Below are 144,179 nucleotides of genomic sequence, written 5' to 3'. Positions count from 1 at the left end.
GCTAGCACACGTCAACACACATGCACTGCCGTCTCCCCGACCTCTGCCCCCACACACACACACACACACACACACACACACACACACACACATGACACGTGCAACATATAACATGCGAACACACGTCACAGCTGGGTTCGGAATTTTGTGTTAATTGTTGAGGGGATCCTACACGGGGAGGGGCGGTTGTGTACGTGTCTGGGGAAGGGGGGGGGGTGCCCAAGTGCGGCATGTGTATGTGGACAACCATAAAAAAAACATGCATTTTATGTAATGTATTTTAACACACAACTACACAATCTGAATTACTATACGGATTAATTGTCTATAGATATATGTCAGATTTATTCAAATATTGGCGATTTTATTTAGAATACTTCTTACATTTTCGTGCCCTTTATTTACGCATATGAAATGTCCGTATTGTATTTGTGAATGTTTCACAACTGCACAGCATTTTTACAATTTAATTTAATTTGGAATATTTTTGAATGTATCATCCATTATGATTTATTTTCTCTTTCACGCCAGTTAACTCATTCACTGCCAGACAAAGTTCAAAAACGTGGCCACTCCAGTGCCAGGGATTTTGTCATTGTCAAACAAATTCCAGGACCAACAGAATATTGAGTTTTAGGAGTACATAAACATTCAATGAAGCCTAAGAAACCTTAGACTCTTTTCTTTCATCAGAAAAAAGAGTGAATTGCTATATTATATGGGTATGGAGTTATATGAGTTTGAAATCAGTGTAGCTGTCCAAAGTACAATGCAATACACACATATTGGTTTATATAGCGCTTTAACAACAGCTGAAGCTGGAACTAATGCTAAAAAAGTGAAATGCTGCTTGTGGAATGGAAAAACATGGTAGGAGGCCATGGCCAGCGCTTTATCGGCACCCAAACAAGAAAAAACAAAACCCAAACAAATTCGGGAAAGGCAGTGAATGAGTTAAATTAAAAACATTTTCCACATCAAACGAACTGTAAAAAAAAACACCAAAGCGTGTTTTATATGTTTCTGACGGACAGAAAATTCATGGTTACTGTTTGGTGTTTGGGTCCCTGGGACACGTGCTAATACTGATTGGACGACCTTGTCCTAGTTGGCCTGGCCCCAGGCAGCAGCCGATTGGCTGTCAATAAGCCATTAGGACATTCCACTAAGTGCAAAGCAAAACAAAAATGTGCCGTGGATGCACATAAATTGACTCTGAGTTGAGACCGCACCCCCTAGACACCATAGATTGAATTGCAGACATTAGTGCAAAATTATATTTATTGTTAACTATTTTTTTCAATGGGACTGTACTTTCAATTAAGTATCAGCAAAAGCGGCTATCAATATTAAAGCCATTCCCGAATTTATCCGGGAATTGAAATGCATGACGTGGAGCTCCATCCCCGAATTTGTTTGGGTTTGGTTTTCCTTGGGGGGGGGGGGGGGGGGGGGGGTCGATAAAGGGTTGGTCAGACCTCTGGCAATGTTTTTCCCTCCCACGAGGGGGCAGCATTTGCCTTTTGTAAAGCCTTCTCTATTTCAAGCTCAGATAATTCCAGACCCATATAATTTAGGAATTAACGTGTTTTTTTTTTTATGAAAGATGAGAGTTTAAGCCGTATTACGCTGCATTTAATGTTTACGTAGTCCTCCAACTCAATATTTTGTGTGTCCTGGAATTTGAGTGAAAATGACAACAACCCTGGCACTGGAGTGCACACATTTTTATACATTATCTGGCAGTGAATGAGTTAAGTGGGCTTGACAGTCTAAATTAGTTACTTTTAAAATCAAGTAATCAGTAACTCAACTTCTTGAGTTCAGCAATCAGAAAATTAACTAAGTTAGTCTTTTGTGGTAACTATGGCAACATGAATTACGAACCACCTCTGATACAAAGCTATCCCGGGCTATCACGATGCTAGATTAGCATTACCTAGCATTCATGCTAATGTGACACAAATTTGTGTGTGTGTGTGTGTGCGTGTGTGTGTGTGTTTTGTGTGTGTGTGTGTGTGTGTGTGTGTGTGTGTGTGTGTGTGTTGTGTGTTTGTGTGTGTGTGTGTGTGTGTGTGTGTGTGTGTGTGTGTGTGTGTGTGTGTGTGTGTGTGGCCACACTGCTCTCCTTTGAAAGGTCATTTCGCGGACCGTCAGAATGTGGCCACCATAATTTAGCCTGTAGCATTTTTATTTTTGCACACACGCGTACACACACAGAACACACACACACGTATACCAGCGCAAAAAAAACGTGCATATCGAGAGCGGTGTGATCAATGCTTATGACAATGACAGACACACAAATGCACTCTGTGTGAAGCTCAGCTGCCTCCAGGACACATGACACAATCCGTCGGCGCTAGCTTGGCGGGGAAACACATACACACACGCACACACACAGCCTCACAGTGGTGGCAGGTTGCTTCCCGCCTTTGGCTTAATCCACAAATAAAGACAATGGAATAAACCGGAGTGACAAACCTTGTGTGTCACCTCAGGCCCAACACACATAACCACACACACACACACACACACACTCACACACACAAAAGCAGCAACACAACTGAACACTTCTGTGTAGTCTCTCAGTCGTACAGGTGTGGTCCATTGATGCAAAGATTTCTTCAGCCAGTCATCTGTACTTCTTTGAAGGTGTCGGATGTTTCGTTCCTCATTCGAAAAGCTTCGGCAGTGGACTAAATTTGTGCTGGTAGCTCTGGCCCTATATATATATATGTATATATATATATATATATATATATATATATATACATATATATATATATATATATATATATATATATATATATATATATATATATATATATATATATATATATATATATATATATATATACAGTAAAGTCTCGTTATATCGATATTCAAGGGAGTCCAAAAAAATATCGATATAACCGGGACTATCGATATATCCGGCCATATATCGATATAAGGAGACTTTACTGTATATATATATATATATATATATATATATATATATATATATATATATAATGGACAGAGGTGGTGGTGCCATCAGGGATGTATATAGGGCCAGAGTTACCAGCACAACTTTAGTCCGGTTCCTTCAAAGAAGTACAGATGATGGCTGAAGAAACCTTTTAATCAACGACTGGACGCTGTGTGTGTGTATGTGTGTCTGTTCATTTGTGTTCCCGCAGTGTGTGACTTCTAGTAAAAATATTATTGAGGGAGGGGTCGGAGGTGATAATCGTGGCCCATGGGAGTGTTCTTCTATTCCGACATCAACACTTATGGTACACGTATCAAGAACGACCCGTATGGAAGCAACGGACATCTTGCTTGAAATAACGCATTCTGCCTCAAAGTCACAGATCGATGTACAAATGCTGCCAGGACAAAAGAGAAACTCTGATACTGAAATACTGTGGCATGTTTGCGTTAAAAGGAGACGGGTTTGAGCTTGAGTGCAGTTAAAAGTTCTCCAGTTAAACATGTTTCCCAACTGCTGCGTTCACAGTATTATTGTGTGAAAAAAATCAATGAAAAAAAATCAATGTCAACTTTTTTCTATGATCGCTTTGAAAAAAAAAATCTGACCGCATTTTCAGCTCATTACATAGCTTGATTGTCTCGGCACGGCACTGATCTTTATTTGGCTGAAATAATTGTTTCTCTCGCTCCGCAAAGACAACTGGATGACTGTTTATCTCTCTGATCAACTCTTCCTTATTGTTTTTCACCCAACGTAAGAAGGGGGAAAACAAATTGTGATTCTCTTCCAGTCTCCAAGTGTGTCGCCGGGGAGGCTTGTTGCCATTGATGAGCGGCATCAAATACTTTCTGCCATTCGGAGAAACCAGGATATTGCCTCAACTGAGGAAAATTTCACACTGTGACACTGCATCTTGCTGTCTGATAATTACGTATGTAATAATGTCTCTGTTTGGTACGGGTGTCCAACTTGCAACTCGAGGTGGGGAGATCTCAATTAAGCTAAACCTCCCCAACCTTGGTCTATGAACATATGTTACTTCGTTCACACATCTGTTATTATCTCATAGCCTGTCACAGTTTACTCTTCCACTAGCTTACGCTGATTCAAAAATGATTCAAATGTCCTCTGTTAGTTGACTGACTTTTGAGATCCCTCTCCACATAATTTGAAGGGAACAAATGGGCTTCAAAAGATGTTCCCACTGACAGATAAAGTTTGAGCCCCTCAATAACAGATAGCGACCGAGTGATATATGTCGCCGTATCAGTCACGGGACCTTTTTGTCAAGCTACCGGTGTGAAACTCATTTTAGCCACAGGGTAATTTGGAGTTATGTCTTCCATCGGAGGGCTGCTATGAAAGTAAAAAAACACAAAATTACTTACTGCAGACAACAAATGAATAGATTACTGTCACGTCAGCCAGCTTTTTTTGGCGTCCACCACCACCTTGCATTTCAAGTTTCAAGTCAATTACAACGGTTTGTCAAATTATTGTTCAAGTGAGTGTAAACAGGGTAACAAAATTAATGCAATATCTCAACGTTATTTATTCCATGTAATAATTTGAAATTTCAGTTCAGATTTTAGCAAGTTAACATACATGATTTGCTTTCGCGGGCCAAATAAAATGATTTGGTAGGCCGAATCTCACCCCCCCGGCCTCGAGTTTGCGCACATACAATCAGTAGCCCTGTGACTCAAAAAGTTGACTCATTCACTGCCATTCCCAAATTTATTTGGGAATTGAAAAGCATGGCGTGGAGCGCCATTCTGGAATTTGTTCGGGTTTTGGTGTTTCTGTCAGGGGGTGTCAATAAAGCTCTGGTCAAACCTCTGGCAATGTTTTTACATTCTACGAGGGGGCAGCATTTACCTTTTGTCCATGTTAGCGCTTTGTTACAGCTTCAGCTGTTGTTAAAGCGTTATATAAATCAATATGTATTTATTGTATTGTAATTGTGACAGCCACCCCCATTTAAAAGCCAGATAACTCCAGACCCATATAACTAGGAATTAACTTTTTTTTTCTGATGAAAGAAGAAAGTAAGTTTTCTAATGCTGTATTGAACGCTTATGTAGTCTAAAAGGTAATATTCTGTGGGTCCTGGAATTCGAGTGAAAATGACAAAAACCCTTGCACTGGAGTGGACACATTTTTGCACATTATCTGGCAGTGTAGCAGCCACTCTCGATGAAAGGGTTAAACATATGTACTGTAGGCTTTGTTTCATTAAAATTATGCTATCTTCTGGATAAAAAAGGATCAGAAAATGGATGGATGTACTTTATCTTCTGCTTTCCCGATGTTAGCTTCACTTAACTTCAACCATGGATCAAACCTTTGCCTCATCAATTCTACCGACCGTGGGGACCAATCAGACCCTGATGCGACGACACGACCGCCCTGGTTTGACCGTTGACAAAAAGCAGAGCGCCTCAATCAGAGTTGGGAGTTTACACAACATTCAGCAGCGTGTCCCACAAATCACACAAACGGCACAGTCGGCGCGGCCCGGCCGCCGTAATAAAAACAAAGCTTCCTGTCGGAGGGGCCCAAGGGTCTGAGTGACGCGTACAATCCCCAACCCACACCGGCTTTTTAGGAGCGCGGCCTAGAGGGAGGTGCAAAGGGGATGTCCAGGTGAGCAAACACAGCTAATTAGCGCAAATAAACAACAGCCACGCGGCCAACTCGCACTGATTGAACAAACGTGACCTGGATGCTCAGCCGCTGCCCAGATGGGGCCAGTTAAGAATCCTGCTTCAACATTTACTTTGCTGGTGGCAGTGCGGTAGGATTGTGAGGAGATGAGGGCGGCGCTCAGACCAACATCTGGATGTCGTTTCATCTTGTCAAACAAGACGTTGTCATCCTCAACACGCCACTCGTTTGTTTGGAAAAGACTTCACTCATCTCAACTTCATAGTTGAGATGAAGATCACATCAACCTTGACATGAATATGATGTCAATCAATTTTTAAAAAAAAGCTCAGAATGCCCCACCCCCCCCTTGAGCCTCAAGCCTGTGACACCAATGTTATTTTGGCCATTTTTAGGTCTTTTGTGCGACCACATTTAGCATTTGTCAACATGAAATTTGGTGTGCACATCTATTACAAATAAACTCACTTTTTTCAAGAATACATCCTTGAAAGGAAATTGAAAAATCCATCATTTTGATTTTCTTTTATGGGTCACTTAGCTCGATTTTTCAAGGTATCGTATTTCCCGATGTATAAGGCACACCGGAGTATAAGGCGCACCCAAAATGATTGGTGTATTTACGAACTTTTTCCATATATAAGGCACACTGGACTATAAGGCGCACCTTCAATGAATGAAAATGTTTTGCAAATATATTATAGAAATATATCAAAGTTTTGCATATATAAGGCACACCACATTATCAGGTGCTACAGTAAACGCTGGGGTTACGCACCACCTTCTTCTACAGGGGGAAATGGAGTCGTGGCCGCTGACAGTAGTTGCGAGATCTGTTGTGGCTCAATATTACTTCACATATAAGGTGCCTTGCTGATTGCAATGGTAAGTTGTGATGTGTTCCAGTTCATTTATTTGAGTAAACAGACCACAGCGTCAAATTGAAACACTAATCAGTGCATCGATGAGAAGGTTTCTTCAGCCGTCATCTGTACAAATTTGAAGGTTTCGGACGTTTCGCCTCCTATCCAAGGGGCTTCGTCAGCGAACTAAAGTCTGACTGGTCGTATCGGCCCTATTTATATATCCCTAATGTCCAGACATGGCGGCACCGGGGATGTCTGGACATTAGGGATATATAAATAGGGCCGATACGACCAGTCAGACTTTAGTTTGCTGACGAAGCCTCTTGAATAGGAGGCGAAACCTTCAAATTTGTACAGATGACAGCTGAAGAAACCTTCTCATCGATGGTCCACTGCTGTACGACTGAGAGCTTACACGGACTAATCAATGCATGTTTACAAATCCACAACAGTAGCCACATCTTCGTTATCATGACTGTAAAATTTCGCAGCCAAGTGTGAATGCAAACAATTTACAAGACAAACAGGCACACAAACAAACAAGGTGAGTGAAACAAACAAAAACAGACACTTGATGAGAATTGTTTCCGGAGTCGATTTTGTGATGAGCTTCTGCAACGACTGTGTGAAGTGCGCTGAGGTTCTCGCATAGACAAACGTGCTTGCGCAGCACAGGTTGAGGACAAAACACCAAACAAGTCTCAAACAAGCATACTTCACATAGCCAGACACGAGCACGCGCGCACGCACGCGCACACGCACAACAGTATATACAGTAAAGTCTCGTTATATCGATATCGGATATATCGATAGTCCCGGTTATATCGATACTATTTCTATGCACGCACGGAGAAAATTACATGCAAACAGGGTCGGATATATCGATAGTCCCGGTTATATCGATATTTTTTCGGACTCCCTTGAATATCGATATAACGAGACTTTACTGTATTCGTCATCTGTGCTGTATGTCATGCATATTAGCATATTTGACAATAAAGCTGACTGACTTCGACTTGAAAGTATGTGTGTTCTGTTTTCAATCATACCCAACCAAAGTACTGCTAAGTATTTTTCAGTAGATTATGTGAGAAATCTACTCAAGTACAAGAATAAAGAAGGAAATTTACGTGATGTGATGCTACTCCTCACGGGTTCTCGCGAACATTTGTCAGTCAAAAGTGAGCATTATCATTGCGCGTGCAGACGACCCCCGCGCACGCACACACAGACAATTTTTACTCAAAACAATGTTCATTCAGATGGTGCGGGGGGGATATGGATCAACTTGTCCAAAGCAAATGTTGAGAACAATCACTCCGAAAGGACCGCCAGATCAAATAATATTCAATCCAAAGCTCAGTTCAACAGAACGCTCCCCAATCAATGAATCAATGATAATCATTCACTTACGATGGTGTGTCTTACCTCTGTGTTTGTGGATCTTGACCATCACGTCCGCAGGCTCTGTCAGGCGACGCGCCAGGAAGACTCTCCCGGAGTCCCTCTCAATCTGCACCGGCGAGTTGACGTCGGAGCTCACCTCGAACCATCGCTGCTCGAACCTCCGGTCGGGAACCGTGAACACCAGATCCCCGATGGCGGCTTGATCCGGGACGCTCACGGCGTATGTCACTTCCTCAGCCAGGGCGCGCGACATCCGCTTTACCGGCTGGGTCCTGCCCGATCGTCGCACCAGGACTTCGAGGACGACCGGCCCGCCGACCAGCGGCTCTTCCCCGCCATCCTTCGCGTACAGCCGGGTTGTGACTCGGCTCAGTCCGCGGAGGGATCCAAGCAGCGTCACCTGTCCGCTTTCTGGGTCCACGTGGAGCAAATTGGATTTGGGTTGTGCGTAAACTGTAACGCGTCCATTTACATCCGCGTCTGCGTCCTTGGCGTCGAATCGAGCCAACTCGGTGCCGAGAGGGGTGAACTCGTCCGCCTCCAGGGTTCTGTTACTGGCTCTGAAGCGGGGCGCATTGTCGTTGACGTCCGTCACCTCCACCTGGATCAACACCGGAACCCCAGTACACCGCTCCATGGTAAGTTCATACATGGCGATGAACTCCCGGTCCAAACGTTTGGATGACACCAGAACCAAGTGGCGCCGGCGTCCGCGGAGGAGTAGGAGACGGAAGTCGGACGCGTAGCTCCCCTTCAACGTGCCCCCAAGACCGGGGCAGACACCGGCGACTACCGGCACGGCCACCCCGTCCACGGGCGTCCCGGCCGGGGAGTTCTCCATGATTCTTCCGGAGTAGTGAGACCGGCGAGCGGAAGCGCAGAGCAGGTGGGCAAAGAGGAAGAAGAGGAGAAAGTGCACGGATACTTGTTTATGGGCCATGTTTCCATTAAAAAACTAATCTTTCTATTCTCCAATTTTCACCCTTCCAAAAAGACTATTCAGCCAAACTTCCTTTATTTAACTCCTAAAACTGTCGAACGAAAAATCCATCCTCTTCTCCATGACGCTAACTCTGTTCAACATGATGATTCTCTTTAAGTTTAAGAAAAGCGTTTTTTTTTTTAATAAATATAATAATGTGAAAGATATTCCGCTAAGGACAAGCGATTTTATGCATCGCCTGTGATGCAGGCTGGATGAGAGTGAAAAGTGGGGTGAGAAAGGACACCGGGAGAGGCAACGAACAAACAGGCTTGATGTGGCTCGGTGGGCGTGGCCCGGCCCCACGCGGAGATGGACCAATCAGGGAGTAGGACCGAGACTTGATTGACAGGCACTGAGCCATTTTCGGGAGAAAGACAGATTTGAGACTACTGCGTGCTGTTTGTTTGATCTTGGTTAGGGAATGTGTTGCCAAATTAGTTCCTAAGTATCTCCTACTTTTTTAGTTGTTAAGAACAGAATAATAACAATAATAATATTAATGGGATATTCCTCCTAAATTAAAACTTGACGCTTACATCGGTGTACTTGTGTCACGTTGTGCAAGGTGGTGATGGCGGGTGCGGATCCCAAAAAGCAGGCAGGAGTGAGCAGGAGGTTGTGTTTGGTAAATTGTATTAAAATAAAGTCAGCAGGAACAAAATCTAAAACATCAAAATCATCTGAACAGAAAAAATACAAAGTATCAAAAGAAAACCAAGATTAAAAATCAGCCAAGATTAAACAAACACATGCACTGCACACAATGCATACAATTGCATACAACAGCATAAAATGACATTTCACAATTACCCGACACCGAATGATCGTGCCGGGGGTCCAGGCGGGGCCGATAGCGCCCCCCGTTGGTCGCCAACCAGATCATGACAACTTGGGCCTTCAGTGTGGATTGACCTGATTTAAAGGACAACCGACATCACTTTTTTGTTTCCTAACTGACATCAGAAAAACGTTTTATCGCATCTAAAATACCCAAAACACACAGCATGATATTTTTAGTGAAATGCAAAACACCAATAAAAATGACTTAGAGTGTCTAAAAACCACTTCAATTTGAAACCGGAAGTGGCCAGTTTCAGAAGGTCCCGCCCCCTTGTTCGTGGTGTCACGCCAAGACGTCTTGCCTTGCTCGAGAATCAAAACAATGGCTTCAGATTCGGAGAATATGCTTTCTTGTTACTCATGCAGTTATGAATATGATTCAAATAGTTCTGAAGAGGAAAGCATACATGTTTGCAATTGATTAAATACTTTATTCCCCGTCATTTTTAGGTATCTGGGGGTGGGGGGGGGGGGTGTAGCACCCAAAAGAGGCAGAAGATGGCGACAAAGTCCGTGGAAGCGGGCTGATTATTTCCTTAGAATTTTTGTCAGCAAATATCAAATAGATGCTCGGTGCATCACACAAGGATTCACCATTGCATTATGTATGTGTTTTCCTTCTAATTATGCCATCAACACGAAGTTTTCAGACCAAACAAAGTACCGCAAAATGCATTGACGTGAATGAAAGGACTACTACAATGTGTCCTTTCTCGGTCAGGGGCGTTCCTTCAGTGACGTGACGTGAGGACTCGTCACCAACTTAAAAACAAGACTTCCGGAATATTTAGCGCGAGTCTTAAAACGTAAAATATAGCTATATGCGATGGAATCTTTGTAAAATACGCTAGAAGTAGAAGTCATTTGAAGCATTTTACAAATTATGGACACAACTTGTCCGGAGGCGTCGGTTGTCCTTTAAAAAACCTCTTCATACCACCTGTACTATCACGACACAGTTTTCTATATTATATAAATTACTTTTTGTTACTTCCGGGTTGAGTGAACAGTGGCGCGTGTGGCTGCCGCTGCTCACCCGCCGAAGAAATATCCTGTGACTGTAAAGTGTCCTCGAGAGTTTTGAAAGGCGCTTATAAATGAAATGTATTATTATTATTATTAAACCTACAACAAAAATATAATAAACATTCACCGGCTCCAATGATTAGTGATGGCAAAATGAAGGATCATGAAGCAATGAAGCTTTCCATCCAAATGATTAGCTTTTTGGCCAATGCCTCATGAGGCCTCATTTGTTCCACTGCGCCATCATGTGGAAAATAAATGTCAAATGACAAAGAGAGGGATTAAAATGTTGCCATGGATTTGATGGGGTCAGAATGTATGGAAGAGGATTAGGGCCAACGAAGAAAATAAAATAAAGATAGCAGGATGCTCACCTTTATCTCAGAATTCAGATTTTAAAGTGAGAATTCTCACTTTTAAGTCAGAATTTTGAGATTAAAGTTAGACTTCTGAGATAAAACTGACAATCGTGACAACTTTATTTTTTTCTTGGCTAGCCCTAATCCTCTTGCGTAAAAATGACTGGGAGTTATGATATGAATGAATGTGTGTGTGTTACTTGAAAGAATGACTGATTTAACTTAGACACCGAGACACAAAAAAAGGAACAAGACATGCATTTCATTCATTTTATTGAGGGAAAGGTGTTCTGTTGGTACCCGAGTTCTTTAGAATAAAGTTTACATTTCACCCTTTAAAATATCAGCAAGTAGAAGCCATTGAAACGACGGATACACCGTGTGTCACAGTAGTTTACATTATATATATTCACACTGGTTATTGTAATGTGTACCATTTTAGGAGAGATCTGCTCAAAATGATCCCAAACAGGGGATGCTCTCTTCTTTTTCGGCCAATGCAGAACAAATCTGATTGAAGATGCGAGTTGGGTGTGACAGTGCCACATATTGCACCATTTTGTTTTGAATCTTCAAGTGGGTGATGACGTAAAAATCCCGTCTCGTGATGCATTGGGATTAACCATGCGTGCTCCGAGGCTTTGGGTGTGGCCACAAGCGAAATAGACCCACGCCTCGAATGGAAAAAAAATCATAATCAAACAGCCAAATGGGAATCAGTACAGCTCAGAGAAGGGCTGTGAAATTAAAGAAAATGAAAGACAATACACTCTTGGTGGTAAATTAAAACAATTTCATGGAAGGAATATTAGAATGTAGTTTGTGAATGTAGGTCAGGTTTTCCCTCAAAGTGTTTTGGCTTTTGATTCACGTCGTAGCTAATAAAGTGGCCTGTCAGTATCGTTAATTCATCCTGAATGGATTTTTTTTCATCTTGGTAAATAATTAAAACTGTTGCGTCATTAGGCCACAACACAACAAAGTCTCATCAATACACACACACTCACACCTGCTATCAATCTACATGCTGACTGATCATAGATCACGCATTGATCCCAGGATGGGCGCTCTTGTGTTTTGACTAATTGCTTTGTGATGACATCACTTGTTCTCATCCCCTGCGGCGCTCATCTGTCAGCTCAGATGTTTAGAATTTAAGGGGCGAGGGGAGAAAAAAATGAAAAAAGAAAAGAAAAAAAACCACTTCTGCAAAGATGAATGTGTTTTCTTTGCTTTGAAAAATGTGACAGCTCAAAGCTGTGTAGAGAAGAGGAAGCCCCCCCCCCACCCCCCCAATATACCCCCACCCCCCTTGGAGACGTCAGAATTATCTCCACATGTTGCCGTCGGCGAGCCCGATGAAAGCAAAACGACGCTTTGAGAGCGAGTGGCAAGATGGCAAAATGATGTGAAGGATGAATGGAATCACTCGGCACGTTTTATGAACTTGTTCTCATTTAAGTGCAAGCGTCAGTAAAAAAAACGACTAGAAAGGCAAATCAAAACCACACCCCAATCAACAGGGTTCTTCTTATCGTAGGGAAACACAATAATCCCCGAACGTTTGAAGGAATTTGCTGGAACATGAAGGAAAATACAGAGTTAACAGGAACCACGTGTTTTGCCTTCAGATGTGTCCTCAACTGAATCAACCATGTCCTGACTTGTTTTTTTTTTGTTATATATGTACATTCAAACCTCGACTTTTAAACGTCTCGGTTCTTGACCAATTTGGTTTTCAACCAAAAATGTCATTTTTTCATGCCTCGATTGACCGACGAAAATCGGTTCTGGACCAAACTGAGTGCACCTGAATGCACCACTCCACTCTCCTCCGCTTCCTTATACAGTGATACTTTGCCTTACGAACTTAATTGGTTCCCAGGCAGAGTGTGTAAGGCGAAAAATGTGTATGCCAGAAATTAATTTCCCATTGGAAACCATTAAAATAAGAATAATCCGTTCCCAGGTCCCCATAAACCATAATTTTCTACTTTCTAATTTTCTAAGCCTTAACACTACACAGAATATACCTTATTTTATGTATAATAAATGTGCTATGGTATTATAATTAAAATAATAAACTGTACTGTATAATAAAGTCGTTTTATTTGCCTTTGTGATGGATCTTGATGGACGAAACACTTGATGAGGAACATAGGCTTCTTTCACCATCTTCTTGAGGAATGATCCCTTGTAGTTGCTTTCTCTGCGATAATTTTACCTAGATGCTCATCAATTGTGTTCTGTTTAGCTGAGTTGATAGCTTTTTGCATCAAGTATACAGATGGCTTGTGCAGGTTATTTGTGGAGCCTGATTGATGGGATATCAAAGTTGAAACGAGTCCAAATTTCACTGTTTTCTATCCATTTTCTCACTCTCTCTCTGTCGTCTGCCTATCTATTTAATGTTTAACCACCCCCCACCCCCGCTGCGTTCTTGACCAATCACATGGCTTTAACCGAAGACTGGGGGCGGGGAATAGAAAACAAAAACAAGCTGCCATTTTTGTTGTTTGGAGAACGGCCGCAATCTCACTCTGTCTATCTATTTAATGTTTGCAGCTCTGTGTTTCTGTACCCCCCCCCCCCCCTCACTGCTACGTTCTTGACCAATCACGTGGCTTTAACCGAAGACTGGGGGAGGGAAATAAAGGACAAATACAAGTTGACTGCCATTTTCTTGTGAGGAGAACGGGCTCGTTCGCGAACGACACATCACTCATTGTGGCGCTACGTGTGTATCTCGAAAAATAGTTTGTGTGCCAAGGTTAAATTTTAATAAATTTAACGTTCATAAACCGAAAAGTTCGTAAGCCAAGGGGTTCGTAAACCGAGGTCTCATTGTATGTCACTTCCTTGTGTCACATCTCATTGTGACCGACGCATTATCCTTGCGTAGCGTTCCATTGTGAGCAGGCGTGTTTGTATTGTTCCATCACGCAAAAAAATAATAAGAAGAATTAAAAAATTTCAAAGCTCACATTGATTACATTGATGATAATGGGAAATGTTTCGGTTTTTGACCAAATAGGTTTTCAATCAGTTTTCGGGAATGGATTATGGCCGAAAACAGAGATTTGACTGTACTGTACATTGTTTTTTTTTTAAAGCTGCTTCTCCCGATATCTTATTGGATTTGTGAAATAATGTGCAATATTTTTCTTTTGTAATTCTGCTCACTTTGAACATTTACACACAGGTGTCAAAGTCAAGGCCCCGGGGGGCCCACCTCACCATTTTATTCGTCCCGCAGGAGCAAATCAAGCATGTCGCGTGCCATGATGATTGCTAAAGTCCAAACCAAAATTTCAAATTGTCGTATGTCAACCACAAGAAAAATCAAAATCATTTTTCTTGACTTCAGATTTTAGAAACTAGTTCTTAATTCATTTGTTGTGCGTTCTATATGTAGTGTGTGGACACCCTGAACTGGTCACCAGCCAATAACAGGGGGGACGAACAACCATTTGAGCACATACTCACACCTCGGGACAATTCCAAGTCTTCCATTAACCTGCCATGCATGTTTGGGAGTGCACAAGAGTACCCCCAGAAAACCCACACAGGCACGGGGGAGATCATACAAACTTCACACAAGAAGGCCCGAACTGGAATCAAATGCTGCAGTTCTGCAATGCCAAGTCACATGACCCCCACCCCCACCGTTTCATCATTGAATTGCCATGTCTACGTCGTATTCCCAGAAGTCACATGACCAAGCGGGAGAAGAACATGACCAGACAGTGAATTTGCCTGACCACGCAGAATCAATAAAGAAGTGAAATGATCACCCTGTGTCATAAACAACATTGACACGTGTTACGTGAATGTGCTGTGGTCATGTGACCACACCTTGTCGTTCGCACTTAGCCGCCGACAGATGGTTCGAATCAGTCTGCATCTGTCCAAAAAATGTCACACGGCAATCTGACAACCATCAACCTGAGTGACACACAACTCTCTCGTTTTGTCCATGTGTGTGTGTGTGTGCGTGTCTGTGTGTGTGTGTGTGTACGTCTGTTTTCATGAGCAGATGGAGACCAGCCGCCAAATGGCATTCGAAATTGCGCAGCGTTTCCCAATCACAGGTGACTGACAGTCAAAGTGCGTGATTATCTAACGCACACACACACGCACACACACACAGTCCATCCGCACACACTTAATGCCTGCTAACTGTAATTATAATTAGGTCTGACAAACGAATCAAAAAATGTCAGCGAATGAAATATGTGACGGCTGTTGGGCTCTTCAGAGTTGAAGGCACGCCAAAAAACACACACACACACACACACACACACACACACACACACACACACACACACACACACACACACACACACGCACACACACACACACACACACACACACACACACACACACACACACACACACACACAGACGTAAACGTGCCCATCGAGTGGGCGTTTGAAGCTATTTCTTCCCACTCCGCCACTAATAACGGTATTTTCAAAGAGCTGCCAATCAAGAGGCGCCCGCATCATCTGCGTGCAGATGCATGATGGGATGGGATGGGATATTTCCATGGCAAATCAACTGAAAAGATGTATGGATGAACTCAACGGCTTGATAGCGATGGCATAGCTACATGACACTTTGATGTGGCTCCATTGATGAAAGACGTGTCGACCAAAATTCAAACTGGTTTCAGGGGTTCGTTTTGTTTTCCAAGTTTTATTCTTTGTAGGACCTGTTGTCAAACTTACCGTTGTTTTGGGGGCGAGAAATGTTTCCCTGAAAGAAATGAACCCCAAAATGGCTCATTTGAACCAAAATGGCAGACTTCATGCATCTTTTTAGACATAAATGTCTTCATATTTTTTGTGGGGGTACTCATTATAGAAATGACCACCAAATTTCATAGCGTGAAGTCCTCAGATTTGCGCAAAAATATCAATGAAAATCAGTGGCTGGCCGTGGATTTTATTTGTAGGCCTTCTGTCGTGCTACATCAGAATCAATCCACAGCTGAGAGTGTGGTGTGATTTACTACACGTCCACTAGAGCAGAGGCCCCCAACCCCCAGGCTGCGGACCGGTACCGGTCTGTGCGTCATTTGTTACAGGGCCGCGCAGAAAGAATAAATAATTGACATTATTTCCGTTTTATTTATTGTCTGAGTCCGAACTTTGTTTTATTTTGAAAAATGAAAAAATACACAATGGATTCACATTTATTATTATATTTAAAAGAAAGAGCAAAACAGTTTCCATGCCTGTCGTATCATTTTATTTTGTTGTATTTATCCGCCGTGGCGCAAAAAAGGTTGGGGACCACTGCACTAGAGGGTACCGTTGGCCAGGAAATAACTTGTGACTTAAAGGACAACCGACGTCTCCGGACAAGTTGTGTCCATAATTTGTAAAATGGCTTCAAATGATTTCTACTGAGCGTATTTTAATAAGATTCCACCGCATATAGCTATATTTTACGTTTTAAGACGCGCTGAACATTCAGGAAGTCTTGTTTTTGAGTTGGTGACGAGTCCGTACGTGACATTACAAAAGGACCGCCCCCCTGACCGAAAAAAGACACATTGTAGCAGTCCTTCCATCACGTCAATGTATTTTGCTGTACGTTTGGTCTGAGAACCGTGTTGCACCCAAAAGCCACCAGAAGAGGGCATACAAGCTCCATATAAGGAATTTATCAGCCTGTGGAAGCGGAGGTGGCCACTGGAGGTCGCCATTTTGTGCCTCTTTTTTGGGTTGAGAGATTTTCCCCCAATGTCGCCTCAAAAAGGCACATATAATTCTTTAATCAATTGCAAACATGTATGCTTTCCTCTTCAGAACTATTTGAATCATATTCATAACTGGATGTGTAACAAGAAAGCATATTCTCCGAATCTGAAGCCATTGTTTTGATTCACAAGCAATGCAAGACGTCTTGGCGTGACGTCACGAACTGGGGGCGGGACTTTCTGATGCCCAATTCGCAGCTCAATTTTTTGCAGATTTTGGACACTTTAAGTCATTTTTATTGGTGTTTTGCATTTGACTAAAAATATCATACAGCGTGTTTTGGGTATTTTAGATGCTATAAAATGTTTTTCTGATGTCAGTTAAAAAACAAAAAAGTGACGTCGGTTGTCCTTTAAAGAAACGTAAGAAATACTGTCATTAAACTGTTCGAATTTTTACTATGAACGTGTGGATTCATGATAACCTCATAAAATTGCAACATTATTTTCTATTTTTGCTAGCGTCTGAGCTGTCGCACCTTTATTAATGATGTCCATCTATTCTTGCAAAGTCCGTCTTAAAAATGGCTTTAACAGTATATCTGCAACCAAATCCATTTCTTCTCCTCCTTCAGCAACTATGGGTTGACAGAATCACTATTAAATCAACACAAAAATGTATTTTCTTATGCAGATCGCTCCAGATACAGTGTGCTGCCTCTGGCCAGTATGCGCTTATCACTAGCGGCTCGTGATACTATGATTGGCGAGTGACTAGCCATTCATGTGACTAGACAATCATAATTTGCGAAAAGTCTGACCTTTCCAGCATCTTCCAGTAGGCCTTGGGTTGCCAACTCGAACTTTGGTTAAAGCAACTGTTTCATCGACACTTATTTTATGCTCCAGGGCCCGCAGAACGGATTGTGAAGGTGTGCACGTAGATTTCTGACCCTGGTAACAAATGATGGCCGAAATGTGATTGCTTCAATGCTTAAATACGAAAACACACATATGGAAGCAGCACAACAGGGAAAAAGCAATGAAAAGAAGCTGAAAGACAATTTGGAATTATTTAATAAAAATTCATGGACAAAATATCATTCACATTAGTCTGTGATTCAGATATTTTTAAGCCAGCGTAGAACGCCTTGCTGTCCCTGACGGACCACCTCTGGGTGAAAATATTCAGTGTGGAATGGTTGGAGGAATACGAATGGTGGTTCTAACATCTTTAAAAGGGATGAGCCGAATTTAAAATAAATACATAAATAAAATAAATAAAAACACAATTTCCACTCTGCCTTTCAGCTTTAAAATGTGTATTAGTTAGGAGAGTCTTGTTTGGGCTATAAAAGCTCCCCATGTACCCGCCTGGACAAGAAAAACATCATTACCATTTTTAATGCTACCTAAAAATATATTTTGATGTCCTCAATCTGCAGCTGCCAGAGCAACAACGGCATTAATTACATGTCGTAAAGGGATTACACGTGCACACTAAAAGGGATAATATGCAATATTGCACGTGGTTGCGTTTGCATCACGCATGGCGAAGCCGCTAATGTGAGTCGATAATTTAGCTGCAATAAATTACAAGATTGCTTAGTGGGCAAGTGAGAGAGGGGTGTGTGTGGGGGGTAAGATGTGTGTTTATGTGTGCGCGTGCACGTGTGTGGAATCTAAGTTGATCAAATAAATAAGCATGGAAACCAACAGCCCTTGTCCATTCACACTGTTGCCAGATGCGAAAAGAGAAAATGAAAAGTATTTGTACTTCTGGAATTTGCAATTTGTCTATGACACCTGATCCTCAGTGTTTACCATAAAGTCCCATGATAACCGTGAAGTCACATGACCACAAAGTCAAGCTGTCAATAGAAGGAGATGCCCTGGATCCACATCTTATCGTCATGGTAACAAAAGGCAAGATGTCAGATTTTGTGGAGACTTCAGGGAATACGTTTGAACTGTGAAAAGCAAAAAAAAAATTTTTTTCAATCAAAAATCAGCACAATATGTCTTTTTGTTTAAGTTGTGGCTCCTTCCCGTCCGTCTATTACATTAGTTCCACATCTTTCCCAGTGCAAGGTTCAAAAGTGTCAACACCAAGTTCTTAGGAACTCCGAACCATGATACCCTTGACACATACTCAATAATATTGTCTGCACGTGCGCACACACATTGCACGTACACACACAAACACACACACACACACTCAAACGAGTGCGTCTGCGTCTTGCTCCCTGCAGTCATGCATCTTCAAGTGGTTAAACCTACACAGACGGACAGGAAATGGCTATCAACCAGTCACTCAGTCAGTACATGTGTATGTGTGTGTGTATATGCGCACACACCCAATGATCAGAAGAAGTCATCATGTCATCGCTTCATTGTTGGAGAAAATTATTGGGACACCTAGCACTGAAAAGTGGAAAGGAATAAGTAAGTTGCTTAAGAAAAAAAAGTAAGTGACAAGAAAAAGTATAAAAGTATGTTAAAAGTATAAAAGTAAGTGACAAGAAAATAGGGAGTTTAAACAAAAAATTGAGGTCTGTGTAAGCTCTCAGTCGTACAGGAGTGGTCCGTCGATGAAAAGGTTTGTTCAGCTGTCATCTGTACTTTTTTGAAGGTGACGGCTGAAGAAACATTTTCATCGAAAAATTTGAGGATGCATTTGAGGATGCATCCAGCAAAGGGAAAGCAATAAAATGTGGCTTTTGGACAAAAGGATTGGGACACGTCCAGGAAATGAAAAGGAAATATGGAGTTCGGAAAGAAGTATTTGGGACTTCATCACAAAGTGAACTTTTTATTTGGTATTAGGACACATACAGTAAGTGAATAATAACAACAAAACATGATGTATGGACCAAAATACTGAGATATCTATACAGAAAGAAATGTTTGAGTTTGGGAGATCACATTGGGACACCCACTCAGTTTGAATTTGTACGATATTAGGACGTCGACTGGAAATGAAAGTAAAATGGGTTTGAAAAAAAAGTATTTGGAACGGCAATATAAAGTGAAATTTGGAGTGTGCAAACAATAATTGTGATACTTTAAAATTTGAAATGGTCATGAATAAGATTGTTATTGGGGCATCGACACAAATATATGGAATCTAGACACAAAGATTGGACCCCTACAAGAATGTGAAGAGGAGAATATGTGCAGTTTGGACAAAAGTATGCGAGGTCACACATGAAAATAGTCAAGACAAACAGCAGCTTCTTCCACAAAGCCTCCATTTAAATGTGAATCAAGTCCGCCTGATATTTAAAGGACAGCAAGTGATGGCTTGGTGAGTCCCCTCCCCTTGCCCCCCAGGAGGGGCACGTGGAGTGAAAAGATGATCAGGATGAAGCAGGCGCTGCGGGTAAAAAGCACTTTGTCAGAGCAGGAAGGCACAAGCAAAGCTGGAGGCCGAAAAGGAAGTGGCAGGTAGTCCCAGGAGAGACAGAAGAGGATTGCATTCAAGTCAAGGCCGGGGTTGTGTTGGGAATCACTCCATATCGACTATCTCGTGCCCTATATCGCAACTTTGCTATTTTGTATTGCTGTTCGAATGTGTAGTGAATAGAGCTTAGATATGTACATTATCTTATCTATCTTAAAGGACAACTGACGTCACTTTTTTGTTTTTTAACTGACATCAGAAAAACGTTTTATGGCATCTAAAATATCGATGAGAAGGCTATTAAAAATAACAAACTTTCATATGCAGAGGCAGATGATCTGCGCATTAAAATATCAGCTCTAGAAACCTTCTCATCGATGGACCACTCCTGTACGACTGAGAGCGTACACAGACGTATCGATGAGAAGGTTTCTTCAGCCGTCATCTGTACTTTTTGAAGGTGTCGGACGTTTCGCCTCCTATCCAAGAGGCTTCGTCAGCGAACTAAAGTCTGACTGGTCGTATCGCCCCGATTTATATATCCCTAATGTTCAGACATGGCGGCGCCGGACACAGCTATGATAGGTCGCTACTCTCAGGTTGGGGGGAGCAGAGGACCATTCCCTGTGGCCCCACCGATTGTTCCTACATTCCTGACTAACGACTGGCCTATTTGCCCCACTCCCACCAGTATCACCTCAGGCCCAAGGTCCCACTGTACTCTGCGAGAGACAGAAGAAAGCAAGCGTGCAAGCTAATGAGCAGTGTGCAGGCTAGCGAGCAGTAACTTCGCGTATGGACCCGGCATGTTGACTTTTATTCCGATTGTTTGGCTGGATTTTTTTACCAATCACGAGGAACGGAAAACCATTCATGTTAACGGTGAGTATTATCACAAACTTATTTGTGTATATGTGTGCGCCCACGTGGGTGTGTGTGTTCACACGCGCGCGCGTGTGTATGTGTGTACAATCGCGTGTGTGTCTCTCACTGAAAAACATTTCTCAAAATTTTACTTTTACGGCTCTCTTAGTCAAAAAGGTTCCCGACCCCATGCTATATATATAGGGATAAGGAAGTTGGGAATTAGTGAATGATTCCAAATACATTCCGGGAAGCTTTACTCCCTCACTGAAGGAATAAAAAGTGTCAAGAGAAAGTGTGGAATCCCGGATGCAGTTTTTTTTCAGAAACATCATAATTATAAATTACAACGCATAGTAAAATCTGTATTGAGCAAGCTTTTACAGAATAAGGGGTGCTTAACGTGTCAGAAAAAAAAGTAGAGATATATTTTCAAAGTCAAAAATATATTTATTGACACCGAAAACCATTCCTGATTAAAATTAGCTTTTTCACCGGCGTTATTGAGCACATCAAGTCTAAATTGTGCTCCATGACTCGTTCATTCTTTTACTCTCTTCACAGCCATTGTTGCCCTCACACCCGGATGATCAAAATCTTCCTTGTGTTCCGCACGAACCACGCGGAAAAACTGAGGCGTTTCCACGTATGACGGCGGGAAGCAACGGGCCACCAGTGCAAATGATGTGATGCGAGAGACAGGTGGAAGGCGACAGAGCCGAGCTAGACAGACAGAAGATCCAGGTGGGCGAGAGACAGCAGGGAGAAAGCTCATCCAAAGTCTTGTGGGACAAACAGGGTGAGACTAGCGGAAGATATCATTGTAGCAAAAGCAGGGTGAAAGCTAATAATGAATCACGTTACAACATTTCAACATCATCATGACAAATCATAGCATCAAGTCAGAGTGAAACAATGTAGTGAAAGTGTCGTCGTGTTGTCATCGTAGCATCATGTATCATACCACTAGCCTGACATAGCAAGATAAGGTAGCAAGATAGGATAGCAAGGTAGTATAGCTTGAGAGCCTAGCATGACTTTGTAATAACATATCGGAGTAGAACATCAGGTTAGCGGCGCATGATAATGTAGCTAGGTAGCATAGCAAGGGATATCTTAGCAGGATAGCATAGCAAGATAATATGGCAGTATAGTATGCTTAGATAGCATCGCAGGACGTCACAGCAACACATTTTTGTGACACATCTAGTGTGATGTATAGCATGATATAGTATGGTATGTATATGTATATATAGTATGATATGGAATAGCATGATGTGTAGCTTGGCCAAAACAAACATGCGAATCAAACCTCTGAACATGGAGGACTGATTCGCTGTGGCGACCCCTGACGGGAAAAGCCGAAAGGAAAAGAAGAAGATGGTACTATCATGATCTGGTTGGCGACCAACGGGTGGCGCTGTCGGCCCCGCCTGCACCTGCACAGGTGCTGGTCGTCCCGATCAGTGGCGGACTGCCACGTTCGGATTGGCGACCAACGGGTGGCGCTGTCGGCCCTGCCTGCAGCCTCGCAGGTGCTGGTCGTTTTAATTAGTGACACTTAAAAGGACTCCCGGCACGACCATCCGGTGTCGGTTCATTGTTTGTTGCATGCTTTGTCTGCAATCGCATGCGTTGTATGCTGTGCATGTGTTTGTTTAACCTTGGCGGACTTTTACACTTGGTTTTCTTTTGATACTTTTTTCTGTTCAGATCATTTTGATGTTTTATATTTTGTTCCTGCCTTTATTTTAACACAATTTGTCAAACAACCTCCTGCTCCCTCCTGCCTGCTTTTTGGGATCCGCACCTGCCATCACCACCTCGCAAAACGCGACAGGTACAGCATGATGTAGCATGATAGCGGAACTGGATAGTGTTAGCGTGGTTAGATATTGCGGCGCTAATTTTTATTATTATAATAATAATACATTTCATTTATAAGCACCTTTCAAAACTCTCCAGGTCACTTTACAGTCACAGGATAGGTTTATCTATTAAATTTAATTATTAAATTTAAATGTCTCCACTGTGAGACTAATAAAGGCATATCCAATCCAATCCAATCTGTGGGTGAGCAGCGGCAGCCACATGCAGCAGCCACATGCGGCAGCCACACGCGCCAGCGTTCACTCAACCCAGAAGTAACCCAGATAGATAGAAAGCTAGCTAGCTAATAGCTAGTTAATAGATAGCTAGATTTATTGGAGCACCATATCACAATTTTGTATTATATCATGACATCATTGAGCGAGCTATGTAAATATTTGCATGTTAGCAACATCATAACAGATGTGCTACATGTTTTTAATCATGATCTCTTCCTGTTGTTGCACGACCACTGCCATCCACTGGAGGCTACGTTGATAATTACGCCACATGTTTCAAACATGGCAGCCGGGGGGATGATCAGCGACAAAGTGTGTCGGGTCAGCCGAGCGTGAACCCCAACGAATTTTAATACGCATCCGCAGGGCGACATCGCTGGGTGACATCTTCATGAATATTCATGCAGAGTTAATGTCACGTAATCAGAGGAGGTAATCTCACCCCAGGTTAGCATATCATTTGTTTTAATACAAATGTATTAGTTATTATAGCTCATATTTAAAATGAATCATGTATGACATGTTTTTTTTTTCTGAAAAATGTATCTTATTTTGTATTGTCAGACAACGAGAATTGCTTTCTGCTACTTCAAACAAAATTGTTCAAGTTCTACAATTGCTTTCCAAGTTCACAGGTCCATTCGGGTTCTAAATTATTCCCTCACGCTGACAGGCAATGTGAAGAGGTCTTAAATTTGACACAGACTTCTTAATAATGATTCATATTCTTTAATGATCCCAAAGGAAATTTCAATCGCGTTTGAGTGACCTTTGTGTCCGTGTGCGTGTGCGCATGTAGCGGGTGACGCTCATCCATTCTGTTTCATCAGCGCAAATTCTTTCATCTCCGCATTGCGCCCGAAAGACGGGAAAAGGGACGACACCCGGGGGTCCTCGAACGCACCACAAGACGTCCTGCACAATTCTGCCCGTACCTCATGAAATCTCCCGACGATATCTTGCCTGTCACTATCAGACACACGCACGCAAGCCCCGACACACGCGCACACTCACGCACACCCTTCGTAGGAAGATAACTCATCCCATTTAATAATTTCCCTGTAGCATCACTCTTGCACTTGGATCCCTCTCATTCACACACATATATTCCGTCTTGCTGCGACTGATCTTCATTCCTCTCCTTTCCAGGGAATATCTCCACATCTCTAGTTGGGACTCCACCAGGGGTCAGCTCTGAGCCCCTTCTTATTTGCGATGGTGATGGACAGGCTGACAGACGATGTTAGACAAGAATCTCCTTGGACCATGATGTTTGCAGATGACATTGTGATCTGTAGCGAGAACGGGGAACAAGTGGCGGAGAAAGAGGGAAGAAGAGATATAGAAGGTGGAGGATTTTAAGTACTTGGGGTCAACTGTCCAGAGCAATGGAGAGTGTGGAAAAGAGGTGAAGAGGCGTGTCCAGGCAGGCTGGAGCGGCTGGAGAAAAATGTCAGGTGTGATGTGTGATAGAAGGGTTTCAGCTAGGATGAAAGGAAAAGTGTATAAAACCGTGGTCAGACCAGCCATTATGTTTGGACTGGAGACAGTGCCACTGAAGAAAAGACAGGAAGCAGAGCTGAAGATGTTGAGGTTTTCTTTGGGAGTGACCAGGTTGGATAGGATCGGGAATGCGTACAATAGAGGGACAACTCATATTAGAGGCTTTGGAGAGAAAGTCAGAGACGCCAGACTGAGATGGTTTGGACATGTCCAGAGGAGAGAGAGCGACTATATCGGGAGAAGGATGCTGAGCCTTGAACTGCCAGGCAGGAGACCGAGAGGAAGACCGAAGAGGAGATTTAAGGATGTGGTCAAAGAGGACATGAAGGTAGCTGGTGTGAGAGAAGAGGATGCACAAAACCGGGATAGATGGAGGACATTGATTCGCTGTGGCGACCCCTGAGGGGAAAAGCCGAAAGGAAAAGAAGATTTATTTATTTATTTATTTATTGTTATTTGTGGCATGATTCCATCGTGTAACTCTGTCTCTAATGTATCTTCATAACATACGTCTGTATCGTAAATTAGGAATGTAACGTAACAAAACTGTGGACCACATCTTTGTAATGTAACTTCTTAGCATAATTTTAACTTGATATGGTCACTCGGTAGAGTAACTCTATAATTCCTCATAAACATTTGTTTTTTGCATTCCTTTGTATGATTATTTTCTAGAATTAATTCCAAACATAACTCATAATATCTTTGTATAGTAACTTTCTCTTACATTGAAAAAAATAACAATGGGGTTATTCCTTTCATTGCTGGATTGGCATGAAAGTGGGACACAGGAATGAGAGAGACATTTGCCACCTCACTGATAACCGACTGACTGTGTCTAGATTAGGTGTGTGTGTGCGTGTGTGTGTGTGTGTGAGATAAATTGGGTCGCAGAGGGTGCATGTGCCTCAGGGGCGCTTGTCTGACACCCCCTCCCCTAAACGCTCACGCTGGTGCATGAGTGCAGAAAAAAAGGTGCTTCCTGGTTTGGGATGAGATGAGCACGCTGGAGTGGAGCCAGTTGGCATGGCATCAAAAAGACGTGAACTGTTCGCTTTTATTTTTATTTTTTTTCTCAGAACTTTTAATTAAAATGCCAGAAAATCAATGCTTATGCTCTGTTTGGATGTGACGACAGAAAGTGCACCAAATTTAAATACTTGAACTTTACCCCGGAAACTTTGGAGGGCTAGTTTGTGTTTTAAGTGGAACTCTTCTGGAAATGTGGACCTGCATGGGGTTGTCAAAAGTAACAATGTAATTAACTCATACTCACTGCCATACGTGCAAAAATGTGTCCACTCCAGTGCCAGGGTTCTTGTCATTCTCACACAAATTCCAGGACCTCCAGAATATTGAGTTTTAGCACTACATAAACATTCAATGCAGTCGAAGAAATTGTAGACTGTCTTCTTTCATCAGAAATAAAGAGTTAATTCCTAAATTGTATGGGTCTGGAGTTATTTGAACTTGAAATGGGGGAGGCTGAACTAAAGGCAAATGCTGACCCCTCGTGGAAGGGAAAAACATTGCCAGAGGTCTGACCACCACTTTACCGGTACCCCCGCTCGAAAAACTAAAACCCAAACAAATTTGGAATGGCACTCCATGTCATATTTTCAATCCCCAGATAAACTCGGGAATGGTTGTAAATGATTTCAAATACTGTATATAGTACACATTTTGTTTAAACAGCACATACACATATTTTAAAATAATGCCACCCCAAAAAATAATTCCCTGTTAACCTCTAATAAAACCCAGCAAAACAACAACACCCACTGATAAAACTACCACCCACTGCTTGTCAAATAGTGAGCCTACATCAGCGGTCCCCAACCCCCGGGCTGCGGACCGGTACCGGTCCGTTGGTGATTTGGTACCAGGCCGCACAGAAAGAATAAATAATTATATATTAAATGAAAAATTACCAGATTACATCCGTCTATGACTTACTCTTGACGCATATCAAAACGCTTGTGTAGATCACTTGATACATAACGCTAAAATTAGCCCACCGTAAGGGAGCAAAATGAGTAAAAAACAAACGTCTTTGGAAAGTTTATTTATCCGCCAGTCCGTGAAAATATTGTCTGACATTAAACCGTGGCGCAAAGAAGGTTGGGGACCACTGGCCTATATGACTCAATCAAAGTCATTAAGTTTTGTGATAACTTATTAATGATGTCATGAACGTTGTACTGTATAAACATTTTAGGGGGGTAACATTGGGATTTTGCTTTGCTCTCTGAAAATCGAAATTATTTAAGTAAGAAAAATACAATCTGATTTTGAATGATTCATCCAAGTAATGAACAAAGCTACGTCCACTTGCGTGTGCGTGTGATCATGCAGGTGAAGGCTGAAAGCACAATTTGACCAATTTCACGCATGTTTTGTTTTTGCCCTCGACACTGTATAGGTGTGTGTTTCTGTGTCAGTGTGTGTGTGTGTGTGTGTGTGTGTTTGCTTTGCGTTAAAATTGAGGTCAGCTGCAATGCTTCCAACGCACTTCTTCCCGTTTCTCTAACCTTTAGAGAATCCTGCCGACACTCAAGATTAAGTCTTGGTGAGGGTAAATCCTGGACGACAGCTCAAGTGTGCGTGCGCACACACACACACGCACACACACACACACACACACACACACACACACACACACACACACACACACACACACACACGCACACACAAACTCTCAATTTCTCAATCTGGGGAGAAAGCACAAACATGAACTGGAAAGTCTGCAAAAAGTAAAAGCTCAGACAACGACACAAGCTCTCAATCTGTCTTTAACTCTCTAGTGTAAAAACATAGGCGCACACACGCACACACACACACACACACACACACACACACACACACACACACACACACACACACGCACACGCACACACACACACACACACACACACACACACACACACACACGTAGACAGGCACACACACACACATACACGCACATATACACAAACACACACACACATACACACACGTGGTGAACTTTGGGGATATGAAGGTAAAAAGCTGACTTGATGTGACGGGAAGAGTGCCGACTCGGCACAACTAAGCGAGCGTCTGTGCATTTTGACGCAAACCTGCAGCAGCTGTCAACTCAGAAAGTGTCGGACAGCTTTTTTTTTTTTTTTTAATATTTCATTATTATTACCACATCAGCTACGCTGTTTAGGAACCTCTGTGATATCACTTTTATTGCAATCTTTTTTGTAAGTCTGAATTCTATGTAGTAGCGTGTTTTGCCACATTACTGGGGGCATAATTGAGCTCGGCTGGAAGAGAAGCAGCTTGATTAACAATTACTGCCATTATAATATGGCGTTGTCATTTAGTCTTTGGCATCAAATGAGTCCCGGAAATGGCCACCTCAATCAAAATGGCAGCCTACCTGTGTTTTTTTTGTCATGTTTCAGTTAGTGACCAACGGGTGGCGTTGTAGGGCCCCGCCTGCAGCTCCACAGGTGTTGGTCATTTTAATCAGTGGCAGTTAAAAGGACTCCCGGCATGACCTTTCAGTGCCGGGTCATTGTTTGTTTCACCCTGTCAGGTTTGTTTCATCTAGGTACTGTTTTACTCATGGCATTGTTTTCTACTTTGGACCTTTTTGTTTTGATGACCTTGTTTGAGATTTTGTTCCTGCTGACTTTATTTAATACAATTTGTCAAATATTGAGTGAACACTGGCGCGTGTGGCTGCCGCTGCTTAGCCGCAGAAAAAAATATCCTGTGACTGTAAAGTGTCCTTGAGAGTTTTGAAAGGCTCTTATAAATGAAATGTATTATTATAAACACACCCAGCTCTTCCCCTCCTGCCTGGATTTTTGGGCTTCACCACCACCACCTTGCAAATCGTGACATTTTAAGACTTTGCTTTTTCAACATTTTGTGGGTCAAAACATGTACATGTTTCAACCAAATGTTATTTTACTACGTAAAACTGACTTAGAAGAAAGATTTGATAAAATCAAATACAAGGGATGATCACTATATGACAAGTTTGCCTTTGAAGGTCCAGAAAATTAGCGAAAATTTGCCGTTTTAAAGCAAAAGGTAGAATTTATTTTCATATGTCTTTTCAGCATAGCTTCTTGAAACTATTTTGTCGGTCAACTCGTGTAAGTATAAGTATGTCATTCATTTTTAATGTTGTGAAGTGACTTTTAAGGTCTTTTTTTCATTGCATGTTGCCCAACCAGACCTTTTTTACTTGCAAAAAAGTCAGACTTCATTTGTCTTTTCAGGCATTGGTTCTTGAAACTTTCTGGGGGTTTACTCATGTGAAACTGGCTTGAAGAGTAATCTGTGTTGCCTGACTGGGCCAGTTTTGAACACTTCCTGGAAATGGGGGTAAAATTGCGCTTTCAAACCAAAATGGCATGCTCGTGTCTTTATGATAGACATGATGAGTAAATTTTATGTTGAGCCATTTCAAATGAGCCTAAAAGGTCAACGTCAAACAAAAATGCACATTGTGTGTCTTTTGGGGCTATGGCTTATTGAAATTTTTTGTGCAACACTCTGTGTAGACGCCTCCCAAATTTCATGCGATGTGAAACCGTCTTTCGGGGCTGAAATTTCCGAATTGCTACACTCTGTCCCTTTAAGGAGAATGCGGCAAACACATCCATACATACACACATACATACATTATACACACATGCAGACACCCTGAGGAAAAGGGATTAATATTATCGCACGCACACACAAGTGGCCAGGATATTTTTTTTATTTATTTTAAGTCATACTCAAGTACGCGCATCCATGCACATACATACACACACTGACACGCACAGTAATGTGTAATCTCCGGGACAGGGAAGCAGGCACAAGATGAGGATTTATAGCATCATGTTGCTCTTTTTCACTCCCAGTGGCCCCTTTGCAGACACGCGCACACACACACACACACACACACACACACACACACACACACACACCACACACACACACACACACACACACACACACACACACACACAGTGCATAAGCCTTCATAAAATAAGGCCCCTATGCGGCATAAATCTCCACAATGTCAACTTTCTTGAAACCGATCACTCAGCTGAGCTGATTGGTCGATTTCCAGGAAGTAGGTATCGTACATTGCCAGTCCATCAAAAAGCAACCATTGCGTTGGCTCCATTTGTAGAGTAAGAGCCTTTTTGTCACCAGGAATGAAAATTGCGACCAATCACACATGGTTTATAAAGTTATTAACTCTCATATAATGTTGGGAAAAAAAAAACGTTATTATGTTATATTATGTTGTGGGTCATTTTTACCGGTATGTAAAAATCCTCACAAAACTGTGAAATAATCAGCAACAACTGACATCAGCAACAACTGTTTCTAAGAGATGTGATAAAAGTACTGATAAGAGAGACAACATATTTTCTATCCCATTGGAATATTTTAGAACTGATTTGAAGAAAGGAAATGGAAAGGATATCCAGTGCTTTAGTTAACACAAAAACAGAACTGGGTAAAATTGACGCCTTAACATAATGAGGGTTAAGACACACTTTTTAAAGTATTTGTGAGGTTGTTTTGTTTCTATTCCCACTCGTCGTTGTTGTGTTTGCTGTAAACCAAAATAACCGCTAAAATGCTGAATGGAATGAAAAAGACTTCAAATTCTCATGAAAAATTGAAAGTTCCAATTTAATGGCAGTGCAAACAAATGCGTGTGGCCGTGCGGCGTAAGGCGGGTGGAAGATGAGATGGGACAGTCGAGCCTTTAAAAGGAGAAAATATGTTTTGTTTGTGTTAGTTTTTTTGTGGTTTGGGCACAACACTAAACCTGTTTTGAAATGCTGTCTTGTAACCTCAACCTTGTTTTAAAACCATAATCCTCTCTTGACTCCTCAATTAGAATCACCCTACATCCAAACCTGAGACTTTCGACAACCTAACATTGACTTAAAACACAATTTCAAACCCTAACCCACACTTGGAACGCAAATTTGAAACCGTGACCAGAAAACCAAACCCTGCGTTTGGAAACCTAATTCAGATGAGATTAGATGAGCCTTTAAAGGACAACCGATGCCCCCGGACAAGTTGTGTCTATAATTTGTAAAATCACTTCAAATAACTTCTACTGAGCGTATTTTACAAAGATTCCACCGCATAGAGCTATATTTTACGTTTTAAGACTTGTTTTTGAGTTGGTGACGAGTCCTGACGTCACGTCACGGAAGGAACGCCCCTGACCGAAAAAGGACACACGATGCATTTTGCGGTACTTTGTTTTGTCTGAAAACTTTGTGTTGATCCGTGTTGATGTCAAAATTAGAAGGAAAACACATAAAATGGAACTGTATAGTGCCACTTAGCAGTTTTTTTTTTTTTTGTTTTTTTTTGACAACGATACTAGTGCAGCGTGTTCTACTGGAAACAAATTCCTTGTGTGTTCTACATACTTGGCAATAAAGATGATTCTGATTCTGATTCTGATAAATAATGTGATGGTGAATCGTTGTGTGTTGCACCAAGACTACTATTTGATATTTGCTGACACAAATTCCCAGCAGACAAATCAGCCCATTTCCAACGGAGCTTGGGCGCCATGTTCTGCATGTTCTGGGAGCTACACATCAGTGCTGATGTCTCAAAATGACCCGGAAAGACTTCTTTAATCGATTGCAAACATTTATGCTTTCCTCTTCAGAACTATTTGAATCGTATTCATAACTGGATGAGTAACAAGTAAGGATCTTCTCCGAATCTGAAGCCATTGTTTTGATTCTCGAGCAAGGCAAGACGTCTTGGCATGACAACATGAACAAGGGGACCTTCTGAAACTGGCCACTTCCGGGTTCAATTTGAAGTAGTTTTTGGACACTTTAAGTCATTTTTATTGGTGTTTTGCATTTGACTAAAAATATGAGCCTGCGTGGGTATTTTAGATTCAATAAAACGTTTTTCGGATGTCAGTTAGGAAACAAAAAGAGTGGTGTCGGTGGTCCTTTAAATCTCACAATGGAGAAATTTACATTTCACAGCAGAAAAAAAACAAAGTAGAGGAGCTGCTGTAAAGGCACCCACTCATGCAGCGCCATCTTAAAGTCAAAAACAAAACAAAAAAACAATGTGACACAACACAAAGGACACTGACAGTCAATTCGATCTTAATTTGAAACATCAAACTGTCTTCAAACCCGAAGTCTGTCCTCAAACCTTAATTTAACCCTATCATGTACATTCTAACCAACATGATAACCTGTCCACTGTAGTAACTGCCCTCACTGAAAGGGTTAAAACTAAAACCCTTGCTTGAAACCTTAATTTCAAAAATCATTATCCTGTCATGAAACTCAAACCATTCAATCACTTAACTCATTCACTGCAATTCCCGAATTTATTGGGGAATTAAAAATATGATGTGCAGCATCATTTCCATTTTTTTAAATTTTTTTTTTATTTTTTTTTTTTATGGGGGGGTTCCGAGAAAGTGCTGGTCAGACCTCTGGCAGTCTTTTTTCCCTTCCACGAGGTTGCAGCATTTGCCTTTTGTACAGATGTCCCCCATTTAAACCTCATATTACTCCAGACCCATAGAAGTTAGGAATTAACTTTTTTTTTCTGATGAAGGAAGAGCGTCCAAGGTTTCTTCCGCTGCATTGAATGTTTATGTAGTCCTAAAACTCAATATTCTGTGGGTCCTGGCATTCAGGTAACAATTTCAAAAACCCTGGCACTAGAATGGACACATTTTTGCACATAGTCTGGCAGTGAACGAGTTATTTCATTATCATTTTTGACTACCCCAGGGCTACATTTCCAGAACAGTTAATAACCCAAATCTACCTGTAGATCTGGGAATTCCAATTTGAAATCATAATGTGATATGTAATCCTGGTTTTAAACCACAACATTGGCCTCACAGGGTATGTTAAACCAGGCTCCAAACCCTACTTTGAAAGACTGATATGAAACCTGTACCTTATCATGAACCCCAATTAAAGCTTAAACCCCAAACATGAAATGTTAACCCTGCCCTGAAAGAACAACCCATTTTAAAGCCCTAATGTGCATGTTAGATGGGTCTTGAGACTTCATTTTAAAACCTTAACCCTCCCTGTCTTGGAATCTTACATTAAAACCCTTCCCTAATCTTGAAACCCTAATTTAAAACCTTGCCCGCTCTCTCGGAACTATCACGAGGCATTCGAGCGTGCGGGACAAAAGAGACTCCATGCAGGACCGAACCGTCCACTGGTTCCGAGGCGCAGCGACCAATCATTCAGGCCCATTCACGAGGAGAATTTACGATGGCGTCAATGAGATGGATGAGACCTCAGTATGTGGCAACGCGGGCGTAAAACTTCTGCGCGCGTAAAAGACGCACCCGCGCGCACGCATAAGTCATCTTCGTCAGCACGGGAGGAAGAAGACGGCGTCAACCTTGAGGCCGCGTACACAACATGAATCAAAAAGGAAGAGGAAGAAGGCGTGCCAGGAGGGAAATAAATCCGCACTTGGATTTTCAACACACAAAAATACGACAGAAAGCCCACCACACATTCATAAACACACACACACACACACACACACACACAGAAACAAACACGCACCCCGCTGGATCGTCCACTCTGCTCTACACCCTCATCTTAAACCAGAATGCTGTCTTGAAAAAAGTCCAATTCTTCATCATCCTACTTTTCAATCCTAAACTATGATTCAAAATATTTTAAATTCAAAAGACTAAATTGAAACTTCGGTTTGTCTTGGAACCACCTTTTGAAACCCTGATATCATGATTTGGAATGTAATGGTGGTGGACCCCAAAAATGCCATCAGGAGGGCGTTTTTGACAATTTGTATTAAATAAAGGAACTAAATCTCAATCAACCAAGTCATCAGAACAAAAAGGTCCAAAGTGGCAAACAAAACCATGAGTAAAACAAGACGTAAAACAAGACTAAACAAACCTGACAGGATGAAACAAACAATGACCCAACACTGAATTGTCATGTCGGATGTCCTTTTAATGGCCACTGATTAAAACGGCCAACACCTGTGCAGTGGTAGGCGGGGCCCTACAGTGCCACCCATTGGTCACAAACCCAAACGTGACCCCTAACCCTGTTTTAAAACCTTACGTTGTGACCCTACTTTTGATTTGAACCTAACTTTACAATTGTAACCTTTGCTTTGAAACTTACTTTCAAACCCTGATTTGGGCTTGAAACCCTATTTTGAAACTGCAAATAGGGCTCAAAACTCCAATTTGCAATCAACATTATGTTGACACTTTAACCCAGGGGTGGGCAAACTTTTTGAATCGCGGGCCGCATTGGGTTCTAAAATTTGACAGAGGGGCTGGGCCAGGAGCATTTGGAGGGAGTGTTTGGGCCGGAAATACTAAACCTAAAGCATTAAAGGACAACCGACGCCTCCCGACAAGTTGTGTCCATAATTTATAAAATCACTTCAAATGACTTTTACTGAGCGTTTTTTACAAAGATTCCACAGCATATAGCTATAGTTTACATTCTAAGACTTGCGCTGAATATTCACGAAGTCTTGTTTTCGAGTTGATGACGATCCTCATGTGACGTCACGTTTGGACCGCCCCTGACCGAGAAAGCGACACACAATGCATTTTGGGTACTTTGTTTGGTCTGAAAACTTGTTGATGGCGAAATTAGAAGGAAAACACATAAATAACGCCATGGTGAATTGTTGTGTGTTGCACCAAGACAACTATTTGATATTCGCTGATACAAATTCCCAGCTGACAAATCAGCCCATTTCCAACGGAGCTTGGGCGCAATCTTCTGCATTTTCTGCCAATGACAGCTACATTGCTGTCATTGGCAGCTCGAATTGATATGGGAGGACTCCTTGAATCAATTGCAAACATTTATGCTTTCCTCTTCAGAACTATTTGAATCATATTCATAACTGGATGAGTAACAAGAAAACATCTTCTCCGAATCTGAAGCCATTGTTTTGATTCTCGAACAAGGCAAGACGTCATGGCGTGACGTCACGAACAAAGGTGTGGGACCTTCTGAAACTGGCCATTTTTGGATTCATTTTGAAGTCATTTTTATTGGTGTTTTTCATTTAACTAAAAATATCAGCCTGCCTGTTTTGGGTATTATAGATGCTATAAAACGTTTTTATAATGTCAGTGGGAAACACAAAAAAATGGTGCCGGTTGTCCTTTAAATGTAGTGTGTACAAACCTCATAGCACAGTAAGAACCCAATTTATTAACTGTCTTTCAAATGTGAAAAATATCCCTGATCAGTAAATAAATTTGTCTCAAGGAATATGGCGTTTACATACTATTTCGCAGATACTTGGAGGAGGAAATGGAAATAGATTAAAATAACATGCACTGTGATTCATCAAGATTGCGTCTGTTTTTAATAGGTTTTCATTGAAGGGGCAAAGTTAAAGAAATCAACATTTATTGAAAAATGGAATCACTTTCAACATTCAAAACATATTATTTCACAACGAAATATTCAAGCTCAATAATACCTACTTGTGTTAAATTCCGCCAAATCATAGATGGTTTGTCCTGACCGCGCGCTCAACAAACTCCTCACTGACTTCACGCGCAAACAATAAACGTGTACTGTCGCCGAGCACACAGACATCGGCAACCTGCAGTGAAATTTGCATACTCGGCACGGCAGCCAATCAGAAGCATGCTGCTTTCTTCCGGACTTTCGCAAGCGTTATAAAGTCGTGCAATTGCATATCATTTTCCAAAATAGATGCAAAGAACCTCAGCCCAGAAGAAAGATTCAATAGAAGCTAACAACATATGTGACGCTAAAAAACGTAAATTTACATTAAACCGTGACTGTAAAGTGTAGGTGAGACTCATGAAAGGAAGCAATCCAAACGTTGCATTGTGCACCACAATGACAATCGACTACTGCAGCAAAATCTAGCCATGCACATTTACCGTAAATTAAGCAAGGTAGCATTTGTAGTAGGTACATTCTTGATTAAAAAAAAAAAACGTTATACTTTGTGACAATGTTTTTTTAATGTGATTAGTTGTCTCATTGTGATTCAGGTTGTGAAAGATGGGGCAGGCAACTTTTCAGTTATTTGCCCTGTTGTCCGCTAACTTTTTGTCATGAGTTTCAGATGCTGTTTTTAATATAATTTGGCCAGGTTCGGCGGGCCGGATTAAAAAGCCTAACGGGCCGTATGTGGGCCGCGGGCCGTAGTTTGCCCATGGCTACCTTAACCCACTCTTGAAACCCTTCATTGGAACATTAACTCATCATTCACTGCCAGACATGTGCAAAAATGTGTCGACTCCAGTGCCAGGGTTTTTGTCATTAATAATAATAATAATAATACATTACATTTTAAAGGACAACCAACACCATTTTTTGGTAACCGACATCAGAAAAACGTTTTATAGCATTTATAGCAAAATACCCAAAACACGTGGGCTGATATTTTTTGTCAAATGCAAAACACCAATAAAAATGACTTATAGTGCCCAAAATCTGCCACAAATCAGCTCGAAACTGGGGATTTTCAGAAAGTCCCGTCCCCAGTTTGTGACGTCGCTCGAAGTCGTCTTACCTTGCTCAAGAAACAAAACGATGGGCTCACGGAGTTCAGATTCGGAGAAGATGCTTTCTTGTTACTCATCGAGTTATGAACATGATTCAAATATTTCTGAAGAGAAAAGCATAAATGTTTGCAATCGATTAAAGGAGTCCTTCCATATCAATTTGAGCCGTCAATGACAGCAATGTAGTGTCCCAGAAAATGCAAAAGATGGCGCCCAAGCTCCATTGGTAATGAGCTGATTTGTCTGCTGGAAATTTGTGTCCGCGAATATCAAATAGTAGTCTTGGTGCAACACACAACGATTCACCATTGCGTTATTTATGTTTTCCTTCTAATTTCGGCATCAATACGGATCAACGTGAAGTTTTCAGACCAAACAAAGTACCGCAAAATGCATTGTGTGTCGCTGACTTGGTCAGGGGCGTTCCAAATGTGACGTCACGTAGATGATCGTCATCAACTCGAAAACAAGACTTCCTGAATATTCAGTGCAAGTCTTAAAACATAAAATATAGCTATATGCTGTGATATCTCTGTAAAATACGCTCAGTAGATGTCATTTGAAGTGATTTTACAAATTATGGACACAACTTGTCCGAAGGCGTTGGTTGTCCTTTAAACACCTTTTCAAGCTCTCAAGGACACTTTACAGTCACAGACAAGGATGTCATTGTCACTTGAATTCCAAGACCCACAGAATATTGATTTTTAGGACTACGTAAACATTCAATACAGCGTTAGAAACCTGAGACTCTCTTCTTTCATCAGAAAAAAAGAGTTAATTCCTAAATTATATGGGTTTGGCATTATATGAGCTTGAAATGAAGGTGGCTGTCCAAAATACAATGCAATAGATACATATTGGTTTCATATAGCACTTTAACAACAGCTGAAGGTGGAACAAAGTGCTAACATGGAAAAAATGGAAATGCTGCCCCCTAATGGAAAAGAGAAAAAATATCGCCAGAGGCAATGGCGGCCGGCACTTTATTAGCACCCAAACATGAATAAAAACAAAACCTGAACAAATTTCGGAATGGCCGCTCAACGTAATATTTTCAATTCCAGAATAAATTTGTGAATGGCAGTAAATGAATTAACTATAGCTGAAAATCGAACCCTGTCTTGAAACCCTAACTTGAAACATGAATGTACAAATTTACTCCTGTTTTGAAACCACTTTTCTACATGTGGCACTTTTATTAGTAACTGAAATTTAAACCCTCATCCATTGGAATTGTAACAATGACTTGAAACCTGAATGTGAAAAATCTGCATTTATTTTAAAATCCAATCGCTCCTCAAAACCTTTCTCCCCACCACTCCTATCGTAACAAAGTTGTATAGTAATGATGTGACTGCTGCAGTTACACCTAAGTGACGATTCAGCAGGAATGAATGACTTTTGCTGCTTGTTGCTGTTGTTGTTGTTGATCATTTAAATGCCCAGTGGACGTTTACAAGCATGGCGCCTCTGACTTCATCTTTGTGGATTTACCGCACTCACACACCCTCACACAAACAATGTAAATTATGCTCGCCGGCCGTTACATTAATCACATGACTCTGCTGCTGCTGTTCCACATTCAAACAGGAAGGAGCAAAGGCTGCCTCGCAAGTGATATGTGGCCCACGCATATAATGTAATACTGTAATACAATTTAAGATGCATGCATCACGACATTAAGCTTCAACTAAAAGCCGTTGGAGCATTTATTCCATTGCCTCCATATCCATTCGGAGGTGTACTGTACTGCATGTACCACTGCACCCTTCTGTTTTTCCTCACTCGTAAGACAATTGGCCCAGTAGTGGAATCATTGTGTTTTGCATTTTTTTATTTTTACAAGTACCTCTTTGGCCTATTTACGCAATTCGTGAACAGATGTCCTGTACTCGAAACACAACTCGATGTCACTTAGTTAGCATATCAAGCATTTGTTGCCTCGTGTACCCGTTTCGTACCGAAAAGCCCATTAGTAATTTTTGCTATATCAATGACATGCAGTTGCCACTCTAACTACCTAAATTGTGCCGACGATGAGCAATAATGTCATACACTAGTGCGTGGCAGGAGTAGGATGTCAATTGTGTAACGCAGTCATGACAAAAAAAAAATGTTGTGCACGGAGCAGAATGGCCTTTGAAAACCATACATAGCAAAGAACTGCTCATGCACGAGCTGTCTTGTAATTTTTATTTTAAACGCTAGATGGTGCCATTCATTTATCTATCTATCTCTCCATCTATCCATCCATCTATCTATATATTCATCCATCCACCTATCTACCTACCTACCTAACTCGTCTATACAGTAGCTAGCTAGCTACCTACTTATCTAACTCGCTAGCTAGGTAACCATATATCTAGCTGTCCTTGAGAGTTTTTAAAGGGGCTTAGAAATCATTCTAATTGTATTATTATTATTATCTATCAAGCGAGCTATATATAGGTACGCTACAGTGACCTATATCCTATATTCCACCGCGATTCTTTCTGTCCAGTGAACCGAGCGCACTCTGTACTCGAAGTTGTATATCATTGCATTTTTGTAAAGTAAGTAATCGTTTTTCATGGGATTTTCCAAGCCATGCAGTTGATGATGACGTATTACACGTTTCCCTCCTTGCTGGTTCTTGAAAATTTCCAAATACAACGAGAGACGCGGGAAAAAAAATGATTGAAGTTTATGCTCTTTTTGCAAACACTACAGTTTATAAAGGTAAGTAAGTTGTATTTTTATGTAAATTTCTCCACTGTGAGACTAATAAAGGCATATCCAATCCAATCCAATAACTCATAGAAGTGATAGAATATATATTTTTCTCGATAGCTGCCAAGTTTCAAACAAAAAGAAACATGAGCATATAGATTTCTAGAGCTCGCAATTTTCTTTCCTAGTATTCAGTGACAACTATTTTTAATTTCCGACGAAAATCTGTCTGCATTGAATCGTTGATATTTGCTAATTTCTATTTTGAATCTTTTCTTGTTGAAAAGGTTTCTTCAGCCGTCATCTGTACTTCTTTGAAGGTGTCGGACGTTTTGCTTCTTATCCAAGAAACTTAAATTTAAAAAAGAAATCTAAACCTTTGGTTAGTACCGCCTATTTTATATAGGCCGCCTATTTTACATAGGCGGTACTAACCAAAGGTTTAAATTTCTCAGTAACTCCTAAAACAATACCCACAATAGACTACATCACAGCTACTGAATCGGCTATTAAAAATAAACTTTCGCATGCAGAGGCAGATGATATGCGCATTAAAATATCAGCCCTTCTTAGAAGTGCCAAACCATCTCCGTCCAACATAACATTAGAAGAGAGAAAGGCGTTAACTACTCTACAAAAACATAAAAATATTACTATTTTGCCAGCAGAAAAGGGTAGGTGTACAGTGCTTCTCAACACATCGGATTATGAAGACAAAATAAATAGGTTAATCAGTGATTCTTACACTCATGAGCAACTAAAAAGGGACCCTTCCAATAGATACAAGAAAGAAATGATAGACTGTCTCCAAAAGTTAGAGAAGGGAAAACATATAGACAAACAGATGTATTTTAGATTATACCCGGGAGAGGCCACGCCATGTATCTATGGCCTGCCAAAAATACATAAAGAAGGATTCCCCCTCAGACCCATTGTTTGTAGCATTGAATCCTCTACATACAATGTAGCCAAATATTTAAAAACTATCTTAGCTCCGTTGGTTGGTAACACAGAATATCACGTAGCAAACACCACAGGGTTTGTAGAGAGGATCAAAGACCTCATATTGGAACAGGAGGAAACATTGGCATCTTACGATGTGACTTCTCTCTTTACATCTGTCCCAACCCCAGCAGCAGTATCAGTTGTGAGGACGAGACTGCTGGCGGATGTTTCTCTGCATGAAAGAACCAAACTTAAACCGGACCACATCTGCCAAATATTGGAAATCTGCCTTAATACTGCGTACAGTAAAGTCTTGTTATATCAATATCGGATATATCGATAGTCCCGGTTATATCGATACTATTTTTATGCACGCACTGAGAAAATTACATGCAAACAGGGTCGGATATATCGATAGTCCCGGTTATATCGATATTTTTCCGGACTCCCTTGAATATCGATATAACGAGACTTTACTGTATTTTCAATTTAGGGAGAAATTTTACAAACTGTCACGTTCCGAAGACGACTGTGGCAGCTGACCAGTCGGAACGTTGATAATTGGGGAGGATCGCTAAGCAGGTGACAGAGACGTTGGTGCTGGCTGGTGATTTATTAACAAAAGGCGCAGGTCCGCGACAACGCAGACCCGGAAAAAGGTAGATGAACAAAAACTGACAAAACAGAGCGAAGCTAGTGGGTGAGCGGGGGGCAATCCGCCGAACCTCACTATCTCGGGGAATAAAAAAAAAGGCACACGATGATGCAAAACAGCATACGATAGCGAGCCTACAAACCGACGCGATCGTGGCTAAATAAATACCTCGGGCGAAGCAACTTTCGTACCGATAGCAGTTCAAGGCATGGGTGAGGCATAGTGTCTTCCGACGCTGGGTGAGTACCAGCGTATGGTTTAAATGTCCAAAAGTCAGTCCCGCCCAGCTGTCAACTCGCTCATGACACAAACAAATTCATGGTTGTGCTATGGGCTCACCAATTTCACCCATAGTGGCTAATCTGTACATAGAAGAGGTGGAGAAAAAGGCCCTGCATCCTTCCCGGGGACAAAACCTAGACACTGGTTTAGATATGTGGATGATACTTTTGTCATAATTAAAAAACAAGAAATTCAATCCTTCACAGATCACCTCAACTCGGTAGACATCAATATTGATAAACAGAAGTCTTTAGGAAGGCTACGCACACTGACCAATACTTACTTTTCGATTCTAACCACCCTTTACAACACAAACTAGGAGTTATCAGAACCCTCCAGCATAAGGCTAAATTAATACCAACAAGCGTTGAAGGTAGAGAAAATGAGTCAAAACATATCAGGAAAGCACTCACAAACTGTGGGTAGCCTCAGTGGTCATTTAACAAATGTCAGAGAGAAAGAATAGGGAATGAAACCAAAAATTCTGAAGATACAAAAAGGAGAAGAGTAGCAGTACCGTACATTGCAGGAGTTTCTGAAAAACTACAAAGATTCCTTTGGCAACACAAAATTCCTACTTATTTCAAACCGATAAACACTTTAAGGCAAAAATTAGTGCATCCAAAAGATAGGCTGCCAAATGAAAAACAAAGTAATGTAGTTTATTCAATACATTGTAAGAATGAAAATTGTAAAGAGCAGTACATTGGGGAGACTAAACAAATTCTCAAAAAAAGACTTTATTAACATCACAGGGATAATACTAGTGGGCCTCAATCGGCAGTACATATGCACCTAAAAGCTAGCAACCAGTTATTTGACGACAATGAGGTTAAAATATTAGCGAAAGAACATAGATGGTTTGAAAGGGGAGTAAAAGAAGCGATTTTCATAAAACAACTAAATCCTTCATTAAACCGATATGGTGGGGTGAGGTTCAATTTGGATCGTTCATACAATAGACTGTTTAGGCAACATAGGATTAGTCATGCTGATGAGGTGATACCGGTGGAAGTGGGGCAATCAGGCCAGTCTTTAGTCAGAACAATAGGAACAATCAGTGGAGCTGCAGGGAGTAGTCCTCTGCTCCCCCCAACCTGAGAGCAGGGACCTATCATAGCAGAGTCCGGCACCGCCATGTCTGGACAGTAGGGATATATATCTAGGGCCTAAACTCTCAGTAAGACTGACAAAGTTTCTTGGTTAAGAAGCGAAACGTCCGACACCTTCAAAAAAGTACAGATGACGGCTGAAGAAGCCTTTTCATCGATGGACCACTCCTGTACGACTGAGAGCTTACACAGACTAATCTTTTGTTGTGTTTTGTGTTCTTGTTTAGAATTTCAAAAGCTTTCCAATGGCACCTTACTCGTTAAGATCTGCCAAAATTTAAATACGTTATGATAGTTTAAACTGTAATAAAGAACTCACGCCATTTGTCACAAATTTTCATTGTTTTAACTGTAATTACAGGCAGAAAATCCCCTCATATTTCAAAAATTAAAAATTCCATTATTTCCTTATTATTTGTTATGGAACAATAATCTATACATCATTTGAAAGCTATTAAATGCACTTTAATATGGTGTTAGAAAATGTGTGATGTGTGAATTATTATTGAAAAATCTTGTCACATCCCTACTGTATAGCTATCTATCTCGCTAAATAGCTAGCTAGCTAACTAGCTAGCTATTACATAATACCGCACGCACCTCTTTTTAAAAACTTATATTTGATAATTTAGATTCATTTATATAATTGTTCTTCTATTTCTCACTTTAATAATTTTGCCGCTGTAAATCAGTAATTTCTCCAATTTGAGACAAACATTTTCTTATATTTTATGAAACATGAAAACCAAACAACAGCAACAAAACTTGCTAACAATGTACAATAATGTCACGTACATTTGAGGGGCACACTTCCAGTTTGACTCGCCGTCATTACATTAGAACAGGGGTGTCAAAGTCATTTTTTTGCCGCGGGCCACATTGTAGTTATGGTTTCCTCTCGAGGGCCGTTATGAATTTGTGGAAGCCATTAGAATGTTTAAATCCCTTCAAATATTACATACAGAGCACACAGCAAATTAATGAATAACTCGTTTTCAAATCTGAAGTCAAGAATAATGACTTTTATTGTGGTTGACATCCAAAAATATGAAATTTTGGCTCAGATTTTAGCAATCATCATGGAATTTAACAACTCTGATTTGCTTTCGCAGGCCGAAAAAAAATGATGTGGCGGGTCGGATTTGGCCCGCGGGCCTTGACTTTGACACCTGTGCATTAGAAGAATATTGATATAGTACCTGCTTGTATGTGATGTGAGCGGCTCTCGCTAAACACTCTCTATGCAATGCAATGTATTAAATCGATCATCTGCTGTCAGGTCAGATTTCGGCCAATAAATTCACTGCTTTTATATGCCGCTTTAGGGGACCACAGAAATAAAATAAACTGAGCCTCTATGGTCTTCTCATTCGGTACACTTGTATTTTGAATTGAATATTGGTTTTAAAAATAAAGAAGATAAATGTGGGTTTTGAGACACTATGTTTTGCCGCTTTGCCTAATGAAATTACAATTATAAGGTCATTTTCGTGCACTCTATGATTAACACATTACAAGTACGTAAACTAAACTTCAACAAGATGCAACGAAAGGGATAGCTTTCAGAGACACAGCGGATTTTGTCATGTGTACATGCTTCCCTCTAGCGGAATTTTACAATACAGCAATAAGGGCTGACAAGATGCTTTGGTCCTCAGGGACAAGAAGTGTAGATAATGTCAAAATTTGTTATTTGTTATTCATCAAATCTAATACAATACATTTGTTGACTATCATCATTGTCTCATGATGTGTTCTCTTGAATACAGTTTCCTTTAAAAGCCACAATTATATTAAAAAAACACTGGAGAGGAAGATAATTTGAGAGAGAGAGAGAGAGAGAGAGAGAGAGAGAGAGAGAGAGAGAGAGAGAGAGAGAGAGAGAGAGAGAGAGAGAGAGAGAGAGAGAGAGAGAGAGAGAGAGAGAGAAAGATACTTTGATTGCCATAGGGATGCACGTGCAAATGATGTTTTTGTTACCATAGCAATACAGGTGAGGTTGAGGCAGATGAGAATGGTGGCTGAGTTGCCACGAAGGTAAAAGTCGCTGTTTTGGTCAGCATAGTGATTCAGGTATGAAGGATGCTTTCATTTTCGTATTGATGTGTTGTAGGATACTCTGGAGATACGGTATACTGTAAATACACGTAATGCTTCGTTGCCATGTTGTACATGAAGTGATAGAGGGCATTATGCTATATTGGTTACCATAGTGATGCAGATGAGGTTTCATTCGAGAAGCATCAGTTACGGTATGTGTTCTTTCAGTAACCACGGCAACTTCACAGACACAACAATAAGGACCATGGCTGGGATCCTCCAGTATTTAAGTGCAAGTCAAATGTGGTAGCTACTGAAGCGTGCTGACCCAAACAGGGAAACCACAGAAATTTATTGGCATATTTTAACAAGCCGGTTGAAAAACAAATATTGATGCAGGAACTCGCTTGCAGCTAGAAGTCATTGACCAGATGCAGACGACAAGCAAACAGAGGCAGCAGACTTCGCAACGTCACAGCGTGAGCCAATCTATCTGCTCCCGTTCTATTTTCAGCATCCAAGTTAAGTCAGCGTGAAGTTTCACGGATCTTGGCAGCTTCATGGAAGGACACCAGAGCGCCAGGAACAGCATTGGATTGTGTGCGTGTGCGTGTGCGTGTGTGTGAGAGAGAGAGGGGGAGAGAGAGAGAGGGAGAGATAGAGAGACTCAAATACATGGCCACGAAACCTGTTCAAAACAGACCAATTTTTGCAACACAATTGAGCATAGTCAACATTTTTTAACAACGTGTGTGAATGAGAACTGATGCTATGTGTAGCCCGGTTAGGTGGTTGCCTTTTATACCATTGCAACCGTCACACTGGTTACAGTCAAGGAACCATTTGTAAAACATGTTTAAAAATATATATATTATATATAAATAAACATGCCATTTGGGTCTGTTTTCTTTTGAACAAACTCCCTCAATTCAGGGTTAGAATCATCTTTAGTGGCCATACATATTAATTCACTTTTGTACTACAGTTAAAAAAAACTGTCAGGACATCCTCACGTGTCATGTCATTCCATCCTATATACGCTGCGCCTTTTACTCAACAGTTATAATAACGTGGCAGATTAACTGAAACAAACTATTGCTCAGTATAATAAAGCCTTGCATGGTGTGAGTCCCGTATACAGTCTAGTGGTTCGGATTCCTGGTTTTCACCCAGGTGGCCTGTGTTTGACTCCCGATATGGGAAATAACTGTAATATTACTTATGAGTGTTATGTAATCTATGGAGGGAATATGACAGCACATTTTCGACTGTTTCGATGTGTGGACTTGTGCGATAAGGTCAGCCAAAATCGTGAGACAATGCGCTAATCAGTGAAAGGCACGCAACTGAACACGAGTGAAAAAGTATGTCGCCAGATGATAATAATTGATTCCTAAAGACTGCCTTTTTGGCCCTCACAAGTTACTGACCAGCTCAGTTCAATATAAGACAAAAATAGAATCATGGAAATGTTTTTTTTTATACAAAAGATGTGCTTTGCTGAGTTTATTACAACAAAGAACCGAGAAAGCCAAGCTGCCGACCGTAATTTAAATCAGCTGTTCAGATGTCGACACCTACTTCACCAACCGACGGTAGTAAATCGGATTACGCCTCATTTCCTCCTTTTACATAAGAGCTAAAATAGAAAGAATAAAGAAAAATAGAAAGAATTGAGAACGTCTTATCAACTCTCATAACTTTACAGCTTTGAGCGTTTGTCAGTGGACGATTTAACAATTTACTGGAATAAATCTCCAAAGTTTGCAACCATAAACGTATGACGTAGTTTCATTTTGAGTGCGCGCTCATGTGCGCCACTTGGTGGACTGCTTCTTTTTCTTTCTGTTAATTACATCACATCACGTTCAATAGAGCTCAGTGCTGCGCGGCATGCTGTGGCAGAACGTAGTACTACACCAAATTTGCACCACGTGGACTTGTGTGTACAATGTCTAAACACTGAAAAAATATATTTTAAAAATATGCAAGATAGCAGATGCCATGGGGTTTGTAATGTTTATTTTTATCAACGTGGCTGCAGTGTATGTAATGCTACAGACTGTCCTAAAAAACTTAAAACCAGAGAGCATCAAAATATCATATACAATATTATATAATATGAATATTATTAGCTGCAAACCATATCATGAGGTGGGTTCATAAGGTTTAAAACATGAGTTGATATCTAAGTCTGGCCTCTAAAAACTAATGCAGTCAGCACTCTCTCTCTCTCTCTCTCTCTCTCTCTCTCTCTCTCTCTCTCTCTCTCTCTCTCTCTCTCTCTCTCTCTCTCTACACACACACACACACACACACACACACACACACACACGTGCCGTAAAGGAACATTACATAATTTGGTGTTTCACGAGGGGTGTGTGTACAGTCAGTAATTTGAAGTCACCGTGACCTCCTCGCACCCCTCCTCCATCAGGCCAGTAACTCAAATTGTCTCTGCACAGCATGTCTTCTTCACTTGTGCAAAACATCCCACAAAAGATATGTTGTGGTATTATGTAACACTTAATGTGTACAGTGCTGGCGATTGCATCATTTTCGTCGTAAAGAAGCAACTCGATGACTTGCCACGCACGTGTTCCAAAATGCAGCGCAAAAGGGTAGTGTGAAAGGGGCTGTTGAAGGAAAAGGCTTCTCAGTCGGAAACCTTGAACTTGCGTGGCAAAGACTTCTTTCACACAATGATCCTACAAAACAGTTGCAACAGAGCTGAGAATCTGTGCCTTTCACACAGAACACAGGCACAGGAAAGAGCCAATTAGTGTGAAAGTGGAGAAGAAATCTGCCTGTCAAATAAATAAATAAATAAATCAATCAATAAATAAACAGATGGATGGATAGATGAATATAAATAAATAAACAAATAAATAAATAAATGGATGGATGGATGAACGAACAAATGAATAATAAACAAACAAACAAGTAAATAAATAAATAAATAAATAAAATGGTAAAGCGAACCAAGACCTGGCAAACAAAATAGTTGCATTAGACTTCTGGAATTCATGAGTGCCTTTCACACACGGAACACCAACACGAGAAAATGTAAGGCTAGGTCAAAAGGTTTAGTCAAGCAAAACTGTAATCTAATCTAAAAGGAAGAAATCTTAAAAACTCTGAAGCCTCTTCCACACAGAGATCTGCCAAATAGCCACGCCAGAGTTGTAAAGGAAGAGCACACATGTTTTCATTTGTGCTTTTGACACATCACATCACAACAAGCATTAATAAATTGCTGGCAAAGTATCTTGTGACGTTAACTCATGCTCGAAGGATTATATAACCTGACATGTGTTTTGCCAAAACCCCTGAGTGTGTGTCTTGGTTGTTGAATGTACTTTTTTAAGTCCTTGTGGATGATTAACGGTCTCCCCTCGAGGTGAACTCAGATGTTTGAAGAGTGCTAGCCATGCTGCCGCAAATTAACAAATCATTGATTGCGTCGGTGAGTTTTTGAGGCAGGTCAAAAAGTTCTCCCAGCGTGTATCTGAATGTTAGCATGTAGTATGTTGAAGCTATTGTACTCCACTAGTTTCATTGCAGTGTGTTGCATCATAGCATTAAGATTGTGGTATGTGGCATATAGAGTAGACACCATGTACCATGATGCATATAGCATAGTACATAATGTCTTATATAGATATGATTTCACTCTCAGCATTGCTGAGCTCAAATTAACTGAGGGCCTGTCCAAATACGCCACGATTTAGGCGTTCCGCACAGGCTACGTGAGGAGGAGCCTCCGTAGGACCCAGTTACAGATGAACAGCATTTAGCTCAGCCGTGTTTGTATGTACATGCTATAATTCTTCTTTCTTCTTTTCCTTTCGGCTTTTCCCTTCAAGGGGTCGCCACAGCGAATCAGTGTCCTTCATCTTCAGAGGTTTGATTCGCATGTTTGTTTTGGCCAAGTTTTTACGTCGAATGCCCTTCCTGACACAACCCTCTGTATTTATCCGGGCTTGGGACCGGCACAAGAAGACTTATGTCCCCTTGTGTACGTGCTATAATTAATTAGGTTTAACCTGAGTTAACACGATGCTGTATGTTATATAGCATGTAGTACACAGTACAAAGTCAAACAACACAGAGTATAGTATTTTTTTCAGCCTTTAGCGTTTGAAGGTGATCCTCTAGCACACATCATAGAATCATGCAGCATTTAGCTTAGCCGTGTTTGTGTTGTTATACTGCCTTCAAGTCGATTCAATAGCGTGGCTCACTTTAAACAGTAGATCTTGAACATAACATGTAGCAATTAGCTTTGCCGTGTTTGTGTGGTCGTTGGTGAGTAGCGTGGCCTTCAGGTGGGTTCAACCGCATTATTTCACAAGCTCTACTGAGTATATTAATAACGTTTTTCTTATTCTTGGTCTTCTTTTGCTAAATACACTGCTAGCAGCCGGAGATCACGTTCCTGTGTGTGTTTACAAATCTGCAACACATAAATCCTTTCATTGTACTGGCAGCCATGTGCCTCACATTCCTCTGCAGCAGAGTATAAAAATGCTCCCTCTCTCTCTCTCTCTCTCTCTCTCTCTCTCTCTCTCTCTCTCTCTCTCTCTCTCTCTCTCTCTCTCTCTCTCTCTCTCTCTCTCTCTCTCTCTCTCACACACACACACACACACACACACACACACGCACACACACACACACACACCCTCTCCTGCTCTCTCTGAATGGAGGAAACAAACTCAGTGAACTCGAGAGTCTGGATGACCGCCAACTGCTATCAAAGTTGATCCTCTTGTTTATGTTTCCAGACGGGAGCACCGCCACAAAGGCAAATGTTTGCCGACATCAACAAGGAGTGCTTTGGAATTGTTCTGTTATTCGCTAAACTTTAAATATTTAACTTTTGAGGGTGAAAGGAAAAAAGGCCAGTGTATTTGGAATGTTTGTATGTGTCTAAAGAGTGGGCAAACCCTTGTACATGTACTGACACTGTACTGTACATGACACATGGGCCAGGTCATTTGTTGTTTAGGTACAATAACAAAACAAAAAAGTAGAAATATGTTTCGGGTATGAAAGTATGTAAAACAGTTTAATTTAACCATAAAATAAAAATGTATTCTCATTTAAAAATGTTCTTCTAAAATGTATCCATTTTATGATCCGCTGAACCATACACGGGTCACGAGGCGTACTGAAACCGATCCCAGCTGTCTTCAGGGAGTAGGCGGGGTACACCCTGAACTGGTTGCCAACCAATCGCAGGGGACAAACACACAAAGAACCATTTACGTTCACAAAATAACACCTAGGGGCAATTTATAGCATTCCATTCACCTGCCACACATGTTTTTGGAATGTGGAGCACCCGGAGAAAACCCACACAGGCACAACGAGAACATGCAAATTCCTCACAGAAAGGCGGTAACCATAATCAAACCCTGCAACTCTGCACTCTGAGGTTGGCGCGCTATCCAGTCAACCAACAGTTCGCCCTCCTTTCTTTTAATGATTTCCAATTAAATCCTAATCATTTATGAACCAGAGTAGTAAAAAAATTAGACAACATTAAATTATCAAATGATAAGAATAAAACATTTTTTTTACGTTTTTTTAGCCTATATGTATACTGGGTTGTAATTGCTAATGCATCTCAAGCTGTATCCAGCAGCGACTCGCATTTCAACTTTGCCACAGCCTCTTACTAGTATTTTAATGCTCCCTATTTACGAATACACGAGTTCCATTTTGAGCAGTTGTCCTTGCGCCACGTTCAAAGGTTACCATTGATGGTATTTTGTGAGATTCAGAACGTGCGTGTTCGCAGTTTCCTATAATGACTTTATTTGGCCTATCTAGTTAATACAATATGATGATTATATAAATGTGGCTGTGTCAACAAATATGCAGATGGTGATGACCTTTATCTCATTATGGTGCGTATGAATCATTTTTACAATCCTTTGGTACCAAAGTTTGATTGTAAATAGACAATGGCCTCATGTGTTTCTCTTCCAAATATACAAACAGAACAAGGAAGTATGTTCCTCTCAAAAACACCAGCTTCACATCCTCTTTAAAACGGAAGGTTAAACGCACTTCAAATGATGACTCATGTCTCTTTTTTTCACTTCACGGCAGCAAACAGGCTACAGGTTTTTTCTTCTCCAGTTCCGGTACATTCCTTTACTCGACGGACATGTCTCTGTAGTGGATCGTAATCTTTCCATTGGCGGAGATTGTGCGCATTGCTCACATATCCTTTGCTATTGTTTTATCGGAATGAAAGCAAACAAAAACATTACAGTTGGATGAGTATGTGACAATAAACCACCAACCGGGTCCAGGTGCTTTTGCGACATCATTTCCTGCGCTTGTTTCTTTCAAATGTGTGAACTGTGTGACCTGTGAATAAACTAGTTTATTTTTGGCCCTCCTTTTTTGCAGTTTCTCTTCCCGACTCACCTCGCAAGTCTCAACTAGCTCGCTGGCTATTGCTATACACTTGTTAGTCGAGATATAATTTATTCGGCATCTGCCACTATAAATGAACACAAGTGCAGTCCATCCCAACACGTGCTGCGGGAATGATCCGGCTATGTTTGGGATGTAATCCCGCAAACAGATGGACAGAAACACCATGTAGCAAACAAGACCAAAACATGCTTACAGAATTTGGTTTAACCTTAAATCTCATTCTTCAATGTTTTGATGTTGTTGTCATTTTCTCTGGGAAACGTGTTTTTTTTCCGGAAGTGGAGGAAAGCAATTCCTATGTGCGCCATTCTTGTTCTGCACGTTTGTACTGTTATGATACTACTTTAGCTTGGTATAGAAATATTAGCCTGTAATGAATGTGGATCATACGTGATCCTTCACCTTTTGTGTAGCTACAAAACACAACGAGCTCACGCTCCTGCGGATTACTGCATACACTCACAAAGGCTGTTCCAAAGTTGAAAAAAAAATAGTGTCGCAATAGTGCCTCAGATAGAGTCTCATAATTATTTTCATAAACAAGAGACAAAAGCTCAGGTATGACTAGCATTCACGAAAGTTTGAACGATGCTGAGATACAGTGGCTCGTGAAGCCCAAAAAGACACAATGTTTGGTGCAGCTTGGCAGTATTCAGACCCGTAGTGAGTGGCACCATATCAGTTTGGGTGGTTTGTCTTGTTGTTTGAATCGTACTTGTCACTGTTGGGCCAGCCTGCAGCTGCACAGGTGTTGGTCGTTTTTAATCATTGGCAGTTAAAAGGACTTTCGGCACGACCATTCGAATGTTTGGTCATTGTTTGTTTCACCCTGTCAGGTTTGTTTCATCTTGTCATGTTTTGCTCATGGTTTTGTTTGCTACTTTGGACCTTTTTTGGTGACCTTATTGTTTCATTTTTTTTCCGGCTAACTTTATTTAATACAATTTGTCAAATAAATCAAGCTCCTCCCTCCTGCCTGCTTTTTCGGGGTCCGCCAAAACCACCTCCTTGTTTCACCCTAACAGTAGTAGGGATTATTGTGTATCCAAACCCGCATATAAAATAGGGATCAGCATGGGAAAACCGGTTTACAGCAGAGCAGACCAAACAGTGCAAGTGGGAATACGCCCTAAAAATAAATAAAAATGACATTAAATTCAATTTAAAAAAAAAATCCCCGATTAATGATCTCCCGCTTTTCTTACAGCCAACAATGAGGTGCGTTGAAGACACCATGCTAGCTATAATAAGACGTAAACAACACATTTCCTGAGCCAGGCAAAAACTTGTTTCGACGAGTGAAAAGTAAGGTGCATTTTCTGGGTGTAGTCACAACCAGGTAGAAAACTGCATTGCACAATCTCTGATGGAAATGAAGACGGTCAAGTCTTCATATTGTAGGAGCTGAAGTGACTTATACCGAACTCCAAAGTAGGTCACTAGACAGTTTTACCAACAGCCCCCAAAAACTGAAATGATGAAAAAAAGTTCAGTGCTAAATATTTACTGTATACGTACATGAATTTGGAAATAAATCGTGAAGTGAGTTCCAATTTTTTTTTTCGGAGGCAGGTCAAGTCTATTCACGTTGCTAACAAGCGACTACACACACACAAAATGAATTCGACATATTTTGAATAGCCTTTGTTGGCATGTGTCACCTAAAAAAATGACTTGCCACATGACGCAAATAATACAGAAGGTTTGCGTTGTTACTTTTGTGACGTTATCACATACCGCAAAACCAATCGACGCCGTGCCCCAAATATTTGCTGGATGTTTCTTCTCTTTAAAACAAAAGTTCTCTTGCGCCATCACACACTTTGACAAAGTCAACAAATTACGTTCATTTCAACTTTGACGTGTATCTTGCACCCCAAAGCTGAGCATGTCCCATTTTTAGGTTGTAAACGAGTTCCCCAGTCAGAATCGCAAAATCGTGAGTCCTGAGGACCATGTGAGTGCCCAGGAGCCTTGTTTTGAAACGGCTCCTCTGTGATAGGAAATTGTGATTTTCTAGGAATGTGGTAGAAAAATCATTTGAAAATGTGAACATTAGCAGTTCTTCATTAAAAAATGTTCATATTGTTCTGACTCCTCAAAATTGTGAGAAAGTCAATCGAGTTTGTACAGAAGTCCATATCAAGTGGTGGCTCTTCATATTACAGTAATCAGAACAGTACAGAAAGCAACCAAGATGGAGCTCTCACACACTCACTTATAAAAAAGGTTGGTGGGACCAGCTATGGTCACGAGATGTGGGTCATGACCGAAAGAACGAGATCCCGGTTACAAGCAGCCGAAATGAGCTTTCTCTGTAGGGTGTCCGGGCTCTCCTTTAGAGATAAGGTGAGACGATCGGTCATCTGGGAGGGGCTCAGAGTCGAGCCGCTTCTCCTCAAAATTGAGAGGAGCCAGATGAGGTGGTTCAGGAAATCTGATTTGGATGCCGCCTGGACGCCTCCCTGGGGGGGGGGTGTTCCGGGCATGCCCCACGGGGAGAAGACACCGGGGACAACCCACGACACACTGGAGAGACTATGTCACCCAGCTTACCTGGGAACGCCTCGGGATCCGCCAGGAAGAGCCTGAAGAAGTGGCTGGGGAGAGGGAAGTCTGGGCTTCCCTACTGAAGTTGCTGCCACCACGACCCGATCAGAAGATGGATGGATGGGACCGGCTGTTCACTTTGACACGTGGTCAATACGCAATGTTTTGTGCATGAGTGCGCGTAGTAAAACGCTTTGCGTGCTACAGATTATCTTTACTTAGTCTTTCGACATTCACAATTTATTTTTTGCTGTTAAACTACCCTTTCATTTGACATTGATTTTACTATACCAATAACATTGTTAATTATTAGTCAAAAAATACTTTTGGGCAAATATCCCCCTCCTGAACACTCACAAAAACGCCAAGCTAGCTCATTTGCAGTTGATTAACTAACAACTGCCTATGTAAAACTTTCACTTTAAGTGTAGTACACAAATATATTCTTTAGTTCCTGGTTCCTAAAACTCTTAGTTATCTTTCTACCTGTTGAACACTGTTGTTGTGTCAACACTTCCAGTCAGTCCAAAAAGTAAAATTGGCTTTGACTTCTTCACTTCCTCATGCGCGTAATAGTTGAGTTGCGATAGTGGCTTTACTAAAAACGTGATCAGGCCGCTTTGACTATAATTGTCTTCAGGCGGTTGCTGGCAACGCTTTTAATTTCCAACATGTTTTGTTACCACTCCCAACTGCGCCTTCACGACCACTGCCACTCTCCAAGCCTCCACCACCATTGTCTGATTTGCCACTTGCCAAAGAGCCACACAGGAAGTCAGAGTAAAGAGAACCTCTGATTGGCTCATTAGGTCACGTGTTGGCAACTGTAGTAGCTCCTTATATGGTGAGGAGGGCTCTCATTGACTGGAGCATCAGGTTTAGCTGTGGTGTTTCTCAGAAAGCACAACCGAACACCATGTACTCCCTAAGGCCACGCGCACACACACACACACACACACACACACACACACACACTCCTATTGTCAGCAGATACATGCTAGTTGCCACGCTGACAATCCACTCCGACCATGCATTCAACAAATACGCGATGCGGACCATTCATTTATAAAGTTTCAAGTGAAGACAAGGACACATTTACTTCCTCATCTTGATGTTTGACACAATTATCCTGTTGGAGAAGCTCCTTCATTTGGTTTGGATTCGATTTACCTTTATTAGTCTCACAGTGGAGAGTTTTACATTTCACAGCAGCAAAGTTATAAAAAGAAGATCAAAGGAATGAAAAAAGTAGAAAAACAAAATACATGAGCTGCTGGAAAAGCAGCCACTCTCGCGGTGCCATATTGAAGTCAAAAGAACAAAAAATATTTGTCCTCAGAGTAGCTTTTAACATTATGGTTTTACTCCCTGGTGCTTTCTACTATCTTTGTGCCTGCTTTATTTCTTCTATATGATAGCTGGTCATTTTTAAGCGCGTTGTCACAGCTTCAGGTGTTGTTAAAGTGCTGTATAAATCAATATAGATTGTATTGTATTATATATTAACACATTAATATGACATGTTTCATGGGTTGCGTTCAAACAACTGATGACGCCTAATAAGATTTTTCGATTTTGCATGAGGACATTATTTATTCCAAATTAAATTTGGGTCTTTTCATATATTCTTGCAGCTGATGCAAAAACATCAAAACATAACCATTAAAGGACAACCGACGTCACTTTTTTGTTTCCTAACTGACATCAGAAAAACGTTTTATTGCATCTAAAATACCCAAAACAGGCAGTATGATATTTTTATTAAAATGCAAAACACCAATAAAAATGACTTAAAGTGTCCAAAATCTGCAAAAAATGGAACTGCGAATTAGGCATTTTCAGAAAGTCCCGCCCCAGTTCGTGACGTCACGGCAAGACGTCTTGCATTGCTGGAGAATCAAAACAATGGCTTCAGATTCTGAGAATATGCTTTCTTGTTACACATCCAGTTATGAATATGATTCAAAAAGTTCTGAAGAGGAAAGCATACATGTTTGCAATCGATTAAAGAAGTCCTTCCGGGTCATTTTGAGGCATCTGGACTGCAATGTAGCGTCCCAGAAAAGAGGCAGAAAATGGCGACCAAGCTCCCAGTGAGGAATTAATCAGCCCGTTTCCAGAGGCTGATAAATTCCTTATATGGAGTTTGGTCGCCCTCTTCTGTCTCTTTTTGGTGCAACATGACGTTTTCAGACCAAACAAGCACAGCAAAATGCATTGACGTGATGGAAGGACTGCTACAATGTGTCCTTTTTTTCGGTCAGGGGCGTTCCTTCAGTGACGTTAGGTACGGACTCGTCACCAACTCAAAAACAAGACTTCCGGAATATTCACCGCGAGTCTTAAAACGTAAAATATAGCTATATGCGGTGGAATCTTTGTAAAATACGCTCAGGATAAGTTATTTGAAGCCATTTTACAAATTATGGACACAACTTGTCCGGAGACGTCGGTTGTCCTTTAAAGTTAAGAAAATGCATTAAAGAAATTCATGATAAATACACGATTCCATATGATGTCCTCCAAAAAACACCTGCTCTACTGACCATTTGGTCTGTTTTGTTCTAATCAGGATGTTATTATCAAAACAACATTTGAGTTACAGGCACCCCCCTACTTACGAACATTCAAGCTGTGTCTGAAATAACGTCTGCCTGTACGCCCGGGTGGCCGACAACTTTTTCAAGAAAAAAAAAGGAAAAAAAATATTATTATTATTATTTTCAAATCAAACGTTTGCTTTTTTCCGATTTCGAAATCTTCATTCGGTTTGGAAATTTCAGAATTTCGGTTCGTTTGGCAATTTGCATACTCTGCAGCCAATCAGAAGCCTGCATCAAATAACTTTGTGCTTCTGGGTGCATTTGCATATCCTTTTCCAAAGTAGACGCACTGAGAACAGAAGAAAAATGGATAAGTGGTTCGGAATCAAGCCAAAAAACCTCAGCCCGAGAAGAAAGATTCAAAAGAGGCTAACAAAATTTATGACGCTACAAAACGTAAACGTACATTAAAAGCATTGTGGAAAGAGGAGTTCACGTGGCTTGTAGCAGACGACGCAACACAAACATTGCATTGTGCAACATGCCAAACAGTGTATGGACAGACGACAACTGGTGCAAAATAATCAGCAAGGGATATTTACGCTAAATTAAGCAAGGGAGCATTTGTGGTAGCTACATCAATTACTTAATTTTAAAGTGTTGTTCTGTTATACATTCTGATTATCAATCCGTAATACTTTGCAACAATGTTGTTTTGGGTTTTTAATAAGACGATTAGTCGTCTTATTGAGTTTCAAGTTGTGAAAAATGGGGCAGCCAACTTTACAGCTCGGCAGGCAACTTTTCAGAGTTGTCTGCCATGTTGTCTGGTAACTTTTTGTCATGAGTTTCAGACACCTGTTCGAGTTACAAACAATGTTACAAACAATGTCATAACATATGTAGTATTCTCTCCAAAAATACATGTACGTATCTTTATAGAGCATATATTTTATTAAATGTTTATTTTTCACGACAAACCTATACAGGTTACTTATACTAGCCTTAAACATACTTATATAAACCTTAAACCTACTTATATAAGCCTTAAACATACATTCCATGCAAAATATAACACTGAAGCAACTTACGAACGAATTCACCTTACAAACAACCGCTCGTAACGTATCTCATTCGTAAGTTAGGTCGCGCCTCTAATAGATTGTTGCTCGTGAAAAAAAGAGTGCGTGTTGAATATGAAAGGGTACCATATTTTCCCGTGTGTAAGGAGCATCAGAGTATAAGGCACACCCCCATGTATTTCCAAACTTTTTCCATATATAAAGCGCAACGGACTACAAGGCGCACCTTCAATGAATGAAAAAAGTTTTCCAGATATAAGGCACACCACATTATAAGGTGCTACGGTAGAGGCTGGGGTTACTCACTACTTCTACAGGGGGGAAAGTAGTTGCGAGACCTGTTGTGGCTCAATATTATTTCACAAATTAGGCGCAGGGTCATATTTTGAAGAAAATGAAGCCTGTTGGGTGCACCGTATACACTGGAAAATACAGCAAATTTCTGACCGCAATAACCAAAACAGAGATTTAAGAACAAATAGAAGCTTTATGGAATTATTTCTTTAATCGATGTCATAGTCGACTAATTAGAAAATACCATTTCACAGTGCCGAAGTTCAGGCTTCGATTCTGGTCTCCCGCCTTTGTGTATGGAGTGTGCATGTTCTCCCCGAGCCTTTGGATACTCTGATTCAAACAATCGGAATTGTTCTTGTGGTGCTTTGGAGCAAGTTGATGAGTGAGCGGATCAGGTGTGTTGCAGCCCAGAAACCTGGAAACCAGGCAGGACGGCGGCGGGGGGAGATCCCTGGTCTTTGCGATTTGCTGCCACTCAATTCATGGTATACTCCATGGATTTTCCAATGTTAGGTTATAATGCACGTTAAAAAGGGACAGAATGTTCAAATCATTCAGTAACAAACACAGAAGGTGTTTGTGACTGCCCAGTGCATACCAAGCCACTTTTAGAAAACTGCAGTTGTTTGTGTGCATTTAAACTTCAGCCTGCAATGACTGCAACATATATCAGACACATTTTGATGACGAAATTTTAATTGCAGCATCACTGTGCCATCATACTGGTCGTGTGGATTCCACTCGTTCGTCTGTCTCGTTGACAAAAAATCTCTCTCACACACGCACACACACACACACGCGCGCACGCAAGCGCGCACACACACACGCACACAGACTGCAATAGGAGGCAATAAATGTCTGGACCATGTGGATCACAAATTCCAATATAAGGGGAGAACTTTAGCATGGCTAAATGAAGATTGTTTTTAATCTGTCTCCATGTCTATCCTAATTGTGTTTTACGCTTGCCTTCCGAATGGCACACTTATTTTTTTAAATAAAAGATGTATCATTCCAACCCATCTTTTTACAGACCACTTCATTTGTTTTGGTTTAAACAGTTGAAGCGTTGCTTTATCAAACTGTTTTTTTTACACGGGATGCACGGAAAAACGAGCAAATAAAACATCTGAATTGTCACTTTAATATATTTTATAGACTTCCGATTTGTATGTTTTGATTAACATGAGGGATATATTTGACAAAACAGTCACCGTGACTTAATAGTCCCCGTAGTACAAAAAATATACATAAACAAATATACATAAAAGCCGAATGTTTACGTTAACGGCGTGGTACTCTTCCTCGTTTCATCAAAAACGTGCTTTGTTTTGTTTCCTCGGACAAGCAGTTAGGAGTTATGTAACATCCATTTGGCGAGAAGAGTCCAAATCAGAGAGCGGATAGGGGGTTCGAAAAGTATTAACACATTAAGAAATGCACATACTGTGTGTAATATATTAAATCGGTTTTAATGTGTTTCTGATATTTCTCTGTTGGTTCAAATGTCATGATTTTTACACAAGATTGTTGGTTTTGTTTCAAAACACCAAACGTCGCCTCCTCGGGTGGATACTTGGTATGTTCCTCTCAACGTCACCCATTGTTTACAAATCAACAGAGCCTGTTGGAGGTTGGCGGCGTGGCGAGTGCGAGGACGGAGGAGCGCTGCGAGGAGCAGTGCCTCTTTCATTCAATCCCCGACCACAACAACTAACCCACTGGCCTGGCTTCACGATGCCCTGCCGAAAGGAAAACTACATCTTCCTCGAGCAGTCCGTCACCGTCGGCTCCAAAGAGGTGGACGCGCTGGTGTCGAGAATCGGCGAGGCGCTGCAGCTCCACAACAATAGCGGCGGCCACCCGAAGAAGACGGCCTGCTTGCACGACCTCACCACCGGCGTGGGAAGCGTGATCAACCCCGCGGGGGTTGTCGTCGTCGGAGGCAGTGGAGTAGGAGGTACAACCGCCACCGGTGCGCCTGTTCCAAAGCGGCAAGGTTGCTGCATGCGGTTGCGGAACCGCGGCAGTAGCCGGGCGAGCCCTTATCATATCCCCGGCTCGAGTAATCAGGAGTGGGACCAATTCAAACCATGGAACAAAAAGAGACTGCACGCCGAGGACGACGACCCACACCGTCTGCTCCAGGAGCTCATCCTTTCGGGCAACCTGATCAAAGAGGCCGTGAGGCGACTGCAGTTCTCCACGGCGGACTGTGGAGACTTCCCCAAAGCGGCAGACAACGTGCCGTGCTGACGAGGCTTCAAAGACTGCACCCATCCCTCTGCAGCCCTCTCGTTGACTTTCAAGTTAAACTCAACAAGAGTGGTAGCTGTGATTTCCGTCCCATTTCCCCAATTTCAAAATTTCGTTTGATCCACAACCTTGGTTACGTTGCGTCAGCGAAGGTGGTTAGCTTGCCAGTTAGCCGCCCGGCTAATGAGCCGCGTTGTTTGTTTGAAAATCTTCTCGAGTCGAGATGGGGTGTATTAGGGGCTTCAAATGAGACGGGATTAATTCATTTTCAATGACACTTCTCCCCCTCCTCTGATGAATGAAATTTAGAATTGGGGCTTTTTAATGTGTGTGATTTTTTTTGGAGTATAAAATGGACGCCATTTTCAGGACTACTCACAGCCCCTCGCACATGTAAACACGTTTTTTTTTTGTTTCCCCCCACCTTATCCGTTAATCTGTTTGGAGGCGGGAGTACAAACTGCTAGCTTTATCCACACTCAACACATACGAACGTAACCGTGGAGGATAGTTTTGGGTGTTTGGTGTATGTGTGTGATGCCATTTTGTTTACACTAAGGCATAGGAGACGAAAAGCAAATGTGTACCTTTTTTTTCCCTCATTTGACTTCCCTCGGAGCAGCTACTCTCACCACCACAAACCTCATACAATACACCATCTGTGTTATCTTTCTAACGCATTTTTTTCTCCACAGCATCATAAATCGTGGTAAGCACCATTGCCTCGAAACTTGCCGGTAGGCGGTTCAAATTCCGGCTTCCGGTTTTCTCCCACATACCCCCAAACTTTGAAAAAGTTATTAAAGCCCCCCTTAATTGTCCATAGGCTGGCAACCAGTCCAAGATGTTAACCTGGGATAGTCTCGAGCTTATATGTGCTCCTTATGAGGAGTAGCGGAAGCGAATGTTTTTTTTTTCTACACCAAGCAACGTGACAACAAAAAGTCTTTGTGGTTGGAAGCCTCGAGGTGTCCTCTGAAAGGGGATCCCGGTGGGCAAATATGCGGGACAGTGGGGGTTGGGTGCGGGTTGAGGCATGTGAAAGCAAAGCAATTTCCCACAGGGCTTACTATTACTTAGGTCTGTTTGTTTGCTTGTCAAAGGAGGGGATGTGTGGTCAATGGTCACAATACAACACTTGTGGTGCTCTTCACTTTTTGGGGATTCCGATGAGTTCTTTTTTGTGATTATTTTTTGTTTGTTTTTTATTTGTGCTCCGTGTACAGAAAAATGCACGACTGCTTCGTACCGAAGTATCAATATAATGATCCTGAGTATTCAGGGACTTTTTTGTGGGATTGTCTGAATAAACACGCTATTTGTTTTTCCAAACTTTTTGTCTTCAATTCGGGTAACCACGGTGAAAGTGTCAGTCAGATGCTTTCTCCGCGTGTGTGATTGTGAGCGTGAGCAACGTGGTGTTGGCAGACGCGTGTTCATTATGAACCTATAAATACATCCCGTGGAAGAGCACAGGAGGCTGTGACAAGTGAGAGAACAAAAACATGTTTTGTAGTCTTCTCCATGTTGTTTACATCAGCTTTCTCTTCTGTCACTGCTCACACACCGAATGTGTATTTTTGTATTTCCCAGCAGAAGTTATCATAGCTCCTGGGGAGAATAGGAAGCGCAAAGATGTGTTGAAGTGAGCTATTCATATCTAAACTTCAAATGTGCAAAAGGGTGATGATGCAAAATATCAAAATGAGTGCTTTGACATTTTGTGTTGATGTGCTTTTACTAATAATGCCATCATGTTTTGTTCAGGGTACTGTGCGAAGTTCAGTGAACATCCATTTATTACAGGACAAAAAAATAAAGAGCTAAATTATTTTGTAACCATGCCCTCGACCGATACCTTGGAATAGTTAAGTCTTTGTGTTATTGTGGAAGCTCTTTGCTTGGGCAACATGACGTGTCATCAGACTAAAAAATGTCAGGCAGCCTAAAGGAACATCTGAACTTTATTTAGAGTTCATCAGAGGCACTTAAATGGTGGCACATGTGCGCTGACTCTTATTAACACATTTTAATATCATTGGGTTATTCTTAACAAAGCAACATACCCAGCTAGAAGACACAAGAACTCATCCGTCCATCTATTTTAGTTGTTTATTTTTAATTTTGCTTGATGCAATGAAAAAAAATAGTTCAACAAAATTTTATTGGTCACAACTGTAAAAAGTTTGGAAGTAATTGATTTTGGTCGTGTCATTGTTGGCAACAAACTAGATTTTTTGTTATTCTATTTTTTTACAGTGTCGTACATACATACTTTTCATTCAATATTTATTATTGCACAAGTTATGAATATAACAAAAGAAAATCACTTTGATTTGTGTCCACGTGACGACTGATTGTGGTTTATGGCTTAAAACAATAACTGTCGTGACAAATAGAGATTTTGCTTTGCAACCTAGAAATTAGTGTTTTGGCTCGGTTGGTTAATGGTGGGATGTAAATACTTGGGCGCGGGAGTACTTTTGTCACCTATTTTAAGTAGAAATATTGTTTGAAATTTAGAATTATGAAAAATATGGCGTTAAACACTGCCCGACTTTAGATAAGGTTCCACAGGGAATTGGGTGCCGGGTTCGAAGGAAGTGAAGCCTCCTGTCATGCGTGACGTCACGCTTCGACTTGTCTGTAGTTACCCAACATGCTCACCTGGGGGCAGAATTTCACCACAATTGAGTGTGATCAAATCACACGACAAAACGTGGAAGTAATTCATTATGATCGGCACCAAACAATTATTTGGTGGTACGGTATAATCAGGTTAGGTACAGAACCTTTTCAAACCTTAAAAGTACCTCATACATTTGTTAAATCTAAAATAATTTTCATTATTTATGTTTGCCTTTTTTTCCCCACACGTATCGATCGCAACACATTGATATCGATCAAATTTAATACAAACATCGATGTTATATTTTTGAAATTTTGATCGATCTGCTCACCTTTGGAGCATAATAGGGTGAAAGCTTCTCCAGGACCTGAGCTCAGGAGCAGGCACGCTCCGCTGCTGTATGGTCGCTCAGCTCTCGCCCACCGCGTCCTCCTGTGGACGCTCTCCATGGCGGCCAAAAGCAGAAAGCAGACCGACAAGAACGACAAAAGCCAGACCGGCAAGAGAGACAAAAGGGAAAAGAGTTCCCCACTCGCTTCAGCTGGTGGGAAAAATGGTGCCAAGCGAGCTGTCGCTAGCAGGGATGTCAAATTCGCGAACGGGCTATCGGGCTTCCGCAATAAGCTGGGGCTAACTCACTCTACAGCAGCCGGTTTGGGATTCACGCTTCTTCTCGGTAAGATATCTAAGTTCGCTTCGATTTGGACACCCAAAACGCGGGGTAAATGTGCGGATGACAAACGTGTTACCTGCCCTGTACCTCAACATCTGCGCTAACGTTAGCTCACCTGTCTGTTAGCTTTATCGCGTTAGCCACCACTCATTAGTAATTCATTTGCCATTTCAAAGTATGTGCGTTTTATTTCTCGTTACCCCCTTAAATGTATTTGTGTTTGCCCACAGCTGCTCTAAGCGGATATCTCCATTGGTGAGTTGTAAAACCGTCATCATTAAACAGTTGTGATTAAAAAAGCTCTTTTCAATACATTTCACGATTCTGTTCAAACTCTCCGTTGAAAGATGTGCAGTTAAAATTGAGAAAGGACAGTAGACATATGTGTGTCACAAATCTTAATACTGTAATCCATATTCTCTATATAAAAAAATCTACTAATTCTCCTAGTGTCTGAAATACTTAATCGATGTTCACTGCCTTCATTATGCAGTCCAGAGGGATTCTTCTGGGCGCCTCTGCAGCTCCAAGATCATGATGATGACTTCCCCTCAATTTTTAATTGGAATAGCAGATTGGTTCTGTTATTAAATCCAATTAAAAAAACAGATACTCATTTGAAGCAGGTGTTTTGCAAGAGGGACCCCATTCAATAACGCAACCCATGAGGCAATGCCCGTCGATATCCATTTTTAAAGCTTGTCTGTATAAAAGACACTTTAAGTAACTGAACCATCATGATTTTAGAGAAGCATCTCAATTGCCTGACTTGGGAATGTTCACTGACATAAAGTGCATGACTCCGTCTCCGGACGTCTCTGTTATTTAATCCAATGCGCCTCGGCTCATGTCTATTATTGTTACTCTTCACTTGCAGGTATCATCTCACCCAGCTCTTTGAAAATGACAGACACTTCTCACACTTGTCAACCCTGGAGAAGGAAATGGCTTTCCGGACAGAAATGGTGAAAACTGAATTAAACTGGCTCAATCACACACTTTGCAGTCAAACAAAATAATCTACTTAAATATCTGTAAATTGCAGATTTGCATAAATATTTTAATGCCAAATTTAGTCAGACATCATAGTTACTTTTGGCGCATACAGTCACAATATGTACTCAATGGTGGCCATGAGCTTCCAGATATTTATGGGTGTGACAAATTAATGTTTTTTACCATACACAGTTGCACAAGCATTTCCGATTTATTGTCTAAGGGCCACCATGTTGTTGGTTTGTTGCAGTATTTCATTTTATAGAGAAGTTGAAAATCAGCTTTAGCTTCCTCTTCCTGATTCCATCACCACCTTTCAATCTATGCATGACACCTTTAATTGATTTACCATTTCTGTTTTTTTACAGGGCTTGTATTACTCGTACTACAAGACCATCATCGAGGCGCCATCCTTCCTGCAGGGCCTCCATTTGGTCATGAACGACCGACTGACCGAGTACCCACTCGTCATAAACACCCTCAAGAGATTTAATCTTTACCCGGAGGTACATTTTATAGTGGGAAACTTTTAATTAAACAGTTTGAAGCTGTTATCATTTATTTAATGCCTGTTTTTCCTGTCAATATTTTTGAGTTGGGACCGAGCAGAAAATTTTGTCATGAATAAATCAGCTAATTTTTGACATTTTTCCTCATGTTTAGTTAAAGAAATATCTCAACAACATTCTTCCTGTAATTCATACTTTTTCGTGAGTGGTGTGGGGCTCCCCTCCTCTAAAAAGTAGTTTATGCATGATATATATTTTCATTAATCGTCTGATTAATCAGTTCTTTTATTTTGACAAATGCTGATTTGACATTTACCAATTGTGTGTATGTTCTCCAGGTGGTTCTGGCCAGCTGGTACCGGGTGTACACTGCTGTCATGGGCTACTTTGGCGTTCCCACCAAGATGTGCTGGTCCATCAACAGAGGAGAATTCCTGACACCCGTGGACAGTTGTGAAGGTAGTGGCGGTTGCTATGGAGACCCTTGCTCTCACACATTACATAATACACAACAAGCGCACTTAGTGCGCTAAAAGCTATGACTGAAGAATTCCAAAATCAAAATCACGCACAAGTACTTTGTTTGGAGATGGTTCTTTTATTGATTTGTCAATGTTTACAGACATGTTGAGCAACAGTTGGTTCAAAGAGAGATAAAACGAGATCAAGTTAATGATTTGTGGGTTTGTTACCAAAATTCTTGGAATTGATAGAACTGTTTGGAACTTAAAAATGTGAATTTATTTACTTAACAATTGCCCAAAAGTAAAACCATCATCTTTAAATCTGCTCTTCAAACTGCTTCATAAAGGCACAAATATGACGACTGTGAGTCTATTTTTTTAAACCTAAAATTGTGAGTTCAATGAACAGGTCATACATTAATAAAACATCTTTGCAAGATTTTAAAAATCTGGATTAGAAAAAAAAATGTTTCTTTATGTATTGTCAATTATTGTTAAACTTGTTAAATCAATTTAAGTGGGGAAAAATAAGATTGTGGGGGGATAAATTTGACTAATTTGAAAGACTGCACAGTCTCAGTCCTGCCCAATTTAAGGATATTGTATATTTAGCAATAATAAAACAACTTAAATGATGAAAAAATATCATGTTCCTTTTCCGTAAACTTGCTGACTGTGAGTGTACTGAAATAAATGTTCATTTATTATTATTATTATAATTATAATAATAATTATTATTATTATTGTTGTCTGGTGCTGAACACAAATTGTGTCCTTGCAAACATTCGATGTCAATTTCTTGGCGGTTTTCAAAATGTCTATGTAGACATTGTTTTGTCTAATTACCTCTCATGTCTATCCCTGGCTCTGATTGCCCCATTATCTCTGGTATCACCTCATTAGCATGACTAAGCCTAAATAAGCACAGTTTAAATTAAACCTTAGGGTTTAATTAAACCTTAGCGAAGGGATATACAGTGGTACCTCGGCTTACGAACGCCTCGGCTAATGAAATTTTCGGTTTACGAACGTTAAATTCATGAGAATTTAATCTTGGCATACAAACTATTTTTCGGGATACACACGGAGCACAGCAATGAGTGATGTGTCGTTCGTGAACGAGCCCATTCTCCAAACAAGGAAATGACAGCGGACTTTTTTTGTCCTCCATTCCCCGCCCCCAGTCTTCGTTATCGCCGCACATGATTGGTCAAGAACGCAGCAGTGGGTGGGGGCTATTACAGAAACACAGAGCTGCAAATTAAATAGATAGGCAGACGACAGAGAGAGAATCAGGCGCCCCCCTGCTCCCCGCTCTTCAAACAAGAAAATGGCAGCAGACTTTTTTTTCGTCCTCTATTCCTGGCCCCCACTCTTCGTTAAACCTGCACGTGATTGGTCAAGAACGCAGCAGTGAGAGGTAGGGTGGGTTACAGAAACACAGTCCTGCAAATTAAAATAGATAGACAGAGAGTGAGAAAATGGATAGAAAACAAGTGAAATTTGGAGTCTTTTCAACTTTATTGATAGTTCAAAGGCAGCGTGCAGACTGCAAGGTTAAAATATCCCATCAATCTGATGGGTTAAAAGTGATCGTTCGTTCCTGGTTCATGGCTTCTCAGGGTGTTGGAAGAGGGATGGTGAAATCAGCAGGAAGCCAGGTGTTGAACAGAATAAGTTAGTTTAATCTTGTAGACAGCAGGTGCATCGTGGGAGCTCGGCCGAGGAGGGGCAGAAAGGAAAGAAGAGGAAGAGAGAAAGACGAACTGGGAGAGCATTCATAAGACGGACAGGGTGCGACACAATAGGATGTGATGTAATGGGATGTGACATCATGTAAAGGCAGGCAGGATATGACGTATCAGGAAGTCCAAGACCAATACAAACGATGCAAAAATATTTAATTTAATTTAAAACAGATTCTTTACTTACAGTGTAGGTGTTCAAATACCTATAAAGGCGGAAGTAGACGCCGAAACATGTCAGGTATTTGAACACCTACACTGTCTGTAAGTAAACAATCTGCTTTAAATTAGATATCAAGTATTTGAACACCTACACTGTCTGTAAGTAAAGAATCTGCTTTAAATTAGATATCAAGTAGACAGGATGAACTTAGTACAACGATGCAAAAAGATGTTTAAAGATGTTCATATAGCGAATTGCCCCAACATATCAGGCTCCACAAATAACCCGCACAAGCCATCTCTACACTTGATGCACAAGCTATCAACCCAGCTAAACAGAACACAATTGATGAGGAACTAGGTAAAATTATCGCAGAGAAAGCACGGCAACTTCACTCGGATATCGTTAAGAGGCAACCTGGAAGTTAGTCATCTATTCATGATTTCAAGGCTAGCCACGGGTGGTTCGAGAACTTTAAGCGTCGTACAGGGATTCATAGTGTCATTCGTCATGGTGAGGCAGCCAGTTCTGACGATAAAGCTGCCAAAGCTTACAAGGAATCATTTCTCAAGATGGTGGAAGAAGGCAGCTACTTTCTTCATCAAGTGTTTCATGCTGATGAAACCGGCCATTCCATTCCATCAAGCCATCAATGACCATCACAAAATCACAAAGGTAAATAAAATGACTTTATTATATAGTACAGTTTATTTCTTTAATTACAATACCATAGCACATTTATTATACATAAAATAAGGTATATTTTGTGTAGTTTTAAGGCTTAGAAAATTAGAAAGTAGAAAATGTTTGTTTTATGGGGACCTGGGAATGGATTATTCTCGTTTTAACTGTTTCCTATGGGAAATTAATGTTTGGGATACACACTTTTCACCTCCCACACTCTGTCTGGGAACCAATTAAGTTCGTAAGCCAAGGTATCACTGTATATCGGCCCAGGGTTACCAGCACAACTTTAGTTCGCTGACGGAGCTCTTAGAATGAGGAGCAAAACGTCTGACACCTTCAAAGAAGTACAGATGACAGCTGAAGAAACGTTTTCGTCGGTTTTCAAAATGCCGTATTTAGTCCTTTTTCCATTTTTGTCCATCTGACATTTTAGCTCTTCATCAAGGATGTACAATAGGTTCATATTGTGTGTCTGAACACTAGGTTTGGGAGACCCAGCTTATTTCTACGTCACGTGCGTGTTCTTACTGAATGGGGTGATGATGAGCCTGTTTTTCCTGTACGCCGCTTACCTCAGGTAGTCTTTCCAGTTTGGATATGTTGTTACTTATTGATCTACCAAAATATTGCACTTAAGATGCTCATGACCTCTCTTCGTGACTGTTTCACTGCATGCGCTATGAGTGGGTTTATTCATGTGTGTCAAGTATGAGTGATGTCACAATACCCAAATTCTGGTTTACATCAGCAGAGCTGTGGAATTATAGTTGACAAATATATGGAGGATTTTAATGAAAATCATATTCTCGATGAATGAAAGTACTGACACGACAGCATAGCTATTCAATATTTAAATGCTATTGAACACAATGAAATAAATATAAAATGTTTTTTTTTCCAGACCAGCCTTGAGTAAATGAGCCCTATTGTGTGTTTTTTTTTTTTTCAGCGGCAGCCGACTGGGGGGTGTCGTGACCACCGTCTGTTTCTTCTTCAATCATGGCGAGGTGGGCGCAGGCTGTTAAAATAGTACTATTGTAAATTGATTTTTTAAACGGCTAATGTTTCACCTTTTGTGCGCACATGTCAGAGCACACGTGTGATGTGGACTCCTCCTCTGAGGGAAAGTTTTGCCTACCCCTTCCTGGTCCTGCAGATGCTGCTACTCACATTCATCTTGAGGTACAAATTCTCAGTTATGTTACCCCCCACCCAACATTTAAAGGACAACCAACATCACTTTTTTGTTTCCTAACTGACATCAGAAAAACGTTTTATAGGATCTAAAATACCCAAAACACGCAGTATGATATTTTTAGTCAAATGCAAAACACCAATGAAAATGACTTGGTGTCCAAAAATTACTTCAAATTGAACCCGGAAGTGGCCAGTTTCAGAAGGTCCTAACCCCTTGTTCCTGGTGTAATGCCAAGACGTCTTGCCTTGCTCGAGAATCAAAACAATGGCTTCAGATTCGGAAAAGATGCTTTCTTGTTACTCATCCAGTTATGAATATTATTCAAATAGTTCTGAAGAGGAAAGCATTCATGTTTGCAATCGATTAAAGAATTTATTCCGGTCATTTTGATGCATCTGGAGAGAAATGTAGTGACAAACTCTTTAGTACTCACAGTACCCAAAAAAAGGCAGAAGAGGGCGACAAAGCTCCGTGGAAATTGCTGGGACGTTTTTTGTAAGCGAACATCAAATACACTGTAGAAGTCTTGGCGCAACACACAACGATTCACTATCGCGTTATTTATGTTTTCCTTCTAATTTCGCCATTAACACGGATCAACACGAAGTTTTCAGACCAAACAAAGTGCTGCAAAATGCATTGAGGTGATGCAAGGTATGTCCTTTCTCGGTGAGGGGCGTTCCTTCAGTGACGTAGGGTGAGGACTCGTCACCAACTCAACAACAAGACTTCCAGAATATTCAACGCAACGTAAAATATAGCTATATGCGGTGGAATCTTTGTAAAATACGCTCAGTAGAAGTCATTTGAAGCGATTTTACAAATTATGGACACAACTTGTCCGGAGACGTCGGTTGTCCTTTAAGCTGATAGGGTTGTGTTGAAGTTGGAATGTATTTTGTTATGCTTGTTAGTGACACCTACTTGACTGGAGTACAACCGCATCACTATTTGTCATGTTTAGCTTTGTTTGCTTGACCGGTTGGTCTTTCATGAAAGCATTTAACCCACCCACCCTCGTCATCCTCCCCAACAGGACCCGGAACCCGAGCAGGATGGCATTTGTCGCTCTGGGATTCTCCACACTGTGCTTTATGTTGCCATGGCAATTTGCCCAGTTTGTGCTGCTGACTCAGGTAAAGCGCAAAGCACACAGAAGTAACAAAATATATCGAATATACACGATTGCTGGATTTTAAACCCCCCCCCCCCCACCTCATTTTTTAGGTGGCTTCCCTGTTTGCATCCTACATCTTAGGTTACCTCAGTGCAGCCAAGATGCAGTTGTTGTTGGTCACTCACATGGTATGGTGGAGTTTTACTCTCTGTCACTGTCACTAAACAATATAATTGTATTTATCCTCAAGTTGTTGATAGCACTTGACCTGTTTAGACATCATTGCTGAAGGATCACGGGTAGCGTCTTCTCTTTTGTTTCCCCAAACTGCAGATCGCACTGGTCTTCTGCTTTGTGTTTATGTTTGGCAATGCCATGCTGCTCACGTCCTTTTACGCCTCCTCGCTCGTCTCAATCTGGGTGAGTTGAGTCTGAATGATAATGTCAAAAAAAAAAAAAAAAAAAATTGTCTGTAAAAAATATATATATATATTTTTTCCCCTCAGGGTGTAATCGCATTGAGGGATCACTTTACTCGGATGTTCAGAACTGGTTTTGTCTTTTGGGTAGGGATGATTTACATGTGCCTGTTGAAGTGTAGTCTGCTCTGAATGCAACAAAAAAACCATTTATTTTTCTTAAGTTTGAACTTCCTTCTGTTTTCCTCAGGTCATGCAGGCTTTGGTTTGGATGGGGTCAACTGTCCTGCTCAAATTCCTGCTATCCACCATTCTCGGTGCTTCAGATGATGTGAGTTTGTGTCATCAAAATCAACTTTCCGACCAGTGCTGCTACTTACTGTGACCTTTTTGTTTAAAAAAACTGTCATTTTAAGTAACTCACAAATTTTGTCTCAAAAATTTCCAGAGCTTGTTTTTGTCACGATGTATTTATTTCAATAGGTTTTTTTTCCTTTTGTTTTTTTTGACACGATGTGCTGTTGCTTCAACCGTTGTTGCGTGCTTACATCCTTCTGTTTCCAAGGCTCACATCAGTGGACTGATCAAGTCCAAATTTACCAACTACAAAGACTTCCACACGCTCATGTACACATGTGCCGCAGAGTTCAACTTCATGGAATGGGAGGTAAGATTGAAGTCAGTGAATGTGTTGTGCGCAGATGGCACATCTTTCTCTCCCTCACTAGACTCCGGAACGCTACCTGAAAACGCTCCTGCTGCCCATCAACGTGTTGCTGGTGGCTTTGATTGCAAAGACGGTAAGCAGATATATTTTTTTGCAATGCAATTATATATACACAATATGACTAAAAAATACACAATCTGACCATTTTTTGTCCTTTCTAGATTTTGCAGGATCTTATCCGCTACCTGAGGGATGGAGGCAAGGCACCTGAACGAAATAATGAACAGAAAAACGAGGAAGTTGTGAGGTGAGATTATGTTACTGTGCATTTATTTCACTTGGTTCAACTTTCCAGTTTCATAGTTCGGGGTCTGAAAATAACAAAAATCGCAAATGTATTCTGAACTTTTGTATGCTTCATAATTGGTATTTAGGATTCATATTTTTACAGAAGGGACACGGGGTACTGTATACCCAAAACGCAAGCTTTACTCTCAATACACAGTATAAAAACAGACACTTACTTTAGTTCCCAGAAGTCCATGGACGTACAACTCGCCCAAATTGATGACGCACAATTTACACATTCTAGAGTAGACAATACACTGGCGCACACAATTGCTGTAACTCTGCATCTTTTCTCTGTTTTAGATGTGAAGTTGTCACTAAAGGAGAGGTGAGGAATATTCCTCCTTGTTCCTTTTCACATTCTATAGTATGTCCTGTGGTACAAAGTGATGGGATTTCAATTCCTTTGCATTTTTTGCCGTTCTTCAGTTATCCATTTCCAAGCCGGGTGAAGAAAAACACCACACACATTGCGTGGTGTGATTTATAGACGCAGTTGGCAAAGAACATAGCGCCGAACGCTTACTGGAAAGTTTCAGATTTTACAGGGAAGGATAACAACAGGCAACCTGCAAATTATAATATTTCGTCAAGGGGGGGAAACATTAGGAATATACAAAAGCAGTCTACACAGTACGCGATAGGTCGCACTTTTCATTTGTTTTGGCGTCCACAACCTAGCAGCAGTAGAGATGTACCCGCATCCTCTCCTATCATTCCTCCAAGTAACTGTACCATTTTGAGCCTTGTAGTAATGTCACACTGTCCATTTAATGGAAGCGTTTGATGAAATTCTGACATCACTTTGTTCTATTTGCTTTACATACACATAATTATAGCATAAAAATAGAACAGATGAGAATTTTGGGGGAAGAGGTGGTGCCAGGAACCGATTATCGCCATTTCTATTCATTTCAATGGGGAAGCTTGATTTGAGTAAAGTCATTTGAGTTCCCAGCACGATAACGGAACTACGGAGTAAACTTATAAATCAAGATACTACTGTACTGTACAGAATGACTGGAGATGATATGCTGACTGTTTCCTGTGTGCTCTTTCAGATGGTGTATCACAGTCTGCAGCTGCTGGCATTCAGTGTGCTGGCCATTCTCATCATGCGCCTGAAGCTCTTCCTCACGCCACACATGTGTATTATGGCCTCGCTGATCTGCTCCAGACAGGTGGCTCTGACGACTGCATCACCGTAGTCTCATTTTAACGTAACTGAGCCCCCCCCCCTCACTTCTGCGCTCTCAGTTAATGGGCTGGATTAAGGACAGGGCCAAACATCGGGCCGCTGTGTTCCTCGTGTTGGCCCTCATGGCAGTGAAGGGGGTAGCCAACCTGAAAGCCCAGTGGAGCATCATTGGCGAGTTTAGCAACATGCCTCAGGAGGAGCTGCTGGACTGGATACAGGACAACACACTTCCTGGTGAGGGATATATTTGCTCTCCTGACACAAATACGATTGTGAATATTTCCCTTTGTCCATCCGTCCATTTTTTTAAACTCACAAGGGTTGCCGATGTGCTAATCACACATAACAATGTAATGTCGCATTCACATATTTTGGTGTATTTTATGTGACGCAGATGCTGTGTTTGCGGGTGCAATGCCCACAATGGCCAGTGTGAAACTGTCTACGGGTCGACCCATCGTTAACCATCCCCACTACGAAGATGCTGGTTTGAGGTCAAAGAGAGAGTCACATGACCACTAGGAAGTCATGCCATTGGACTGTGATGCTCATAATGACGTGTTTTGTTCCTCAGGGAAAGAACGAAGCTGGTGTACTCCATGTATAGCCGCATGTCTGCAGAGATGGTCAAGGGGAACTTGGACAAACTGGGAGTCGATTTTTTTGTTCTGGAAGATTCTTGGTGTACCAGGAGAACCGGGTATGAGACACCACTTCATAGTGGGACTGTGATGAAATCGCCATATCGTGTAATTTTCATATTTGAACGTGTTTCATAAACTCTGTGTCGCTAACGTTTGACAATGAACAATATTCTCGAGTTAGCAGATTAATTGTAAAACATTATATCCACTTTTTTGGGGATGAATAGACAAGACTTATCAGAACAACAATATGAAGCTGACCGTATTTTTCACATTCCACAAGGCCCGGCTGCAGCATGCCAGAGATCTGGGACGTGGAGGACCCACAGAATGTGGGTAAAATTCCCCTGTGCACTCACATGTCAAGGAACTCCCAGCCACACTTTACCACCGTTTTTGCCAATCACATCTACAAAGTCCTCAAAGTGGCCAAAGATGACAGATAACGGGGCTGAACGTCTTTTCCTTTTGAACTCGCCTGTTTACCGATGGAAGCCTTGGATTGTATTTTGTATTGTTTATAGTTTTTTTGTAGTAGCCTTTTTGGGGGATGTAGGTTACAAAGTTCCCAGTTAAAAAAATGAGGTAGAATATGTGTCGTTCATCCACCCGCCTGGAAAGAAGCATTGAGTTTTGAAAGGCGCTTAGAAATGACATGTTATTATTATTATTATTATTATTGCAGAAAAGTTGAAAGAATTTATTGAAACTCGGTCAGGTTTCCCCAATCTGATCAGGACTGGAAAAATGTTCCCAAACGTTTTCAAATTGTTTTTTTTTTTCAGTAGAAAGAGGGGCATTGCCAGGAATTTAGCGCATCGTAGCAACACAGTATTAATTCACCAGTATCTTTCACACAGAACCCGGAAAATCAGGACATTGTTGGGTCCCACAATCGTACAAATGGAGAACTAAAACACAAGGCGGTTTCTCACAGGAATCCATTTTTTCTTTTTTAATGTAAAACCCATTGTAGTCATATGCCAGTGTCTTTTCACACACAATACAGTAGAATGAATCAATGTCATAAACAAATTCCTTTCGGTTATGCCTCAGACACTACCTTTGAATCCGTGTGAAAGTGAATACGATCTGCCGGTATTGACGGTTTTTACAGTATTGCTGTTGTGATTGACTATTCTTATATACCTTATTTGCGGTCTTAACATGCGGATCAAACCTCTAAAGATGGAGGACACTGATTTGCTGTGGCGACCCCTTGAGGGAAAAGCCAAAAGGAAAAGAAAGAAGATTTTTAAAGGTAGTTTTATGCAGGAATATGCCACGTAATACCAGTCATTACATTTTAGGCTAGGTATTGTTATGGCAGCTGCACCTTCTTCAGTTTAGTTTCGTGTTGTAAAAGGTATCCCATATCTGCTATTGTTTATAGTCACTCACACTGCCAAAATACGTAACTGTAGCGAGTAATTACTACCCATCAGTAGCAGTGTATGAGAAAATCAAAGGTCACAAAAATATGAAGCTCAGTTGACACTCAAGATGAATTTTGAATATTTTACCGTTTCAGTAACAAGCTAAACGGGAAGCCCTGATTTGCCAAAGGGAGCTCTTGAACAAAAAGAAAACAGATTTTTCTATGAATGTTTATAATAATTTCCAATGTCTTGATGGTTATAGCTGGCACTGCGTGTTGATCGTGTTTTATATTTGTTTTGTATTGGAATAAAGGGTACACTTTATTTATTTTGTATAGATTGTATTCATTGTATCAGAAAACCTTTAATCGGCCCACAATGGGGAAATTTGCAATCCACTGCAGCAATTTGAAAGGGTATGGGGGGGTGAAAGGCTAGAAAAACAAGATATTCTAAGCATAGTAAAAATGTCAGCAAACTGAGATGTATGCTGTAAATGTACAGTACAGTAGCATTCCAACTAAAGGGTAATGTAAGTTTTTTTTAGCAAAACTAATTTTAGGTTTATCCATTTCACAGTAAGATCAGATCATTGTCATCAAATGATGAGTATAGTTTTTGCTTTTTAGAATGTTGCTGTGCCGATTACCATTTTGTGTTTGGGAGTCTTTTACTGAGTGAGTTGCTTGTTCTGTAGCCACAAAGGAACATATGTCTTCTTGTGCCGGTCCCAAGCCCGGATAAATACTGCGGGTTGTGTCAGGAAGGGCATCCGACGTAAAAGCTTGGCCAAAACAAACATGTGGATCAAACCTCTCAAGATGGAGGACACTGATTTGCTGTGGCGACCCCTTGAAGGGAACAGCCGAAAGAAAAGATTTATGTTTATGACTTCAAAAATCTGGTGTAAAATGGCACCAACTGTGTGTGACGGGTGTCACAGCAGTGACTGTCTTCATCTCCACGATGCTGCCGTATTAATGAGACCAGACGCGTGGATGTGTCTTTTTATTTCTTTTATTTCTGCAACACAGTATGGCAGAAGGGATGGGTGAAGTCGCATGGGTTTCGTCTTGTGATTAACCTGAATCTCCTCGAGATTGTTCTCAATATGGAAAACATTGTAGATAACAAAACATAATGAACAACGTGTGATCGTATAGTGGTTATTTACAGAAAAAGAGAATACAACACAAGCTCAATGTTATTTACATGATGTCCCTGAACGCATCATACGCGGAGACTCGGCAGAACACGCAGTGCGCTTGCAAGGGCGCACAGTTCAACCCGCCGAACATTCACGGGCAAATGAAACACGACACAAGAAACTAAATATTGTACAATAAAAACGAAATGAAGCAATTATTACCTGCAACGCAGTATGGCAGAAGGGATGGGTGAAGTCGCATGGGTTTCGTCTTGTGATTAACTGCGCAATAGAAAAGCACTATGAAGAACATGTGCTTCAAAGTTCCACTCGACAAAACGTGAAGTAAATAATGACACAAAAAAGTAATCTGGTCTCGAAATGAATAAGGGAACTAATTAGATAACACTAGACAGTACAAAAGGGGAAACAAAATAAGATATTGTTATGAAAATGCACGTTAATCGAGTCCAATAACAATCTCCTCGAGATTGTTCTGGAAACTATGGGCGGGACATGGTGCCATACTGTGCGCCGTTGCGTCACTTCCTTCATAATTTAAAAATCTAAGTGCACAACTCTGTTACACATGGTCCGCTGAAATGTTGGAAATTACGTACTGAGGGGGACTGGTTTGATTATAACCGTATCTCCTCTCCAGAAGAGGAAAATTGGTTCTTAAATGTAAAACTTGCTCGACAGAAATTCTCAGGATGGATGGTGCGTGAGTTCTTAGCACGGAATTTTTTATACTGTTATGTAGTTGCTATTTTTTCAAGATTTGGGAAGGCAGAGTATTGTGTTTGTCCCATTAGACTCGCCGTACAATTTCCTGACGAATAGATTCCAGGACCAGAGTACCGGTGAAACACCTTTCGATATCGAGATAGACTTTAGGCCTTCGTCAAGAAGTGGAACCGCCTTTGGTAAGTGTTACTAAAATACAAGTTTTGTTACAACCAATTGAATTTCAAACAATTCGTTTGCGGAGCTAGATAGACACACCTGGTTTAAACCAATGTACAAGTTAGTCCTAATGGGCTTGCCGTATAACTTTCGCTTTTCCAAGAGTTTGTTCAACGCGGAATTCCATTTTACAAGCGGTACGTCAAATGATTGTTTTCTGAATAAAGTATCCGAAAAGTGTCAAACTCAAAAGAGCCGACGAAAGTTTTGTGCTTCGTAAAAGTGTAGCGAGTCCGTTTACAAGCAGAGCTCGGCCAAGTGTTCGATGTTCACATCTGTTTCCATTCCGACTCGTTTTGACACTCAACAGTAATTGAAAATGAAACCAGAACACCGGGAAGCGGTCCTACGGGCGTGCGGCGCCGCGTCACTACATGTCGGTGCAAAGATTCAGACGCTGTGGAGCGGCTACGGCGAGATCGTCCGCCTGCACCTGGAAGGTTGTGAGCGGCCATCTGTGGTCGTCAAGCACGTCAAATTTCCCCGTCAGGGGACCGAACACGCCGCCGACCCCGCCGCCCATCGCTCCCACACGAGGAAGGTGAGGTCCTACGAGGTGGAGACCCACTGGTATCAGAACTACGCCACCAACTCCAAGTGTAGGATACCAGCCTGTCTCGCCGCTTGTTCCCACGGAGATGAGATGCTAATCGTGTTGGAAGACCTGGATGTGTCTGGTTATGACCAAAGAAGGTAATTGTTTTATTTAAAATTGGTCATTTTATGCATTTTTTTTGCGTTTGAAGTCGTAGGACATCTCCCTCCAAAAGATGGCCAAACTAAGTAAGTCTTTATTTATTTCTGAAAAATGAGTCCACAAACATATACTGATCGTGGATCTAATGAGACTATATTTGCATTTTTTAATAAATATGCACTGGAAAATCAACAGTGAACAATTTTTGTGTTGCAGTCCCTAAAGTGGCAGAGTTGTAGATTTTTGATGTGTGAACTCATTTTTTCCCCTTACTTTTCCGTACTTTAAAAAATAAACTGAATACGATTAGACATTTTGCCCCACATAGAGTATGTTGGCATGCAATCCCCTTTTGTTGTCCTCACAGAACCAAGGTGAAAGATTATGAGATGAAAGCGTGCCTCAGTTGGTTGGCCCACTTCCATGCTCACTTCCTGGGGGTCGCCCCAGTGGGCCTGTGGCCAATAGGCACCTATTGGCACCTGGAGACACGCCCAGATGAGCTGGAGGCCATGGAAGATGCCAGGCTGAAGGCTGCAGCCGGCGCCGTGGATGAGGCATTGAATAGTTGCTGCTTCCTTACCATTGTGCATGGCGATGCTAAGCTTGCCAACTTCTGCTTCTCCACTGATGGACGGGATGTGGCAGCTGTGGACTTTCAGTATGTAGGTGGTGGCTGTGGGATGAAAGATGTGGCCTACTTCCTAGGAAGCTGCCTTGAAGAAAGGGAGTGTGACAAGAAGGTGCCAGGCCTGCTGAATCACTACTTTTCTGAGTTAAAGCATGCCGTGAACACTCAGGTAGACTTTGCGGCATTGGAAGCAGAATGGAGGGAGATGTTCGCCTTTGCGTGGACTGATTTCCGCCGGTTCCTGCTCGGGTGGATGCCAGGACATTGGAAGATCGATCGCTATAACAAGAGGCTGGCTGACGAGGTTCTGCTCAAACTCAAGCTTTGAATGCAACAAAAACATCAGCTTGAATTTTTATTGATACAGTTCTCACAAAAACATTGGATCATTGGGTTAACATTGGATCATTGGGTTTTTGTATCCAGTCTAAAAACACCCAATATCCCTAACTTTTAATCAATTGCCCAATGCTCATGGGTAAAGTCTTCATTTCAACACGTTCTTTCACTCCCAAATTAAAAAAATGGGAGATTCATTTTATCTAAATGCACTGTGAATAATATAAAATATTAATCAAATGAATTTACTATGCAACATGGTTGAAATTTGTATTTTTTAAAACTGATTCAACTTACACCAAACATTTAAATGTATCTTTCTTAAAATCTTGCAATCGTTTTCCTTAAAAAAAAAAAAACTTAATGGTTCCAACGTGACCCCATGGAGACAGGCTGTAAATGGCAAGGCATCATTTACAAGATTATAATCACATATTTATTAGCACATTAGTTTTATGAAGAAAAAAAACACAACACAATTTAAGTTGCGCTTAAGACGTAGACAACTTTAGCTAAGTTATGCAACGTGTTGGTTTGGTGAAATAAATGCGTTGAATCTGATATTACATACATGTTAAGTTTCAAAAATCATAAATCGGGAGATTTTCGTACTCGCGACTGATACGTGTTAAACTAATGTGAGCGTTACTAAAGTATACATTAGAAGTAAATAAAACAAAAATGCTTTCGTTGTTTATTTTATACATTCAATTAGTATAAAATGTGTAATGCAGAATTAGACGACACTGTTTCGGCTGAAAGCGAATCACCATAGAAATAGATAGGAATCACCATACGCCCTTGTCATGTTTAGCACAAATGTCGCGCTTATATGACACGTTCTGATGCTTGTTTATGACGTCTCCTTTAAACTCCACCGTTACGTCATTAACAACAAGACGGATACAGTAAATCAAAAGTGGAACACCACGGCTGCGGAATTTGCCCTCGCGGAATTCTTGTCAGGTACACAAGGGCTCGTACAATCGTTTTTTTTTCCGATTTATACTCGCGTTGTCTAAGCCGTGAGTCAACCGGGAGAGAATCGCGGCAGATTCCGAGCGCTGTAGCTAGCTAACCGGGATAGCCGCCGAGCTAACGTTGGTAAACATTACTCGACGGCGTGCGTGGTGTTGATGTATGTGTTAAAATCTTCTCGCCAGGTCATCACCATCCAGTTAAACACGTGTGACGTTGTAAATAGTTTTAAAAATTAAACTTGCTTCCTAAATTAAAAAAGGCAGTACTAGTGTCCATTAAGCTGCGCCCAGTGTCCTGTGAGTGCAAATAGGGATGTGACAAAAATTTGAAATAATTCATCACACATTTTCTCATACCATATTAAAGTGCATTTAAATAGCGTTCAAATGAGGGATAGATTATTGTTCTATGACAAATAACAAAGAAATAATGGAATTTGTAATTTTCGAAAGATGAGGGGGTTTTCGGCCTGTAAGTACACAGTTAAAACAATGAAAATCTGTGACCGAGTTCTTTATTACAGTTCCATCCATCCATCTTCTGCCGCTTATCTGAGGTCTGGTTGCGGGGGCAGCAGCTTCAGTAGGGAAGCCCAGACTTCCCTCTCCCCAGCCACTTCTTCTAGCTCGTCCTGGTGGATCCCGAGGCGTTCCCATGCCAGCTGGGAGACATAGTCTCTCCAGCGTGTCCTGGGTCGTCCCCGGGGTCTCCTGCCAGTGGGGCATGCTCGGAACACCTCACCAGGGAGGCGTCCTGGGGGCATCCTGATCAGATGCCCGACCCACCTCATCTGACTCCTCTTGATGTGGAGGAGAAGCGGCTCGACTTTGAGCCCCTCCCCGATGACCGGGCTTCTCACCTTATCTCTAAGGGAGAGCCCGGACACCCTACGGAGAAAGCTCATTTCGGCCGCTTGCATCCGGGATCTCGTTCTTTCGGACACAACCCATAGCTCGTGACCATAGATGAAGGTTGGGATGTAGATCGACGGGTAGATTGAGAGCTTTGCTTTTTGGCTCAGCTCCTTCTTCACCACGACAGATCGGTACAAAGTCCGCATCACAGCAGATGCCGCACCGATCCGCCTGTCGACCTCTCGCTCTCTTATACCCTCATTCGTGAACAAGACTCCCAGATACTTAAACTCCTCCACTTGAGGCAAAATCTACTCCCCGACCCGGAGAGGGCACTCCACCCTTTTCCGACTGAGAACCATTGTCTCAGATTTGGAGGTGCTGATTCTCATCCCAGGCGCTTTACATGAGGCTGCGAAACGCTCAAGAGAGAGAGGCAGCGGCCCATCCTCACTGTACACAGTGTTAGTGGTGCACTGCTTTCCCCTCCTGAGATGCCGGATGGTGGACCAGAATTTCCTCGAAGTTTCCGGAAGTCGGCTTGCATGGCCTCACCGAACTCTTCCCATGCCCGTGTTTTTGCCTTGGCGACCACCGAGGCTGCATTCCGCTTGGCTAATCGATACCTGTCAGCTGTCTCGGGGGTCCCACAGGCTATATAGGCCCGGTAGGTCTCCTTCAGCTTTACGGCATCCCTTCCTACTGGTGTCCACCAGCGACTACGGGGGTTGCTGCCACGACAGGCACCAACAACCTTACGGCCACAACTCCGATTTGCCGCCTCAGAAAGGGAGGTACGGAACATGGTCCATTCGGACTCAATGTCCCCCACCTCCCCCGGGACATGTGTAAAGTTCTGCCGGAGGTGGGAGATGAAACTCCTTCTGACAGGGGATTCCGCCAGACGTTCCCAACAAACCCTCTCAACACGTTTGGGTCTCCCGGGTCGGACTGGCATTTTCCCCCACCAACGGAGCCTACTCACCACTAGGTGGTGATCAGTTGACAGCTCCGTCCCTCTCTTCACTCGAGTGTCCAAAACATGAGGCCGCAAATCCGATGATACAACTATAAAGTCAATCATCGAACTACGACCAAGGGTGTCCTGGTGCCACATGCACATATGGATACCCTTATGTTTGAATAAAGTGTTTGTTATAGACAATCCGTGTCAAGCACAGAAGTCCAATAACAAAACACCACTCCTGTTCTGATCGGGGGGGCCGTTCCTCCCAATCACCCCCCCCTCCAGGTCTCACTGTCATTGCCCACATGAGCATTGAAATCACCCAACAGAACAAGGGAGTCCCCAGGGGGAGTGCTCTCCAGCACACCCCCTAAGATCTCCAAAAAGGATGGGTACACTGAACTGTTGTTTGGTGCATTTGCACAGACAACAGTCAGAACCCATCCCCCCACCCGAAGGCGGAGGGAAGCAACTCTTTCGTCTACCGGGGTGAATCCCAATGTACAGGCGGCGAGCCGGGGGCAATAAGTATGCCGACACCTGCTCTACGCCTCTCACCGTGGGCAACTCCAGAGTGGAAGAGAGTTCAACCCCTTTCGAGAGTGCTGGTACCGGAACCCAGGCTGTGTGTGGAGGCAAGCCCAACTGTGTCTAGTCGGAACTTTTCGACCTCGTGCACCAGCTCGGGCTCCTTCCCTGGAAGAGAGGTGACATTCCACGTCCCAAGAGCTAGCTTCTGCAGTCGAGGGTCGGACCGCCAGGGTCCCCGCCTTTGGCTGCCGCCCAGCTCACAATGCACCCGACCCCTCTGGCCCCTCCTATGGGTGGTGAGCCCTTGAGAAGAGCGACCCACATTTCCTCTTCGGGCTCAGCCCGACCAGGCCCCATGGGTGTAGGCCCGGCCACCAGGCGCTCGCCAACGAGCCCCATCTCCAGGCCTGGCTCCAGAGAGGGGCCCCGGTGACCCGCGTCCGGGCAAGGGAAAACCAAATTCATTTGTGTTTTTCTTCATATGGGGTCTTCTGAGTCGTACTTTGTCTGGTCCCTCACCCAGGACCTGTTTGTCATGGGTGACCCTACCAGGGGCATAAAGCCCCAGACAACCTAGCTCCTAGGATCATTGGGACACACAAACCCCTCCACCACGGTAAGGTGACGACTCATGGAGAGTCATTTATTACAGTTTAAACTATCATAACCTTCTTAATTTTTGGCAGATCTTTACGAGTAAGGTACCATTGGAAATTTGAAATTCTAAACAAGAACAGAAAACAAGAAAAGAGTCAAAGTATAAATTGGCAAATATCAATGATCGAATGCAGACAGATTTTCGTCAGAAATCAAATATGGCTGTCACTGAATACTAGGAAAGGAAATTGCGAGCTCTAGAAATATATATGCTCATGCTTCTTTTTGCTTGGCAGTTATGGAGAACAATATATATTCTACCAATTCTATGAGTTATAAAAATACAACTTACTCACCTTTATAAACAATAGTGTTAGGAAAAAGAGCGTAAACTTCACATTTCTTCCCCCGTTTCTTGTTGTCGTTTTCGGAAATTTCAAGAACCAGCATGGAGGGAAACATGTAATATGTCATCATAAGCTGCATAGCTTGAAAAATCCCACGAAAAACATTACGTACTTCACAAAAATGCAATGATATACGACTGCGTGTACAGAGTGCCGTCGGTTCACTGGACAGAAACAATCTGGTGGAATATAGGTCGCTGTAGCGTACCTAGTGCATATGAATTGTTTCAATCTCTTCCCCTTTTCACTTAATATCTTAATATAGACGAAAGCAACACCAACGGATAATGTAGAACAGCAAGCGTCCCCCAATGATGCTTTGAGTGGAGCTGCCTGCTAAGGTGCGAGCTCAATGCCCCCTGACCTTTGCCGGCATTACGACCACGATCCATGGAGTCAGCGGGAGCAGACGCCTCGGTCACTCTAGTCATTAAGATCCCCGACCAGAGGCACAAAGACTGCACCATCAACTGCTTCCTGAGCTGGACTGTGGAGGAGCTCAAGAGTCACATTGCCACTGTGTACCCCAATAAGACAGTAAGTCACATTTATGATAAAACACTTAATAATAACAATACATTTCATTTATAAGCGCCTTTCAAAACTCTCAGGGACACTTTACAGTCACATTTTTTTTTTTGTGCGGATGAGCTGCGGCAGCCATTCGCACCAGCGTTCACTCTACCCGAAAGTAACACTTGTAGCAAAGTTATGAAAGGAAGAGGAAAGGAAAGAAAACAAAAAAACTATCCATCCATCCATTTTCCGTACCGCTTATTTCTCACTACGGTCGCGGGGGGTGCTGCAGCCTATCTCAGCTGTCTTCGGGCATGAGGCAGGGGACACCCTGAATTGGTTGCCAGCCAATCGCGGGGCACACAGAGACAAACAACAGTCACTCTCCCACTCACACCTAAGGGCAATTTGGAGTGTTCAATCAAACTAAATAATAAATAATATGACAACACAAAGACACAGAGTCATTCATTCGTCAGTACTTGCTGTACCCTCTTTGTGTCAAAAAGCAGTTGTAGATGAAAGAGGAGAGGATCAAAATGTCCTTTTCAGCAGTGGATCAGGCACGTCATGTTGGAATGTGCACGTCGACTACAAGCTAAATGTTGAAAGCAAACATGAAGCTGTAGCATCAATTGACCAAACGAGATTGTCTCACATCTCCTGTCCCACATAAATCCGCTTCAATTCCAAGCCGCGACAGGCACTCTGCGCTGACGCTCACTTGTCACGAATGTTTGGCGTCATGAACATCATATACAGGAAAACTTGTGGCAGGAAAAAAAACGACAACAATGCTCTTCGGGCATGTGCTCACACGCAACTGTTATGTAAGTCAATAGGGGCTGGGTAAATATATATATACTTTATATCTGACAAGGCAATCTCTGACATCTCTGAAGTGAACGAAGAGAGCCGGTTCCTAACAAGGAGCCGGAAATGGGAGCAGACTTTTTTGTCCTCTATTCCCCGCCCCCAGTCTTCGGTTAAAGCCGCACGCGATTGGTCGATATCCGTGGTAGAGGAGGGAGGGGAGAATGACTGACTGACAGACGCAGCAGTGAAGGGGAGGGGGTGGGGGTAGACAGGTGGACAAATGTTATCACATTATGTTGTTGTTATGATTGAATTATTATATTTTTTACTAGTTGGTATGATGGCATTATTAATATGAAAAGCAAATTAGTGACAGCTGATCATGAGACCAGAGTAACCACAGGGAAAGTGAAAGTTCGTGGATGAATATAAATGAAGCCATACAAATAAAAATATTTGATATAGTGTATTTTGTACATGAGTAATTTGTTTTTTACATCATTTTACATGATTTTTGGTAGTTAATTAATTTAAGCAAAAAAAAGAAACAGCAAACAAACTGAGGAACCATTTGGGAGCCAAAAGAGCCAGATCTTTTTAGTGAGACGAGCCAAAAGAACCGGCTCTCTGAAAAGAGCCGGATTTCCCATCACTAATGTGTAGCTGTGGCCACACACTAGTTTCATGGCAGTATCACGGCGCCTATGGGCAGGGCACATTCGTGCCGTTCTGCTCCGATTGGCTGCGTAGCGTACGTGAACTGTACGGCATTATTGGCTGGACACCTGTCACTCATTGAGTTACATTGCAAAATGTGCACTACATAGATGTTCTTGTGCACTGAGTATGTGCAAGCAGTGCGCGATTGCGCACACGCGCATCTCAGAGGGAACATTGCCCATAAGTGTCATGTTACCTTACCTGCTATTTGAGTCAGGAAACATATTAGCTATCTAGTTAGCTAGCTATCTATTAGCTAGCTATGTAGCATTCTATTAGCTAGCTAGCTTTCTAGCAGCTATCTATTAGCTAGCTATCTAACATTCTATTAGCTAGCTAGCTTTCTATCTTTTTGAGTTATTCCGGGTTGAGTGAACGCTGGTGTGTGTGGCTGCTGCTGCTCACCCACAGAAAAACTTATCCTGTGACTGTAAAGTTGACGTTGAGAGTTTTGAAAGGTGCTTAGAAATGAAATTTCTTATTATTATTATTATTATTATTATTATTCTCAACTTGTCTATTAAACATTTTCTCAATGTGAACTGCAGCGGTCCAGAGATCACCGTCTGTTGTACTCAGGGAAGCTCTTGCAGGACCACCTCCAGCTACGAGATATACTGCGACAGGTAAACTTTCACCACAGCAGCACCCTAGATCCCCGATGATCATGTAAACTTCTTTCTAAATCCAGAAGCAGCTCTCAGTGTGGAAAAAAACAGGAAATCAGACATTTGTTTTGGGGTGGCAATATAAACCTCACTTTGGTTACTTGCAGTGGTCCTTCAAAATTGATTTAGTCTGTGAGAGCTGACAGTATTTTAAACTTTTTTATATGAAAAGCCGCATGTTGGAGTATTTTACTGGTTAAATACACACATCAAAAGCATTATTTTTTACCACAAACACACACAAAAAAAAATCAAACACAAAACACAGTGGTACCAAAATTGTACTTCCCAGCATTCTTGCCTTTTCTTCTTCTGTGATGTCATTTAGGGTTCACAAATTAGCTTAATGGTGCAATACCGCCACCATCTGATATTTTCCTGCCACTGCAAAGAACCTGACCTCAATTTCTGGTGGCTGGATGATGAGTGGCTATCACAAACCTGTCAACCGGCCGTATTTTGGATGATTTTTTGCACATTTTTAGATGTGTCTGGCATACAAGGAAGTTTGTATGGAAAACACAAAAATTGTTAAATATAATGTTGATATATTTTCGATTCCGTTTTCGTCATTAAATATTAGCAGTAATGTTAATTATAACAGATACCCCTACTCATAAAGACTGAAGTCGACCACAGAGAAAACAAGTCCGTGTGAAAAGTCTGTGAAAGAGAAGACAAGTTCAGGTCAAGTGGAATTTTGAATTAAACATTTTTAAATTAAACACTTTTTTTTTGCGGTAATATTCATATTTTTTTATAAACATTATATATAGTAAGAACACAACTTCAAATTTTTTTTTTGTTGTTGTAATCAAACGTGTTCTTTGTTGTAGAGCATTGTTTTTTTTTTTGCATTGGACAAATACAATTTGTCCACTGCAAATTTAATTTGTCCATTGCAAAAAAACAAAACAATGCTCGACAACAAAGAACACGTTTGCGTTTGATTATTTCTAGAAATATGTTGAAACTTGTTAAAAGTATACATGTTTACATGCGAAATTTTGTTTATAAAATTGTGCAATCAAACATCACACGTGCATATGGTTTTTTTCTCAGTAAGTAAAGAAAAATGTAGCTGTTAGTAAGGTCACAGTATCTCGCAGGTTGGCAAGTATGCTGTCAAATGGCTCCATCTCACGTTTTCACTGTCAATTTAAATTTAATGTAATCACAAGAATGTTTCATACATACGTCAACCCTCACTCCACACTTTTTGTCTTTATTGTCCGCGGCAATTATGTGGAACAGGCGCACGATGAGTATGACATCATGCATTTGGTATGCAGCTCCTGCACCCCGCCGGGCTCGCCTGCGCCCCATTGCGCCACCACACTCAATGCCGGTGTGAGTACCAAACCGCCTTTGTGTACCTCTTGTGTGTCTTTGTCATCTCTTTCACATGTCAGCTTCTGACATGTCTTTTCGTCTTTTGTTAGCGTTCCGAAAGTGCAAAGTCAGCACTTTGTGACGATCTCAGACGTCGTGGTGGCACCGTCAGTTTCAACCCCCCTGCTGGTGTCCCTCAATTGTACGCACAACATATTACCTCATATTTTATTCTTTGAGAAGACAAGTTTGTTTCTTTTTTTTTTGTTCATGTTCATCACCAGGCCTCAAGGTGGAGCTCGGTCGCCTCTGCAAGGTGAAGCTCGGTCCTTCTGCGAGGTGGCCAAATGTTGATGCCTATTCAGATGCTTTGGTGGCAGCAGATGTACACGTGGAACTACTGCATGCAGTAGTGAGTAAATGTCTCCTGGATGTTGCTTGCAGTACAGTACAACCCAAACCCAAAGGATTGTGACAGTGTTCATACCTGCAGACTACTATGGTTTTGCCGTAATGAGTACGGTTCTCATTATCCCATTCCGGGTTGCGGTTATTAATGAAAATTACGGTTTCCAATTAAAACAAGTCAAAAATTGTCAAAATAGTAAATACTCAACATTCATTCAAAGCACAAGATCGCTAATGATCGTACCTAAATTTAGAACAGGCGATCGGCACAATGCCAGCTGTTAGCTTCCTCTCGCTGGATTGCGCAAGTGCATGCTGCAGGTCATTCCTGGAATCGAGAGTCAAGAGTTAGCATCGTTTTTATCATTGTAATGTAATGGCATCTGTCGGAGAAAAACGCAACAAAATGTGTGTAATCGAAAAAGAAAACCACAGTCGTTTCGTGAGAAATACTCCCAAGCATTTCCAGGAGTTATAGTTTGGTCAAGAAAAGGTGAATGTGGCCAATGTTAAATTCACCCGTTATGAAATTACACATCACAAGTTTGAAATGTCTTTCAAATTTGAGCTATTTTTGTCAACCCATTGGATTCTAAATTAGATGTGCATATTACAATGTCTTACGATTAGTTGTGTTTTTCAAACAAGATTGATTATTACATGTTTGGTTGATTGTAAAATAGTTCTGTTTTGTTTTCTTAAAATAGTAGCAAACATATTTTCATGATTGAGAAGTTGAAATATGGGTATTTTTTCACAAGTACAGTGATACTTCAGCTTACTTAATTGGTTCCCAGACAGAATGTGTAAGGCGAAAAGTGTGTCTTCCAAACATTAATTTCCCATAGGAAACCATTAAAATACAGAATAATCTGTTTCCAGGTCCCTATACAACATAAATTTCTAATAAATAAGCTACACTTAAAACTACACAAATAGATCTTTTTTTATGTAAAATAAATGTGCTATTGTATTGTAATTAAATAAATAAACTGTCTTCTTCCTCTTTTCCTTTCGGCTTTTCCCTTCAGGGGTCGCCACAGCGAATCAATGTCCTCCATCTAACCCGGTACTGTATAATAAAGTGATGATCGTTGATGTAGTTGCCTCTTGATGATATCCGAGTGAAGTCGCCGTGCTTTCTCGGAGATAATACCCTCATTCACACTGTCCCCTGCTAGCTGCTTTTCGTTAATCCAAATCAACAGAAGTTTTTCAACCTCTTCTATTGCCTGAGACCGTTTCTTAGAAAACACAGAAACACCCTTCGCCACATGTAGCAATGGTCGACTTAGCATGCTCGTACTGGGACGCTATGTCACACAAACGCACACCTCGTTCGTGTTTTTCGATGATCTCCTTCTTCTGCTCGACCGTAATTTTCTTTTGTGTCCTATTCGACTTAACACTAGCCTGTGGTGGGGTCTTTTTCGGTCCCATAACAGCAAAAGTACTTCAGTCGATAGCAAACCACGTCTGCACTCAAAGGGGCCGTGGAAAAATAGTCCGCCACCCACCGTGGCGCTGTGTGGTTTGGTTGTAATGTTAAAAATTGTTTGGCTTCAGGGGGGCTTTGCCCCCTTTTCCCTATGACCAGAACTGCGGCTGCTCGACTTTTCTGGTTTCAGAAATTGGCAGGTATGCAGTATGTCACTCTTTCTTTCTATTTGCAGTCAAGCCGCGATGGTGGCCACCCAGACTCCCAGTGTCCCCCCTGCCACCTCACAGCCGCCCCCTCCCCAGCCCGACGAAGCCGCACTCCCGCCGCCTGCGCACGCCGTCCTGGACGAGTTTGATCGTGACTGGCTGGACTGGCTGTACGCGTTCTTCTGTGTCTGCGGCCTGCTCAGCTTCGTCTACTTCCATGTCTCATTTGCTCGCTTTACCGTGGTGGTGGGAGCCGTGATTCTCGTCTACCTGTGAGTCACCGGGAGAGATGACTGGCGGCATCCTGGACTCTAACCATTGAACGCTGCCTGAAGCAAGAATTGTACTTTTTCTTTTTAGGCACCGGGTAGGCTGGTTTCCCTTCAGAACAGTCGCGCCTCAACAGCAGCAGGAAGAACTTGCGAACGTTCAGGATCCCGAACGAGCTCAAGCTTGGGAGGAAGCAGAAATGCAACGGGGCATATGGGAACTGGTGCGTATTGGATTGGATTAGCCTTTATTAGTCTCGCAGTGGACACATTTACATTTCACAGCAGCAAAGTGATAAAAGTAAGAGGAAAGGAAGAAGTAGAAAACCAAAATACAGGAGTTGCTGTAAACCAGGGGTCTCAAACTCCGGTCCTCGAGGGCTGCAGTCCTACATGTTTTCCAAGTCTCCTTGTTGCAACGCACCTGAGGCTGTGTTGCAACAGGTGCGTTGCAACGGGGTGACTTGGAAAACATGTAGGACTAGGACCCTCGAGGACCGGAGTTTGAGAACCCTGCTGTAAACGCAGCCACTCTCGCGGCGCCATCTTGAAGTCAAAACAAAACACCTATGTAACAATGTAACACAAAACACACACACATTCTATCTTAAGGGCTTTCTGCACCCTCTTTGATGTATGAAGCAATTCAAAATGAAAAAGGAGACGATCAAAGCATCTTTTTCACCAATGGATCCGGGACATGGTGAAATATGCGAGCCTGCTACAAGATAAATGTTGAAAGCAAACATGAAGCTGCAGTATCCATTGACGAAAAGAGACCGTCTCAAATCTCCCGTCCCACGTAAATCCGCTTCAGGTCCAAGCCGCGACAGTTCCACATGCGCATTGGCGCTCTGCACTGACACTCCTTTCTTATCGTGAGCTCCTCAAGCCATGCATCCATCTAGCCGGAGACTGTCCAACAGCACTGACCTTTCCACTGAACAAAGCGGGGCTGTGAAAATGCTGACCAGTGACGTGCGGTGAGGTTCATGGCTGGTGAGGCACTGACGTATCACAGTCAGATTTACAAACATATGAACTCACTGCGGTCTCACTGCAGAGCAAACTGGCACAGTTAGCATAGTCATTGCACAATCCATGGTGAGGCTCAGCCGGCTGCTGCCTCACCGCTCACCTCTACATAGTATTTGAACAGTCAATGTGAAAATTTAGCGATTTTGAAAAAGAATCCAAAAAATGGTGAAGTTAAATGGAAAAGAACTTTAAAGTACAAATCACAAAATAAATATAACTTTCATTTCATTTTTTCATTTGATATTTCCGTGATGACAGGTGAGGCACAGCCTCACCAGCCTCCCCTGACCGCACGTGACTGATGCTGACCATTACAGGTGCAAAAAAATCACAATCGCCCCAAAGCTGTCCAGTGATGAGAGTCAAATGGCACTGACATCCCTCCGAAATCAAAAACAGTGCTGGCATATTCGTGCTGCCAAAAAGGCGCAACCGCTCAGCTCAGTCTCCCCCTTGAAGAATGTCGTGGCCAAAAATGCTGAAAAACAATCTGTATCCATCCTACATGACACACAACAACACAAAGTAACAAAAGACAACACAAAAACAACAATAAAAGCAAGGCTCGTGAGAGCACTTGCTGACGGCCGCCTACGAGGGCGCCATCTTGGACTCTTTGCTAATTTGATCAGATGATAACATTGTGCAAAACCACTCAGACATCGTTTTGTGGCTCTGAAATAAGCCTGGTGGTCGGTCCTCTCCTCTCCATGGAGAAATAAATGCATTTTGATTTGAGATCTGACATCTTGAATTTATAATCGAGTGTGTGGTTGTGTTTGTCTTTAGGAGCGGGTAATGGACAACGGCATGGACGAAGCCCAGCAAGAGGACCCCGGCATGCTCGCCATGGCGTGCTCCTTTGTCCGAATTTTCTTCACCTCACTTATTCCGGAGGCGTGGCCGCAAAGGCCACCGGCCTTGCACCCAGTACCCCGCCCTCAATAGTCCTGAACAAGCCTCAAACCAGCCTATGGACAAGTTACGTATGTTTCTTGAGGCCTGACAAAGAACTATTTAGAAAAAATATTCTCAATCGAGCTGTAAATGGATTAATTCAAAAGTCTTATTTATGTCATGTAGTTGATGCTTGGGGAATTAACAACCCTTTTCTTTATGTTGTAAGTCCTTTGCTATCCTGCAGGTGTCAGCGTTGGATCCGTGTTCAATTAAAGGCAGAGAACACAGAGGGAGCTCCCAATATTAACTCATTCACTGCCAGACATGCAAAAATGTGTCCACTACAGTGCCATTGTCACTTGAATTACAGGACCCACAGAATATTGAATTTTAGGATTACGTAAACATTCAATGCAACGTAAGAAACCTTCGACTCTTCTTTCATCAGAAAAAAAGTTAATTCCTAAATTATATGGGTCTGGAGTTATCTGAGCTTGAAATGGTGGCGGCTGTACAAAATACAATACATACATATTGATATACAGTATATAGCGCTTTAAAAACATCTGAAGCTGTAATAAAGTGCTAACATGAAAAAAGGGAAATGCTGCCCCTTTTTTGAAGGTAAAAAACAATGCCAGCGGTCTGGCCAGCACTTTATCGGCACCCAAGAGCAAGAAAAAACAAAATCCGAACTAATTTGGGAATGCCTCTACATAAATACAGGTAACATCCGATTTACGACCAGTGCGAATTACGACCACCCGCACTTACGAAGTGTCCACGGGAGTGTCCCAAAAATCTCTACGTATAAAAGTGGTTGTTATCAGAACGCCAGGTGTACTCTAAATAAAAATTTAAATGAGCACAAAAAGCCACTTAAGAGTATTGTGTTACAGCGTGAATGTACTATATCAATACATTTTATATGCATTTCAAACCAAGATTAATCCTCAGAGCTGATAACTAAGCATATTATTTTAATGTCAGATGTGAATGTGCACAAAAAAAAAGCAGCAAAAATAGACCGTGGCACTAAACGACATGACGCGATGCACTTCAGACGAATTCTCTGAAAGGTTGTAATGCAATCAGCATGGATTTTTGTGTAGGGGGCTCAATTAATTATGCATGACATGGGCTTGACGGACATTTTGATGTGGTTACGTCCCCTCCCCACCACCAGCTGTCGATCCAATCGGGTTAGGATCGTAAGCACCCCTCCTGTAGCCCCTGCCTCCCATCGCTCCTTATCTGGGCTGAGCTTTTCTTTTAAGAGTGTTTGGATGCTTGTAGGACATTTCATCATCCTAATAAGTTGTTGTTATGCAGCCTGCTTCGCTTCCATCAAACTCCGGCTTTAGAGGACTGATTCACTTCATTACACCGTAGTGTACCGCCAGGGCCTGCAAGGCCTTCTCTGCTGGCCTAAAAATATCAGAATCACACACTAATGTGAATTATATTTTGTCCACAAATTAAATAATAAATTTAGATTGACTAGTCACATGATTGGCTAGGGACTAGCCGTGAGTGATAAGCGCATACTGGCCAGAGCTAGCACACTGTCTCCGTAGAGAGCTAAATATGGAAATAAATTTGTTGTCTTGATTTAATCATGGTTTTGTCAACCCCCAATATCTGATGGAGGTGAAGAAATGGATGTGGTTGCAGATACCCTGTTAAAGCCGTTTTCAAGACGGACGTCATTAAGAACGATTGGACGGCTCTGAAGCTAGAACAAATAGCAAATAACATTGCAATTTTATGAGGTTATCATGATTCTACAGTCTACACCTTCATAGTAAACATTTTAACAGTTTTAATGACAGTATTTCTTGAGTTTCTTCAAGTTATTTCCTGGCCTACGGCACCTTCTAGTGGACGTTTAGTAATATCACACCACACTCGCAGCTGATTGATTCAGACGTAGCACTACTGAAGGCCTAGGAGTGACATGCATGGCCTGCCACTGATATATATACATGGGAAGTTAGTCGGAATGTTAACACGTGAGATGAGTATATAGGCAGATGTACAGTAATTTTTTTTCAATCACCATTGTGTGTAGCAAAATAAGTACGATTTACATGTTGTAAAAAAATATTAAATATAGAAAAAATATATATTTTCCTATAGAACTTTTGAAATAAATTCAATTTTTCCAATTTACTCATATTTTTTTGTGTTTGGGAGCCTTTTACTGAGCGAGTTGCTTGTTCTGTAGCCACAAAGGGACATATGTCTTCTTGTGCCGGTCCCAAGCCCGGATAAATACAGAGGGTTGTGTCAGGAAGGGCATCCAACGTAAAAGCTTGGCCAAAACAAACATGCGTATCAAATCTCTAAAGATGGAGGCCACTGATTTGCTGTGGCGACCCCTTGAAGGGAAAAGCCGAAAGGAAAAGAAGATATACAGTTGTAAATCACCAATATTAATTTCAAAATAAAATATAACACATTAGCAAAAAAAAAAATAGTATTATATTGTAATACATGTACATGCCAAAAATGTGGTTTGTCATTATAGCATGTTCACAAATCTAAAAGATACTCCCAAGAAAAATCGCCACATAAATGCCCTTTTTTTTAATTTCAGACATTTCAAAAGATCTTTTTGACACAAAAGTGCAAATAAAGTCATGAATTCCGACTCCTTGCGAATCGCAAATTCAGTAAATACCACCCCGGTGTGCGTTTCCCCCGAAAATCAGTTTATAAATGTCAATATTTGGAAACGTCTTATGCTAAACGCGTTATGGCAACATTCAGTTTCAATTCTATATCCACTTCCTGTCTTGTTCACGTTTCATCACAAACATGGGACTCGTCCTTGAAGCACTTTGGTTTCGCGTCTTGGCTTTGGAAAGCACTTTGTTGCTAAATGCTCGCAGACACACCATCCATCACCCGGCCTGCTCTTAACCTATTAGCATATAGTTAGCAAGATGGCCGCCGCCAGCACTCTCGCACTGACCTGTTAGCTTGTCTCGTAGCGACTGCTAAAAGCCTGAGCAGAGGAAAATGGGCCAAAATGCTAAAACGATAGAAAGGCGTGGGTTGCACAAGCTACTCTACTTATATAGAAAGGCTATAGTAAGGATATAGTAGAAAAGCAACACCCAAAATTGTATGTATTTACATATTTTTCTTTCTGCGCCTCTATGTATTGGACAACCTGCCTTCTAAGTCCTGGACAAAAATACATACAACCGAATATTTATTTTCCCATAACTTCTCTGTTCCTATAATTTAAAGGACAACCGACACAACTTTTTTTTTTGTTTCCTAACTGACATCAGAAAAACGTTTTATAGCATCTAAAATACCCAAAACATGCAGGCTGATATTTTTAGTCAACTGGAAAACACCAATACAAATGAGTTAAAGTGTCCCAAAACTACTTCAAAATGACCTTGGAGATGCCGAGTTTCAGAAGGTCCCGTCCCCTTGTTCGTGATGTCACGCCAGGACGTCTTGCCTTGCTCCAGTTATGAATACGATTCAAATAGTTCTGAAGAGGAAAGCATAAATGTTTGCAATCGATTAAAGGAGTCCTCAATACGAGCTGATGTAGTGTCCCAGAAATTGCACAAGATGGCGCCCAAGCTCCATTGGAAATGGGCTGATTTGTCTGCTGGGAATTTGTGTCAACTAGTATCAAATAGTAGTCTTGGTGCAACACACGATTCACCATCGCGTTATGTCTTTTCTTTCTAATTTCGCCATCAACACGGATCAACATCAAGTTTTCAGACCAAACAAAGTACCCAAAATGCATTGTGTGTCGCTTTCTCGGTTGTGGCGTTCCAGACGTGATGTCACGTCAGGCATCGTCATCAACTCGAAAACAAGACTTCCTGAATGTTCAGCGCGAGTCTGAAAACGTAAAATATAGCCATATGCCGTGGACTCTTAGTAAAATACGCTCAGTAGAAGTCATTTGAAGTGATTTTACAAATTATGGACACGACTTGTCCAGAGGTATCGGTTGTCCTTTATACTTGGTGATACAATCTACGATAGTACGTATCTAATAGGTTTTTATAAACTAAATGATATACATGAAAACAAATAAATCATGGACATGCGATTGCTCAGATGTTGTTATTTAAAGCAGGGATCCAAAGATGCATTTCATGATGATATTGCAGAAGACTTGTGTTTCTACCCCTCGCCCCGTTCCCTTTTTATTAATTTAGCTAAAGACAGTACGTCAAAGAAGTTTACGAGTAAACATTCTTCCATTCACAAAGTTCTTCGGAGGGCCGTCCTCGGCTCGTCCACAAGACCATACTGTGATGTTATCATGTTGAAAAACAGCCAATATCAAGGACGCAGAGTGAAAAAGAACAACATCCGGGTATTCGATGCGTTCTGTGTGTATTCGTACGTTGAATACAAACAGTAATTATGCCGCAAATATTGACGGTCCATGAGATCACAAGTACATGTGGGCGGACATAAATAAATAAATAAATAAATAAATAAATAAATAAATAAATAAATAAATAAACACTCATTGAGAAATGCGTCAGTTAGTCTGACGCTGCGTAATGCAGTGGTGGTCGTCACCCTTCTGTCCCGCTGTCCTCTAATCCAATCAAAGGAGAGCCTCAAGCTATTTATGTATGCACGTTTGTATGTATTAGATGTGATTACATTAGATGAGCCTTTATTTGTCTCACAGTGGATACATTTTAAAAACAATATACAGGAGCTGCACCATCTTGAAGTCAAAAACAAAACAAAAGCCAAAATAACAAATAATGCGACTCACCATGTGGGGGAAGCAGCGGCAGACACGCTCCAGCGTTCTCTCAACCCAGAAGTAACTCAAATGGATAAAAAGCTAGCTAGCCAAGAGATAGTTTATAATAATAATAATATTTATTCATTTATTTGTGTTTGTTTCTATTTCCTAATACTGTTTTTTTTGTGAATCGTAATCAGAAAGCCTTTAATAGTCCTACAATGGGGAAATTAGCTATTCTTAATTGCAATTTTCTGCTCATGTTATTTCACCTGTCCATAATTTCCATAATTTTTGATAAACATTTTTTTCCTGCCCGAGTCGGGTAATTTTCCATTTATTTCCTTCCTTTTGGTTACTTTTAATTTCCTTATTTTCACCCGATGGACCTGCACTAAAATGACCTGCAACGATGGCTATAAAACATTTCGCCACTAGAGGGGGTTGTAATAACAGTACAGTATTAGGTGGACTTGTAAATCTCGTATTCCTACGACAATGACATTGAGACTACAGTACAGTGGGGCCTTGCCTTACGAACTTAATTGATTCTCTGACAAAGTGTGTAAGGCGAAAAGTGTGTATCCCAAAAATTAATTTCCCATAGGAAACCATTAAAATGAGAATAATGTGTTGCCAGGTTTCCATAAAATATAATTTTCAACTAAATAAGCTTTACAACTACACACAATATACCCTATTCTATGTATAATAAATGTGCTATTGTATTGTAATGAAAGAAATACACTGCACTGTATAATAACGTCATTTTATTTACATGTGTGATGGTCATTGATGGGTCTTAACTGACACCTGTTGCTTTCTGACTTGTATGGTCTTACGAAACTGAGGCATCACATTATCATTCATCATGTTGATGATTCTCATAGCCACAGTCTTTTCTGGATGGAACTGTTCAATAAAAGCCTGCACATCATTCCACTTAGCTAACATTGCCTTGATGCTCTCACTTGATGCTGCAGCCATGTCCTCATCCTCGCCCTCAGATGACAACTCCTGAATGGCTTGCTTCTGCTTGTCCTCTTGAAGGCAAGTCAAATCTCTGTGTTGAGGACCTCGTTATGGTCAGCAACAAGCTCCTCCATGTCATCTGCATCCACTTCGAGTCCCAAGTGTCTCTGTCTCCATTGAGACAGAGAGACTTGGACTTCATTTATAGCAAGCATAGGTACGATAATAAATAAAATACAATAGCTAGCTAGCTATTTGCTATCTAGCTTGCTGTCTAGCTGGTTATATATTAGCTATCTATCTGGCTAGCTATCAAGCTGGCTGGCTATATACATATTACCTAGCTTTCTATCTATTTAAGTTAATTCCGGGTTGAGTGGACGCTGGCGTGTGTGGCTCCCACTGCTCACCCACAAAAAAACGTATCCTGTGACTGTGAAGTGACCTTGAGAGTTTTGAAAGGCGCTTTGAAATGAAATGGATTATTATTATTATTATTATTATTATTATTATTATTATTATTATAAGTAAAGGTACAGTATATAAAGAATGCTGACATGAAATTTTAAACAAAAGACGTTAACTGTTGCCAATCAAATGGTGAATAAGCTACTCTGTGGAGTTCACATTCAGTTTGTAAATCTGACTGTGATGACGTCAGTGCCTCACCAGCTGTGAACCTCACCGCATGTCACTGCAGTTGAGATAGGCTCCAGCACCCCCCGCGACCCTAATGAGGAATAAGCGGCACGGAAAATTGACGGATGGATGAACTCCATAACTTTAATAATCAATTTTTTTACCGTTATAATGAATACCGGTAATAAATGTGTTTATCACATGAAGTGTGCAAATGGAAAGGAAATAACAAATCAGCATTTGGGTGGTGATATACTGTATATTTTTTTCCAAGGTGATACATTAGACATTTTCAGACAACAAAATAAATATATTGCACTTAAAAAAACAAAGTCAAGATTGGTTGGTGCTTACATGACAACAGGTAAACAAGTGTGTCATTTTGTACATTTTACATTCATGGAAACCAAATAAATATGCAGCCGGCCTGGACATGGAAAACATTTTTTGATTATTTTTTTAAATCTTCTTACAACACATTCATACTTGTCATTAAATATTATTGTATGTATGTCAAGTGAAGGAAGACATCATTGAAATTTTGATTTCAGAAATTTTGAGAAAGAAAAAAAGATTATCTCTTTTGTGTGAAAAAAGTCAACAAAAAATGAAGCGATCTTGTCAAGCTGTGTCGCTGAAGTGGTGATATTTCCAGGATAAGACAACATTTGGACGGCAATGAGATTAATTATTGATATCTACGGTGGATGCTAAAAATCAACTCACCCCAGCTCAAGTTTTAATGTAACTGGTTCCGTCTGACGATCGTCACTTGCCAGTTATAAGGGGGTGTGCACACTTATGCAACCACATGATCTCATTGTTTCGCTTTACCGTCACAAAACAGATTACTGTTACAATTGAGATAAAAAAACGTGAAATGATTGTTTGTGTTCTTTTTTTAAAGATATCATCCAAAAAATGGGGTATGTAGACTATTAATATCGACTGTCCTCAAAATCACATCATGAATAATGACATTTTTCAGGAAGACCGAAACATTTTGCTGATTTCAATGCAACAAAAAAGTGTAGCCAATTTGATTGTGATAACAAGACCAGAGGTTTACGTTGTTGATTTTAACGTGATAACTCAGTGAAACAATTGTTTTCATTTTTTTTCCTTTCTATGGTTTGGTCCATCATGCGTACTAGCGTTTATTTGTCTCTCGAGTGAGCCAGTTGAGCGCTTCCATCCATTCCTAAATTGACATTTGTCTGTACATCCTTTTGAAAACTTGTTATCATCTCGTTTCTGTGAAATGTTTCCTGGTTGCCTCCCGAGCCCCAACGATAATATTTTTTTTTTCCTTTTTTATCATTCAGTTCCAAGGAGACATGTATGAAATCTTCAAGATGCAGTTTCTCATTGACAAAGGACCACATTGAAAAACAAGGATAAATATCTTACAAGAATAAAGTCTTAGTCGTGAGAGAATTCAGTTGAGAGACGTGACGTTAGAAGATAAACCGTTGACATTTTATGAAAAAAAAGTATCCTCTTGTTAGATTTTAGTGTGTGAAAATGGAAGAAATTGTTTATTTGGAAAAAGTCAATCTTATGAAAAAAGCGGTGGGATTTTTTTTTAAGAAAATGGGTATTTCTTTATTTATCTATTTATCAATTTATGTATTTATTTATTTATTTATTTATTTATTTATTTATTTATTTATTTATTTATTTATTTATTTATTTATTCTTCTCTTATATTTATTATTTATTTATTTTAAAGAATGAATTCAGAGGGGAAAAAGTGCATTACTTTGGGGGAAAGAATTCCAATTTATATATATGCTTTCTATTTCATGAGGTGCAATCTTATTTTTGGTAAAAAAGTTTTAATTTTAAGCGTGGAAAATTTTGACTTTTCTACACCAAAAGTCTTAATTTGGGGATGAAAAGGTTTTGGAAAAAAATGGAAAAAAACAACAAAATACATAATTAAAGGGATCCTGCCAAAATTATTCAAACTAAAAATATATTATTTTCTAAATATAACGTATAATGTTATAATATGAGAAAAACACTCACAATTTGCAGGATGGTGGGTTGTTGACATGCTGTTAAGAGATCAAAGTAAATTTATGACTTTTTAAATAGAGAACCTTCTGGTAGTATAATTATTCTTATTTTCTTGTCATTGTGGTCATTTGTCCAATGTTGCATCTTGTCTGTGACCATCTGAACCCTTTTTGGGGGTTTAACGGTTGCCATGGCATCGCTTTATTTTTGTATTGTTATTTTTTTAACAACAAGGGCGACTCCATTCTGGTCCTTTAGCGCCACGATTTTCCTTTCGTGGACTTTGTTCATCCTTTTGTCATCGTTTCCGGGGTGGGTGATCTATATACACCAGATGAGATTGAGGTGGTCCAAGATTTGGGAAGGAGTCATACGAAGGGCGTCATGACGGCAGAGGAGTGGCGCAGGCCCTGGATGGCGGCATAGGGCCCTTGCTGGAAGTAGTGGTGGTAGCGTGGCATGTGGAATGACGGGAAAGACGGGCCGCCGGCCTGCAGGGCGCCAGGGGTCAGCGGCACACCCAGACGGCCGTATGGGGGCAGCGAGCCTTGGATGGGGTGGGGCAGGGAGGTGGCTCCTCCCGGCCCCATGGCGGATAACGACGGAGGGGGCTGAAAGCCGGAGAAGCCCACAGATGCGCCGCCGCTCACCCACGAGCTCAGCGACAGGTTGTCAGAGGCCGTGAACGCTGAGCCTGCACGTAACAAAACGATAGATTTCAGTTTGGCGACAAGAGGAATGGGGTGTGTTGAAAATTATAAATTGAATCATAATTTGGCGACTCGGATTAGCTAGTTGCACTTCAATTTTGTTGACATGCTAACTGTTAGCATGAATCCACTTTCAATAACAGTAACAGGAATTTAAACCGCGTAGGAAAGAGAATGTGTCTGGACTAGTTCAGACACATCAAAATCAAATGGCGACCTCCTGTGGCCACCTCCGTTTACACAGGCTGATAAATTCCTTATATGGAGCTTGGACGCCCTCTTCTGGCCTCCTGGCGGCTTTTGGGTGCAACACGAGGTCCCCAGACCAAACAGGTACAGCAAAATACATTGACGTGATGGAAGGACCGCTACAATGTGTCTTTTTTACGGTAAAGGGCGGTCCTTTAGTGACGTCACGAACGGACTCGTCACCAACTCAAAAACGAGACTTCCTGAATATTCAGCGCGAGTCTTCAAACGTAAAATATAGCGATATGCGGTGGAATCTTATTAAAATACGCTCAGTAGAAGTCATTTGAAGCCATTTTACAAATTTTGGACACAACTTGTCCAGAGACGTCGGTTGTCCTTGAAGTCTGTCACAAGAAGCTTGGATAATGAGTAACATGCTGCGTCACCGGAAATGTGGGAAATAACCCTTGCCCCTCCCCGAAAACAATACAAATAAAATTAAAAAAAAGAATACATACATAAAAAGCAAAAAAAGAATAAATACAAATTCTATCAAAATAAAGTAATAATAAAATAAAAAAACCCTACACCTGCCTCAATACAAACAAAGTAAAACAAAAATAAATAAATAAAAAGGAATAAATAAATACAATAAAATAAAAATATAAATAAATACACAAAAAATTAATAAATAAATACAAGTAAAATAATAATAATAAAATAAAATCCCATTTCTCCCTCAAACAAATAAAAATAAAAATACAAATGACTAAATAAATAAATACAAATATAAATACATAAATAAAAATATAAATAAATAAATAAAACAAAAATGAATGAAAAATGAAAATAAAAATAAAAATAAATAAATGAAAATTAAAAATGAATACATAAATAAAACTAAAATACAATAACAAAACACAATAAAACAACATAAGATTCAATAAAATAACAGAAAATACAACAAAACACAAATAAAAATAAAAAATAAATACATATCACTATTTCAATAAACGAACAAACAAACAACGAAATAAATAAACAGACAGACAAATACATAAATACACCTCTGGCATGCGGCGGGTGCCCATCATCAGGCATGTGGTCGTCATCTCCGGCGTACGTTCTGATGGGTGAGCGGGCGTACGAGTGCTTGTGGATCAGATTCTCCACACTTTCCCTGCAGCAGAAGTTCAAGAGCAATAGCCCGAAATAAATCTCGTTGTTTTACAACTCTCACAGTCACACCCATAAACACACGCACACCCACACACACACACACACACACACACACACACACACACACACACACACACACACACACGCACGCACGCACGCACACACACACACACACACACACACACACACACACACACACACACACACGCACACGCACACGCACACGCACACGCACACGCACACGCACACACACACGCACACGCACGCACACACACACACACACACACACAAACAAATATATGACCATTTATTTTAGTCTACAATGTATTTTCAAGTTGTTTTTTCTAACATTTTATTTTTTATTGACTTTTTTAACTTCGATGTAACCTTATGTGTGCCATAATCAAATTTGGAATTGTTATTTTATTTTTTATTTTTTGAAACATTTTTTTCATTAGTGTATGTCTATACTGTATACCCTCACCACCCCCCAAGTGCATTAGCTCATTTGAGTCTTGTCAAGCCGCACTTGTCAGCTCCACTGCCACAGTGTGTATGTGTCTGTGAGTGTGTGTGTGTTTTCAGCATATGTATTGGTCTGCATGATGCGTGCATGATGTCATCTGTATGTCCACATTACCCCCTCCCCTTTCCTCCAATCAGGTTAGTAAAGTGCAATATGTGTCAGCAGACCAGTACAAATGGGTATGTTTCTGTCAAGACGAGCTGATAGCAAAATCCCGTCATGCAATGCGAGACAGAGAAAGGGGGGAGGGGGCGGGGCCTGCTGGCTTTAATCACTCAGAGTCGTCCAATTGGATTAAAGTACGTTTGAGTGCAGCCGCATGGCGACTCTCGGCTAACCACATTTTACCTCTGGTGCGCCCCAACGATCAATTGATCAGCTGCAATTCACAGCCTTCAAATACACTCTGACACCACATACAAGTGTGAGGATAAAGTAGTGGTTCTTAAAAGTCTGCACCCACTGAAATGCTAGGTTATGATATTAACTCATTCACTGCCATTCCCGAATTTATTCGGGAATTGAAAATATGACGTAGAGCGCCATTACTGAATTTGTTCGGGTTTTGATTCTTCAACTCAATATTCTGTGGGTCCTGGAATTCAAGTGACAATGACAAAAACCCTGGCATTGGATTGGACAATTTTTTCCACATCAGGCAGTGAGTGAGTTAAAAAAATGACCACAAGGCATCATTTCAACTCTTTGCCCATCTTTAATGTGGCTTGCAACCTGTACTACACATTAGAAAAAAAGAATCAACATAAACAACTCAGACAATGTCTTTGCACCCCCCGCCCCCCATAACGGGGAATGTGACCGCATTCTGAATGAACGCATCATACGAAATCATGTTTAAATTGGGTCCGCGCAGCTGTCACCATTTACAGGCCTCTCATTAACTCCATATACAGTTCAGATGTTCTAGGAGGCTTTCTGCACCCTCGTGGATATTTTTTTAAACAATAACAACCGGATGCTAATTTGATACCTCTGTGCGCACCATTTCCTGTGCTCCAAGGTGTGATAAAAAAAATTGTTATTCAAAATGCACCCTGACGCCGACTTGCACACACAAAATGGCATTCCCAGAATTCCCTGTACCTCTCCATGTCCGTCAGCCGCGATGAATCGCGAAATCCTTTGGCGAAGGGGTTACTGTCGATCTTCAGCTTGGTGATCTGTAACACAAATACATGTATACTACTGGTACTTTGCATGCTGACACGCCTTGGTAGATTATACAGACATAGTTTAAGCTAATGCGTGTGTGCCCGCAACTCATTCTGATCTAATAGAGGAATTGAGAATGAGACGGTAGACATTTTGCTCTGACTGGAAGAAATCTTAAACACAATTTAGTAACCCACTTCATTTTGAGTTTCCCATATAAACCAAAAGAAAATTGTGAATTCTTGATTGCTTTTGACACGACACTGTGGGAGATGTGAGGCTGCTCAATTTCAGGGTCGAACGGCGATGGCGACTCACCAACTGGTTCTGATACGCGGTGACTGCGGTGAAGACGGTTTCCACGAAGACGAAGGTCCGGAACTCCTCCGACTTGAAGTTGAGGAGCGAAGCCGTGTGCTCCTTCTTCTTGATAATGTGAACCCGGGGCTGGTACTTGTGCATGGAGTTCAGGATGATCTGCAAGCATACATGAACTTGATAACTGTGGGCATTTTGATCATTTTTAAAGTGCGGAAATTACAATAAAGTATTCACTTGTTTTTTGCGATTAATGGGGACTAGGACCAATCGTGATAGACAAAAAGCTGTGAAGTTGAGTGATATAGTAATAATCCACATGATAAGACAGAGGACGGTGGTGGGCAAGGCTGACAAGATGCACAGCCAATCCACATGGCTGAGTGTAAACCATGAGATATTGTACTGTCATTGGGTGACGTCAGCGCTGGGAAACAAACAAGCTACATCCATGTACAAAACCTCTGAGTCATTCTGCATATTTTTTATTCTCAAAGTTTTTTCCCTGAAAAAAAAATCTGTGATGCACTGAAACCGCGATAAGGAAACAGCGAAATAGCGAAGGATCACTGTAAGTACCTTTAAAAGTGTAGTTCAAAGGTTGACCTGTAGAGGGCAGTACAACACCCTGAAAAGCTGCGTTCAATAATCGAAAACTCACAAAGGTAAATCGTATTTTCTTCTTGAGTGACAGTGCATCAGCATGTCAGGATTAATGTTATTGTTAGTTATGACTTCAATTTAAATAACAGACTATTGACTATTTCCTGCCGTGATTCAGTCACTTTTATGGTCAGGTGTCATTTGTGTTTCACTTGCATATCAGAGACTTTTGGTGGTCGTGTATGAGTTGGATTAATATTGCAAATAAAACAAATCCACCTGAAACTTGTGTATATAATTTATTTTAAAAAATATTTAATTTTATTTAAATTTGTGAAATAATTATTTGTGTTAGCTACTTTCATTTTAGATTTAAATGTGATATTTGTGATCAAAATTATCAAGTAAATCCGTACCATTGAAACTCAGTTTTACTTTGAAGTGTACAATGAGAAAATAAAGAGTAATAAATTTTATATTCCTCTCAATAGGCTATCCTAATGCACTCGCTCCTGGTTTTTATTCTTTTTTTGTTCAATGTACTTGATCTATTACACGAAACATGACACCCTTAGTTTAAATCAATGCTTGACTCGTGATATTTTTTTCAGTCTCCAAACTATGAATGTCGTTTTTAATGATTATTTTATTCATCGGCTAAGTTTCGGTGCCTAGCAATAAGGCAGTAACCTAAAAGAAAACAAGACAAAGTATCAAACACACATCCACACAAACCAAAATACAAACTTACGTGTCCGTGCTGGTCGAGCTCGTTGTTGGTGAGTTTGACCTTCTCGAAAGAAACCATTTGCTTCGTCAGTTGCTCACCGCTGAACGGAGAGTCGGGATGAACGTATAACCTATGAACGCAACATAAAAAAAAAAAAAAAAAAAAAAAAAAAAGGCGTCACATACTCGCCTTTGATTGGTCAACAGCGCTCAAACCTCGAGTTTCAAAATAGCCAATAGAATTTGACCAAGAAAATCATTCAAGTTGTATATTGCGTTTTGTTCTTTTTAATCGTTTTTCAATGGAAAAATAAATTAAAAATACCACATTTGAATGATATATATTTTAAATGATATATAAAACTAAAGATTGGTTATTCGTATAATTCTATGAACTGTGGATAAAACCGTGTCTGAAATTGGCATTCACAGTCAATCCACGTTCCGTTGATATGCATTTTATGTTTTCTTCATTGTTAACCTACTATAAATAAATAAAATGAATAATCGCGATGCAACTACATTAGAGAGGTGTCAAAATCATTCTGTTCACAATGACGTTGACATATAATTGTACGTCAATGTATTATCATTACCGCTGCATCGTTGCTATATAGCGAATACATCGACAACAATAAATTTGAAACAAAGAGTCATGGAATTTGTGAAAAGTTCAGTTTGTTAGATGCATGATAGGAAGCCACTGGTCCTTAACAAAATGCTTGTATTACGAGTGAATGTTTTTTTAATTCAACATACAGCCGACAAAACACTACAAACCCGATAGAAAAAAATATATTGTATTCTTATTTAAGAGTAATAAACGAAAATGATCATGTGTTTAGCCGACATCATAATTGAAATGAATTCAATGAAACTTTGAGAACGTTGGGGGACGATTGGACAGCACGTCACATCGCGCCATGACGTCATTTGGTCAGCGCTCCACCATGGAAAAAAAAAGTCCTTAAACGTAGTCCGGAAGTACAAAGCTAATTGACGGCATTTGACTTCAAGAGCTCAGCGCGTTAGCATATTGCGTTAGCATATCATGTCCGCACCCGTTTGTACATTTTATATTTTGCTCACGTCACTTTGTCACGGCAAATTTTGAATCGACACAAAGTGGTGTTAGCAGACTAGCTAATCACATGACCAGTCTACGACGCAGGTGAAGCGGAGTGATATGTAGAGTGAGTTAAAAGGCTCAGTGAAGTTGCTGTCCGATCAAATTGTTTGGTTGGATCTAACTAACTACGGTATACAGTATTGATTTTTCAGGCCGTTATTTGCTAAAATTCAAAATAGGGAGAGAAAAAAATGTCGAGGGTTATATTTATTGTCGTTGATGATGATAATAATAATAATAATAATAATAATAATAATAATAATAATAATAATAATAATAATAATAATAATACATTACATTTTAAGTGCCTTTCAAAGGCTTACCGGGCAGGTAGAGGGGGATCTGCCTTGCCGGCCACCAGCCACGAGGATCTGTGGTAAGCGTATCTGTAGCGCTTGTTGTCCACCGGGACGATGTCCATCAATACGATGTACTTGCAGTCTTGCTCAACACCCGAAAATGACACACGGATGGTCGGGAACATCCGCCTCAAACACACAAACACAGCAACACGTTTCAGTATAAAGTATATATATAAAATATATTTTATCGTCCGTGTTTTGGAAATGATCTGATATTTTCTTTTGACTCCTCTTTCGTTGCTCTCAAGTTCAAACACTGAAGAGGAAAAAAGGATGAAGTGCGTAATATTTAAACAACTTAAAATGCAAAATATTCCGTGTTTGCCACTTTTGTCATTATTGCGATGAAATTATACATCCTGTGGGCATTAAAAAAATAGAATGCAAAAAAAAAGTCGCCTGGTTTATTTTAAAAAGAAGGTGAAGGGGCAGTTCGCAGGACTCAAGCCTCATGTGACGTACACAAATATTGTGAAAATAAAGGTTAAAACTACTAAAAATCTATGCTCTGGAGAAAAAAAACTTCTATCAAGTATTAACATTGTATTTTACTTGATGAAAATGTCAGTGTACGTTACTGCTTTTTGCAATTACAAATCTATCAAATGTCATTAAAGGTCATTCAATACGCCTAGTTTGGAGTGTTATTAAAATAATTCAACAAGGTATCTACACTCAAAAATTGTTTCAGTTATTCTTTGAATTATGATTATTTATTATTATTCAGGAAACATTGTATTATTATTATTATTATTAGTAGTAGTAGTAGTAGTAGTAGTTGTAGTAGTAGTAGTAGTAGTAGTAGTAGTAGTAGTAGTAGTAGTAGTAGTAGTAGTAGTAGTAGTAGTATTGTTAGTAATAATAATAGTAGTAGTAGTAGTAATAGCAGTAGTAATCTTACAATATAATAAACTTTACTTTGTAAAGTAATTCCTTCATGATCTGGAAAACGATCAATTAAAATTAAAATGTCCACAATGTTTTTTTTATTGCCAATCATGAACTAAAATCAAAACGACAGTGCGTGACCACTATATTATAAAAATACGAACGATGATCAATATTTAACCCTACAAACCAGCTGAAGTTGTACGATTATTCGGTAAAGGCATACACGAATTAAAAAGATCGGCTTACAAATAAAATGTATGATTATTATTTGTTCACCTTCCCGACTTGGTGATGATCATCTCGGTGCCGAGCTCGTGGAACTTGTCCCAGAGTTCTTTGGTCTCGAGGCTGCACGAGATGTTCGCCATCTCCTCGCTGGACGGCGGCGGCGGGCTAGTGGGGATGAGGGGCTCCGTGCACGCCCCCGCGGTTGACAGCGGCGCGTTCCCGATCAGCTCTCCGGCAAGCGGCTGCAGGACGTCCAACGACGAAGACGAGGAGGAGGTGGACGACGCTGATGATGAAGAAGAGGAGATGTCTGAGAGGGGCGGCTGGCTGCAAGACGACTTCTCCACGAACTGCTCTGCGAAGGGAAACGTGGAATTTGAATTCATTAATAAACACCCATAAAAGAAGAATTTGTTGAGGGAACATATCCGAATTGATTTCTTGGGATGTTAATCTTGTCCTCCCTCTACGTTGAGGGAGAAAATTGTCATAAATTAAATAAAAGCAAAATTATTTTACGCACGGTCTGTCTGGCATTGGTGATGGATATTATATTGCGTCATAATTTTTTTCCGTCATGATCAGATTGTGAACAAATTGATGGATTTTTGTAATTTCATGAAACATTTGAAATGGTGCATGTATTTTTCCAATCTATTTTTTTTTTTCAACACAAAAATCACTGATTTATAGGAAAGAAATTACAGTATACCATGAATGGTTATTCAAATGATTACAGTTTAAATACAGAAATCATATAATAACTCAATATTGAAGAAATAATGTGCTTCATATATTGTTGTTGTCACTAAATAAATGTTCATTATTCACGAAGTAGCATTTCTCCCCCAAAAATAACTTAAAAAAAAAAAATTCAGAATGAAACGACATGTGAACGAATGCAAATGATTGACTAACATATTTTCCGTTGCCGTACTCAAGACATCTAATAAAACGACTGACAATTTTATACAAGTATACACAATGCTTTTCTGATCTAAAATTCAGCATATTAATTCAATATAAAAACCAAAATAAAACCAAATCATATAAGAAACGTTAAAATTAAAAACAGCGTTGATGTGTGTGGGTGTGTGAACCGAAAGCAGTTATCGCATAAGCAAGAACACTCACGACACATGAATATAAATGGTCATTCGTTATATTACCGAAAATCAAACAAAAGTAACCAAAATAAACATCAGATAAGGCCTACATTTATGAACACAAGTAAAAAAAAAAAAAAAAAAATAGCTGAAGATATGTCTTCAGGAAAACAGAACGACTCGAGAAAGCCGGATGAACGAAAGTGCCATTAAACACATAGTATGCTGTAATGTATCGTTTTTATTTAATCAATGAATATAATAAATAGCATAAAATACACTGTCAAAAATACATCGACACGCGTAAAACGTCAAAATCAAAGAGCCCACGAAAAACTGATTACGTCCTCTTAATGGAATGAATACGACTATTAAAGGCAAATCCAAATCCAAATCCAAATCCAAATCCAAATACGATGCCGAACAGATTTGTTCGATAAATTATTTGTTTGTTTTCCCGTGGCTTTCTTTTTAGTTTTATTACATTTATATATTACACGTATGGATTTTCATGACAATGATTAAGAAATTCATTATATGTTTCCAGTTCTTGACTTTCTTCCGCTCACAATCAAACGAACTTTTAAAAAAAGTTTACGTGACGTAATGCCAAACGTCACGAGTGCAACTACCAACATCGAGGAAAACGAATGTCACTTTTCCTTATTCTTTTACTTTTTGTTTGCTTGACACCGACTTGGAAGGTAAAATTAAACCACCACCAAACCACGAGTCGAACTATGTGTTGTTTGGTCCGTTCTGGCAACTGTACGTACCGAGTGGCTTGATGGTGCTGTCCGCGCCGTCCTTGTCCTTGTTCGTCTTGCCGCTGGACATGAGCGCGGCGATGGAGAAAGCGTTAGCTCGTGAGGACAGCTGCGGCTTTGAGGAGCTATGGTACTCCATGTCGCTTCACGAAAATAAAAACAAAACAAAATGAAAAACTCCGCACAAACTCTACAACCAGACAAGAATAAATCCCTTCGCTTGATGTGCTCTAGAAAGGCCAATTTAGTCGCATGATGGAGGAGGAAAAGGAGGAAGAGAAGGAGGACATCCAGGATTTGCAGGTGACTTCCTTTGGTGCTTGACAGATTTTTGTGGTCAGCGTGGAGCCAACATGAGCCTTTTTTGCCTTTTCTTTTCTCCAATCACTTTGCAGAGGTTCACACGTCACGCTGTCCCGCCTCGGTAGCCAATCAGAGGAGACCTTGGTGGGGATGGGTTGGTGGTGGTGGTGGTGGTGGTGGTGGGGGGGGGGGGGGGGGGGGGTAAAGGCTACGTCATGAACATCGGAAGCTGCAAGAGGCAAATCGGAAGTCATCTGCTGTCTTCTTCTTCTTCTTCTTCTTCTTCACAGGTGTCAAAACAAAGACAGGAGGGCAAGAGTTGGGCCACTATATCATGTTCTATGGCCCATGAAAGTAAATCAGATGTGCATTTTTTTTCTAAAATCCGTTCCGAAAGGTCAAATTGCCATATGTTACCCAGTTTCCAGTCATTTCATTAAAAAAGTAATAAAATGTTAATACAGTAAAGTCTCGTTATAACGATATTCTTGGGAGGTAGAAAAATGTCGATATAACCGTACTGTCGATATATCTGTCCTGCGCCGAACTGCATTAACAAAAGCCGCCAAAAGAGGGCATCCAAGAGCCATATAAGAAACGGAGCTGTCCATGAGCTCGCCATTTGGGGGGGGGGGGGGTGAGAGATGTTCCCCGAATGTTGCCTCAAAACGGCACATATAATTCTTTAATCGATTGCAAACATGTATGCTTTCCTCTTCAGTGCTTTCCTCTACAGTGTATTTGAATCATATTCATAACTGGATGTGTAACAAGAGAGCATATTCTCCGAATCTGAAGCCATTGTTTGGATTCACAAGCAATGCAAGACGTCTTGGCGTGAAGTCATTTTTATTGGTGTTTTGCATCAATTAATTCAATAATTAATTGAATAAAAAGTGACATCGGTTATCCTTTAATACACAGTATGGAATATATGGTAATTTTCAAAATCATCACGCTTCAGCAGACAAAACAAGAAACATTGTTGCAAAAAACGATTGCATTCATATACAGTACAGTGGGCATGTACATAACACAACAGGGAAACTGCAACACTTACATCTTACTGTATTATGTATGCAATTTAAAAAAGTCATCAATCTTCTTCTGCTTCCCATTTTTACCTTTTACCACAAACACTTCAATCTCGTCTGCTACACACGAGCTAGCGTCTGAAAATGGAAATGGCTCTGCTACACGGGAGCTGGTCACATAACAAACTCACGTGACCAAGTCACGTGACCAAGTCGACCAATGGCGAGGCCGATGGCGCGACTGATGGCGTGTATGGATATAAACATAGCAAAATGGCCAGCGGTAGATGAAAAAGAGCACCGTAGTAACCGGATTATCGTAAAAACCACGAATCGTACTAAACGGAACTAATTACACATAAAAAGACTAGAAATTTTGCTTTGCTTTGTTTTGTCATATTGTCTCTATGCTGTCATATTATTTGTTATTTAGTTTTTTTGTTCTTTTGACTTCAAGACGGCGCCCCGAGAGTGGCTGCCTTTCCAGCAGCTCATGTATTTTGTTTTTCTACTTTCATTCCTTTCATCACTTTGCTGCTGTGAAATGTAAATTTCTCCACTGTGAGACTAATAAAGGCAAATCCAATCCAATCCAAATGTGCACGGGAAATGAAAATAGTGTCGTAATAAGCAGTATTATCAATATAAACGATATCGATATATAACGAGACTTTACTGTATATATATATATATATACAGTAAAGTCTCGTTATATCGATATTCTCGGGAGTCGGAAAAAATATCGATATAATACTTTCAATAATTTCACGTTCTTGCATTTTTTCCCCATTGGGAGACATTTCAGAGCGCATCATGTTTTATCTGATTTTGAAGGCCACATAAAATGTGGCGGGCCATTTCTGGCCCCCGGGCCTTGAGTTTGACACCAACGGTGTATTGTGTCCTCTAAAGTGATGTAAACGGTGTGTGTCCTCCGGGTGACTCTGTGTGTTCGTTTAAGAACCATGTGTGAAGGTCTCAAAGCCTTGAGTCGAGTCCAGAATGCAAATGCGCCAGTGCAGATATTTAATAAGAGACCCACGCTGACAAAGTGGATTAGCGCGCGTTGGCGTCTGCGGTGGATAATGTGCTAAAAGCTTTCCCTTGTGCTGCTTGCTGGATATTATTCACACTTTGAGGGGCCGGCGGGGCCTTGGAGGGGCAACGCGGCTCCAAGCCAAACAGTCAAGTCACTCACACAAACTGCAAGACTCTTAAAATTGGACTTTTAAAATCTTTTACAGGGAATGGCCATGGGAAATTATGTTTTATTACACGACTGCAGTAAAAAAGCAACCTGAAGTTGTAACAATTCATTATTATGCCGGAGGATGATCTCCAAACACTAGCAATTAGCCTTTTAGCGCCTGTTCCAAATGCGCTGCAAATACAACTTCTTTAGAGGAAGGGGTTTTTATTATTTTAGCGCTTATTGTTAACTTTAAACTATTTCAAGCACTAGATTTGAAAACAACAAACAGGAGATTTTAGCATTTAGCCTTGGTCCAGATATGTTGTCATTTAAAATTCCTCAGGGTGTTTTGATTTGCTCAAAACAATGGTTCATAGCAAACAGACATTATCATGTATATTTCTGCTTTAAGAGTATCAAGGAGGCACAGATATTTCAGCATTTTATCAATTTTAGCAAGATTAAAACATTGACAAGCTAGCTAACAACAGACGTTTGCATTTAGCGTTTGTTGCAATTACAATTTACATAGGGTGTGTTTTTTTCCTCAATTTCAGAAACTAAAGAATATTTAATCATTTTATCTCCTTTTTGTCCGATTTTAACTATTCTAACAGGCCATATCATGAAAACAATTGCAGACTTTTCCAATTATGCTCCAATTAAACCTTCCTCTGGGGTGTTTTTCTTTATAGGTATAGAAAAGAGAATATTTGACATTTTGAAGCTTTGGACGTCTCAATTTCTTGTAAAAGTCATGAAACTGACTCAAATATGATGTTGGTATTTAGCTGTTAGCGCCTGTTCCAAAGAGGTGGGGAAATAAGGGACATTTTCTTCGAAAAACGTCCAACGACGAAGACGAGGAGGAGGTGGACGACGCTGATGATGAAGAAGAGGAGATGTCTGAGAGGGGCGGCTGGCTGCAAGACGACTTCTCCACGAACTGCTCTGCGAAGGGAAACGTGGAATTTGAATTCATTAATAAACACCCATAAAAGAAGAATTTGTTGAGGGAACATATCCGAATTGATTTCTTGGGATGTTAATCTTGTCCTCCCTCTACGTTGAGGGAGAAAATTGTCATAAATTAAATAAAAGCAAAATTATTTTACGCACGGTCTGTCTGGCATTGGTGATGGATATTATATTGCGTCATAATTTTTTTCCGTCATGATCAGATTGTGAACAAATTGATGGATTTTTGTAATTTCATGAAACATTTGAAATGGTGCATGTATTTTTCCAATCTATTTTTTATTCAACACAAAAATCACTGATTTATAGGAAAGAAATTACAGTATACCATGAATGGTTATTCAAATGATTACAGTTTAAATACAGAAATCATATAATAACTCAATATTGAAGAAATAATGTGCTTCATATATTGTTGTTGTCACTAAATAAATGTTCATTATTCACGAAGTAGCATTTCTCCCCCAAAAATAACTTTTTTTTGAAAAAAAAAATCAGAATGAAACGACATGTGAACGAATGCAAATGATTGACTAACATATTTTCCGTTGCCGTACTCAAGACATCTAATAAAACGACTGACAATTTTATACAAGTATACACAATGCTTTTCTGATCTAAAATTCAGCATATTAATTCAATATAAAAACCAAAATAAAACCAAATCATATAAGAAACGTTAAAATTAAAAACAGCGTTGATGTGTGTGGGTGTGTGAACCGAAAGCAGTTATCGCAAAAGCAAGAACACTCACGACACATGAATATAAATGGTCATTCGTTATATTACCGAAAATCAAACAAAAGTAACCAAAATAAACATCAGATAAGGCCTACATTTATGAACACAAGTAAAAAAAAATAAAAAAAAATAGCTGAAGATATGTCTTCAGGAAAACAGAACGACTCGAGAAAGCCGGATGAACGAAAGTGCCATTAAACACATAGTATGCTGTAATTTATCGTTTTTATTTAATCAATGAATATAATAAATAGCATAAAATACACTGTCAAAAATACATCGACACGCGTAAAACGTCAAAATCAAAGAGCCCACTAAAAACTGATTACGTCCTCTTAATGGAATGAATACGACTATTAAAGGCAAATCCAAATCCAAATCCAAATCCAAATCCAAATCCAAATCCAAATACGATGCCGAACAGATTTGTTCGATAAATTATTTGTTTGTTTTCCCGTGGCTTTCTTTTTAGTTTTATTACATTTCTATATTACACGTATGGATTTTCATGACAATGATTAAGAAATTCATTATATGTTTCCAGTTCTTGACTTTCTTCCGCTCACAATCAAACGAACTTTTAAAAAAAGTTTACGTGACGTAATGCCAAACGTCACGAGTGCAACTACCAACATCGAGGAAAACGAATGTCACTTTTCCTTATTCTTTTACTTTTTGTTTGCTTGACACCGACTTGGAAGGTAAAATTAAACCACCACCAAACCACGAGTCGAACTATGTGTTGTTTGGTCCGTTCTGGCAACTGTACGTACCGAGTGGCTTGATGGTGCTGTCCGCGCCGTCCTTGTCCTTGTTCGTCTTGCCGCTGGACATGAGTGCGGCGATGGAGAAAGCGTTAGCTCGTGAGGACAGCTGCGGCTTTGAGGAGCTATGGTACTCCATGTCGCTTCACGAAAATAAAAACAAAACAAAATGAAAAACTCCGCACAAACTCTACAACCAGACAAGAATAAATCCCTTCGCTTGATGTGCTCTAGAAAGGCCAATTTAGTCGCATGATGGAGGAGGAAAAGGAGGAAGAGAAGGAGGACATCCAGGATTTGCAGGTGACTTCCTTTGGTGCTTGACAGATTTTTGTGGTCAGCGTGGAGCCAACATGAGCCTTTTTTGCCTTTTCTTTTCTCCAATCACTTTGCAGAGGTTCACACGTCACGCTGTCCCGCCTCGGTAGCCAATCAGAGGAGACCTTGGTGGGGATGGGTTGGTGGTGGTGGTGTGGTGGTGGGGGGGGGGGGGGGGGGTAAAGGCTACGTCATGAACATCGGAAGCTACAAGAGGCAAATCGGAAGTCATCTGCTGTCTTCTTCTTCTTCTTCTTCTCAGGTGTCAAAACAAAGACAGGAGGGCAAGAGTTGGGCCACTATATCATGTTCTATGGCCCATGAAAGTAAATCAGATGCACATTTTTTTTCTAAAATCCGTTCCGAAAGGTCAAATTGCCATATGTTACCCAGTTTCCAGTCATGTCATTAAAAAAGTAATAAAATGTTAATATATATACAGTAAAGTTTCATTATAACGATATTCTTGGGAGGTAGAAAAATGTCGATATAACCGTACTGTCGATATATCTGTCCTGCGCCGAACTGCATTAACAAAAGCCGCCAAAAGAGGGCATCCAAGAGCCATATAAGAAACGGAGCTGTCCATGAGCTCGCCATTTGGGGGGGGGGGGGTGAGAGATGTTCCCCGAATGTTGCCTCAAAACGGCACATATAATTCTTTAATCGATTGCAAACATGTATGCTTTCCTCTTCAGTGCTTTCCTCTACAGTGTATTTGAATCATATTCATAACTGGATGTGTAACAAGAGAGCATATTCTCCGAATCTGAAGCCATTGTTTGGATTCACAAGCAATGCAAGACGTCTTGGCGTGAAGTCATTTTTATTGGTGTTTTGCATCAATTAATTCAATAATTAATTGAATAAAAAGTGACATCGGTTATCCTTTAATACACAGTATGGAATATATGGTAATTTTCAAAATCATCACGCTTCAGCAGACAAAACAAGAAACATTGTTGCAAAAAACGATTGCATTCATATACAGTACAGTGGGCATGTACATAACACAACAGGGAAACTGCAACACTTACATCTTACTGTATTATGTATGCAATTTAAAAAAGTCATCAATCTTCTTCTGCTTCCCATTTTTACCTTTTACCACAAACACTTCAATCTCGTCTGCTACACACGAGCTAGCGTCTGAAAATGGAAATGGCTCTGCTACACGGGAGCTGGTCACATAACAAACTCACGTGACCAAGTCACGTGACCAAGTCGACCAATGGCGAGGCCGATGGCGCGACTGATGGCGTGTATGGATATAAACATAGCAAAATGGCCAGCGGTAGATGAAAAAGAGCACCGTAGTAACCGGATTATCGTAAAAACCACGAATCGTACTAAACGGAACTAATTACACATAAAAAGACTAGAAATTTTGCTTTGCTTTGTTTTGTCATATTGTCTCTATGCTGTCATATTATTTGTTATTTAGTTTTTTTGTTCTTTTGACTTCAAGACGGCGCCCCGAGAGTGGCTGCCTTTCCAGCAGCTCATGTATTTTGTTTTTCTACTTTCATTCCTTTCATCACTTTGCTGCTGTGAAATGTAAATTTCTCCACTGTGAGACTAATAAAGGCAAATCCAATCCAATCCAAATGTGCACGGGAAATGAAAATAGTGTCGTAATAAGCAGTATTATCAATATAAACGATATCGATATATAACGAGACTTTACTGTATATATATATATATATACAGTAAAGTCTCGTTATATCGATATTCTCGGGAGTCGGAAAAAATATCGATATAATACTTTCAATAATTTCACGTTCTTGCATTTTTTCCCCATTGGGAGACATTTCAGAGCGCATCATGTTTTATCTGATTTTGAAGGCCACATAAAATGTGGCGGGCCATTTCTGGCCCCCGGGCCTTGAGTTTGACACCAACGGTGTATTGTGTCCTCTAAAGTGATGTAAACGGTGTGTGTCCTCCGGGTGACTCTGTGTGTTCGTTTAAGAACCATGTGTGAAGGTCTCAAAGCCTTGAGTCGAGTCCAGAATGCAAATGCGCCAGTGCAGATATTTAATAAGAGACCCACGCTGACAAAGTGGATTAGCGCGCGTTGGCGTCTGCGGTGGATAATGTGCTAAAAGCTTTCCCTTGTGCTGCTTGCTGGATATTATTCACACTTTGAGGGGCCGGCGGGGCCTTGGAGGGGCAACGCGGCTCCAAGCCAAACAGTCAAGTCACTCACACAAACTGCAAGACTCTTAAAATTGGACTTTTAAAATCTTTTACAGGGAATGGCCATGGGAAATTATGTTTTATTACACGACTGCAGTAAAAAAGCAACCTGAAGTTGTAACAATTCATTATTATGCCGGAGGATGATCTCCAAACACTAGCAATTAGCCTTTTAGCGCCTGTTCCAAATGCGCTGCAAATACAACTTCTTTAGAGGAAGGGGTTTTTATTATTTTAGCGCTTATTGTTAACTTTAAACTATTTCAAGCACTAGATTTGAAAACAACAAACAGGAGATTTTAGCATTTAGCCTTGGTCCAGATATGTTGTCATTTAAAATTCCTCAGGGTGTTTTGATTTGCTCAAAACAATGGTTCATAGCAAACAGACATTATCATGTATATTTCTGCTTTAAGAGTATCAAGGAGGCACAGATATTTCAGCATTTTATCAATTTTAGCAAGATTAAAACATTGACAAGCTAGCTAACAACAGACGTTTGCATTTAGCGTTTGTTGCAATTACAATTTACATAGGGTGTGTTTTTTTCCTCAATTTCAGAAACTAAAGAATATTTAATCATTTTATCTCCTTTTTGTCCGATTTTAACTATTCTAACAGGCCATATCATGAAAACAATTGCAGACTTTTCCAATTATGCTCCAATTAAACCTTCCTCTGGGGTGTTTTTCTTTATAGGTATAGAAAAGAGAATATTTGACATTTTGAAGCTTTGGACGTCTCAATTTCTTGTAAAAGTCATGAAACTGACTCAAATATGATGTTGGTATTTAGCTGTTAGCGCCTGTTCCAAAGAGGTGGGGAAATAAGGGACATTTTCTTCGAAAACTTTTCTCAAAAATATAAGAGTCAATTTATCCCCCTCCAAAAATTGAAGTAGTTTTGAAAAAGGTGTTGTTTTAGCACTTGAATCAATTTAAAGTTGTTTTAATGCACATATAGCACAGTAGCGATTTTAACCCTGTGGACAAAGACTATAAACAGAGGTAGCTAACAACAAGATAGCTAACAAGATGTGGGGGGGACAGATGGAGGTGGGGGTGTTCAAAGACTTCAGTCTGGCCCGGTCAGGCATACGGGTGACAGCCTTTGTGTAATAAACAGAATCTTGTGTGCGGTAATGGGGATTTACATTGACAAAACAGGGGCATGTACATATATTACACGTCTTCCTGTAGGCAAATAGTCGGCGTAATCTGCTGGAAAAATGGCCATGCGAGGCCAGAAAGGTCGGCTCGCGACAACAGCCATTTCATTACGGGCCGAGCTCAAACGTCCCGCCGGGCAATTCAATCACAAGGCGATTATTTTTCCACCAAACTCCACTCTCGGGGGGGAATTGGCCGTCGCGGGCGGCCGACCTCGCGGCGCGGAGGCCATTTATCCAGCGGGATAATGGTGGGGATGCTTTCATTGTCATATCCCTGAGTGCAACGCAGATCTTGTTATGTGCCACTCACCCAACACACACTTTTCATTTTGGAAAACACTGTATTAAAAATCCCCTCACCTGGCAATTTTTTATTTTGTTTTTGAGCGTTTATTTCTGAAGCATTCTATGCATTTTATATTTATCCGAACCACATCAAAACTTGATTGAGGTCAAAGGCTGTCAATCACAGTTCTCAATCCTGCCCTTTTTTTAGTATAGGTACACGTTCTATATGACACTCAAAAGAAGGAAACCCCATCATGGTCATTAAATGTACCCCTAAGCACATTTTTTTCCCAGGCCTTGATGAGCTAATAAAACCATCATCCATGTTGAATAATTATAACACTCGCCGCATGTGTGTGCGAACACAAAGTGTGCAACACATTTAAAAAGTAGACAATTTGAAAGTACGTACACACATATTTTCTTTATACTCTTCGAAATATGATAGGGATTACTGCATCTGTTCCTATCTATTTGAGTTCCTTCCGGGTTGAGTGAACGCCGGCGTGTGTGGCTGCCGCTGCTCACCCAGAGAAAAAAAACTGATCATGTGACTGTAAAGTGTCATTGAGAGTTTTTAAAGGCGCTTAGAAATCAAATGTATTATTATTATTACTGTATCTATTAGCTAGCTAGCTAGCTTTCTACCTATTTGAGTTACTTCCGGGTTGAGTGAACGCTGGCACGTGTGGCTGCCCCTGCTCACCCACAGAGCAAAACGGATCCTGTGACTGGAAAGTGTCCTTGAGAGTTTTGAAAGGCGCTTAGAAATCAAATGTATTATTATTATTACTGTATCTATTAGCTAGCTAGCTAGCTTTCTACCTATTTGAGTTACTTCCGGGTTGATTGAACGCCGGCGCGTGTGGCTCCCGCTGCTCACCCATTAAATAGCATAAAATACACTGTCAAAAATACATCGACACGCGTAAAACGTCAAAATCAAAGAGCCCACTAAAAACTGATTACGTCCTCTTAATGGAATGAATACGACTATTAAAGGCAAATCCAAATCCAAATCCAAATCCAAATCCAAATCCAAATCCAAATACGATGCCGAACAGATTTGTTCGATAAATTATTTGTTTGTTTTCCCGTGGCTTTCTTTTTAGTTTTATTACATTTCTATATTACACGTATGGATTTTCATGACAATGATTAAGAAATTCATTATATGTTTCCAGTTCTTGACTTTCTTCCGCTCACAATCAAACGAACTTTTAAAAAAAGTTTACGTGACGTAATGCCAAACGTCACGAGTGCAACTACCAACATCGAGGAAAACGAATGTCACTTTTCCTTATTCTTTTACTTTTTGTTTGCTTGACACCGACTTGGAAGGTAAAATTAAACCACCACCAAACCACGAGTCGAACTATGTGTTGTTTGGTCCGTTCTGGCAACTGTACGTACCGAGTGGCTTGATGGTGCTGTCCGCGCCGTCCTTGTCCTTGTTCGTCTTGCCGCTGGACATGAGTGCGGCGATGGAGAAAGCGTTAGCTCGTGAGGACAGCTGCGGCTTTGAGGAGCTATGGTACTCCATGTCGCTTCACGAAAATAAAAACAAAACAAAATGAAAAACTCCGCACAAACTCTACAACCAGACAAGAATAAATCCCTTCGCTTGATGTGCTCTAGAAAGGCCAATTTAGTCGCATGATGGAGGAGGAAAAGGAGGAAGAGAAGGAGGACATCCAGGATTTGCAGGTGACTTCCTTTGGTGCTTGACAGATTTTTGTGGTCAGCGTGGAGCCAACATGAGCCTTTTTTGCCTTTTCTTTTCTCCAATCACTTTGCAGAGGTTCACACGTCACGCTGTCCCGCCTCGGTAGCCAATCAGAGGAGACCTTGGTGGGGATGGGTTGGTGGTGGTGGTGGTGGTGGGGGGGGGGGGGGGGGGGGGGGGGGGGGGGTAAAGGCTACGTCATGAACATCGGAAGCTACAAGAGGCAAATCGGAAGTCATCTGCTGTCTTCTTCTTCTTCTTCTTCTCAGGTGTCAAAACAAAGACAGGAGGGCAAGAGTTGGGCCACTATATCATGTTCTATGGCCCATGAAAGTAAATCAGATGCACATTTTTTTTCTAAAATCCGTTCCGAAAGGTCAAATTGCCATATGTTACCCAGTTTCCAGTCATGTCATTAAAAAAGTAATAAAATGTTAATATATATACAGTAAAGTTTCATTATAACGATATTCTTGGGAGGTAGAAAAATGTCGATATAACCGTACTGTCGATATATCTGTCCTGCGCCGAACTGCATTAACAAAAGCCGCCAAAAGAGGGCATCCAAGAGCCATATAAGAAACGGAGCTGTCCATGAGCTCGCCATTTGGGGGGGGGGGGGGTGAGAGATGTTCCCCGAATGTTGCCTCAAAACGGCACATATAATTCTTTAATCGATTGCAAACATGTATGCTTTCCTCTTCAGTGCTTTCCTCTACAGTGTATTTGAATCATATTCATAACTGGATGTGTAACAAGAGAGCATATTCTCCGAATCTGAAGCCATTGTTTGGATTCACAAGCAATGCAAGACGTCTTGGCGTGAAGTCATTTTTATTGGTGTTTTGCATCAATTAATTCAATAATTAATTGAATAAAAAGTGACATCGGTTATCCTTTAATACACAGTATGGAATATATGGTAATTTTCAAAATCATCACGCTTCAGCAGACAAAACAAGAAACATTGTTGCAAAAAACGATTGCATTCATATACAGTACAGTGGGCATGTACATAACACAACAGGGAAACTGCAACACTTACATCTTACTGTATTATGTATGCAATTTAAAAAAGTCATCAATCTTCTTCTGCTTCCCATTTTTACCTTTTACCACAAACACTTCAATCTCGTCTGCTACACACGAGCTAGCGTCTGAAAATGGAAATGGCTCTGCTACACGGGAGCTGGTCACATAACAAACTCACGTGACCAAGTCACGTGACCAAGTCGACCAATGGCGAGGCCGATGGCGCGACTGATGGCGTGTATGGATATAAACATAGCAAAATGGCCAGCGGTAGATGAAAAAGAGCACCGTAGTAACCGGATTATCGTAAAAACCACGAATCGTACTAAACGGAACTAATTACACATAAAAAGACTAGAAATTTTGCTTTGCTTTGTTTTGTCATATTGTCTCTATGCTGTCATATTATTTGTTATTTAGTTTTTTTGTTCTTTTGACTTCAAGACGGCGCCCCGAGAGTGGCTGCCTTTCCAGCAGCTCATGTATTTTGTTTTTCTACTTTCATTCCTTTCATCACTTTGCTGCTGTGAAATGTAAATTTCTCCACTGTGAGACTAATAAAGGCAAATCCAATCCAATCCAAATGTGCACGGGAAATGAAAATAGTGTCGTAATAAGCAGTATTATCAATATAAACGATATCGATATATAACGAGACTTTACTGTATATATATATATATATACAGTAAAGTCTCGTTATATCGATATTCTCGGGAGTCGGAAAAAATATCGATATAATACTTTCAATAATTTCACGTTCTTGCATTTTTTCCCCATTGGGAGACATTTCAGAGCGCATCATGTTTTATCTGATTTTGAAGGCCACATAAAATGTGGCGGGCCATTTCTGGCCCCCGGGCCTTGAGTTTGACACCAACGGTGTATTGTGTCCTCTAAAGTGATGTAAACGGTGTGTGTCCTCCGGGTGACTCTGTGTGTTCGTTTAAGAACCATGTGTGAAGGTCTCAAAGCCTTGAGTCGAGTCCAGAATGCAAATGCGCCAGTGCAGATATTTAATAAGAGACCCACGCTGACAAAGTGGATTAGCGCGCGTTGGCGTCTGCGGTGGATAATGTGCTAAAAGCTTTCCCTTGTGCTGCTTGCTGGATATTATTCACACTTTGAGGGGCCGGCGGGGCCTTGGAGGGGCAACGCGGCTCCAAGCCAAACAGTCAAGTCACTCACACAAACTGCAAGACTCTTAAAATTGGACTTTTAAAATCTTTTACAGGGAATGGCCATGGGAAATTATGTTTTATTACACGACTGCAGTAAAAAAGCAACCTGAAGTTGTAACAATTCATTATTATGCCGGAGGATGATCTCCAAACACTAGCAATTAGCCTTTTAGCGCCTGTTCCAAATGCGCTGCAAATACAACTTCTTTAGAGGAAGGGGTTTTTATTATTTTAGCGCTTATTGTTAACTTTAAACTATTTCAAGCACTAGATTTGAAAACAACAAACAGGAGATTTTAGCATTTAGCCTTGGTCCAGATATGTTGTCATTTAAAATTCCTCAGGGTGTTTTGATTTGCTCAAAACAATGGTTCATAGCAAACAGACATTATCATGTATATTTCTGCTTTAAGAGTATCAAGGAGGCACAGATATTTCAGCATTTTATCAATTTTAGCAAGATTAAAACATTGACAAGCTAGCTAACAACAGACGTTTGCATTTAGCGTTTGTTGCAATTACAATTTACATAGGGTGTGTTTTTTTCCTCAATTTCAGAAACTAAAGAATATTTAATCATTTTATCTCCTTTTTGTCCGATTTTAACTATTCTAACAGGCCATATCATGAAAACAATTGCAGACTTTTCCAATTATGCTCCAATTAAACCTTCCTCTGGGGTGTTTTTCTTTATAGGTATAGAAAAGAGAATATTTGACATTTTGAAGCTTTGGACGTCTCAATTTCTTGTAAAAGTCATGAAACTGACTCAAATATGATGTTGGTATTTAGCTGTTAGCGCCTGTTCCAAAGAGGTGGGGAAATAAGGGACATTTTCTTCGAAAACTTTTCTCAAAAATATAAGAGTCAATTTATCCCCCTCCAAAAATTGAAGTAGTTTTGAAAAAGGTGTTGTTTTAGCACTTGAATCAATTTAAAGTTGTTTTAATGCACATATAGCACAGTAGCGATTTTAACCCTGTGGACAAAGACTATAAACAGAGGTAGCTAACAACAAGATAGCTAACAAGATGTGGGGGGGACAGATGGAGGTGGGGGTGTTCAAAGACTTCAGTCTGGCCCGGTCAGGCATACGGGTGACAGCCTTTGTGTAATAAACAGAATCTTGTGTGCGGTAATGGGGATTTACATTGACAAAACAGGGGCATGTACATATATTACACGTCTTCCTGTAGGCAAATAGTCGGCGTAATCTGCTGGAAAAATGGCCATGCGAGGCCAGAAAGGTCGGCTCGCGACAACAGCCATTTCATTACGGGCCGAGCTCAAACGTCCCGCCGGGCAATTCAATCACAAGGCGATTATTTTTCCACCAAACTCCACTCTCGGGGGGGAATTGGCCGTCGCGGGCGGCCGACCTCGCGGCGCGGAGGCCATTTATCCAGCGGGATAATGGTGGGGATGCTTTCATTGTCATATCCCTGAGTGCAACGCAGATCTTGTTATGTGCCACTCACCCAACACACACTTTTCATTTTGGAAAACACTGTATTAAAAATCCCCTCACCTGGCAATTTTTTATTTTGTTTTTGAGCGTTTATTTCTGATGCATTCTATGCATTTTATATTTATCCGAACCACATCAAAACTTGATTGAGGTCAAAGGCTGTCAATCACAGTTCTCAATCCTGCCCTTTTTTTAGTATAGGTACACGTTCTATATGACACTCAAAAGAAGGAAACCCCAACATGGTCATTAAATGTACCCCTAAGCACATTTTTTTCCCAGGCCTTGATGAGCTAATAAAACCATCATCCATGTTGAATAATTATAACACTCGCCGCATGTGTGTCCGAACACAAAGTGTGCAACACATTTAAAAAGTAGATAATTTGAAAGTACGTACACATATTTTCTTTATACTCTTCGAAATATGATAGGGATTACTGCATCTGTTCCTATCTATTTGAGTTCCTTCCGGGTTGAGTGAACGCCGGCGTGTGTGGCTGCCGCTGCTCACCCAGAGAAAAAAACTGATCCTGTGACTGTAAAGTGTCATTGAGAGTTTTTAAAGGCGCTTAGAAATCAAATGTATTATTATTATTACTGTATCTATTAGCTAGCTAGCTAGCTTTCTACCTATTTGAGTTACTTCCGGGTTGAGTGAACGCTGGCACGTGTGGCTGCCCCTGCTCACCCACAGAGCAAAACGGATCCTGTGACTGGAAAGTGTCCTTGAGAGTTTTGAAAGGCGCTTAGAAATCAAATGTATTATTATTATTACTGTATCTATTAGCTAGCTAGCTAGCTTTCTACCTATTTGAGTTACTTCCGGGTTGATTGAACGCCGGCGCGTGTGGCTCCCGCTGCTCACCCATAGAAAAAACGGATCCTGTGACTGGAAAGTGTCCTTGAGAGTTTTGAAAGGCGCTTAGAAATCAAATGTATTACGTATTATCTTATGAAGCGAAAGCGACCCTTTTCCTTGAGTATTGATTACGTATTATATTTTATACCTGGTGGCCAAGGCACACACACACAATGCCCGTTGAATCACATGAGGTACAAATCATTATGTGCATTCCATTTACCGTATTTTCCTGTCTATGAGGCACACAGGACTATAAGGCGCAACCCCAATGAATGGTGTATTTTTGAACTTTTCCCCTTTATAAGGGGCACTGGACTATAAGGCACACCTTCAATGAATGAAAAAAGTTTTCCAAATATAATATATAAATAGACAAATATTTTCTTGATATAAGGCACACCACATTATAAGGCGCTACAGTAGAGGCTGGGGTAACACATTACTTTTTCTACGGGGGAAAATTGAGTCGTGACTGCTGACAGTAGTTGTGAGACCTGCTATGGCTCAATATTACTTCACGTATAAGGCGCGCCGGCATATAAGGCGCAGGGTCACCTTTTGAAGAAAATGAAGGCTTTTGTGTGAGCCTTATACACCGGAAAATACAGTAGTTGGGAAATTAAGGCATAGTTTTAAAAAGGACAACATTAAAAGGCAATTTTTGTGATTAAAACATGTAATAGTTGTTCCACTCAAATGATTAGTACTAATGCAGTAAAACAGTAGTGGTTTCAAGGTCCACGCTAATTTTTGTTAGCTTGCTTATGGTGTTTTGCATTATATGATGGCATTAAGCTTATATTTTCTTTTTTCGGGGGTTCAATCCAATATTTTATGATTGAATATACAATGCTTGATTCTCATGTGTCAGTCTTGGCAAGAAATGACGATTTAAAAAAGGCTACACATGTTTAAAGACTGCGGGAGGGGCTACACTGTTCCAAAAATACATGTTTTTGTAATCCACACGGAGATCGCAAATGTTCACCGATCACGCATGGTTCTGCATTCTGGAACATACTGTTTATATTACAAAAGGCAATAACTGTAAACAAAATTGCTAATTGTGTCAGAATTCTAACACAAATGGCATCTTTTGTCACGTCCACTCGAGGCGTAGTGACAAGACTCGAGGGACGACGGAAGGCGGAAAGGGTTGGATCCAAAATGCACGGTGAGACAGAGTTCCAATAAAGAGTCTTTTACTGAGACACACAAAAATCAAACAAACAAAGAGGGCAATAAACGATCAGACCTGGTGGTGTGGTAGTAGCGGGGAACTTCCTGAAATACTCCGACAAAGACAGTAAGGTAGGCCTGGCTTTTATAGCCAGAATGCACAATCAAGGGGATCAGGAACAGGTGTGGGAGCCGGGTGAGTCAGGAAGGGAGGGGCCGTCTCCAAGGAGCAGCGGAGGAGGAGACAGGAGGGGAGGGGCGCGCTCTGGACGGCGACGACGATGTGACACTTTCGGATGGCATATGACACTTTGTGCTGCATTAAGCTGGCTATCTAACTAGCTATCTGGCTAGCTATCTATTTGCTATCTAGCTGGCTGGCGAGCTATCTATTAGCTATATGGCTATCTAGCTAGCTGGCTAGCTTTCTATTTATTTGGGTTACTTCCGGGTTGAGAGAACGCTGCTCACCCACAGAAAAACTTATCCTGTGACTGTAAATTGACCTTGAGAGTTTTGAAAGGCACTTATAAATGAAATGTATTAAAATTATATGAAAACAGCCCAAGTTCTGGACGCCGCCATGGATTATTTCCATTTCCATTCATTGGAGTGAAGATAAATTCCAATTAGATGACTGAACAACACTTCACAGTCCTTTCTTATCCACCTGCTGCTTGTGCGCGTACACACACACACACACACACACACACACACACACACACACACACACACACACACACGCACACACACACACACGCACACACACACACACACACACACACACACACGCACACACACACACACACGCGCGCACACGCACACACACACACACACACACACACACACACACACACACACACACACACACACACACACACACACACACACACACACACACACACACACACACACACAGACTGTCTGGTTCATATGACTAATTAGCACAGCGTCACACTGCGCCGCTGCTTTTTTGCTGCTTTTGATGTTAATTGCCGAGTCAGTCAGTCGGGTTAAGTTCAAATGCAGGACCAAGCACCTCACCGCCTCCCCGAAGCCTCCTTCCACTCCTCTCCCCGAGTCTCACCCCACTTGTTGTAACATCCACCATAATCTACTGGTACACCCAAACACCACATTTTAGTTCACTTCAGTTCAGCTGCAAATGTTATTTTTGGTAAGCGGGTGAGGAGAGGTGAGGGACAAACCAAGAATGGGGAGAAGCTAAAAAAATGGAAAACCAACGCCTTCTATTGCTGTTTTCCTCTTTGTTTGGTTCCTTGACACCCTCTTGTGAGATTTAGATTTTATACGCAAGGAAATGTTTGTTCAGACATTTCTACCGCCATTCCAAGCATGAGTTTGACCTTTGCTCAAAATCAAGACATTTTTTCACAGCATATTGAATTTTTTTACCAAAAAAAATCACTTAAGATTACAAATTTTAGCATGCGAGACTGTAAACGTTCTGTGATGAAATATTCCAAATTATATTGTGCAAAATGGTTAGTTAGAGGTTTAAAAAAATCACATTGTTATAATTTACTGCACACGATTACAACTCTTTCCTATGACTATGCCAAAAAAAGACTGTGACTTTTTATGCAACTTTTCCACATTACAATTTACAATTGGATATTACACATTTTTTGATTAAAAATGTTTATGCAAGACAACCACTAACGTTGTCATTAAATCCCACCTCAAAACCTATCTGTTAAAAATTGTTTAATTTAATCAGCTGTTTTATTTTTTATCATTTTATTTATGGTTTTATTGTTCTGGTGTTTATTGTTATTTTACTTGTAAAGTGTCCTTGGGTGCTAGGAAAGGCGCTTGTAAATTCAAAATATAATTCCATAACCGACAGATGACCACGGGTATTGACATTTTTCCAAATAGAAAATAGATTTTAATTTTGCGTCAAAATCAGAATCGTAAAACCTCGGGCAGTGTTTGCGTTTACAGGGCATCGTAACCGTAGTACGAAACCAGTGTTGGTTGTCGAAACAAAATGTACAATTTGTGAATAATGGAAAGACACATGGTCAGTCGTCGTTTTCTCTTGAGACTATTTGAGCGCGACAGACAAGCTAATAACAAGTCGACAGCCTTTTTGCAGCACACCCATGACATTTTAGCGGCTGCAGCCTGGTGCTAAAAGCTTGGATGATCCACGTCTCATCCAGGGCGACATGTCTTCAACCGGCGATGCTGTAATTGTGATGTGAGAAGCCACCACACTAAGTATGGACATATTCACCACAAACCTATGCCATTCACTTCCCCTGTTTGCACTGCTGCAAAGGGGAATCATTTTTCCTGTTTTCAAAATATATTTTCAAATTCACAATTCATTTGAAAAATCATAGTTTGAGGCATACCGAAAAAATAGCATTTAATGTGAAAAGAATAAATCCTATATACAATATGATAATATAATATTTTAAAGAGTAGACCATAATCAGTTATTGCAATAGAAGTAATCAGCGTAGCCTTTGGAAATAGTCCTCTGCTCCACCCCTCCTTAGAGCAGGGACCTATCATAGCAGAGGTCTGACTCATCTGCCTTGCATCCATCCAGCCGCAGATTGTCCAACAGCACCGACCTTTCCGCTGAACAAAGCGGGGCTGTGAAGATGCTGCCCATTACAGGCGCAAAAAAGAACAATGTCGCCAGAGCTGTCCAGCAATGATAGTCAAATGGCACCGACATTCCTCCCATTCAAAAACAGTACTGGCATATTCATGCTGCCGAAGAGGCGCAACTGCTCAGCACAGTCTCCTCCTTGAAGAATGTTGTGGCCAAAAATGCTGAAAAACAACCAGTATCCGTTCCACACGACACACAACAACACAAAGTGATAAAAGAAAACACGAAAACAGGACAAAAACAACAAAAAAAAGCAAGTATCATGTGAGCACTTGCTGACGGCTGCCTACTCGGGCGCCATCTTGGACTCCTTTCTTATTTCTAAGAAATAAGAAATAATTCTAATTTCTTAGCGCCTTTCAAAACTTCCAAGGACACTTTACAGTCACGGGATAAGAACTTTTTCTTTTGTGTGCGGGTGAGCAGCGGCAGGCATTCGCGCCAGTATTCACTCTATATTATCCACCATTGTAAATTCCCACAGAAGGAAATTCTGTTATAAGGAAAATCTTGGTACCGCAAATGAGTTTCCTTAGGAGAGAATACTTACTGTATATATGAAAAAGTATTTTGGCCAACAAGTGACCAAATGAAAGCAGCAGTGGTGCTAATGCTGTAATTTGGTCGGTCTCACGTCTTGCGTTTTTCTTGGCTTTAGCCAACTCTCTAAATTGAGGGATTAGCATGACGGCTAAACTAACAGCAAGTTAACTGGAGCGTAGCCAAGCGGCCCCCAAGGTAAAAAAAAAAAAAAAAAAACGGCATTGTTGGAAGTGTTGTTATTGCTTGCAATAATCTGCACTTAGCGCTTAGCGTCCGTCTGGGGTGAAAGTGGAAGGAGAGGATTACGGATTTTGGAAAAGAGCATGTCTCAACCTTCGTCGGGAGAAAGTGTGAAGCTGGAATTGTTCATTTAAACTTGACGCAGATTTGCACAGTTTCCACAAACTTCTTGTGAAGTGACAATACATGTCATCTAAATATGACACACCACAGAGAAGAACGTTGTTCACAACCTTGTGACAACAGTTATAAAAAAAAACATCCCACAAATGTGACATGGAATACTCGTCTAGCAAATGATTTCTTTACTGTGAAAACCTCCCATAGCATGGGGCTTTTCCATGTCGAGGTCATTCCAGCATAAAGCTCCTGTTCACGTGTTGGTTTTCACATCTAAAGTTTTTGGGTTTTCCACTATGATGCACTTGTGGCCAACACTGAGGCACTCTAAAGCAGGGATGTCAAACTCATTTTTTGCCACGGGTCAAATTGTAGTTAGGGTTTTCTATCAGGAGCCATTATGAATTTGGGGAAGGCATATGTTTCATCTTAGCCACATATTACATACAGAAGGCACAAAAAATAAATGAACAACTAGTTTTCAAACACGGATGCCCTAATCAAAAAGGGACAGAGTCGCCTCTTCCTCCTCAGGAAACTGAGGTCTTTTGGAGTTCAGGGGTCACTCCTAAAGACTTTCTATGACTCTGTGGTGGCATCAGCCATCCACTATGGCATTGTCTGCTGGTCAGGCAGCATCACCACCCGGGACAGAAAAAGACTGGAGCGCTTTGTCAAGCGGGCCAGTTCTGTCGTGGGCTGCTCGCTGGACTCTCTTGAGGAGGTGGGCAACAGACGGACGCTAGCTAAACTAAAAGCTATGACGGACAGCCCCTCCCACCCCCTCCTGCCCATCCTGACAGCTCTGGGTAGCTCCTTTAGCCAGAGACTATTACACCCGCGCTGCAAGAAGGAGAGGTACCGCCGCTCGTTCCTACCGACTGCTGTCAGGCTTCACAATTCCCAATGATCACATGTGAAAAAAAAAAAAAAAAAAAAAACTGGACACTTGTAAATATGGGTTGTTGCAATATATCTTAATGCATCTCTTGATTCTGCACTATGTACAGTCTTGTTTATAGAACGGTTTTTGCACATCTACATTTGCACAGTATACAGTTGACATTTTTATTTTGTTATGCTTAGAATATCTTGTTTTCTATCCTTTCACTCCCACCCCAACCCCATCCCTCTTCAATTGCTGCTGTGGACTGCAAATTTCCCCATTGCGGGACGAATAAAGGTATTCTGATTCTGATTCTGATTCTGATTTTCAAATTTGTAGTAACAAATATTGACTGTTATTATGGCATACATGGGGACATTTCAAATGTTAATTTATTAAGCATCATGTAATTTCACAAGATTGATTTGCTTTCGCGGGTCCAATAAAATGATGTGGCAGGCCAGATTTGGCCCCCAGGCCTTGATTTTTACACCTGTTCTCTAAAGAGAACATGGGGGCCCATACCCACCTGTCTCTTTTAAATATAATGTTCCCATATTCCTTGCTCTACCTTCTTATTTGCGTGCCATGCACACGCAGAGCAAATTACGAGGCACTCTAAGTCTAAAATGCCAGTATGGTATTCAAAGGCAAATTCTACTTTTGATATTCAGGTATAGCTAGCTACCGAAATGCGCACGGTGACAAAGTAACTGGCCCCCCATTGTAGCCATGCCCCCAACACACACCCCCAAAAAGAATGAGGAAAACAAAAATTATCAAAGAAACTTTCATGTTGTATCTTCACAATCAAGTACTAAATAATTCTGTCTTTCCTCAATGTTAGCATTCATCAACAAACGTGTGTAGTGCGTTGCAAAGACCCCCCCCCCATTATTATTTTTGATATTGAGACAACTTCCTTGGTTGTGTTGATTGCAAAAGGCTAAAGAAAATGTTGTAGTTCACGAATATGTAGTGTGAGTTAGCTTTGAGGCTACGTGTCAATGGTGTTGTTAGCCTAATGTCAAGTGAAAGTGCTGAGGGGGGAAGTTAGGATTTAAGGAGGGTCCAAGGGGGCCTCTTCCTCGTGCCTCCAGTTGAGCGGAAAATCTCAGCAAATTAGTTACCGCGACGACGGCTGGTCGGGGAGCTTTCATCCAGCGCAGCGGCACAAGTGTGGCCTCCCGCCCCCTCCCCTTCAGCCCCTCTCACCCCCTGAACATTTTCACCTCCCTCCTCCCCCGTTTGAATATCCATGGTCATCCAAGTACTGTATACTGTTAAACGCCTATCTCGCATTAGCACCCTAAAGAGGTGTCACATAAACACCCGGGACTGCAAAAATGACCTCTGAGACGTCACCTTCAGCCCGTCACTTGTCACTAGCTTAGTCACCAAAGTATCCTCAAATCATATTTACAGAATTCGGAGATTACAATCAACTTCAATTGTCATGTTTTTTTGTGGGGGGCTAATGTAGCTAGCATGAATGACTCTCCATGTCTTTGTGTTGTCATATTATTTGTTATTTAGTTGTTTTTGTTCTTTTGACATTACATAGACATTAGTAAGAAATATTGTGCTAAGTCAATTCCCTTTGTCTTTTCTGTAATACTGTACAATAGCTACCTGGCTGGCTGGCTAGCTATCTAGCTGGCTAGCTATTAGCTATCTATTGGATCACTAGCTAGCTTTCTATCTGTTTATCTTACTATTCTATTTGAGTTACTTCCGGGTTGAGTGAACGCTGGCGCGTGTGGCAGCCGCTGCTCACACACAGAAATACTTATCCTTGAGAGTTTTGAAAGGCGCTTATAAATGAAATGTATTATTATTATATTATTATTAAACCAATGACAAGCCCCTTCTAGGAGGATGTTAATTATTCATTATTAATGCATGTAAGTGTGGTGTGATTGTTGACAAGATCAGTGGCGCTGGGCGATGACGTCAGCAGGAGGCGCCAAGGACCAGGAGGGGGAGTGACTGGGAAGAAGCACAGCATTGGAGGCTAAATAAAGAGTTACCCACGTTAACGCACAGCTGGACTCACGTGTGCCTTATTTGACAACACGACATGGTGTCAGAAGTCCTGTAGTTGACGTGGTGTGCGCGAAGAGGATATTTTGGAAACGCGGCGGAGAGAAAAAGGCAACATGAGCGACGTAGAGGATGGAACATCGGCACGGGCTAATGGAGCCATGGCGCGAGGTGCACAGCAGGCTGCGGGACCAGTCGTCACCGCGGGGCCGTGCGCCACGTTCAACATCCAGCCGCCAGAACCCTTTGACTTCTCAAAACCGCAGGAGTGGGAAAAATGGATCAGGAGATTTGAAAGATTTCGCCTGGCAAGTAACCTTAAAGCGAGTTCTGAAGAAAATCAAGTAAACACACTTATTTACTGCATGGGTGACGAGGCTGATGATATTTTACGCGGGTTGAATCTGACGGAGGTTCAACGGTGCACGTATCAAGAAGTGCGGAGGGGACTCCAAGACTTCTTCGTTGTGAAGAAAAATGTCATCTTTGAGCGTGCAATATTCAACATGCGCTATCAAAAGGAAGGGGAGAGTGTGGATTCGTTTGTCACTGCACTGTATGCCCTGGCAGAGCATTGTAGCTATGGGACGCTACGCAATGAACTGATCAGAGACAGAATTGTAGTCAGACTACGGGACAAGGGATTGTCCGAACGATTGCAGTTGGATGCGGATCTGACCCTTGAAAAAGCCATAAGAATAGCACGGCAAAGTGAGGAGGTGAAGAGGCAACAGCCTTATCTGCGGGGGGACACCAACTCAGAGGCAAGTGGCGCCGAATCTGTTGACAGGGTGTTCAAAAGCAAATTAAAGACGGCTAAAAACTCACCCAACTATGCCAATAGCCAGACAAACAAGCCCCACAGTACTCACTTTAGGAAGGAAAGGGGGGCACAGTCAGTGTGCCAGAAATGCGGCAGCTCTCCTTCTCATCCAAAATTTGATTGTCCGGCCCATGAGGTGAAATGTCATGCTTGCGGGCGGAAGGGACATTTTCAGCGCGTATGTAAATTCAAATCGACGCATGAAATTACAGGAGATGAGGAAGACGAGGGGGAGGAAGCAGTTCTCCTTGGCAGTGTTGTGACAGACCGTGATCCGTGGATGGTCAAGATCGACATAAATCAGCGCAGTGTGATGTTTAAAATCGATACTGGCGCCGACGTCACTGTTCTGCCATACAAAGCATTCAAGGTCACGTATCAAAACAATCTCCCTAAACTCAAAAAGGCAACAAAACGACTCCTGGGACCAGGGAGCAGCCCTCTTGAGGTTGTGGGCGTCGCCAAGCTGCCGCTGAGAAAAGGTGAGAAGGAGGTGATGGAGGATGTTTACATCAGTCGTCATGTGCATACTGCCTTGCTGGGGAGATCTGTGAGCTGCAGGCTGGGGCTCGTCGCACGCCTAGGCAGCGTCACTATGCAGTCATTAAAAGACAACTACCCAAAAATATGCACTGGACTCGGAAAGATGCGGCAGCCGTACAACATCAAACTGAAACCAGGGTCTGAACCTTTCTCTTTAAAAACACCAAGGAGGATTCCATTGCCATTAATGGACAAAGTCAAGAAAGAGCTATCCCGCATGGAACGACTCGGAGTAATAAAAAGAATCGAGCAGCCAACAGACTGGTGCGCTGGCATCGTGGTAGTGCCCAAGAAATCAGGTGCTGTACGAATCTGTGTCGACCTCACCAAACTCAACGAGTCAGTCTGCAGAGAAAAGTATATCCTGCCATCAGTGGAGGAAACACTCGGCATGCTGGCTGGAGCCAGGGTTTTTAGTAAGCTGGATGCAAAAATGGGGTTCTGGCAAATACCCCTAACACCTAATTCCGCAAAGCTTACAACTTTCATCACGCCATTTGGACGCTATTATTTCAAGAGGCTACCTTTTGGGATAGCCTCCGCCCCTGAACACTTTCAAAACAGAATGGTAACAGAGGTTACAGAAGGGCTGGACGGTGTTGTTTGCCTCATGGATGATGTGCTCATATGGGGCAGGACGCAGGAGGAGCACGATGCCCGCCTGCATGCTACCTTGGAGAAAATCCAGGAGGCAGGCATCACTCTCAATGTGGAAAAATGTGAACTGTCAAAGTCAGAGGTGACATTTCTAGGCCATGTGATCTCAGACAGCGGCATCAGGCCAGACCCAGCTAAAACTGAGGCAGTAAGGATGATGCCGGAACCAACAAATCTAACAGAGTTGAGAAGTTTTCTCGGAATGATGAACCAACTGGGGAGGTTTGTGCCGGGGTTGGCAGATCGAGACAAGCCTCTCCGAGACCTCCTGTCCAAACGGAACTGCTGGGTGTGGGGCGTCGACCAGGCACGAGCCTTTCAAGATTTAAAAGACGCGCTGACGTCCACACCGGTGCTGGCCATGTTTGATCCCAACAGAGAAAGTAAAGTCTCTGCAGATGCGTCGTCGTACGGGTTGGGCGGAGTTCTTCTCCAAAAGTGGGAGGAAGAATGGAGACCAATAGCTTACGTGTCACGCTCGCTCACATCTACGGAGCAGAGATATGCTCAAGTGGAGAAGGAGGCTCTGGGGCTGACCTCGGCCTGCGAGAGGTTTCGTAACTTTCTCATCGGGAAGCATTTCTTGATGGAGACGGACCACAAACCTCTCCTGAGTCTCCTGGGGTCCCAAGCCCTGGATACATTACCTCCACGGATACAACGCTTCAGAATGCGACTCATGCGCTACTCTTACTCCATCTCTCACGTCCCAGGAAAAAGCCTGTTGACAGCTGACACACTGTCTCGAGCTCCAGTGGAGAAGGAGGCGACACCAGATGACAAAGAATTGCTCGAAGATACGAACATCTACATCGACATGGTGATGGAGAACCTCCCGGCAACCACCAATTACCTCGAAAGGCTGAGAGAGCAGCTGCAGAGGGACAGCGTGTGTGCACGTGTGATGCAGTTGTGCAAAGAAGGCTGGCCTGAACAAGGCCCCAATGAACCGGCACTCAGGCTGTACAGAGCAGAGCAGGCATTCCTCACAGTCCACGACGGAATCCTACTGAAGGGACAGAGAATTGTCATACCTTCAACCATGAGAAATGATGTTCTCGTTAAACTGCATGAAGGTCACCAGGGCGTGGTAAAGTGTAGAGAACGAGCGCGGCGGGCGGTGTGGTGGCCTGGGCTAAGCCAACAGCTGAACGAGTTGGTTCTCAACTGCCGAACATGCTGCAAGGAGAGACTGAACCACAGAGAGCCAATGATTCCATCACCGTACCCAGGAAGACCATGGGAAAAGCTAGGAGCAGATTTGTTCATGCTCGGAAACAAGACCTACTTGCTGGTTGTAGACTACATGTCAAGGTATGTGGAAATAGCTCTGTTGGCCTCCACAAAATCGAACGAGGTAATCCGCCACCTCAAATCAATATATGCACGCCATGGGATCCCGGACCTTTTGGTTTCGGATGGAGGGCCTCAGTTCTCCGGAACAGTCTTCACAGAGTTTGCGGAGTCGTATGGGTTCCGCCACATTACAAGTAGCCCACGATACCCTCAAGGCAATGCCGAGGCAGAACGTGCAGTTCAAACGATCAAAAGCCTCTTGAAAAAAGCAGATGACCCCTATCTGGCCTTGCTTGCGTACAGGGCTACCCCTCTTGAAAACGGGTACAGCCCCGCTCAGCTTCTAATGGGGAGGAGACTCCGCACGAGGGTTCCCATCCTTCCTGTCCTGCTTAACCCAGCCATCCCCGACCGAGAAGCCATCATCCAGAAGGAAGATGAGAAGAGGACAAAAGATGCACAACGCTACAACACGCGACATCGTGCACAGAACCTCGTCAGACTCAACCCGGGACAGTGTGTGTGGATTAAGGACCAAGGAGCGGAAGGAGCCATCATCGAAAGACATGCTTCCCCACGATCATATCTGGTAGAGGGACCTCACGGGACCATCAGACGAAACCGGCGTCATCTCATCCCAATGAGGTCCTCGCCTGAGCAGAGTGGCTGTGATGCAGCGGAGCAGTCTTCGGGAAGCGATCCAGAAAGTCCATCAGCGGGACCACTACAGCACAATCTTCCAGAACCACCACCCACTCCTACTACCAAGACCAGGTTTGGGAGAGTCGTGGTGAAACCAACCAGGTTGGACTTGTGATTTTCTTTTTTTTCACCCATTTTCCCCCTACTTTCAGGCTCTGCTTGCAGGGTTGTTCGTTAAAAAAAAAAAAAAAAAAAAAAAAACGGGGGTGGGTGTATTCCGAATATTGAGATGTACTTGTACATGCTGTTCTGTTTGTACATACAATGTTCAGCCCATTACAGAGCATAGAGGAGGATCAGTTATGATGGACCATCAAGTTATTGTTCTCAAATGGATTGTCTCAAATATGTTTGTTTTTCCTATGCGATCCCTTGTCACAGTCTGAGGGACGAGCAGACCTTTCAACCACGAGGCAGAATAATCCTCAAGGTCTGTTGAATCATTGGTAGTCTATCCAATGATTCTAGAAAGGGGAGATGTGGTGTGATTGTTGACAAGATCAGTGGCGCTGGGCGATGACGTCAGCAGGAGGCGCCAAGGACCAGGAGGGGGAGTGACTGGGAAGAAGCACAGCATTGGAGGCTAAATAAAGAGTTACCCACGTTAACGCACAGCTGGACTCACGTGTGCCTTATTTGACAACACGACAGTAAGTAGCACATTTGAGCTACGATCCATGCTAAACAGTAACTGGGATGCTAAGTACTGTACACTTGACATCAGAGCAGTTTCGTTATTAGTTGGAAAATACAGTGTATTTATCATTTTCAACAAATCCCGCCATGAATCAATGCCAAATGAGTATCAAACGTAGTTACATAACCAATAATAATGGGATGCTGTATGTATATTTGAGTTGGGAAATCAGTGGTGCATTTTCAAATGTTATGCGTACAATTGACGGACATCGAAATCCGTCATCCAACAAAATGGACACCATTATTAATGGTGTCGGCAGTTGGGATGTACGACATTGTGGATGTGTTATATCACAGTATGTGTGTGTGTGTGTGTGTGTGTGTGTGTGTGTGTGTGTGTGTGTGTGTGTGTGTGTGTGTGTGTGTGTGTGCTTGTGTGTGTATGTGTGAGAAGTCCATTCACAGGTGTGAGCTTGAATGGTCCATATATTTGCTTTTTAGCCACAGTTCTTCGCAGCTAACGTGTTTCCCTGAGGTTCACGCACAAACTGTGCATATACGATACATTTACTGTAGTCTGTGCATACACTACTTGTGATGGACCCAAGGGAGGGTTTCACCTTGGTGTACAGCCAGAATCTTTCTTATTTTACATCCCTTGTATTATCTCAAGCTACAATTTATTGATATATGGTCTCACAATCATTGCATGACAAGATTGGGAAAATCCAAACTGTGTTTTGTAGGGGCAGGGTGAGGGGGATGACATGGTGTGAAGGGTAAGAAACAGACAATTGTTGAAACTTGTCATCATAGTACACGATGTGATGACTTGAAAATAAATGAAATAAACAAATGTCCTTTGTCCATAAAAAAATTGTACAGACTGGAAATTAACTCATTCACTGCTAGACATGGGCAAAAATGTGTTCACTCCAGTGCCAGGGTTTTTGTCATTGTCACTTAAATTACAAGACCCACATAATATTAGGTTTTAGAACTACATAAACATTCAATACAGCGTTAGAACCCTTAGATTCTTCTTTCATCAGTAAAAAAAAAGAGTTAATTCCTAAATTATATGGGCTTGGAGTTTTAAGATCTTGAAATGAAGGTGTTTGTCCAAAATACAATGCAATACATTCATATTGGTTTGTATAGCGCTTCCACAACACCTGAAGCTGGAACGAAGCACTAACGTGGAAAAAAGGGAAATTCTGCCCCCTTGTGGAAAAGAAAAAGCATTGCCAGCGGCCATGACCAGCGCTTTGTCAGCACCCAAAAAACAAAACCTGAAGAAATTTGGGAATGGCGCTCTCCGTCATATTTTTAATTCTCGAATAAATTTCTGAATGGCAGTGAACGAGTTAACCAGCTACATAGCCTACCAAAACAAAAATAGTGAGAACAATCAACGTTACTGAAACGAACCAACACGTGCATGCAATTATATGTGCTAACTTGATAGCTAGCTAGAATCTAACATAAATGTGGAAGTACCCCATTGTCACTCAGTTTTGCTTCTTGTCACTGGACGGAAAGACTCAACAGCACCAAAGTAGTAACACAAGATTGAAGTCCTTTGTTGACAGAAAGTTATCTACACTTATCTTTGTTAGCTAGCAGATTTTGTGAAATGCTAACTTAATATTTATACTCAAATGTGCCACATCACTGGTCTTACTATGGATTCTAATCCAGGTCTTGAGCTCAATCAGTCGACAATGAGGGTAAACATGGCCCGGCAGCTACACAGCTCCTTCCGATAAAAGAGCGGACACTTTTTGTGGTGTGTCGCTAATTTAAGACGCAGACTAATTGCAGCTCAGTAAGGGAGACACCATTAACGTCTGGAAGATAAGTCTATCTATAAACTGATGCTCAGCACTCTCATACACACAATATACAACACACTGAAGGGTAATCCATTGTATATGAAGATTAGTGAGGGTAAATAAAGACATATTGTATATAAAGACAGGCCGAGTGTATATAAAGATGGACAGCTCAACTCAAAATAATTTATAAAAAGATGGACAGACCATATACACACAAAGATGTATAGGTTGCGGTTAAAATTAGCTTACAGTATTTGTATCTGCTGGCCTTCGGTCAAATTTTCATTCACTATCTTTTTCAACACAAATGGACCTTGGACACTATTTGGACCTTGTATGACGTGCCCGGGATTTACATAAATGTCCATGTTGACATGGTATGACTGAAGATGCTCACTTCATGCTCTGTTATCTTATTTCCGCCTTTAATTCTCGCCCACAATGAGGAAATTTAGCTTAAAAGAAATAGTAAAATTTAAGCTCCTGCTACTGATGGGGTGCACCTGAATCTATCGTTCTGTTGAAAAGTGTCCTGAATTAAAAGTGTCATGTTAGCTTATCTGGCAAGCCGCTCGATTTGTGTTTCAGTTTTCATCAAGCAGTTTTAGAGTACAAAAGTATCTTAAATGTTATGATCAATTTGAGACATTTTAGCTTTTTTTTTCAATGGAGATTTGAAGTGTCTCAGAATACCACTCCAAGTTTTAAACTTGTTAATGTAATATGATGCCTTTGTCTATCTATCTCCTACCTGTTGACCTCATTCAAGACGTCTTGAAAATCTATTAGCTAGCTATCTTGTTATCTAGCTGGCTATTTAGCGAGCTACTGTATCTATTAGCTATACAGCTAGCTGTCTATTAGCTATCTATTCGCTAGGTAGTAGCTATCTATTCACAAGGTATTAGCTATCTATTCGCCAGCTAATAGCTATCTATTCGCTAGCTATTAGCTATCTATTGGCTAGCTAGCTTGCTATCTATTTGAGTTACTTCTGGGTTGAGTGAACGCTGGCGCGTGTGGCTGCCGTTGCTCACCCACAGAAAAAAAACCGTATCCTGTTACTGTAAAGTGACCTTGAGAGATTTTAAAGGCGCATATAAATGAAAGGTAATATTATTATTAAAATTATTTTAATTTAACTCGTGTGATTGGCGCGGTGTATGTCTGTGTTGCCAAGAAGGAAATCTAACTGAAGATTTCGACTTGCTACATTAGCATTTTTTGCTAGCTGCTACCTGTTTGTTCCATCGAGCTATATTTTGTGAAGAAAATACTTTTGAATCACATTCATAACTGGATGTGTAACAAGAAAGCATATTCTCCGAATCTGAAGCCATTATTTTGATTTGAACAATGCAAGACGTCTTGGCGTGACGTCACGAACTGGGGCGGGACTTTCTGAAAATGCCCAATTCGCAGCTCAATTTTTTGCAGATTTTGGACACTAAGTCATTTTTATTGGTGTTTTGCATTTGAATAAGAATATCATACTGTGTGTTTTGGGTATTTTAGATGCTATAAAACGTTTTTCTGATGTCAGTTAAGAAAAAAAAAATACGTCGGTTGTCTTTTAAATCTATTGACCAGAGGCAAGACATGGTAGACTGCGAAATTAGCTTCTCATGCTAGCTGTATAAAAGGTAGTCCATGTAAACGTTGTATATTCATGTGGCTCCAATGTAGTGTGGACAAACATATTTTTCATATTATTCATGTTTACTCGCATGAATGAAAACTTTTTTTTTTCACTCTGAACTTTGTGGCTACTGTCTGAACCAAACAAAAGAATACAAACAATCTCGAGCATGGTCGCCACCTCAGTCGCGGTCCGATTATGGCTCCGCTTGTCTTATCAGGTGAAGTGAGTGGCACATAACGCTAACAGTGACAGCCTGCTTTTCCCAAGGAGGCGGGGATTGTGTGTTTCCTGGGATGGGGTGATGGGTTACGTCGCTTGTTCCATATTTGTTCATGTTTAATGTCTCAAGAGGCTTCCAAGGAGCTGAGATCACAACAATGTTCACATCCTCCCTTCCGATCAAAGTCAACAAAAGTTGGATGTTTAAAATTTTGCACATTCCAATATAATAGGTGGATGAAAGCCTCATTCGTGGATTCCCTTTGCAAAGTGGTCAGAATGGTTAATTACACTTTGGTTATCAAAATAGAGGAAAGCAACAAGCATTTTGGTCCACTCAAGTTTCTATAATGAGAAGACATAAAATGAGAACATGTTCAAGAGGTTTAAAAGCGGCCGTAAATATTTTGTTGAACGCCGACATCCGCAGACGAGGGGGGACGTTAATAACAACCAGAAAATGCGGGAACTGATCGGAACAGGGGGGAGGTGGCGTACTGTTAACTTATTTACCCATCAGGCTCTTCCTGTCCCATAAGCTTGTTTATTTATTTATTTATTTATCACTTTTAAAAGCTTTTCAGCGTGATAAGCCACAAGCGCCTCCTGCCTGCGGGTAGATGTGCTGTCAAGGCAACCAGGAGATTTAACTCACACTTGTACACGTGTACACAAACACATTTGATTATTTGTGTAATAAATAGTGTGATGTACTTCTCTTTACATCAGAGAGAGGACATGACTTTTTTTTACATAAATATACTAAACGTTTAGCATCCCACATTGCGTCTTATGTGGATCCTGCCCGAGGACCATCTGCTGTTTATCTCACTGATAGGCCTGACTCTGGGAAACCATTGTTGAGACCTTCTTTGTCAATTTACGCAACACATGTACCAAAGCGAAAACTAACAAACAAACACAAGAAAAACATATATTGTGAAGTTGTCATATATTGCCAGAGTATCAGATAAGAGTCTTGTCTGTCTGGATGCACTTATTGGGAAGTACCAGTTTATATTCAACATTGTGCTTTGTTTGAGGGTTTAAATTTGGGATTCAAATGAGTTCATAATCACGGCATCAAGCCAGGGGTTGGCTTTGAAATTATGCTTTAAAGAGAGGGTTGAGCTTTAACCCTCATGTCAGTAAATTTTAATAATATTGCAAATGTATTTGTCCAAATTGCATTATAGCCACATGAAAATACACATTTACATGGAAAACTTTTTATACAGCTAGCATGAGAAGCTAAATTAGCAGTTTACCATGTCTTGACTCTGGTCAATCGACTTAAAGGACAACCATCGCCTCCGGACAACTTGTGTCCATAATTTGTAAAATCACTTCAAATAACTTCTACTGAGCGTATTTTACAAAGATTCCACCACATATAGCTATATTTTACGTTTTAAGACTCGTGCTGAATATTCAGGAAGTCTTGTTTTCGAGTTGATGACGATCCCCTACGTCAGTGGTCCCCAACCTTTTTTGCGCCACGGACCGGTTTAATGTCAATATTTATACAGACAGACGGGTACAATACAGACAATATTTTCACGGACCGGCGGATAAATACAACAAAATAAGACGTTTGTTTTTTATTCATTTTGCTATCTTACGGTGTGCTAATTTCAGCGGTATGTATCCCGTGACCTAGATAAGCGTTTTGACATGCGTCAAGAGTAAATCATAGACGGATGTAATCTGGTAGTTTTTCATTTTATGGAAATTATTTATTCTTTGACCGCGGCCCGTTACCAAATGACCCACGGACCGGTACCGGTCCGCGGCCCGGGGGTTGGGGACCTCTGCCCTACGTGACGTAACATTTGGAACGCCCCTGACCGAGAAAGCGACACACAATGCATTTTGCTGTACTTTGGTCTGAAAACTTCGTGTTAATCCGTGTTGATGGCGAAATTAGAAGGAAAAGACATAAAAACGCGATGGTGAATCATTGTGTGTTGCACCAAGACTGCTATTTGATATTCGCTGACACAAATTCCCAGCAGACAAATCAGCCCATTTCCAACGGAGCTTGGGCGCCATCTTGTGAATTTTCTGGGACGCTACATTGCTGTCATTGACGGCTCGAATTGATATGGGAGGACTCCTTTAATCAATTGCAAACATGTATGCTTTCCTCTTCAGAACTATTTGAATCATAGTCATAACTGGATGAGTAACAAGAAAGCATCTTCTCTGAATCTGAACTCAGTGAGCCCATTGTTTTGTTTCTTGAGCAAGGCAAGACGACTTGGCGCAACATCACAAACTGGGGGCGGGACATTCTGAAAATCCCCAGTTTCAAGCTGATTTGTGGCAGATTTTGGACACTTTAAGTCATTTTTATTGGTGTTTTGCATTTGACTAAAAATATCAGTCTGCGTGTTTTGGGTATTTTAGATGCTATAAAACGTTTTTCTGATGTCAGTTAGGAAACAAAAAAATGGTGTCGGTTGTCCTTTAAGTACACTATCCAAATGAACAAAATATCCAAATTTAAAATATTTTCTACACAAAATGCTGCCCCATGGAACAAATGACTAGCAGCTAGCAAAAAATGCTAATGTATCTGTCTATATATTCACTTAGCATTCCTTCTTATCAACACAGACAAATGCACCATGCCAATCACACAAGTCAAATTAAAATAATTTTGTACCCTAAAAGCTGCGTGATGAAGACTGCAACACGCAGTTTCAAGGGCAAGATTTCCCGTTAGGCGTCCTGAGTAGTGTTACTAGTATCACAAAATAAGGCTTCGATACAGGATTTAGGTTTCACACAACAGGTTAGGGTTTCAAGATGGGGTAAAACCTTTGAGGCTTCAAGACAGGGCTAATGAAACCAGGATTAGGATTTCAAATTAAGATCTGAAAGTATGGTACTGCGTTACCCTTTTAGTTTGTCATCTGGGCTAGGCTTTAAGGTTCTAAACAGTTTGTAATTGATGACTGATTTCAAAAGGCATTATTACTACTATTAAGCATTTATAAAGCCTTTATTAACACAGTCTTGTTGAAATGATCTGATGTTTGTGATGCGTATGAACAATATTAGCAATTGTGTTTGCAATCGGTGTCTTAATGAAATTCCAATCTCGAATACAATACGGCTTCTGTGATTGGGTGGAGGACGGAAAGTGAGAGCAGGTTTATGTTTTTCTCCCACACGATCAGAGGATGTCTCGACTCGTTTTTTTCCTCCCTCCTTCTCCTTGTCGTGTTACTCTGGAGGAGCCAGCCAATAAAGATAAGCTTGACAGAGGAGTCATCTAATAAAAGATAAGCGTCCAAGTGGGCCGGCCAATAACAGATAAGATGGTGGTAGGTGGTTAGGGGTGCGCGTTTGTCTGTGACTTCCGGGTTGGTCTTGGTCGGGCTGATAGGCAACACGCTGCTGATAGACGCGGCGTCTTTGTTAGTATCCGCACAGACGGGCAGAGAAGAACATTCTCAAAATGTGGCCGTTCAAATTAAACTGGATTAGAGAATTAACCACCTGAGGGTGCTGGACCTTCACACGTGGAAAATAACTTGGGTGATTTAATTCGCATACAGTTTTTAACATTGCCGGATGGTCAAGGGCTGCAAGGCCTTCTCTGATGGCTTACAATATCTGAATCACAGACTAACGTGAATTATATTTTGTTCATCAATTCTTATTAATTGATTCAGTGCCATTCACGAATATATTCGGGAATTGAAAATATGACGTAGAGCGCCATTCACGATTTTGTCCGGGTTTTGTTTTTTTCTTGTTTGGGTGCCGATGTTTTTTCACTGACACAAGGGGGCAACATTTGCCTTTTGTCCATGTTAGCGATTTGTTCCAGCTTCAGCCGTTGTTAAAGTGCTATATAAATAAATATGTATGTATTGCATTGTATTTTGGAAAGCCACCCTCATTTCAAGGCCAGATAACTCCAGACTTATATAACTAAGGAATTAATTCTTTTTTTTACTGATGATTAAAGAGTCATAGGTTTCCAACACTGTTTGAATGTTTATGTAGTCCTAAAGTCAAAGTCAAAGACAGCTTTATTGTCAAATATGCTAATATGCATGACATACAGCACAGATGAAATTACTGTCCTCTCGGACCCAGCATGCA

The 144,179-nt window shown here is 41.1% G+C and overlaps 6 protein-coding genes across 8 annotated transcripts in view; 4 read left to right on the top strand and 2 right to left on the bottom strand.

Annotated features, from left to right (window-relative positions):
* Window positions 1-9,115, bottom strand: part of LOC148896330 (neural-cadherin) — a 104,303-nt gene extending 95,188 nt beyond the window's left edge. Inside the window, exon 1 of the mRNA XM_088998919.1 lies at window positions 7,939-9,115. Coding sequence (XP_088855045.1) covers window positions 7,939-8,857 — 919 coding nt within the window. The 5' untranslated portion in view covers window positions 8,858-9,115. The remainder of the gene's footprint in view (window positions 1-7,938) is intronic.
* Window positions 9,116-58,437: 49,322 nt separating this feature from the next.
* On the top strand, window positions 58,438-60,546 carry gbp (glycogen synthase kinase binding protein). The gene has a single exon (XM_088998793.1). The coding sequence runs from the start codon at window positions 58,540-58,542 to the stop codon at window positions 59,212-59,214; it is 675 nt and encodes a 224-aa protein (XP_088854919.1). The 5' UTR covers window positions 58,438-58,539; the 3' UTR covers window positions 59,215-60,546.
* A 1,404-nt stretch (window positions 60,547-61,950) lies between these two features.
* dpy19l1l (dpy-19-like 1, like (H. sapiens)) lies at window positions 61,951-74,374 on the top strand. The gene is made up of 22 exons (XM_088998792.1): window positions 61,951-62,519; window positions 62,747-62,771; window positions 63,394-63,481; window positions 63,881-64,018; window positions 64,360-64,480; window positions 67,564-67,657; window positions 68,030-68,087; window positions 68,171-68,262; window positions 69,315-69,414; window positions 69,506-69,583; window positions 69,729-69,815; window positions 69,902-69,961; window positions 70,065-70,145; window positions 70,380-70,481; window positions 70,543-70,614; window positions 70,703-70,788; window positions 71,133-71,157; window positions 71,891-72,010; window positions 72,087-72,261; window positions 72,422-72,521; window positions 72,602-72,727; window positions 72,955-74,374. The coding sequence occupies exons 1-22, from the start codon at window positions 62,291-62,293 to the stop codon at window positions 73,115-73,117; spliced, it is 2,220 nt and encodes a 739-aa protein (XP_088854918.1). The 5' UTR covers window positions 61,951-62,290; the 3' UTR covers window positions 73,118-74,374.
* Window positions 74,375-75,895: 1,521 nt separating this feature from the next.
* Window positions 75,896-78,560, top strand: pkdc (protein kinase-like domain containing). Of its 2 annotated transcripts, XM_088999218.1 has the most exons (4): window positions 75,896-75,917; window positions 76,013-76,123; window positions 76,493-76,856; window positions 77,228-78,560. In XM_088999218.1, exons 1-4 carry the CDS (start codon window positions 75,911-75,913, stop codon window positions 77,817-77,819), a joined length of 1,074 nt encoding a protein of 357 aa, XP_088855344.1. In that variant the 5' UTR covers window positions 75,896-75,910; the 3' UTR covers window positions 77,820-78,560. The 2 variants fall into 2 exon arrangements, with proteins under 2 accessions (XP_088855344.1, XP_088855345.1); XM_088999219.1 differs by lacking the exon at window positions 75,896-75,917 and having other exon boundaries at window positions 76,036-76,123; window positions 76,474-76,856.
* Window positions 78,561-78,679: 119 nt separating this feature from the next.
* On the top strand, window positions 78,680-92,743 carry LOC148896326 (homocysteine-responsive endoplasmic reticulum-resident ubiquitin-like domain member 2 protein). Its single transcript, XM_088999217.1, is given in 10 exon segments — window positions 78,680-78,796; window positions 82,433-82,704; window positions 84,768-84,845; window positions 86,142-86,237; window positions 86,330-86,421; window positions 86,504-86,549; window positions 86,552-86,631; window positions 88,301-88,546; window positions 88,635-88,767; window positions 90,371-92,743. Coding segments are annotated over 9 exon segments (1,077 nt in total). The 5' UTR covers window positions 78,680-78,796; window positions 82,433-82,557; the 3' UTR covers window positions 90,530-92,743.
* A 4,154-nt stretch (window positions 92,744-96,897) lies between these two features.
* Window positions 96,898-114,114, bottom strand: tbx20 (T-box transcription factor 20). 2 transcript variants are annotated; one of them, XM_088998435.1, is made up of 10 exons: window positions 113,802-114,114; window positions 112,167-112,260; window positions 111,509-111,513; window positions 106,956-107,193; window positions 105,750-105,914; window positions 104,320-104,428; window positions 102,966-103,124; window positions 102,579-102,655; window positions 100,837-100,949; window positions 96,898-99,561 (listed from the first exon to the last, which is right to left on the bottom strand). In XM_088998435.1, the coding sequence occupies exons 1-10, from the start codon at window positions 113,929-113,931 to the stop codon at window positions 99,236-99,238; spliced, it is 1,416 nt and encodes a 471-aa protein (XP_088854561.1). In that variant the 5' UTR covers window positions 113,932-114,114; the 3' UTR covers window positions 96,898-99,235. The 2 variants fall into 2 exon arrangements, with proteins under 2 accessions (XP_088854561.1, XP_088854559.1); XM_088998433.1 differs by lacking the exons at window positions 111,509-111,513; window positions 112,167-112,260; window positions 113,802-114,114 and adding an exon at window positions 108,790-109,056 and having other exon boundaries at window positions 106,956-107,262.
* Between the last annotated feature and the right edge of the window lie 30,065 nt (window positions 114,115-144,179).

Source organism: Hippocampus bargibanti, linkage group LG06 (assembly GCF_051943395.1).
Source record: "Hippocampus bargibanti isolate YZ-2025 linkage group LG06, ASM5194339v1, whole genome shotgun sequence".
NCBI classification, from domain to species: Eukaryota; Metazoa; Chordata; class Actinopteri; order Syngnathiformes; family Syngnathidae; genus Hippocampus; species Hippocampus bargibanti.
The sequence above is the reverse complement of the archived record's forward strand: the minus strand, read 5'-3'. Positions and strand labels throughout refer to the sequence as shown.

Bases quoted from the DNA above. Each gene is read 5' to 3' on its own strand.
- tbx20 (XM_088998435.1), bottom strand. From the start codon at position 113,931: ATGGAGTACCATAGCTCCTCAAAGCCGCAGCTGTCCTCACGAGCTAAC. The intron at 105,915-106,955 runs GTGAACAAATAA...TGTGTGTTTGAG, and splicing joins ATCATCACCAAGTCGGGAAG to GCGGATGTTCCCGACCATCC. The intron at 100,950-102,578 runs GTACAGGGAATT...CTTCTGCTGCAG, and splicing joins CGGCTGACGGACATGGAGAG to GGAAAGTGTGGAGAATCTGA.
- gbp (XM_088998793.1), top strand. From the start codon at position 58,540: ATGTTCCTCTCAACGTCACCCATTGTTTACAAATCAACAGAGCCTGTT.
- dpy19l1l (XM_088998792.1), top strand. From the start codon at position 62,291: ATGGCGGCCAAAAGCAGAAAGCAGACCGACAAGAACGACAAAAGCCAG. The intron at 64,019-64,359 runs GTACATTTTATA...TATGTTCTCCAG, and splicing joins GATTTAATCTTTACCCGGAG to GTGGTTCTGGCCAGCTGGTA. The intron at 69,962-70,064 runs GTAGGGATGATT...TGTTTTCCTCAG, and splicing joins GAACTGGTTTTGTCTTTTGG to GTCATGCAGGCTTTGGTTTG.
- pkdc (XM_088999218.1), top strand. The intron at 76,124-76,492 runs GTAAGTGTTACT...AAATGAAACCAG, and splicing joins AAGAAGTGGAACCGCCTTTG to AACACCGGGAAGCGGTCCTA. The intron at 76,857-77,227 runs GTAATTGTTTTA...TTGTCCTCACAG, and splicing joins TCTGGTTATGACCAAAGAAG to AACCAAGGTGAAAGATTATG.